Source organism: Pongo abelii, chromosome 3 (assembly GCF_028885655.2).
Source record: "Pongo abelii isolate AG06213 chromosome 3, NHGRI_mPonAbe1-v2.0_pri, whole genome shotgun sequence".
In the NCBI taxonomy this organism is placed as follows: domain Eukaryota; kingdom Metazoa; phylum Chordata; class Mammalia; order Primates; family Hominidae; genus Pongo; species Pongo abelii.
Genome location: NC_071988.2, coordinates 27,776,168 through 27,920,346, shown reverse-complemented (window position 1 = coordinate 27,920,346; position 144,179 = coordinate 27,776,168). Strand labels below are relative to the sequence as shown.

General features: G+C 35.2%; 1 long non-coding RNA gene across 1 annotated transcript; it reads right to left on the bottom strand.

Annotated features, from left to right (window-relative positions):
- Nucleotides 1-56,289: 56,289 nt before the first annotated feature.
- On the bottom strand, nt 56,290-115,838 carry LOC134761262 (uncharacterized). The gene is made up of 2 exons (XR_010139650.1): nt 93,088-115,838; nt 56,290-76,153 (listed from the first exon to the last, which is right to left on the bottom strand). It is a non-coding gene; the product is annotated as an uncharacterized LOC134761262 (long non-coding RNA).
- Nucleotides 115,839-144,179: the final 28,341 nt, after the last annotated feature.

Sequence of the window (144,179 nt, the reverse complement as noted above, 5' to 3'; positions counted from 1 at the left end):
CTACTGACAACAAATTGTCTCAACTTTTGTTTATCTAAGAAAGTTGTTGTTTACTTTTAAATAAAGACTATTAATTCAATTTTGAAAGATATTTTGCAGAAAACAAAATCCCATGTTCTTTTTTCCCCTTCTCTCAACACTAAATATTTCACTCCACTCTCTTCTTGCTCACATGGTTTCTGAGACGAAGTTGGATGTAACTGTTATCTTCATTCCTCTATAGGTAAAGTATTTTTCCCCTCTGTCATCTTTCACTATTTTTATCTTCGATTTTCTGTTCTTTGGAAATGGTATGTCCAGTTGTAGTTTTTGCTGTTTATCTGACTTGTTCATCTCTGAGATTCTTGGATCTGTGATTTGGTGTCTGACAGAGAAATTCTCAGTCACTATTGTCTCAAACGTTTCTTCTGCTCCTTTTTATTTCCATTATATGAATGTTATACCTTTTCTAGTTGTCCCACATTCTTGGATATCTTGGATATCTTGTTCTTCTTCTTTTTTTTTTCATTATTTATTTTCTTTGCTTTCAGTTTTCAATGTTTGTATTCATATAAACTCATCAGAGATTCTTTCCTCAGCTGTGTCCTGTCTATTAATAAGCCCATCAAAGGCATTCTTCATTTCTGTTACAGTGTTTTTGATCTTGAGCATTTCTCTTCAGTTCTTTTTCAGGATTTCCATCCCTCAGCTTACATTGCCCATTGTTCTTACATGTGATCAACTTTATCCATTAGAGACCTCATTGGTGTTTTATATTTCTGTTCTGAAATTCCAACATCCTTGCTAAGTCTGGATCTGATACTTGTTATGTCTCCTCAAATTGTGTTTTTGACTTTTTTGGCATGACTTGCAATTTTTGTTTTTTTTTACTGATTGTCAGATATGGTGTACCGAGTAAAATGAACTATTCTAAATAGGCCTTTAGTAATGTGGTGTAGTGGCAGGGGAAGGATTTTAGTTTAATGATTACGTCTCAGCTTTTTAGTGAGTCTATGCATCTGGATTGTCAACTTCACAAATGTTGCTCTGTTTTGTTCTCCCGCTTTGGTAGGACAAGATGACTAGAGTGGGCTGAAGTTGGGTATTTGCTTTCTCACAGGTAGAAAACTAGCAGAGCAGGAGACAGGCATTTCTCTTCCCCCGGGTCAGTTAGGCTCTGATGATAGTTTTGGTTAATTAGTTTCTTCTGAGGGCAGGCCTTGATAAGAGGAATAGAGCTCTGTGGTATATTTCAAAGAGGTTTCTTTTTCGCCTTCTCTCCTGAATGTACAAGTTAATTTTTCTCTGATATTTGCTGTGGAAAATGGTCAAATTTGTGAAGGTGAATCTCAAAATATTGTGAAGTTCCCCTTATGACTTAGTTTTTCTGGAATGTTTAATTCTCAGTCTTGTTCTCACTTATTCTCCAGAAATTCATCAATTAGAGTTCAGGTTTCATACTCCAGTTCTTTTTCTCATGGGTGTTTCTTCTCGTGTATCTCTACTCTGGAGAGATGTGACTCCCTGTATTCTCCAAGTTGGGAGGCAGCATCGTACTCAGTGACTTTCCCTCTTATAAGAGTTGCTGATTTTTTAGTCTATTTAGCTTTTTACTTGTTGATAGGATGGAGTGGCAATTTCCAAGTTCCTTATGTGTGGAACTAGAAACCAGAAGTCTCTAGAAGCTTTTAATTTTTGAGTATAAGAGGTATACTTCTCTGAGGATATAAGTCAGCAAACCCAATGTTTTCTCAATGGAATCAATAGCAAAAAGGGACCATGAAGGAGGTGGAGGGCGGTGGGCTATGAATAGATTCAACAACAATCATCTCCTTAGCAAAGCTAGGCTGACTCATTGTTAAGTGAAAAACTGATACTTAGTGTTATCAGTAGCAAACAGATTCAATTTCCAATATGATTTCCCAGCTATATAATGGATATGATAGCAGCCCCCACCAAATACGGTATGAAAGCAGTGCCTGAAAATAGTATAAATATTATATATTATTACACCAGGAGTAGAGGTATACATTTGTTATATTGAAACTCTTCAGCTATGGAAAAGTATGGAAAAGTATAAACTTATCCTTGATGAAACAGATACTTATTAACATAATTTTACTTGACTGTGCCTCTCATGTTTCTGCTAGCACCATCAGCTATGGTTTTAGCAAACATGTTACATTTGTTAAGGTAATATAGAATCAGAGATGAGTATATGAATGAATCCACTGCTTCCCGATTCTTCTACACTGAATGGGAGAAGTTCATGGATAACCGGAGCAAATATTCAGACAGGACTTAACAAGTCACCTATTCCATAGAAATATAGATTTTGGTTATAAAGTGCATTGAAGAATCTCTCAACTAACCTAAACGATGGCTATAGGAAACTAAAATGTGAAATGGACAGTACAGTAGAAAATTTACAATACTCTTTGTGCTTTAATGACCAGTTGTAGAATGGGGAATATAGCCTCTAAGTTATTTCCATTTCTTTTCTTCCCTCCTTTTCTAACATTAACTGCAAACAGTGTTGCTATTATTAACCTTTATGATTTAATTACACATTGTCACATATAAATGAAGAGTTCCTGGGCATGAATGTAGTTATTGATACGAACCTCATGTATCCATCCCTCTTTGGGAAGAGGTGGATCCATGTTCCATTATCCCAGTTAGGTGAGAGCTATCTTTTGGGCACATAAGAAAGAGGAAAGAATATCAAATAGTGTGAATTTGAAGAAGGCAGGATTCTGCTTTTTACCTTTTTTTATTTTTTTGAGATGGAGTCTTGCTCTGTCGCCCAGGCTGGAGTGCACTGGCACGATCTTGGCTCACTGCAAGCTCCACCTCCCAGGTTCACGCCATTCTCCTGCCTCAACCTCCCGAGTAGCTAGGACTACAGGCGCCCGCCACCGCGCCAGGCTAATTTTTTTGTATTTTTAGTAGAGACAGGGTTTCACCATATTAGCCAGGATGGTCTCAATCTCCTGACCTCATGATCCTCTGGCCTCAGCCTTCCAAAGTGCTGGAATTATAGGTGTGAGCCACTGCGCCCCGTCCCCTGCCTTTTATGCTTAAAGCCAAAGTAGGACAGAGCTCTCTCCAGTTACTGTGACCTCATGCCCTAAACTATGGTCTTGTCTCAGCTATCTAGAAGTTCACAACCGTCTTTGGGTCTATTGATAATAACAGAAAATCTTAGGATATTTCATGGAAGTAATGCCCACTGAGAGAGACCAGCATCCTCTGAATGACCAGTCAGTCAATAGCACACGCTTCCTAACATAATTCCTCATCAGAGTGTTCTAGGGTACAAAAAAGGACAGATTTTTGGCTGCCTGATTTCACTTGGTTTCTTCCAATATACTGAGCCTGGTCCTCCACAATTACCCTTCTGATTCTGTGAGATTAATAGTGTTGCATTAAGTTTGCCTTCTGCTTAAGGTAATCAAAGTTGATTTCCCTTGTTACTAATCTTTATTAATAAAGATATGAGGTTAAATATAAACTATGAAGAGTCTGGAATGTGAACATACTATCAGTAATAGTTCTTATTGCATTCTTTTTATTTACTTTTGACACCAGGAAAATAGTATAAAACTCTGTTAATAACACTTTCAGTTAAGATAACACGTACAATTAGGGTAACACTAGCAACTCCAACAAACATGGCATAAAAATATATAATTGCCAATATATGATATTTTATTTGTAGCTCACATATATTCCAAAATGAGTATTTTAAATCCTTAGTTCTTCCCTAACCACTGACTGAGGAATCTAAATTTCTTCCATATTATGACTCTGCCAATTTTAACACATGATTTTGAGGGTGCTGAACTCTTCTACATAAGCTGGTGGAATAAAAAAAGAGCACGGAGAATCTCACATGGGACGTTTCCATTACCTGGAAATATTGTTTGCCACTTCTGCTTACATTCCATTTTTTGGAACTCAGTGTTACGATCACACAAAAATGCAGGGTTAGCTGGAAGGTCTGCCTTCCCCAGCCCACTGACTCAAATGTTAATCTATTTTAGCAACACCCATACAGACACACCCAGGATTAACACTTTGTATCCCTCAATCCAATCAAGTTGACATTCAATATTAATCATCACACCCTGTTACAATTAATAGCCACATTTTGTATACATTCTAGCAGCCACTACTATACAAACATTGTATACAACCTAACTCATTAAATCATCACAACAATGGGAAATAGACATTCATTTGTCTACTTTAGACATGTTGTATTTTAGGTAGATAATTTAATTTGTTTACAATCCTATGGCTTTGTATCAAGAGAACTGAAAAAAAAAAAAAAAAAAAAAAAGACACAGATGGTCCTGCTTGAAAAACTGATGCTTGTTATACTGATACACTACTTTTTACTTTTCAGCAAAGCTGACATGAATCACATCAAACAAGTTTAAAAGCAAGATCACAGTTAAATCAGCATTATTATTGACCTAAACCCTTTTGCCAATAGTTTCATGGTGAAATACTCAAACCATATATTTCTTTCTAAACTTTATTAAAGAATAATTATTTGGACCAGAGACACATAAAGTGTCAGAAGCATGCATGAATGCACAGCTCCTAATTTTGTTATCTTATTTTCAATCGAGTTATTTCATAATAAAAATCACTTAACATATGCCACTTAAAAATCTTAAATTTAGTTTTAGGTCCAAAATGTAATCAATGAATATTTCATGTATGGCAAACTGAGGAAAGAGTATCGGGAAAATCCTGATAGTTTAAGTTATGATATTTCAAGGAGTAAACATACAGGTACAAAGGTATAATACAGTTAGCCCTCCATATCTGTGGGTTTTACATCCATGGATTCAGCCAACCATTAGTCAAAAATATTTCCAAAAAATTGAGTCTGTACTGAACGTGTACAGACTTTTTTCTTGTCATTATTCCCTATTCGATACAGTATAACAACAATTTACATAGCATTTATACCATATTTGGCATCATAAGTAATGTAGGGAGGATTTAAAATATATAGGAGGACATGGGTAGTTCATATGCAAATAATACACAATTTTATATCAAGGACTTGAGCATCCACAGATTCTGGTATTTATGGGAGGTCTTGGAACAAATTCTGCAGGGATATAGGGAGACTATATATACTTTTTTCTAACCTCTCACCAAGACTATTCAAAATCATTAGACCGTTCACTTGCAAAAGATGCTTTTCTCAGGAAGTTATTTAATCGTGTGTTTCAGTTAATTCCTTAGTACATGGAGAATAAGTTTCTTTTGCCATTTATTAGATAATAGTAACTTTTATTTTTTTCATTGTTTTGATAAGGAAAGATCAGTATACCTTTCACATCCACAGATGAAAAAATCTAGTAAAATGAAAAAAGGCTGAAAAAATATAATTCGTTTTTATAAAATATAATGCTCACTTTGTGAAAGGAAAGAAAGTCTACAGTGGTGCAGCTCAGTGAAAACACCTTAAATACATTTTTATTCAGTAAAAAAAAAGAGTGTTGAAAGAACACATTTTCTCAATGGCAATTGAAACTTACATGGAATAAATGTAAACTGTCTCTCCCTGAAAGGAATATCTGATAAAAGAATAAATCTCATTACCCATGAAGGAGATGGCATAATATAATCCCAAAGTCTTCAATTTTAAATAATAGATTTTCAGTAGACTTCTTCAAACAATAGCTCAGAAAGAATAGAGTCCTCTTAAATACAGATATTATAAAAATCACTCTATGGAAAGACGGCGTTTTTTTGAGGAGCAAAGTTTTCCATTCAGTTTCTTTCAGTTCTTGGTTTACTTTGCAGACTCTGAGATCCTGCATGTTGAAAGGAATTCATATGCAAATACCATAGACCTTTGCAGCCAGACTTAAAAATATGTAAATTGTAAGGCTTTCTGTTCCATTCAGTCAGAATCATCATGTGCTCTTCTTTCTTGATGTAATTAATAGAGAAAAATTATAGATTTTTTTTTACTTAATTTACTATCTTGAAATACTTTTCTTACCTCTACATCTATCTTTATTGTAGGGCTGTCTGTAATCTGTAGAGAAGGAAACTATTCAGAAATGAAAAGGAGAAACTAAAATGATAACCAACAACTCACCTTTTTTAAATTCCAGTTTTTTTGTACTATGAAATAAGTAAATCATTTTTGATCTACAGTCAAAATTCCCATCTCAATGATTAACATTTCCTGATTAATTTGAAAGCCTTTCCTTATGTGATTAAGTTTCTCACTTATTTACTTTTTCCTTTTTATGTTGGAGAAAGACATTATATTAGAAATAGGGTTTAAATGCCCTTTCCTCAGCTCTCCTGTGGGGCTACAGACAACACACACACTCACACTCACACATATGCACACACAGATTAGGATCTCAAATATAGGAGGAAATGACACTTCTACTACGATGAGTTGTGGAAAGGATTTGTCCCGTCATCTGTAAAGCATCTTGTTATCACTTTGCTTTGCTTTCCAAGTACTGATGAAAATCTAAATTGTGTCTTTGTATCTGTAAATATAGACAAGAATAAAAAAAAGAATATAACTCAGCAGTTTGGTGATTGCACTGTGGGCCCGGCTCTCTGTAATGCTCCCAATTCTTCCTAAAGTAACCACAGACCTTGAAAATATAACTATTCAAATAGATATTGTAAACTCAAGTGGTAGAAAATGAGTTTTCAATACCGTTTGCTTTATTTGAGGGCTGGGCCATCTGCTTGCCTAGTGTCAGTTTTGTATGGACGAATTTAAAATCGAGAGGCATTGCTCAAGATTTTTTAAAAAGCATAAACTTGTAATAAACAATGTTCCATTGAAGTCCACTTTGCATCTGGCATACATTCTTTGGCCTTTATCTGACCAGCTATTGACAGAAAATTTGAATGAGAAATGCTGTCTGGGACTTAATTATTAGTCAGTAACAAATGAGCGTTGCAAAATGCCAATACGTCATTAACACCTGAACAAAAATTAGTTTATTGGATTTATCAAGTTACCCCACTAATTTCCACTTCCAAAACTCCCAAGAGTTCAATAATTAGGTGGTTCTTCCTTTTTAGAAAATGTAATTCTCAAGGTTAAGAGGCTCCTGGTAGGCCGCTTGATCATTTTTACTCTCATCCCTGTAGAATCAGCTTCAGTGTACAACTACAGTGGTCCCACTCAAAGATTTTCCACTACACACAAGAGTGTGGCTCACCCTCAGTCTTCATAGTCCCAGAGAAATGAGTCCTAGGAGACTATGCAAAGAGAACTGGCCAATGTAACACCTGCACTCTATGAATCACCAAACATAATCTCAATAATTGTTTTACATAAAAACTTTAAGCTCTTTTTGTGACACCATGTTTGTGATACCTCAGGCAATGAACTCCTCACTCAGCCTCTTCAAGCAGGAGGCTGACCAGGCAGGATATTCAGTCAAACTTAACCTGATTGTTTTGCCCCATGTAATCCTTTTTCCTTTAATCTATCAGTGAACAAATGGAGGATGGGTAGCTGCATCATTCTCAAGATAGCATTATGAACTCACACTCAGCAGAGTGTGAGCTACATTTATTAAATATTAGTGAGTGAAATTATTTGGTTTTTATACATGCATTTAAAAATCCTTGCTACCATTAAATCTGTTCTATCTGACCCATCACTTAGAGCTTATTTACATAACGAAAAAGTAATCACTTCAAAAGAGGCAGTGGAGATGACATTATTAAGATTTGCTATGAATAGTTCTATAGAAGTCTTTATGTAAAGATATGCTTTCATTTCTCTTGGGTAAATACCTAGGAGTAGAATGGCTGAGTGGCAGAGTCATAGGGTAGGTGTATAATCAAATAATAATAATAATGATAATAAAACCTGCCCAACTGGAGTATTATCTTTGAACTTTTTTTATATTGTTTAATAAATTTTCAGAGCACATTTTTATTTGTTTTAGGGTATTACATCTTGTGATTATTTCATAATTTGTTACTCTATTCCCCAGTTGGGTATTTAGGTTAGTGCCACATTAAAACTCTAACATATATAAGCAAATAATATTTTTATTAGGCATCTGCATCTGTGATTATTTGTTTAAAATATGTTACTATACATGGAATCATTGGCATTATTGAATCAACAGGATTACATGTTTTCAGATTCCTCTTATATAGTGTCAAATAGATTTTCTGAAAGGTTGCAAAAATGCGTATTTTCAATGAGTGACAGAGTATATCTCAATTAAACTTCTACATCCCCCCTCAAACTTTTTTTCTGAGTTCGATAGAATTTTAAAATTAAAAGAAACTGCATACTTCTTTTAGCCCAGTTCTTTACCTGGTCTTCGAATATCCTCTGGAGCATATTTATGAAGTGCCTTTTCAGGCTCTGCCTAGGTAGGGGAGTGTATGTACGGCTTTCAACTATTGTTGGACTGCATTAATTATTGAAAAGTGTTTCATATCAGTGAGCAGTGGTCTGCCTCATTTTAGCAAGTATCGGATGCATAGAAACCACAGTTCAGCTGAGGTTTCAGGCCAAATCTATGTAGTTCATGTGCAGCAGAAGTTAAGACATGAATATTTGTTCTGCTCCAGAAAAATTTCACCTTATATGGCCTCCACTACATCTCTGGCTGAATACCAGCTTCTCTCTTAGTAGCAAGAACCGTTTTCTAATTAATAGCACAGGAAATTGAATACAAAACAACAACACTAGCTCAGTGTATGGTACGTTTCAAACATTCAATAACCATTGAATGCTATTTTTATATAATCGCTATATTATTTATATGAATGGAATATGTATTTATAATTTCTAGTCTTAATTTTGAAGAAAAAACTGTTGTAAGCATACTTGCTAATTCCTCTTGTCCATTTTTATTCATTGAATCCTTTTCACTGGTAATTTGCCCTGAAGCAGTGGGAAAAAGTGCCGTTCTTAGGGTGATGGTTAATGTTGTGTGTCAATTTCACTATGCTAGGAGGTACCCAGATAGTTGATCAAATTGTTCTGGATATCACTGTGAGGATATTTTTGCATGAGATTAACATTTAAATTGGTAAACTGAGTCAAGCAGATTGCCCTCTCTAGTGTGAGTGGATATCTTCCAATTAGTTAAAGGCCTGAATAGAACCAAAAGACTGACTCCCCACTAAGTAAATGAGAATTTGTTCTGACTGCTTTTTAAAAGAAACACCAGAATTTTCCTGCTTTCAGATTCAAACTAAAGCAACCTTTAAACTGGAATGAAACCATTCCCTGTCTTAGGTTTCCACCTTGCTGACATACTCTGCAGACCTTGAGCTTGCCAGCTTCCATAATACACACACACACACACACACACACACACACACACACACACACACACACATATACACATTCTATTGATCCTGTTTGTCTGGAGAACCCTGATTAATACACCTAGTTTATCAAATTCAACAGAATGCACTAAGCACTGTATTTCATAGTGTGGAAAACACAGACATTTAGCTGTGCCCCGGCTTACACAGATTTAGCCATGTCAGAAACCTAGAGATTAAGTTCTTTGCTTCTTAACCAACGACCCAGATTGGAGGAATGCTATACAATAATTTCACACACAAAAAATGAAAGCAATCTATGTGAGAAAATCATGTGGATAGTTCTAAGAGGAAAACCCTATGCTCTCATTCCCTATCCTAAAAGCCATTCAATTCTTCTTGATGTCCATTTGGACTGAGGGCCTTAATACTAGTTGTAAGTCAGAATAAGTGGAACTAGTAAAAAAAAAGCCTTCTAGTACTGATAGAAAATTCGTATTTCAAACAGTAAGAAAAATTACTAGGTAGTGAAAAAAAAAACAAAAAAAACCCTCAGTTCTCTGTAATTACTTGCTTCAAGAAACCAACTGAAAATCTGAAGGCTAAAATAGACAATAGAACTTCACTCAACCTCGGTGTCAACTTCTCACCCATTCCCTCTGAGAAAAACCTTATCTGACTTTATAGAAGGAAAATTGACCACCTTTCCACAATGACCTTTATTTTTTTTAGTAAGTTTCTTTTTAGTGATGAGATAATCTCCCAATGTGTCAAAAGGTTGTTTTCAAAGAGACATTAGTTTATTTTGGAGAGGCACAAAGCTTTACTAACGCTGCTCTGGATTAAACGCATTCAAATACATTATCTCCTTTGAAATGTATTTTTTGAAATGCTTTGCAGCCATCCTGCATTATCTGTCCTGAGTGGAAATTAATACACACTACTCTGTGTATTCAAAATATCTGTATATATCCTTCTCATAAGTTTTTGTATTATTATTATTATTTCAAAGAGCATATCAAAGTGGCTTCACTGAGATATGTTAAAACTGATGATTTTTCAGTTACATTATTTAACTAGATGACATTCTATTGAAATTTATATTGGAATTTTAAATAAATTGTATACTACTTTAAAATACTTTCCTACCTTCGAGATAATCTTTGTTTAAAAAAGAAAGTGGAGAACAAAAAGACTTTATTTCCAAGTTTTCCTTCCTGTAAGTAAACATGAAGTATGCTCTACACAGTTCCTAGGAAGTTCTTGGAACTATTCATTCCTCATTATTTCAATCAACATATATTATGTGGCTTCTAGATACAAAGCACTGTATTTTATCATTATATTTTGGTGTTATATTGGGCTTTTATTGTAAAATGTAGGGCCCATCTTTAGGTAACATGGAATACATATTTTAGTGAATTGTATTGATCAGAAATCTTTACATTCTGGAAATTTACAGCTTTACTTTTATCTAAACTCCCTCATTTTTCAGGAGCTTTTTCTAAAACCAATTAATTCTTTCATACTACTCCTCTTCCTGAAAATAAAAAGGGATTTTTAAAACTATATTTAAGACAAGTTCAAACTCCTTACAATGAGTAAAACTTACATCACGACTTCATCATTTCAACCTCATCTTATATACTTGTGTGTGTGTTGTGCGTGTGTATAAAATCTCCCTCTGTTTGTTGTCTGTATCTTGCTTATGGAAGTCTCATCCTTTAAATATCAGTTGGGCATTACATCTTGAAAAGGATCACATTTCCTTTCTTGAGCAATAGCATTGTTCTCTATCAAATCCTTATTAGAGAGCTCACTGTATTATTTTGTACATTTTTATTGGTTGATTAATATTACTTTTTTATAATCTATTAAATTCTTGAATATAGATATTTTGCCTGGGGCATATTTGTAAACCTAGAAAGCTCTAGCATATAGAAAAAATTTAACCAATACATATCTGAGTGAATGAAAGAATAAATGAGTGAATGAAGGAGTATAGGAAAACAGAGATCCTGACAAGTTTAGTGATTTACTCAAAGTCAGAGAGTGCAGCAAAATCAGAGTTGGGATTCCAGTTTTTATATCCCTTGTGCAGAGCTCACATTTCTGCTTAGGTAACGATGGGTGACATTTTCTAAATTCATACACAGCAGAAAAATATAATATTCCTACCTTTGGGCCGGTAGCTTTAAAACAAAAATAAAGATAAGATGGATAATCAAAAAGGAAAGGATTTTTATTCCCAGTACAAATTTGATTGAAGACCACACAGCTGCCTTTGAGGCCATTCATATTCACACTTTGCATTCTCCATCCTGGAGCAGAAGTCAGATTTGCTGGGGAGGAAGAACTCCCCAGGACAACAGATGTAAACAAGATTCTTCCCATTGCCTGCCCAGCAATAGAGTGTCACTTTTTGCAGTGTGTGCTGTGAGACAGACGCAGGCTTCACTTCTTTGGGGTATGGCAGTGTGTGAAGGTGTGACACTAGCTACTAAAAAAAGATGCCCTACTAAATCTTCTATGACCTTTTCTTATCACTACATAGGCAACTGGATACCCAGAGATCCCAAGGCTCCAGCTCTAAGCTAAAGTTCAATCAATCAAATAATCAGACAAGACTTTTATCTTTATCTTTCTAGAGAGCTTAAGCTTATATCATCTGGAGAGAAAGGGACAAATTTGATCATAAATAACTAAATAGGAGGACAGTCAATATTTCATTAATATGACAAACTTATTCTGAGATATTATTGTTTAAACATATATGCATAATTTATACATAAGTACATGCATATTGGTGATATAAGCAAAAAGCAAATATATGTAAGACTAAAATTCAAAATTGTAAGATTTTTCTAAGGGCTTAACTGCTAATCGTAGTCCCTCCTGAAGTGCAGCTAAATGCTGATTCATATTTAAGAGTAATATCAAATGCAAGATGCAGTTCTTTTTGTTAACTTAAGAAACAGTATATTTAATCAGGTAAATTATTACAACTTAAGTTAACATTTATATTAACGGTGAATTTAAAACTATATGAGTTTGCAATTGTTGAATGCAAAACTCCAAGTGATTATTCCATTAATGTGTTCTTTGTTTGTAACGAGTATTTATTTCAATAGGCTTTTTCAAATTTAACTTATTTTTATTTCCTAAAAAGTATATTTCCTTCTCTGAGATAAGATTCATTGGACAATCTTTGCCATTGCTTGTGGATCTTAGTAACAGAATTAGATAAATTAGTTCATTAAACTAATTGTCTCAAAATTATAATGAATGCATTGTAGTTCTAAAGCACTTCAGTTGAAGTATATAAATATAGGAACAACAACAATAGCAGGTCTTCAAATGAAAAAGTCACCGACATAAAGTAGTACATTGAGAAAGGAATATAAAGTAAATAAATTTAAAAATCAGAAAATACTGACTTTATGCCACTACCGGGTGCAGGACAGAAGAACCCTTAACATAACTACTATTAGTCTGATGTAAACTAAGGGAATATTCTGGTGTGTGATCCAAAAAAAGCCCTGGAAAATATTTTTGCCTCTGGATACAGATGACTTTGAAGAAAGGATGGACAAGGACTGGTTAAGCTTTGGTCAAGATGTTTGTCTGCCTGGATGTAATGTGGGATCATATCGTACTCAAAAAAAAAAAAAAAAAAAAAAAGGGTGAGGAGAAATTTTTGAAAGAAATATATTCCAGAAATTTAATTTGCATACCAGATGGATTGGTATCATCAATAAATATCATCAATATAAAAATCATCTAATAATTAATTCCCAAATCAAAATGGATACTAAAAGAGAAATAAAATTGTATAGAGAGGAATACACAAGAGGTTTGGAAGACAATTGAGAAGGCAAATTTAAATTAACTTCATTTCTATAAGATCAAAATCTACCCATTATGGTTTCTTCAGCGAAACACAAACTACTTTATCAAGACATATATTTACCATATTGAATGCAAAAGTTTCGTAATTTTATTAGCTATTCCCATTGAAATACATTTTATGAGTTTTATTTAATAGCCATATATAACTTGTCTATTTTAAAAATACGTTCAACTCACAGAATTTCAATGTTCATAGCAAAGTCCTAATTTTCTGAACTAATAAAGAGGTTTAAATAATTTTATTTATTGAATATGTGCTTGGATAATTCTTTTAATATGGACAAAATGCTTATTAAAGTGCAAACATGTTAATTATTTTAAGTCTCACAGTTTTGCACAATCTAAAATATTTCAAATAATTCTTGAGGTGATTTCTGGAGATTAGAAAATTTACATTTTTCTTGGGTGCATTTAGATTTTTCTTGGGTGCATTTAGGTTTTTCTTGGGTGTATTTTACTGAAACACAAATGTCAGGCTTTGGGCTCCATAGTGTTATATGTATTTTTAAGAAGACATAATTTAACCCATGATAATTTAGGCCAGATGACTTAATATTGGACTATCCCATGTAACTAGAGATTCTTTTCAGTTTGCAGTGTACACCTGTCCATGATGTATATAGCATTATAAGTGCTATGTCCAAGATGCCAGGGAGTCAAGGCAAACTTCTGAATTCAAGAATTTTTGACAATGTATTTGAAAGAATTAAAAGATTCAAACGTATATCAAACAAGTAGAACTCAAGTGTTTTTATAATATCACGATGTTACATAGGGACAGCCGAAGCATCCTTAACTCTCACTCTATTTTTTTTTTTTTTTTTTTTTTGATATGGAGTTTCGCTGTCTCTCAGGCTGGAGTGCAGTGGCGCGATCTCCGCTCACTGCAAGCTCCGCCTCCCGGGTTCACACCATTCTCCTGCCTCGGCCTCCGGAGTAGCCGGACTACAGGCGCCCGCCAGCAGGCCCGGCTAATTTTTGTATTTTTAGTAGAGATGGGTTTCACCGTGTTAGCCAGGATGGTCTCGATCTCCTGACCTCGTGATCCACCCGACCTCGACCTCCCAAAGTGCTGGGACCACAGGCGTCAACTCTCACTCTATTTTATTATTTTTTGGAGTATATTTACTGCCTTGACCACACTTCCAGGCAAAATGATTGAATATTCTGGAAAATGCACTTTCTGCTTTGGTCCTAGTTAACAGAAATATAACCTTTACTTTTCACTCAAAGCAAGTTATAATATGTTCTATGTATTATGGTATGAACTCTCAGCTCAGAATTTTTTTTAATAGACAACATTATAGTAGGTTAAGCCTGAGTTGAAGGAAAAATAAAATATACATTTATGAATAGTCTAAACTCTTTTTATATTGAAATATATCTTCTCAGTTTTTATTTAAAATGTATTTATTGAAGGCCAAATAGGAGCTATAAACTTTGCTAGGTGCTGGTGTTTTAAAGAGGAATAAAACATTCTCTCAACCCTCAAGGTCCTTAAATTTCACCCAGGGACACTTGGGGTAAACCCAAAACTCTAATATAGGCAGTTAAGAATCTCGCAGTTGTTTGTGCTATTTGTATCTTTGAGAAGCGTATGCCAAAATGCATTCTCTAATGTCCCAATTAACATATGTATACTTCACAAAGTTGCTTTTGGGCACATTTAATCTCCAATAATGGAATAATATAACTGTTCCAAAACTGTGAAACCTGTTTAAATGTATTATTTTTTTTCTGAATGTATATGCCTTCGAAGAAGCTAATTAAATCAATTAACATTAAACATTGAAGAATTGAAGCATACAACAATTTTATTTATAACTTTAATGTGAAATTTGTATCTCCCATAAGTATCAAGAGAAGTAATAATTAACACCACCCTGAGGCATACCAAAGTGTTTCTTGGAATAAAAAAAAATAACGTATTTTTTTTTTTTTTTGAGACGAAGTTTCGCTCTTGTTGCCCAGGCTGGAGTGCAATGGCGCCATCTCAGCTCACCATAACCTCCGCCTCCTGGGTTCAAGCGATTTTCCTGCCTCAGCCTCCCTAGTAGCTGGGATTACCGGCATACCCCACCACCACGCAGGGCTAATTTTGTATTTTTAGTAGAGACGGGGTTTCTCTGTGTTGGTCAGGCTGGTCTCCAACTCCTGACCTCAGGTGATCCACCCATCTGGGCCTCCCAAAGTGCTGGGATTACAGGCCTGAGCCACTGCGCCTGGCCCAAAACTACCAGAATTTTTAGTGCTTTACATTTATTTAGCCTACATGCCATTCCATAACCCTCACTTACTCTTACATTTACAAATGTCATACTGGTTAGGTTAAAATTGTTACTGAGTTTGTCCTGCTTCAATCATTTGGAGGTAGCCAGTCCTCTTTGTGTTTTATTTTGATAATCCAGATTCTTGTTATGTACAAGCGCTTCCTAAAAGTCTGTTTTACAAACTGCGTGGTGTCTTCCAGGTCATTGAATGTCATTACATAAACATTAGGGAGCTATAATGTTCTGAATGATACTCATTGGTAGTTTAAATAAATTAATGAAATTTTAAAAACTACCTATTCCATTCCAAGATAATTATAAGAGCTTATAAATAGGTAGCTCTTAGTTCTATAAAGAATAATCTGTATGAATAATGTTATAGTAATTTTTGAGAGATTAAAATAGTAGTTTATTTGGAACAGCATAATTTACATAAACTTAAATGCACTAACAAGAAACATAAAAGAAGATATTAATGGTGCTGTTTAGATTATGCTGGGCTAAAAGAGCCAAGAATATTCTAATTTTGCTTTAGCCCAACCACACCTTTTTTCCACAGAGTCCTTCAGGTAGATTCTTGTGTAAAGGGGTGCAAGGAGTAGGTAAAATCTCAGCAAACTAACACAGGAACAGAAAACCAAACACTACATGTTCTCACTCATAAGTGGGAGTTGAACAACGAGAACACATGGACACAGGGAGGGGAACATCACACACCAGGGTAGGTCAGAGGGTCGGGGGCTAGGGGAGGGATAGCATTAGGAGAAATACCTGATGTAGATGATGGGTTGGTGGATGCAGCAAACCACCATGGCATGTGTATACCTATGTAACAAACCTGCATGTTCTGCACATGTATCCCAGAACTTAAAGTATCAAGAAAAAAAAAAAGAAAAGAAAAAAAAGAAATGATGCTCTCTCAATAGGCTCACAGCTCTAATGAACTAGATTAGGCCCGAGAATATTCTGCCTAGACAAGAAGTCCTAATTCTAAAGGGCAATTAAAAGCCACACGTAAGCAGTACACAAAAAAACACTAACCAGAGATACAGGTATAGGATAAATGTTTACCCGCCGTGATGCGACAACCGAGCCAGATACTACCCTTTCATTTGGTCCATCAGGTTTACTTTGGTTGTAGCTAAGCAGGATGGAAAATGCTAAGCAAGAGGAAGACAATGACTGTTGCTTTGATGCCACACAGTCATGCACTGCTTTATCTCCTCTCTAATTTCAGAAAGGACAGAAAATGATATGCAAAACCTCAAACGTTGTGGAGTAGATCCCTTTTGAAAACTTTAGCCTTGAAAATGTGGTCTAATCAGGATTCTCAAACCTATGCCATATCCATTTTTCTTGTGGGAACAAATGCCTTTCCTTTCAGTCATTATTGGGAGAGGATTCAAATGTTTATGTTAACAGAGGAAAGAAGGTTGGGAGGAGAAAAAAATGAAAGATCAAACAAACATGTAACTATATGGTAAATAATTACTGTACCACGTGTATATAATATATGTGTGTGTGTGTGTGTACTGATTTGCACCATAATTATACACATATATTATTAGAGGTCTAGTTTTTTCTCTTCCTTCATCCCAGGCAATAAAATAGTTATTTTTAGAGATAAAGCATAAATTTAAATATCAAGTTTGCTTTCATATATTTAATACACAGCTTTTAAACTACAAAGTGCAAATATTGTGTTTCCGCATTTGATGGATAACCATGGGTACTTGTCTCCTTGGATTTTCTCCTCATAAGGCTGACCCGACTCTCGCTTCTTCTATAGCTCTCTGAATCGCCATGTGTGGTGAGTGATTCTCATGCTATTCACAATATATGGTGGTTCAGAGGGCTTTATCTCCATTTCACTCATCAGACTTCTTCAGAGTTACGAATCCTAGCTTAGGTGCTTTGAGATTAAATGTTAGATATTTAATTTATTTCAATATCCACAATTTTTATTTATTTATTTATTTATTTTGAGACAGAGTCTCCGTCTGTTATTTATTTATTTATTTATTTATTTTGAGACAGAGTCTCCCTCTGTCCCCCAGGCTGGAGTGCAGTCGCACAATCTCGGTGCACTGCAACCTCTGCCTCCCAGGTTCAAGTGATTCTTCTGCCTCAGCCTCCCGAGTCGCTGTGATTACAGGTGCCTGCCATCCCGCCCAGCTAATTTTTGCGTTTTTAGTAGAGACAGGGTTTCAACATGTTGGCAAGGCTCGTCTCGAGCCCCTGACCTCAAGGGATCCACCTGCCTTGGCCTCCCAAAGTGCTGGGATTACAGGTGTGAGCCACCGTGCCCGGCCCACAATTTTATCCAAATGTACTCCTAATGTTTATCTGTAATATGTATCCAGAGATGGAAACTACTGCTACTCTCTCGTTCTAACCAAGGTAGACTGCAAAAACAGTCTTCTACTTGCTACCTTTCCTAATGCAGACTTTAGGTTATCTGTTTTAAAGATTTGGGAAGAATCACCCTCCACAGTGAAGAGAGAATAGGATGGAGAAAAGCTGAAGCAGAGGAGGATTGAACTCAGGAATATGATTGATTTATGGCTACAAAGTCTTGGCAAAGGCAGTTTTGCCTTTAGTCTTCTTTACACAAAGGACTTCTGGTTTTGTTTTGATTTATATGTGTTAATTGATAAAATATAATTGCATTGCATTTATGGAAGACAATGTAAGGTTTTGATATGTGTATATAATGTAGACTAATAAAATCAACATATAGCATATTAATATATCCATACCTGACTTGACCTTCTTTTGTGGTGATACATTTAAAATATAGTGTTTTAGGTTTTTTTAAATATACATTATTATTGACTTTAGTCACCTTGTTATGCAATAGATCTCAAAATGTATTCCTGCTGTTCAGCTAAAATTTTATAACCCTGGACTGTCAACTTTCCATTCCTTTCTCCCCATCTTCACCCTCAGCTTCTGGTAGCAATCATTCTAGTCTCTCCTCCAATGGATTTGATGAGTTTTTTAAATTTTTTATTCCACGTATAAGTGAGATCATGCAGTATTTGTATTTCAGTGCCTTGCTTATTTTATTTAGCGTGATATTTTCTGGTCGATTCATATTATCCCAAATGAAAGAATTTTTCTCTTTCTTTAAAGGCTGAATATTATTTCAGTGTATATACAGGCCATATTTTCTTTATCCATTCACCTGAGGACTTTTTTGAACTAGGAAATTCACGAGAGAAATTTAGCTTCTTATGATCACATTGCCATAAAATCATACTTATATGACCTGTGGAGCACTTAGGTATCTTAGTGAAAAGTGAGTTACTGCATATGCTGAACAGGGCCATATCCCAAGAAACTGATGAAATAAATGACTGTGGTTGTACTTTTGACAGAGGGCTAATTTACTGACCTTCACATCAGGGTTTATCTCCAGGTGGACAGTGTTTCTTTCTCTTGGCAGCAGTAGAGGAGTTTGCAATAGACTTAGAGGTGAGTACGTCTGGTCAACTGGTTAAATAAATGAGTAATCCAAGAACACCAGTTATAGGCATGAAAATAAATGAGCAGGAAGGCTGCATAAGTCCAGGAGAAACAAGAGAGATGTGCAAAGCATCTGAATTAGGGCAGGGGAAATTAAAAACTTGTGTTCTTTTAATACTATGTTCTGCCCTACTTACTTTCAAATAGTTTTCAACAATGGAGTGTAACTATGATGACTATTGGTTATCTAGTTAAATTTGGCAATTTGAAGAAGATGGGTTTTAGTTTGTCCAAATAAGGTCGAGGGAGAATAATTAAGAAAGCAATAATACATTTAGGTAAGAGGTAATGAAACCCAGGAAAGAGAGAGAAAGAATGGGGAAAAGAGGAACAGGTGAGAAAGGTAGAGAGAGGGGGAGAGGGAGAGAGAGGAAGGGAGGAGGGAGAACGGGGGAAAAAGACTGAGAATAATACAAGTAATTTTATCCTATGGCTGCTATTAGTAGAAAAATAAAACTGAAAACTGAAATGAAAGAGTAAACATACAGGAAAAAGTAAATTCAGTAGTTAGTCTCTTGGGTGTTGATGACCTAGTCTTGGGAGAACAAGTCATGCCAGAGAGGAAAAAAACCTAAAAAGAAATTGTGAGTAAGGGTCTTATACAGCAGCAACCAAAGGCAGTCACAGAAGCTGCTTAATTCAAACAGCCCTCATATTAACCAAGTGAACCTCCTGCAAGAATAACAAAAAGAATAACGAAACTGTCCCTTTTCAAATCCAAGGCAGCTTGATTATCATGCTATTCATCATATGAATTTAAACTTTAAAACTTGACTGAAAGGAATTTACTCTAATTTTTTTGTCTATTACATCTAATTTTTTTGTCTATTTTATACAGACAAAACTTTAAACCATCAATTATATTACCTATGTCCTCAGTAAATTTTACTGATTCCCCTATTCCATTCTAGAGATTCTCATCTTCAGGGGTAGAAAATATCTGGTGGCCAAATTATGTGAAAATTTTCTTCAATCAAATGAATATTTACTAGGTCCAGTGTAATGAAGGAAAGAATGATGTTAATATTGTTTCAATGGAGCTTATGTTATATGCTATGAAATAATCCATGAATAGCAATTTAAGTGTACAATGAAAATTCAGGTAAAAATGAAAGAGTTTATCATTCAATCGAATAAGCAAGTTATTTAATAAGATAAGCCTGAAAAATGTTGAATTCGTTCAGTTTGTTTATTTTTAAAGGATATATTTTTTAAAAAACAACTTTCTAAAATATGATTGCTTTTCTAGTGAAAACACTAAGTCCTTTATTCTTGGAGCATTTCTCCAGTTTTAGTATTATTCATTTCTTGCAATCAGCTTATATGCGTATCTTAAACACATTCTGTTTTAACTCAAGCATTTTTCCCCCCTTTAAACTTTTTTTCTGGTGCCGTGCATGGTGGCTCATCCTTGTAATCCCAGCACTTTGGGAGGACGAGGCAGGTGGATCACCTGAGGTCAGAAATTCAAGACCAGCCTGACCAATACGGTGAAACCCCATCTCTACTAAAAATACAAAAATTAGCCGGCATGGTGGTGTGTGCCTGTAGTCCCAGCTACTCAGGAGGCTGAGGCAGGATAACTACTTCAACCCCGGAGGTGGAGGTTGCAGTGAGATGAGATCACACCACTGCACTCCAGCCTAGGCAACAGAGCAACACTCCGTCTCAAAAAATACATATGTATATATATATAATTGAATTATATAGTATAGCCAATGTTTGAGCATCAGATTTTTCCTTCCTAATTTTGATCACCAGATAATTCTAGGCAAAGCAAGAGGAAAATATATTCTAGGCCAGATGCGGAGGCTCACGCCTATAATCCCAGAATTTTGGGAGGCTGAGGCGGGTGGATCACGACGTCAGGAGATCAAGACCATCCTGGCTAACACAGTGAAACCCTGTCTCTACTAAAAATACAAAAAATTAGCCAGGCATGGTGGCAGGTGCCTGTAGTCCCAGTTACTCAGGAGGCTGAGGCAGGAGAATGGCGTGAACCCAGGAGGTGGAGGTTACTGTGAGCCGAGATCACGCCACTGCACTCCAGCCTGGGTGACAGAGCAAGACTCCGTCTCAAAAAAAAAAAAATATATATATATATATATGTATATATATTCTAAATGTTTCAATGACTCACAGAAATTTTAAGAATGATCAAGCCTCTCATAGGCTTCTGAAATCAAATTGCCTAAGACACTAAGCAATTGGCTATTTTGGATATCATTATATACAGTGTGTTTAGCACAATGTTCTGAACATAATGATAATTCAAAACTTATTTATTTAATTTAATGATCTACTATTTCTTGAGGAGGGTTGTTTTCTTGATATTATGTGACCTATCATTTTCAGTATGATTACATGTATAACTTCTAATATTCAATAAATATAATACCATTTTTAAAATGCATACCTGTATCCCACATTATTTAAGATAAAGAGATTTTCTCACCAACTCGTCTTTTATTAATTATTCTCATTTTCTCTATTATCAGATTTTTGTTAGCATATTCCTCTCACTAAAATATCAATTGTCAGATATGATATTGTCCTGACAGGTAAGAAAACTTTGCAGTAACTCAATGTTTGTTTCTTGGTCTGAGACTCCTTAAGTTTTACATTTAAAAAACCCATCTCCATCTCCAACTATTTAAACAAAAAGACAAATGCTCAAATATTCAGAAGTGTGACAGTTACAGCAAAGCTAGATGGATGTGCTGAGGTAGTGTCTTAAATTTCAAGGGCATTGCTGAATCTAAGGAACTGCATCTGTGGTTGCAGGAAGCCATTTTGTCAACACTAGGAGGAGAAGGGGGCTAACACAGAGGTAAAGTGACTATAATATATGCTATAACAATCAAAAAATTTAGTTTGAAAATTTGAACTATCATCTGAAATTTTAGTTTTTGCTTTTTTGTTTAAAATAGTTGGAGTTAGGTTTCTTTAATGTAAATCTATGTCTTGGTTCTTCTTTTCTTCCACTTAACCTGTATATTCACACTCTTTCTTCAAAGTTCAAAAAATGGCTGTTTGTAGTAGCTGTAGATTTACTTCCTCTTAATTTAGTAATCTCTACAGAATGTAGGACTCTCTTTCCCAAAAGAATTATACTTTTTTTTGAAATTAATTTTGATATACCAAAGTTGATATAGTTCTATTTTTGAACCAATAATTGTGTCCAGGGATATAGTGTGGCTCTTGTTTCACATGTGTTAGCCAGAGGTTAACTTGTGGACTTCACTTAAGGGAGGGATGACTCTCCAAAGGCAACTAAAAATATCCTTAACAGAAGTTTGGGGAAAAATCTAGGGCAGGCCAAACAGTAGTTATAAAATACAATGTTTTGAATAAAAACATAAATTACAATATTTTTGGAAGGTTCCTATGAATAAGCTTATTCGCAACTAAGCTTATTTCTGCCAAATAAGTCAGGTAAGATGAGAACACTTATCAATGTGGGTGGATGCACGTCAATATTGCTCTAAAAAAGTAGCTAGTATTTTATGTTAACAGATACTGGTACTAAAGAAACATGTCCTCTCAAAGCATAAAATCACTTCTGTCATTATATCTGGCTGCATTTTATCCATCAACCCCAGTGTACTCTCACTCATTCATCATCAAATTACCCCTTTCTCCATTTACATCATTTTTTTCCTACTAACTAGAAAACTCCTGATGGTTAGAGATTTTGGCTCAACGTCCAATTTTTTATTTATTTATTTTTATTTTCTTCTGTCTGTCTCCCTTCTCTCTATTTTCCTTCCTTTCTTCCTTCATTTTTACTTCCTTCTCTCCTCGCTTCTTTTTTGCTTCCCTTTCTTTTCCTTTCCTTTTTTCTTTTTTTTTCCCCTCTCCTGTCTTATTTTTCTCTCTCTTTCTTTTGTTCAGACTTGCCTTCCCAGGAAACAGTCTGGAAAGTTGGTGACAGCAATGCACTGTCCAGGAATCTAGATGAGAAATAGTAGAAATGAGAACCTGAATCTTGGGCATATGTTCTTCCAGGCAGCAAGGAGAACAAAGTATCTTTCTGAATTCCAGTTGAAGGAGATCTGGGACCCAAAGGAAAATGAAAAATTAAAACTATTTCTCATTTTTCCTAGTACTGTTTGCTCAGGTTACAAGTCTTCAGTAAGATCCTGGAATCTTTTCCCCATATGTTTTAACTAGTCTTTTGATTTTTGATCTTTCTTTTTTTCTTTTTCTTCTTTCTTTTTTTTTTTGCTATATATTGCCAGGAAAAAAAAAACAATATTTGATATAAATATTCTAAATTTGACTGCTTTCTTGCTTGGACCCACCATACATGACTGCCCTTTTCTCAGAAACTGGTTTATATAAATATATAAATATATTTCTTGTTCTGTTTAGCTACTAAATCTTCCTAAGATCATTACCTAGTGCCTAGGTTTGACTTTATATCTAAATTGAACAATAATCAGTATGAAAATTGTGTGCTCCTTGTATAAATGAACTGGATTCACTGGTCACCAGGGGAGACGAACTCTGGCCGAAATTCTCTTTATCTTTTCTGTTCATATTTAACCAATCAGAATCAATTTTGGGGAGTGTGAGGTGCTTCACAGAACAGAAATTCATTGTATCATTCTTCTGGAGGCTAAAGTCTGAAGTCAAAATGTCAGTAGTATTGCTTCCTTTGGAGGGCCCTGAGGAAGAATCTGTTCCATGCCATCTCCTAGCTTGCGATGACGGCCATCACCTCTTGGTATTTCCTGGCTAATAGATGCATCATTTCAATCTTTGCCTTCGTCTTCACATGGCATTCTCCTTCTGTGGCTATGTGCTATTTTTATTTTTCTTTTTTTTCGAGACAGGGTCTCACTCTGTTACCCAGGCTGAAGTGCAGTGGGGAGACCACAGCACACTGCAGCCTTGACCTTCTGGGCTTAAGCAATCCTCCCACTTCAGCAACCCAAGTAGCTGGGACTACAGGCACACGCCACCATACCTGGCTGGTTTTGTTTATTTTTTTGTGGAGATGGGGTCTTGCTATGTTGCCCAGGCTGGTCTTGAATTCTTAAGCTCAAGTGATCCACCCACCTTGGCCTCCCAAAGTGCTAGGATTACAGGGGTGAATCACCAGGCCTCGCTTAGAGTCACACTTTTAACCCCCAAATATCAAATATCAAATAATACCAAATTTTTTTAGGGTCAAATTTTTAACTCCCAAATATCTCAACATATTTTAAGCATTCTCAATGATTTGTTTCTGTAATCAACTAAAATAGTAACTCTCCTTCTGGCTTTTCAATATATTTCTTTCAAAGTTTGTAGATATTTTATATAATTTTGCATTTTTATGTTTCTTCAACACTACCTCACTGGGCAGTACATATGCATCATATTCATGTTTATTTTGAATAAAGCACTAATATATGTTTGACTGTTACATTTTAACAATTTCACTCCACTCTTCCTAATAATTTATACCCTCATTCCATATGTCCGCATGGCTAGTTGTCCATCAGCACTTATTAACTTAATCCGCAATGTGAACTGGTTGCTAAAAGGTAGCTTTCCAGTCATGAAATTCCATTTCTTAGCCCCTTCTCCATCTAGGCTTGGTTGTGTGACTAGTTTTTGTCAATGGAATGAACATGAATGACTCAGTTCTGGTTCAAGTCCTTGAAACATGAATCTGTCTTCTCCATGTCCTCTGTTAATGTCCTCTGTTACTTTTTTTGGCTATATGCAGATGATAGGCAAGTCAAGAATAGGGAAACTGGAACCTCCAAGTGGAGGAAACCGGGTTACTGAAGCACTACAGGGAAGAAAGGCATTCTCAAACCAAAGATAACAGACTAGAACTGTGTTATAAAATAAATAATAATTTAAAGTATTTTTGGATCATTATATTATCACCACACTCTTGCCTTGGCTAGTAATTATAACTCAAACCCCTTTGACCTCAATACTTTTGAGGCTCTTTTTTTTGGGGAAGTCTTTCATGGACCCTCTTAGACTAAGCAAGGTGTTCCTGCTAGGTGTTCTCCTAGTCCATGTTATATCATGTATCATTTCCATCTTCAAACAATGTTTCATTTTTACAATTAAATTTCCCAAGTAGACTGTAGTAGAATAAAAGTCGTTTCTGTCTTGTTCAGAATAATATCTCCAGAATCTAGCCTATTACTTAGAACATATGAAATGTTAAATAAATATGTACTCAAGTAGGAAATGATTAAACATATAGAAATAATTAGAAAGCCACATTGATTTAAGATTAGAGGGTTCCAGTAATACGTAAGAAAGTCAATAGATACCTTAATTTGAAAAGAGTATTTTAACATTCTTTATTTAATTTCTTTTAAAATAAGGCCCTAGAACTTTATCATAAATATTTCCATATAAAAGTTTGTATAAGCTTATTTAAGTAAATTTTACATTTGTAATATTAGAATACACTCAACAATGTTCATGGCACTATGTGAAAGATAAAGAAAAAGATGTCTCAGGATACAAAATCAATGTGTAAAAATCACAGGCATTCCTATACAACAATAATAGACAGAGACCCAAATCGTAAATGACCTCTCATTCACAATTGCTACAAAGAGAATAAAATACCTAGGAATACAACTTGTAAGGGATGTGAAGGACCTCTTCAAGGAGAACTACAAATCACTGCTCAAGGAAATAAGAGAGGACACAAACAAATGGAAAAGCATTCCACGCTCACGGGTAGGAAAAAGCAATATGATGAAAATGGTCATACTGCCCAAAGTAAATTATAAATTCAATGCTGTCCCCATCAAGCTACCATTGACTTTCTTCACATAATTAGAAAACACTTCTTTAAATTTCATATGGAACCAAAAAGGAGCCCATATAGCCAAGTTAATCCTAAGCAAAAAGAACAAAGCTGGAGGTATCACGCTACCTGACTTCACATTATACTACAAGTCTACAGTAACCAAAACAGCATGGTACTGGTACCAAAACAGATATAGGCCAATGGAACAGAACAGAGGCCTCAGAAATAACGCCACATATCTACAACCATCTGGTCTTTGACATACCTGACAAAAGCAATGAGAAAAGGATTCCCTATTTAATAAATGGTGTTGGGAAAACTGGCTAGCCATATGCAGAAAACTGAAACTTTCTTCCCTTACACTTTATAAAATAATTAACACTGGATGGATTAAAGACTTAAATGTAGGACCTAAAACCATAAAAACCCTAAAAGAAAACCTAGGCAATACCATTCAGGACACAGGCATGGACAAAGACTTCATGACTAAAACACCAAAAGCAATGGCAACAAAAGCCAAAATTGACAAACGGGATCTAATTAAACTAAAGAGCTTCTGCACAGCAAAAGAAACTAGCATCAGAGTGAGTAGGCAATCTACAGAATGGGAGAAAAATTTTGCAATCTATCCATCTGACAAAGGGCTAATATCCAGAATCTACAAGGAACTTACAACAAATTCACAAGAAAAAAAACAAACAACCTCATCAAAAAGTGGTCAAAGGACATGAACAGACACTTCTCTAAAGAAGACGTTAATGCAGCCAACAAACATGTGAAAAAAAGCTCATCATCACTGGTCATTAGAGAAATGCAAATCAAAACGACTATAAGATACCATCTCACACCAGTTAGAATGGTGATCATGAAAATGTCAGGAAACAACAGATGCTGGAGAGGATGTGGAGAAATAGGAGTACTTTTACACTGTTTGTGGGAATGTGAATTAGTTCAACCATTGTGGAAGACTGTGTGGTGATTCCTCAAGGATCTAGAACAAGAAATACCATTTGACCCAGCAGTCCCATTACTGGGTATATACTCAAAGGATTATAAATCATTTTACTATAAAGACACATCCACACGTATGTTTATTGCAGCACTATTCACAATAGTAAACACTTGGAACCAACCCAAATGCCCATCAATGATAGACTGGATAAAGAAAATGTGGCACATATACACCATGGAATACTATGCAGCCATAAAAAAGGATGAGTCCATGTCCTTTGCATGGACATGGATGAATCTGGAAACCATCATTCTCAACAAACTAACACAGGAACAGAAAATCAAACACTGTATGCTCTCACTTATAAGTGCGAGTTGAATAATGAGAACACACGGACACAGGGAGGGGAACATCACACACCAGGGTCTGTCGAGGGGTGGGAAGCTAGAGTAGGGATAGCATTAGGAGAAATACGTAATGTAGATGACGGGTTGATGGGTGCAGTAAACCACCATGGCAGGTGTATACCTATCTAACAAACTTTCACGTTCTGTACATGTATCCCAGAACTTAAAGTATAATAATAATAAAAAAGAATCTAATAAATGGCCAGGCTAATTTTTCTTATTTGCTGTAGAATGGTAGTCTATATTGATGTCATGTCCACCAATATGCCTTTTACAGTCATTTAGCATTGATATGCATGAAATATACATCAATTTTAAAAGGTGTTAGTGGCCATACATATCTGTTTTCAGTATAATTACTTTTCAAAAGAAAAAAATTATCAGCAGCCAAAACATTTCAAAAAATGTAGCTCAGTAATGCAAAGAAGCTTTTACTAGATTAACCAACCATGTGAAAATAGCATCTTTGAACTACAGATATTTTTGCTTAATATGACAGCTAACTAAACTTTCTTTAAGTATAATATTTCTACGGAAACTGAAAATCTTTTCCAATTCATTTATAGGTTGGACGTTTTTATATATTCAAGAGGACATGATGCTTTCTTCCTTACCTCTTCAATTTTAGATAAATATACCCTTAAATAAAATGGATTTTATTCAGGTTAATCACCTTTAGCCAGAATCTGAACTCTTTCTTGTTAAGTTCTCTTGCTCTAAGGCTTAAACTACTTCTTAGATGTCTCCTTTCATAATTAAGATAAAATCCTCAATTAAAATCCCTTCTAAAAGAGTTCTGGTTTATTGTCAGCTTATCATGACTATAGAATATAACCTAATTCACTGTTAGATCTCTAGACTTTATACTGCAACAGAAAATGTACAATAACTCATGTTCGTCTGAGTACACATACTAATTACAAGTTGAACATTTATTTGAAGCTTAATAAGTGTTCATCCTTTTAAGAAACTATTTCAGAGTTTCAGTTCACTTTCTAGTTGTCTTCACTGATTCTAAAATTATCAACAATTCACCGTTAATTATTTTGAGGGTTTTATTTTTGAGTTATTCCTAAGAAGGAGAAGAGGTTTGGTACATTGTATTTTATTAATCTAAGCCTTGTCTGTAAAATCTGATTAGCCTTTAAACAAATTATATCCCTCGTGATTCTTACTGTTCCATACCATTAATGAATATGAAAGAGGAACTCTAAATACCATTTTGAAACAAAATATTTATTTGTTTAACTCTTGTTTCTACATGTGTATCTGAATTTATCTTATTACCGGTGAAAATGTTCTTCATTTATGGTATGTTTTTTGTTAAATTTTGAAACCGGGGCATAGAAGCCCAAATGATTAGTCAGGATTTAGAGAAACCTAAACAAGTGGATCCATTTGAAAATTGAATTAGAGATTTGTTTTGTTTTGTTTTGTTTTTCTCCAAGATGGCAGATTAGAGGCTTTTTAGCATGCCTCAGCCACTTGGAAATAGCAAGATACTGCCTAAAAATCAACTCTGCGAACTTTAATTCAAGCAAGAAAGTGGGAGTCCACCAGAATCATGAAGGCACCCCAGATCTCAGGGAGAAGAACATGGGCAACCAGCTCTCTTGATGGTACCTGGTGAAGTCCCAGTACATGAGAGAGGCAGGGAGCCTCCCTCTGTGACTCACCTTTCCACGGGGGATCTGAGCAACCTAGGCTGAGGGAGAACATTGCTTCTTGTCAGCCCTGGAGATAACATGGGGAGAGACTTGGTGATGCTATGAAAGAAAAAGCTACAGACAGTTTCCCAAACCCAGGATGGAGAGCAAGATGCCATTTTTTAATCAAGATGCACATAAAGTCAGCCATTTTTGGGCAACCCAACAACCTAGCCACACAGGTATTTCAGTCTTGAGCCAGAGATTGGAGCACCTGCTCTGGATTGGGGTAGGGGCCTCCACAGCCAAAACTGTGGAAAGCACCTCATCAGTAGTTACTGGAATTGTGCTCATCGCTGTTGCAAGCCTGGGGCTGGGGGGGAGCTGCCACAGCTGCAGTTTCTCTGGGGCAGTGAGATTTGCAGCCAATGCCAGCTTGGTGACCTGGAACTGATCCCATTTGTGTGTGCCATTGCTAGTGCCCAATCCCACTCCCCTGAGATTGTGGTGTATAGCAGAGCCCTTTCTGCTCCACCCCAGGCAGAAATCCAAGCATTTGATGCACCCACTTGTCTGGATTAGCAGCATTATTCCCTGAATCCTTCCAGTACAGAGATATTGGGGCAGGGGAGACCACTCTGCACAGGCATTTAGAGCACCTGCTTGCCTGGTCCAGCAGCCTGACCCATCACATCCTTTCTGCACAAAGATCTTGGTGCATGAGGGGCCTCTCCATTCTATGCCCAGGCATAATATTTCCAGGCATTTGGAGCACCTGCTCACTTAGATCAGCAACCTGACCTGTCCTATACTTCCTGTGCAAAGACTGTAGTGCTTCACACATAGGCAGGTGGCATGGTTTGGCTGTGTCCCCACCCAAATCTCACCTTAAATTTTAATAATTCTCATGTGTCAAGGATGGGGCCAGGTAGCGATAATTGAATCATAGGGGTGGTTTCCCCCATACTGTTCTTATGGTAGTGAATTTGTCTTATGAGATCTAATGGTTTTATAAATGGGAGTTCCCCTGCGCAAGCTCTCTTGCCTTCCACCATGTAAGACCTGACTTTGCTCCTCATTCAGCTTCTGCCATGATTGTGAGGCCTCCCTAGCCATATGGAACTGTTAATCAATTAAACCTCTTTCCTTTATACATTACCCAGCCTCGGATATGTCTTTATTAGCAGTGTAAGAACAGACTAATTCAGCAGGTCTCCAGGCATTAATAATGTTATTCCATTGTCGGTTTAGCAGCCTGAGGTGACCTATCCCACCTGTGCAGAGATCTTGATGTAGCGGGATCCTCTCCATTCCATGGCCACACAGATTTCTAGGCATGTAGAGGGCCCACTTCCCTGAGTTAGAAGTTTAGGTACCCCTTCTTTCCTGTGTAGAGAACTTTCAGGCCAAGAAGTTTGCCTAGCCCCACGTAGGCACACGTCTAGGTGCTTGGTGGTTGCCCACTGGCTTCCCCATTGCATCTGCCACTGGGGGACTTGTAGGTGTGCTTCCCCAGTGGTCCTGCCATGAAGAACTCCATACCCTAGGGGCTCAGCAGGGAGCTCAGACCACTGTGTATTCTACAAATCAGGCCTATTGCCTTGAGAATGATGTACATACCAGCTGCAATGGCTATAGCCAGCTCTTACCCATAAGCACCATCTACTGGCCTGTAGGTCAAACTTCACAGCCCAACATAAAACCTGTCAAAATAAGTGTGTAGGGCTATAGAAGCAAAGCCAAAAGACCCTACCCATCATTCTCTATAGTAACATCCCCTAGGGAGGGTGTAGGTGGAAGGAAAGGGAGAGAAAAAAATGTATCGAGAAAGAAAGAAAGAGGAAAGATCCTACACACATGAAAATAATTATAAAAATTAGAACTGCCCACATCTCCACGTGAAAAGGAACTAGCACAAGAATTCTAGCACCATAAAAAATCTGAATGTATAAACAGCACCAGAGGATTGCACTAGCTCTCCAGAAATGGTCCCTAACCAAAAGGAAACTCAGAAATGGCAGATAAAGAATATAAAATATTGGTTGCAAGGAAGCTCAGTGAGATCCAAGACAAAGTTAAGAATAAACACCAAGAAACTTCTGAAGCAATCCAGAAATTATGGAAGCGATAAATATCTTAGAAAAAATCAATTGGAGCTTCCACAATTGAAAAGCTCACTTGAGAAATTTCAAAATGCAACTGAAAATTTTATCAATAGTACAGACCAAACACAATAAAAACTTTCAGAACCTGAAGACAAGTCTTTTGAACTAACCCAGTCAGACAAATACAAAGTAAAACATAATTTTAACATGATCGAAGTGTTTGAGAAATCGGGGATTACAATCTAGGCTCAGTGGCTCACGCCCGTAATCCCAGCACTTTGGGAGGCCAAGGCTGGTGGATTACTTTAAGTCAAGAGTTCAAGACTAGCCTGGCCAACATGGTGAATCCACATCTCTACTAAAAGTACAAAAATTAGATGAGTGTGGTGGTGCACATCTGTGGCCCCACTACGCAGGTAGCTGAGAGAGGAGAATCACTTCAACCCAGGAGGCAGAGGTTGCAGTGAGCTGAGATCACACCACTGCACTCAAGACTGGGCAACAGAGTGAAACTTCATCGCAAACAAACAAACAAAAAAACAAATAGGGGATTATGTAAATAGATAAAAACTACAAATTATTAGCATTCCTGAGAGTAAAAGATAGAAAGTTAACAACCTGAAAACATATTTGAGTGAATGATTCAAGAGAATTTCCTTAATCTTGCTAGAGATGTAGGCATCCAAATATAAAACCTCAGAGAACATTTATGACATATTACACAAAACAAACATCACCAAGGTATATAGGCACTAGACTGTTCAAAGTCAACTTAAAGAAAAAGTTGTAAAGGCAGCTAGAGAGAAATGTTAGGACATGTATAATGGGAGCCCCATCAGGTTAACAGAGGACGTCTCAGAAGAAATCTTACAAGTCAGGAAAGATTGGGGGCCTATTTCCAGCATAATTAAAGAAAAGAAATTCCAATTAAGAATTTCTTTCCCAGCCATACTAAGCTGTACAAGTGAAGGAGGAATAAATATTTTCCATACAAACAAGCACTAAGTGAATGTTTTACCACCACACCAGCCTTACAAAAGATCCTTAAAGGAGTTCTAAATACGGAAACAACATAATGATACCTCCCACAACAAAAAAGCACTTAAGTACATATTTGGCTGGCCCTATGAAGCAATCACACAATCGAAACTACAAAGCGAACAGCTAATAACCTTATTGTAAGATCAAGACTTCATATGTCAATATTAACCTTGAATGTAAATAGTCTACCCACTTAAAAGGCAAAGAGTTGCAAGTTGGATTAAAAACAAGACATCAGTCTGCTATCTTCAAGAGACCCATCACATGTAATCATAGGCTCAAAGTAAAGGATTAAAAAAAATCTACCAGGTAAGTATAAAACATAAAAGAGCAGGGGTCCCGATTCTTATATTAGGTAAAACAGGCTTTAAACAAAGAACATTTAAAAAGGACAAAAAAGGTCCTTACATAATGATAAAGGGTTCAATTCAACAAAAAAACTTAACTATTCTAAGTATACGCATGCCCAACATCAGAGCACCGAGATTCATAAAACAAGAACTTCTAGACATACAAAAAGACTTAGCCACACAATAATAGTAGGAGACTTCAACACCCCACTGACAGCAATAGACAGATCACTGAGGCAAAAAACTGGTAAAGAAATTCCAGACATAAACTCAACCACAGACCAATTGGACCTAATAGACCCCTACAGAATACTCCAAACATTAACCACAGTATTTACTTTCTTCTCATCTGCACATGGAATATACTCCAAGATTGACCATATATATGGCCATAAAGCAAGTCTCAGTAAATTCAGAAAAATTAATCTAGGCCCATATAACCATAATCTAGTTCTAACCATAATCTAGGACCACAGTGGAAAAAAACAGAATTCAATACTGAGGAGATGTATTAAAACCCAAAAATATATATAAAAATTAAACAACTTGTTCCAGAATGACTTTTGGGAAAATGATAAAATTAAGGCAGAAATAAAAAAAATTTGAAATAAATGAAAAAAGAGACACAATATACCAAAATCTTAGGGATGCAGCGAAAGCAGTGTTAAGAGGAAAGTTTATTGTGCTAAACACCTACCTCAGAAAGCTAGAAAGATCTCAAATTAATAATCTAACATTAAACCTCAAGAAACTCGTAAAACAATAACAAACTAACCCCAAAGCCAGCAGAAGAAAAGAAATAATTAAAATTAGAGTGGGGCTAATGAAATTGAGAGCTAAAATTTCATACAAAAAAGGTCAAAGAAACTAAAAGTTTATTCTTTGAAAGGACAAAAAAGATCAATAAACTGCTAGCTAAATTAACACAGAAAAAAAGAGAGATCTAAATAAGCACAATCAGAAGACAAGGTGACATTACAATTGATTTCACAGAAAACCAAAAAATTCCTCAGAGACTATTATGAATACCTCTATGCACACAAACGAGACAATCTAGAGGAAATGCAAACATTTATAGAAACATACAAACTCCCAAGATTATATCAGAAGAAAGTGAGACACTGACTAGACCAATATTGAGTTCTGAAATTGAATCAATAATAAAAACTCCACCAATTAAAAAAAAGCACTGGAGAGGATGGATTCTCAGCCAAATTCTACCAGATGTAAAAAGAGCTGGTACTAATTCTATTGAAATGATTCCAAAAAATTGAATAAGTGGGACACCTTCCTAACTTGTTCTACAAACACAGCATCACTCCAATACCAAAATCTGGCAAAAACACAACAAGAAAATAAATTTAAGGAAATTACAAGCCAATACCCATGATGAACACAGACACAAAAATCCTGAACAAAATACAACCAAACCAAATTCAACAGCTATCAAGAAGTTAATTCATTATGATCAAGTAGGCTTCATTCCTGCAAGCCTGGTTCAACATATGTGAATCAACAAATGTGTTTCACCACATAAAAAGAATTAAAAACAAAAACGATATGATCATCTCAATAGATATAGGGGAATCTTTCAGTGAAATCTGACATTGCTTCATGATAAAAATCCAAAGAGTCGGTATTGAATGATCATACCTCAAATAATAAAAGCCATCTATGACAGACACAGCCAACATCATACTAAATGGGGAAAAGGTGGGAACATTCCCTTTGAGAACTAGAACAAGACAGGGATGCCTACTCTCACTACTCCTATTCAAAATAGTACTACAAGTGCTAGCTATCGCAATCAGGCAAGAAAATGAAATAAAAGACATGCAAATAGAAAAAAAGAAATTAAACTATCTCTCTTTGTGCACAATCTGATTTTATACCTAGAAAACCCTGACAATTCTGCCAAAAGGCCCTGGAATTGAAAAATTACTTCAGTAAAGTTTCAGGGCACTAAATTAATGTACAAAAATCAGTGGTATTTCAATACAACAATAATGTTCGAGCAGCAGAGCAAAGTCAAGAATGCAATCCTATGTACAATATCCATAAAATAAAATAAAATAAAACACCTAGGAATACATCTAACCAAGGAAGGGAAAGAGCTCTACAAGTAGAACTATAAAATATTGCTCAAAGAAATCATAGATAACACAAACAAATAAAACACTTTTCATGTTCCTGGATTGGAAGAATCAATATCATTCAAATGGCCATACTACCCAAAGCAATCTACAGATTCAATGCTGTGATAGTTAATACTGTGTGTCAACTTGATTGGATTGAAGGATGCAAAGTATTGATCCTGGGTGTGTCTGTGAGGGTGTTGACAAAGGAGATTAACATTTGAGTCAGTGGGCTGGGAAAGGCAGACCCACCCTTAATCCGGGTGAGTACAATCTAACCAGCTGCCCGTGCAGCCAGAATATAAAGCAGGCAGAAAAACATGAAAAGGCAAGACTGGCTTAGCCTTCCAGCCTACATGTTTCTCCTGTGTTGGATGCTTCCTGACCTCAAACATCAGACTGCAAATTCTTCAGCTTTGGGATTCAGACTGGCTTCCGTGCTCCTCAGTTTGCAGATGGCCTATTGTGGGACCTTGTGACTGTGTGAGATCATAAACTCCCATTCATCTATCTGTCTATCTATCTATCTATCTATCATATTAATTCCGTCCCTTTAGAGAACCCCGACTAATACAAACACTATTCCTATCAAACTACCCATGTTATTTTAAACAGAATTAGAATCCTATTTTAAAATTTACATGAGACCCAAAAAGAGCCCACCTTGCAAAAGCAATCCTAAGCAAAAAGAACAAAGCTGGAGGCATCATATTATCTGACTTCAAACTATACTATAAGGCTACAGTAACCCAAATAGAATGGTACTGGTACATAAAGAGACTCACAAACCAATGGAACGGAATAGAGAACTTGGAAGAAAGCCACACACTTAGAGCCATCTGATCTTCAACAAAGTTAACAAGAATAGGCAATGGAGAAAGGACACTCTATTCAATAAATGGTGCTGGATAGCTGGTTAGCCATACGTAGAATAATGAAACTGGACTCTTACCTTACACCATACACAAAAATCAACACAAGATGGATTAAAGATTTAAATGTAAGACCTCAAGCTATAAGAATTTTAGAAGAAAACCAAGGAAACACCATTCTGGACATGGGCCTCAGGTTTTGACTAAGTCCTCAAAAGCAATTGTAACAAATACAAAAATTGATAAATGGTACCTAAACATCTGCACAGCAAAAGAAACCGTCATCAGAATAAACAGCCTACAGAATGGAAGAAAAACTGTGCAAACTATGCACGTGACAAAGGTCTAATATCCAGAATCTATATGGAACTTAATTCAACAGACAGAAAACAAATAAACCCATTAAAAAGTGGGCAAAATATATGAACAGACACTTCTCAAAAGAAGACACACAAGCAGCCAACAAACATATGAGAAAATGCTCCACATCATTAATCATCAGAGAAACGCAAATCAAAACCACAATGAGATACCATCTCACAACAGCCAGAATGGCTGTTATTAAAATGTCAAATAATAACTGATACTGGCGTGGCTGTGGAGAAAAGAGAAAGCTTACACTCTGTTGTTGAGAATGTAAATTATTTCAGTCACAGTGGAAAGCAGTTTAGAGATTTCTCAATGGACTAAAAACAAAATAGCATTCAACCCAGCAATCCCATTACTCAGTATATATCCAACAGAAAATATATTTTTCTACCAAAAGACACATGCACTTGCATGTCCATCACAGCACTATTCACAATAGCAAAGACGAAATCAACCCAGGCGTCCATCAGTGGTAGATGGGATTAAAAAAAATGGTACATATACACCATGGAATACTATGCAGCCATAAAGGCCGCCATAAAGGCATAAATACTATGCAGCTAATTAAGGCAGGAGCAGAAAACCAAATACTACATGTTCTCACTTATAAGTAGCAGCTAAACATTGGGTACTCAAGGACATAAAAATGGTAATAATAGAAACTGGTGACTATTAGATGGGGGGTGGTAGAAAGAGGAAAAAAGTGTTGAAAAACTAACTATTGGGTATCATGCTCGGTGCTTGAATGATGGGATCATTCATACCCCAAACTTCAGCATTATGCAATATTCTCAGGTAACAAATGTGCATGTACCCTCTGAATCTAAAAGTGGGAAAAAAGGGGAAAAATGGAATTACAACATGGCCTTTATTATTTTGTTTGTCTATTAGTACTTTGGAAAATCCAAAAGTTTTAGTAAAGCATGCAGCTTTAATACTGCAAAGACAATGATGAATCTAGTCAATGCATAATCTCAAAAGCAAAAAAAAATTAAAATGAAATAAAAGATAATTTGTAACCTAACTTCATTCTTCTGTTTACCATCAAGGTCAAATGACTTTGTAAAACCTCAGGGTATTGACTATCTTACTTTAATTAAAAAAAAAACACCTAGTTTTAATATTTTAATTTTATCTTCCTTGGATCCTTTTTTGCATCTGCAATTAGCATGCATAAAGTAAGTAAAAGTATTTTTGAACAAAATGAAAAAGCACACAAGTCTGTATAGAATATTAAATTCACTGTGTATAGTCATGTGTAAATGGCTTCTCACAACCTTACTACCTCTTTTTATTTCTTGCTCATTAATAGTAAGCATTGGTCCCTGCCAATGAGTGGAGAACTAACACTGCTTTTTGTTGTTGTTAATTCATTCTTTCAACACATGGAAACTGTTCTTTCTCTTAGGACTTGTGTGGTTCCTTGACTGAAGATTAAACAGATTTCATATCATCTGCTTTAATAAAACTGATTATCCAAAAGTATTCAAGGCAGCATCCTATAACAACAACATATGGTAAAAGAACGGCCACTGTGTCACAGACTGGGTTCCCTGGGGAGCAGACATTGAGATGAAGATTAGTATGATAAGGTGTTGTTATGGGCTTAACACCTCATGTTACAGAGATAAGTTTGCCTATAATGTAGTCACAACGAAGGACCTCAGCTGATGTCAGGGTACATGCTGTAGCTGAGATGGCCCTTCTGTAGTTTCCCAAGTTGAGGCAAAGAGGTGATAACTCGCTAACCCAGCATTTACTTGACATAGGATGAAGTTTTCCCAGAGACCACAGTTTGTCCTTGAATGAGGTGTCCATCTTCAATAGAAGCAACTCCCAAAGTAAGCTTACAGTGAAGAACTGTCAGGCAACCTTCCCAAGAGCGAAGAAGAAATTGTTTAGAAAGGAAGAGGAATCTGTGCTGCATAACATCTGCAATAAGCAATATACCTAAAATAATTAGCTTGATAAAAAAATTTCTGGTAAGATTTCAAAGCAATGTGTAACTGAGCTATAGAAAAACTCAAAGTTTATAATTGTTGATATCTAAAAAACTGGGAGGAGACAGTGTTGAAAATGAAACAGAGTTTATTTTTAACATCTTCTTCCTTTTATCTAAACCCTGCTTTCACTTCTTACTTGTCTTTTTTTCCTGCCAAATGCCCACTGTCCTCATATTCTCACTCTGAACTAATACTCTCTTTTGCCTCACATCCCAAATTACGATTTTCTCCAACATCTTAATGTATTACTGGCAGCCTTACGATAAATAATTCCGTTTAACTAAGGTATATAACATTATGTGTTAACAATTGAATATCCGCCACAACATTAATTGCAGAATCACCTTTCACAAAGCAGTTTCCTGGAAAATAAAAGTTCTGTATCCCACTCTTGATGTTCTGTATCCCACCTGAACTCCTGTCCACTCTGCCCTTGACAGCTGTGATAGAAAATATGCCCCTCTAGTGCTTACCTTCCTAATCTAATTTGTACCTCATAACCTCTGGTTTTATAGATAAAAGAGATAAAAGCACTTAAGTCACTTTCCCAAGGTTGCAGACCTAGGTACTGATCTTTCCATTGCATCTTGATGTTTATTTGGTGTCCCCACGGCTATTACAGTGCCTAGAGCATAGGCAGTCTTTCATTAGTATTTGTTGTTAAAAAAGTTAGACAGAGGCAGGAAGCAGACAATGAAAATGACTTTCAATAACAGGATAGCAGGCAACAAAGCCACCAGAAAAGGTAGCAATGCTGTGGTCAAAAATTAGAACACATATGCTACTTATAAAATTGGCAATGTAAAAAAGTTATGTTAAAAGCTATTTAACCATTGTATATTCTGGATTATAAGCACTTTGGGCAGCAATTGAGAACTTGAAAGGAAGTTAATTGGGTTCCTGATCATCACTGAATAAAGTGTCTGTAGATTCTAGGACAAATAAAATAACTAAATTAGGTAGGAAGTGAGAAACGCTTAGTGATCTTGTTTTTCCCTTTAGAGGTATTCATCTACTAAAGTGAGAAATAGAGCATATCTCTGGTCGTGTAAACAGGACTGAGTAATTTTAATAATGACTCTAGTGATCTTACAACATCATCTTGCCTTAGGATTATATCAGTAAAGTCTTATAATACCTCTGAGCTTCAATGTTGCCAGCCAAAAAAAAAAAAAAAGTACTTTCTCTATAGTCTCTGACATCTCTGCAAGGACCAACCATTCTCTAAATTTATGAATACCTCTTGCTCATTTCTATGAGCATCATGTCCCATATATTTTCCCTATGCATATATCTTTCTTGATACATGTTTTTAAATTGCCTATCATATTAAGTAGTACTTTTTCTCTGGATATCTATTTCTCTGTTTATATTTTCAAAACACCAAGACATTTAGGACTAAAACATCAGAATTACATGTGTGAGAATACCTGTATATTTAGCTTCTAAAATATACATATGTTTGATTATGGGGTTCTAAGTCAAACTCTGTGAATGATGTCATTTAAGATATACAGATGGTCTCCAAATTACAATGGTTCCACTTACAATTTTTCAACTCTGTGATGGGTTTATCTGGATATAATTCCATTGTAAGTTGAGGAGTTTTTATGACCTACGATGGGTTTACAGTTTTTAATGAATGTATATTGCTTTTGGCACGATGGTGAAGTAAAAAAGTTCTAAGTCAAATCACAATAACTTGAGGACTGTCTAGTGTGTTGTCAGAAATAAAAGCATGTTTGGCTTTTATTTTGGCTTAGTATATTATCAAGTATATTATTTGGCTTAGTATATTATCGAGTATATTATTTGGCTTAGTATATTATCAAGTTACAATGGGTTCATCAGGAGGTAACCTCATCATAAGTCGAGGATCAACTGTACATATTATATTATCTTCCTATAATCAAAGGAGAAAACTAAAACATGCTGAGTTTTAAAACATTTCTGGATCTAAGGAATTCATGTAACTCTTATGGACTTCAATATATCTTTTACAAAGTAGATAAAATGCTCTTCTTGTAACATAGATATGGACTTTTACTTAGAATGGGTTTTACTGCTTTCCACAGGTTTGTGAGTATATGACTTTCAGTGAACAAGAACTTTTATTGCTTCATTGACTAAAGCATTAGCTTTATGAGTTCTTATTATTTGTTTCAATTTTTTGCCAGTTAGAGACCCCAACTTCCTATTTTTTCAGTATATAATGCTAAAACAAACCCTTTGGTTCCAAAAGCCCAATGTTTTACACTTTTAATTCTTGATTTAAAAATAAATGCTAAGATAGAGTTTGTAAAGTTTTCTAATGCCTTAAGTTAGTTCTGAGTTTTAGTTTTTGTATATTTTTTCTTTGTTGCTATGAACGTCTAAAGTGTTTCTATTGCTCAGTCCAATAGGAATCCAAGTTTGAATGTCAGCATTAATTCTTGGAACCAGATCCCTCTGAGTGCAGAAAGACCATTTATTGTAACAAAGGAACAAAGCCTTTTACTAGAGAAATGTTCCCCAGGCCTACATGCTTTCTGCAAGCTTTCATCTTTCAGAGTATACCTTTTGACATAGGCAGTTGTACTAAAATTATAAAGTCCTTCTGAATAAACTTACGGCACATTTTTAAAGAATAACTACTTCCTAAGTAATCCATGAGGAGAAATACAGACAAACAAGACACTCAATGAAAAGGGTGGTCTGAAATATAATTGGAAATTATTGTGTCACTGCAGAGAGTTCCATAATTAATTCTCCAGATTACTGCTGTGATTATCCAAATAAATTTTAACTTATTGTAGCAAAAGTCTTTCCAGTACAATGATGAGCTATTTTAAAATGAGTTAACATTTTTTATAAACTCCAAAATTGTGTTATACTTTGCTGAATGAAGCATGAAAATGTTAATACAATGATTGGGTAGGTTCCCCTTGCTTTCGGAAACTTGTGCACTGTTGGTGGGACTATAAAATGGTATAGCTACTATGGAAATCAGTGTGGCAGTTCCTTAGAAAAGTACAAATACAATTACCATATGATCCAACAATTTCACTTCTGGGTATATACCCAAAAGTATTGAAAACAAGGTCTCTAAGAGGTATTTGTACACCTATATTCATAGTAGCATTATTTGCAATAGCTAAAACGTGAAAGCAATCCAAGTGTCCATCAACAGATGAGTGGATCAGCAAAATATGGTATATACATACAATGGAGCATAATTAAGTCTTAAAAAGGAAGGAAATGCTGACATATGCTATGACATCAATGAACTTGGAGGACATTATCCTAAGTGAAATAAAACAGACACAAAAAGAAAGTACTATATAATTCCAATTACCTGAGGTACTGACAGAAGTCAAAGTTACAGAGACAGGAAACAGAAGAGAGGTTGCTCGGGGCTATAGATACAAGAGAAGATGGGATAATCATTTACTGGGTACACAGTTTCAGTTTGACAATATGAAAACAGTTATGGAGATAGATGGTGGCGATTGTTGCACAACACTATGAATGTATTTAATACCACTGCACTGTGATCTTAAAAATGGTTAAGATGGTAAATGTTAATGTGCATTTTACCACTATAACAAATTGAGGGAAAAAGAAGGGGGCGTTAATGACACTTGTGACCTAAGCTCTGAAATTTTTGGGAAAAAAAAAGTAACCCTATTACCAAATAGTTCAGATATAAGTTTTAAAATTTTTAATTATTAATAATAATAAAGCATGACTGAGCACGGTGGCTCACGCCTGTAATCCCAGCACTTTGGAAGGCCAAGGCGGGTGGATCACCAGCGGTCAGGAATTCGAAACCAGCCTGGCCAACATGGTAAAACTCCGTCTCTACTACAAATACAAAAATTAGCTGGGCGTGGTGGCAGACAGCTGTAGTCCCAGCTACTCGGGAGGCTGAGCTAGGAGAATGGCATGAACCTGAACCTGGGAGGTGGAGGTTGCAGTGAGCCGAGATCACGCCACTGCACTCCAGCCTGGGCGACAGAGCGAGGCTCTGTCTCAAAAAATAATAAAAATAAAAATAAAAATAAAAATTAAAATTTTTGTATTTTGTATTCAATATATATTCAATACAATGTATTGAATATATATTGAATACAAAATACAAAAACTTTTAATTTTAATTTCACTACATATTGTATTCAATTCATATTGTATTCAATACATATTGTATTCAATATGTATTCAATATTGTTTTCAATATGTATTGAATACTTACCATTTTCCCAGCACTACAGAATCAGAGAAGAATGAAAATTCCTTTCTCTCAAATATCTCAGAGTTCATTAGGTAAGATATACTAAACAGATGAACAAAAATTTCCTATACAATGAGAATTATAGGTAAACTCTTATTAAAGTAAATTTTATTTTCTAGGCTCACAGCCTCATAACTAATAATTATGGGTATCTTAAAAATTTGTATTTCAACAATACAATTACCTCTTCATGGTGATTAATGATTTTCCAGTTTTTCTCAGAGTAGTTACAAAAGAACTAAGAATCATTATATGCAATTCGTGTATCTATCACAGGTAGGGCTAGAAAATAACATCAAGAAACACTGATTTCCTTGTTACTGCAATTTTTTCTTTGTAAGTTGAATTCTATTCTTGTCAAAGACAAATAGGTAATGTCTGAATTTCTTTTTACTTAATATCTTTTACTTCAACCTGATCTCAGTCCATGAACAACAAAATTTACTACTTTTAGTTGTTACTTTTTCTTTTACTAGTTATTTTATAGAGCATATTTATGTCTCTATTTCTTGATACATTAATTTTAGATATATCTACTTCCTCACTTAGTTCCTATCAAAGATTTTTTTTCCCTTTTTTAACTTTCATTTAAGGTTCAGAAATGCCTGTGAAGGTTTGTTACATAGGTAAACTCATATCACGGGGATTTGATGTACAGATTATTTTGTCACTAAGCATACTGCCCTATAGGTATTTTTTCTGATCCTCTCCCTCCTACCACCCTCCACCCTCAAGCAGTCCCCAAAGTATAATTAAGTATCATATTAATTATACAAAGTATAATTAAGTATCATATTAATTATACAAAGTATAATTAAGTATCATATAATTATCATATTTTCATCCTCTTGTTTTGCCATTTCTGCTAGTATTGATATATCAAAATTTGAATTGAATATGCTTTTATTCTTATTATGTTATGATTATATAATTTGTCACTGTAGATTCAAGTGGTCTTTGATGATTATTTTTTCCTTATATAATTTTTTTGTGTGTTTCTAGGATTACAATTTGCCTTTTGAAATAATTTCTTGTGTTTAAGGAAACAATCCCTTATTTCAGAAACCCAATTTATATATCAATCACCTATCAATATTCAATTTCAAACTCAAATATATCAGATAATCTATCAATTTCTATAATTGCTTATTTTGCTTTGATTACCTGGTCAGTTCTCTCTCATCATCTTTTGTTGTCCTGCTTAAATATGAGCTGTTTGCCTTCTGGACTTACTACAAATTTTACACCCTGAATTTTCCTTCCTTGCTTTCTAATGTAGAAAAACCTGGAACCTAGATCCTATGTCTAAGATTTTCTTCTTTTTTTCTTGGTTTCCTAAAAATGAATGCATGTTAAAAAAACATGCTTAAGCCTTTGCATATTTGTAAATACCTTTCTCTCTGAATTCCTGATTCAGAATTTAGCTAGACATCGAACACTGGGATGAAAATACTTATGCCTTATTAAGAAAGCATTGCCCCATCACCTCCTAGGTCCATTGTTGCTATTGAGTAGTCTAGCTTTCTGTTTTCCATTTTTGATATATCATCTGCTTATTTTTACCAGACTTTCTGTTCTTTTACTTATCACTTGTCTTTTGAAATTTTGCAATCAGATAGTCTTTAGTTTTGATTTTTTGGGTCATTTCCTCTAGTTCAATGAAGGAGAAAGCCATGCTAGTTAATTAGTATTAAACTTTATCAGTTAGATGATAAATAGCTTGTTTTTATTAACAGAGCTAGAGCAAATCTCAAAATCAGAGTCTTGAGTAGGCATAATGTTTTCTAAAGTTTAATAACTAACATTTTTTATTTGATTACTTTTTTTAATATTTTATTTTATTGCACGATACTGGCTTTATTTTTATGGTAGTAACTTCAAGTTTCTTTTTTAGATACATTGATGTCAATTTAAAAAGTGGCCCATTAAAAATATTCAGGGAGAAAAAGAAGGAACACATGCATGGCCAAAATAACAAGATGGTTTGTGGATTTAGCAAAATGTACAACAGAGATGTGAGAACCTCTGAAGGTGGCATTCTATCCTGTTCCCTCTATTTCTTTGTGCATAGGCCTAATCTTTGCAGTGCTTCAGAGCTACAGGACTTCCAAAAACTACTTTTCTGTTTTGTATAACAAGCCCACTGTGATTCAGTGTCGATAGTTTTGTTTGAGTTTGTATAGCTTCACAGCACAGAGATGTAAGACGCAATTGGCTGAGCATCATTTTGTAGCAATGACGCCGTGACTTTGAAGATAGCTATGATTTGCTTTTGTTTGTTTCTATTACAAACTGTATGCGCCCAATGAGATAGCTTTTATTTAATGTCATCTGACCAACTATTTGTAAAATAGTGACCAAAGAGTTGCACTTGTATGTCTCTTAAAATAATATTCTCAGTGTATGGATGTTGATCACTATGGTATACTCAAAGCCTTTATGCCGGATAGAATAGAGAGATAATGATGACATGGCCAAGAGGCTAAGGATTCTTGTTTTTCTTTGGCAGGATTCTCATTTTTTGTGCTTTATGTGAATGTGGACACCCACCTTGACTGTATCTGAGGGTCAATGGTGCATCAGAGAATATTATCTCTTCTGCCTGTGCATTTTAAAAAGCAAAATTGCAGTCATTTATCTCTCCCACTCTATGTTTTCTTTGGTTCAAATAATTGAATTAGTGATAAACTTCAAATCTCACTTAAAGGAGTGAATGGCTAATTTTGCTAATGCATTCATACCATAGTTTTTGGCTATCAGTTCGAAGTTTCAAGAAATTTCAGTATCCTCATGGTTTATCACACAAGATACTGTCTTTTAAAACTTAGCTCCTGGTCTTCCATTTTCTAGTATACGGAGTCCCCTAAATGCATTTTATAATGGATGATAGTGCTTTGTCTCTAATAGGAGAAAAAATGGAGTATGCCTGGGCATGTGGTTGTACAAATACTATGGAAATAGAATTACAAAAAAAACCCTTATGTAATACATATCAGTAATCCATACTATTTTAAAGTGAAAAATGTCCAGAAGTAGAAAGAATCACAGAGCCTTTGCATTAAAAAGAAATCATGATGGTTAGAAATAAGAGTTGGCAATTTGCATTTGTTCGTTCAGATACTACTTTAATCACTATTGCAGTGTCACATTCTGGTGCCTGTACAGTTTAACATTCATCACTGCTTTCCCGTAAATCTTTGAGCAATACATTCTGAGGCACTAAATGTAAACTCTTTATGTAAGTTATATGTTGCATTAATGCTCATATTTACCTATGAAATAGTAGAAAAATACATATTCTTCTTAAATTGATCTAAAAATAAGTTAAATTATGGCGGCACAATAAAATATAAATTTTTATTTTTCCCTGTTTTTCTTATCAAATATTGTTGACTTGTTTTTAAAGACAGAAAATCTAGGGGTGAGCCCATCATAAAATTTATCAGAATTGTTTTTTATCTTTTGAAGTGAATTTTTAAATGCTATTTGGTCTATGTCTAAAAAAACCCAAAGCCTCCAATCAGTATCTTCCAGACATTGAATGCCCTTTCTGTCTGTCATTTTGCTAATCTCTGGGTTTAAGAATAATAGATATTAACTGGAGATCAGAGGAAACAATTAACCTTGAGAAGCAGCACATAGAACTCTGTTAATGGAAATATTTCCACTTATGGAAATATTTTTCATATGAATAACATGACCTAAAACACATCCTGCTTATCACTCCACAATAATAAGAATTTCTATTGAATGGCCTCAGGCAACTAACAAATCAATGAAATAATCAAAACCTTATTAGTGGAGAATGTCTTAATACTAGGCCATGAAAAGAGTCTTGTCACATTGATATAGACAGCTTAGTGTAAGTTGAAAGACAATAATGAATAATTTCTTTTAACTACAGACCTTCATCCTTTGTAGGACAGAAGATGGCGTTATTAGAAGAATTAAAATATACGGATTACAACATTTAATACTTCAAAAGCTGATAATTTTTGATAAAATAATCTGCCCTATTTTTTCTTACTTAGAATATTTTACTTTATTCTTACATGTTCCATTTTTTTCTTTGTTTTGATTTTTTTCCACTGTGGTTATAGTATCAACTCTCAGTACCTTGGAAGGTAGGCACACATGCCACTTATTAAAATATTATATATTCTGACCTAAAGGGTAGCACACTCATTCATCATTACAGTGTAGAACTAGGATGAAAGAGTATCACACCTAAATCATAGCAAGTCAAACTAATTGTTCTCAAACTCTAGCATGCATAGAAGACACCTTGGGGATTTATTAAAACAAAAATTGCTGGGCCTACCCTAAGAGTTCCTGATTCAGTCTTGGGCATTTGTATTCATGTCAATTTCTCAAGTGATGCTGATGTTGCTGGTCTAGGGATCATACCTTGAGAACCAGTGACTTAAACATGTACATTTTTAAACCACTGCTTCTATCTGCACCTCATCTAGCTTCTTTTTATCCTGTTCACCAGCATTTATCCAATTTCCAAAATTCAACTGGTAAGTCACCTCCTATTAGAAAACTTTCCAAACTCTCCTGGCTTAGATTTGGTACCTGCATCTTTCACGTCTACTCAGGAGACACACCACATTATAATTTGAAAATTAAAAGTTTAATATACAGAATACTAATTTCAGTAGATTGGAGTAATGTGGACTTGATAGTAAAAGTTAAAGAGACCTCTAAAGACCAGAGGAATAGCAGATATAAGGAGCAGTCACTGTCCCAAGGACTGTGATCCAGACATCATTAGAGAAAACATGGGCATGGCTCACTGAAGGGCAGAGAAGTCCGTCTGATCGTGCACCAGTGGAACTTGCTGGATATTCTTCCTCTAAGGTACCAGGAAAAGCAGTTTTCAGGAAGGATGTTCACCTCTGTGCACACAGAGGCTGGGTGTCAAAGAAGGTGCACATGCTGTGAGAGCCTGGTGCTGAAGTTGCCCCTGCTGCAGGAGTGGGGCACTGGGTGCATTGAAGGAGTCTGTTGAGAGAAGCACAGTGGAACCAGGAAGGAAAGTCTCTTCTTGCCAGTAGTAGTTGGTCTCCAGCACAGACTACTGACAAAGCTTACAATCATGCCATCTTGGAAAGCAACAAGGTTTAAAGAGCCCCTGTTAAATTTTCCTAGAGCAGGAAATGAAGGATGGATTTGCGGCTGAGAACCAACAAATTGATGACATAGTCTGGTGCATATATTATATACTCATAGAATGTGTTGAAATGAACTCCCATAATACCTCTGTACACTTTATTGGTATGTTCACTCAATGATTCATTCAATACGAAGCATTCAATAGATAGATTGCTTATTCAAAAGATATGATTAAATATGCAATATAATTGTATATATTATATTATTATTTTATCCCCAGCATCACCAAGTACCTTAAACATATTAGGAGCTCAGCAACTATTTATAGAATCCATGACTATCACATAATAAAAACAAAATGCCTAGGTAAATATTTTGAAATAACTTTAGATGTTCATATTCTGACTTTCAGAGAGCAGAGAGAAGTAATAAAGCATAAGTAGGTCAAAACCTGTATAAGCAGTCATATGTGAGAGGACTTTTGCACTATAAAATTTAGAAAGCTTTACTTAAAGTGACCTAAACAACACAGAAAATTTATATATTCACTTAGGTTATATGTTAATCTACAAACAGAGCTCTTTTCAGGTAAGCCTTGATTCAGCAGGCCTTACATACGCTCTGTGTTCTACTGTTCGTGACATCAGCTTTATTTCCATGTTCACTATGCTCATCCCCTTGGTAGCTCCAGACTTCATCCTAATATTTGCAAATTGTCCTATGTGTTATAGCCTTACTTCTTATCACTTCACTCTTCAAGGGAAGACTCAGTTTGTCTTCAGTACTATAAGCAAAATCCAAAGTGTCCACCTCATAAGGCGGATATAGGTTGCATACTCACCCCTATCTATTTTAATCATTGCAGGCAGGAGGATGAGAAACATAAGTACCCTTAGCCTGGAGATAAGTGTCCATGTAATGTACCTGTATTTAAGAACCATCCTATAGAAATATTAATTCATGAACGTAGTATCAATAAGTTGATATACAAATTGTTCAATTTAAATAAAAATCAGCTAGTCATCAAAAAATAAATAAATGATACTCTAGGATGGCCTGAAAATTGCAATTTTTTACTATTTCTTAAATGTTACTGACGTGTTATACATCAAAATGTGTCATGATTATGATACTCATGAGAATGAGAAGGACTTTATGAATCCCATCTCCATAAATGAAATTAAAGATTGGCGTTAAAAAGAGGAGAGCTGCTTTTTTTTCATTGAAGGTAAAATGAGAGAGTAGGAAGGAGTCTCATATTATATCTCATCAGAGGAATACAAGAAATAAAGATAGCTAGAGAGAATAATAATATTTGCAGTATATGTGTATGCATATTTTGCATACGTATGTCCACATGTAACACTTTCTACAGGGTGACATGTATATTAACACATTTAATCCTTATAACCACCCAGGGAAAGTTGCCAATCATTATCATCAGCTTGCAGATGGCACAACTAAAGAACTAAGAGATTAACAATTTGCTCCAAGTCACACTGCTAGTAAGCCTTAAGGCTGGGATTTAAAGCTAGGCTATTTACTCTTGTAGTTTTTTGCTTAAACACTACATTGCATTTCTTTATCAGGATATACACTAACTAAAAACAATTGTGGCCCTATATAAGTAAGTGGTCTCTCCTTCTAAATAGACTGCAATATTAATTTCTCCCTCTGGCATGCCAGACTCTTTCTAATCCTGCTCAAATAGTCCTTTTCACCCTTCTCTCCCATGACCCTCCTAGAAATTCTATGCTTCTGCCAGACTTATTCCTGTTTTATTCTCTCAACACAGCTTTTGCTTTCCTTTAAGCAGCCTATTGCTGACACTTTGCACTCATTTCTCCACCTACACTATTTTTCCACCATCTCTAGCTATGGAAAGTTTTTCCACTCACCCCACTCTGCTCATTGTCCCATCCAATTGCTTACTACACATGAATAGTTGCACCATAGCCAACCCTTATATCTGAACAAATTTAAACTCATTATCTCTCCCCTCTTTCAGTTCAATAGCCCACAACCTGTGCTCCTTCCATTGTCTTCCTTCCTTATACTAACGAGTTAAGAACTCTCAGTCCCCTTGCCATTAAAACTATTTTATGGGAACGTAAGAGAAGAATTTAATCAGGAATGGAAATAATTAGTCCAGTTCTTATAAGTTAACTGCACTGAGACTATTTAATCTCTCTCTTTTTCTTGCCATGGTTTCTGCCACAGTCCCATCGCTCTCTTAACTTGCTCAGGCCTCACAGTCCTTGAACCAGCCTGATCTTTTAACATCATTAAATTATGCAAAGGCACTTTGATATTTCAGTGGAACATAGAATCCTTACCGAGTCATACAAAACCTCCACAGATTCCGACTCATCTCCCATTACTAATTCTCATTATTCTTTACTCCTTACCTATGAAAGCACTTGCAATTTTTTTTTTTTTTTAAAGAAACGGGATCTCCCATTTCTATGGGAGAAATTGCATTATTAGTGATCCCACTACTGATCAACACAGGAGTTTTGACCTGCTCTGTTTTTTTTTCCTGGGCTGTTAAATCCCTCCTTAGGCAACCTGGTGGTCCTCCTCTCCCAGGAAGTCAGTATATTGATGCTGAATTTATGGCAGACTCTTGATCACTACAAGAGATCCTCCTGCCTTAGCCCCTGAATAGCTGGAACTACAGGCACACACTACAGCGCCAGGGAGTGCTTGCAATTGTGTAAAGATGCTCAGCCATTTCCCTTGATGCCACAAAACTCAGCATTAAATTTGGTTGAATGTCCTCTTTTTCTTTTACTTTTTTTTTTTTTTTCATTTTTTCCCCCTTGTTTACTCTTAAAAATAAATTTTTTTTTTATTTAGGGTCAACTAATCTGGAAAGCTTGTCTTCAAAGTTTGTGAACATAAGATATGGACCTCTCCTTTCTGTTCCTGTATCCTTTTATATTTATACTCATGAATGTGTATCCAGATAGGCATACATATTATTAAAATAGTGTATTGAAATGGATGCATTAATACAACATTTTTCTTCAAATTTATTTTCATAATGATTTTAAAAGTAATGTATACTTGTTACAAATGGGAAATTTCAGAAAATATGAGAAAAAAAACTAATATCATCAGCACTGATGAGGCAATCACTCTTCCCATTTTGTTATATAAGTTCCTAGTATTTTTATAGTAAATATTACACACTTATTTAAAAATATTTTATTTTTAAGTCTCTTATCTATTCTTCCTTTTGTGACATTTACAGTTTCATTGCAATTTAAAGCTCTGAAGTTTGAATTTAATGTCCATGGAGTAATCTGATGAAGGAGTTATGCCCATATTATGAAGAGTCTAAATTTTCTATTTTAAAAAATTAATAATAATAGTAGTAAAAAGAAAAAAAATGCTGAGCACTTACTTTATGCATGATACAATGGGGAAAATTTTATGTGGATAATCTTATTTAATTCTCACAATAATCCTATGAAGCAGGTACTATTTTTTCACACAAATTCTGCAGCAGAAATCCATCTCAGAGAGATTAAATAACTTATGCAAGGTCATAGACCAGAGAGTAGGGTGCCAGGATTGGAAATATTTTGATTCCAGAGTAGACGTGTCTTTTTAACATAAAGACCACAGAGGCTTTTGCTTCTCTCTCTCCAATACACTCTGCAAAATGCTGATGATCTGCTTTACTTGTTAGTCCTGGGAATATTTTTGGTTGGTATGCTTAGCCCTGCAGCTCTTCCTGACCTGCATGACCTGTTCTTTCTTTTTTTCTCTGTCTCTCTCTCTTTGTGTCTAGAATTCTCTTCCCACACTGCATTGATGAAAAACACGATATATTTATCTCCCTTTGGGGGAAAAGAGATAGTAGCATATTAGTCACCAAAGGGAAAAATGAAACAAACAAATAAAGTAAAATAAAAGCATTTATACTTTGTGTATATGACAGTTATATGAAGTTATGAAGTTATGTGATACTTCTTGACAGTTCCTTGGCTGAAATAGTATTATAGAATTATTGCTTAACCATTTAACAGCCAATCAAAGGCCGACCTCAGAAATATTGCACATTTAGTCCCAGGCCACTGCAATAAAGCAAATGTCACAATAAAGCAAGTCACAAGATATTTTTTGGTTTATTAATGTATATAAAAGTTATGTTTAATTATACTATCATCTATTCAGTGTACAATAGCATGAGGTCTACAAAAAGTATTACCTCAATTTAAAAAATGCTTTATTGCTCAAAAAAATGCTATAATCTGAGACTTAAGAGTCATAATATTTTTTGCTGTTGGAGGATCTTGCCTCAATGTTGATGGCTGCTGACTAATCAAGATAGTGGTTGCTGAAGGCTGAGGTGACTATGACAATTTTTAAAAATAAGACAATAATGAAATTTGCTGCAACTATTAACTCTTTCATAAAAGATTTCTCTGTAGCATCCAACACTGTTTGGTAGCAATTTACCCACAAACAACTTTTCAAAATTGGAGTTAATCCTATCAAACCCTGCTGTTGCTTTCCCAACTAAGTTTATTTAATATTCTAAATCATTTGTTGTAATTTTAAGAATGTTTACAACATCTTCACCAGGAGTAGATTCCATCTCAAGAGATCACTTTATCTGTTAATAAACAACTACTCATCTGTTTGAAATGTATCATGAGATGTCAGCAATTCAGTCACATCTTCAGGTTCTATTTCTAATTCTAGTTTTTTTGCTATTTCCAACACATCTGCAGTTAGTTTCTCCACTTGTCTTGAACCTCTCAAAGTCATTGATGATATTTGAAATAAACTTTTCCAAAATCCTTTTAATGATATTTTGACCTCCTTGCATGAATCATAAATGTAGTTACTGACATCTAGAATGGTGAATTCTTTCCAGAGGTTTTTCTGTTTACCTTGTTCAGATCCTTCAGAGGAATCCCTATATATGGCAGCTATATGAAATGTATTTCTTAAACAATGAACTTGAAAGTCCAAAATTACTCCTTGATCCATGGACTGCAGAATAAATGTTATTTTAGCTGTCAGAAAAACAACACTAATCTTGCATATGTTCATCAGAGCCCTTGGGTGACCAGGTGTATTGCCAATAAGCAGTAACATTTTGAGAGGAATCTTGTTTTCAATGTAGTGGGTCTCAACAGTGCACTTAAAATATTCAGTATTACATAATGTAAACAAATGTCCTGTCATCCAGGCTTTGTTGTTCCATTTATAGAGCATAGGCAAAGTACATTTTGTATAATTCTTAAGAGCCCTAGGGTTTTCAGAATGGTAAATGAGCATTGACTTCAACTTAAAGTCACCAGCTGCATTAACCTTCAACAAGAGTCATCCTGTCCTTTGAAACTTTGAAGTCAGGCACTGACTTCTATTCTCTACCTATGAAAGTCCTACATGGCATCTTCTTCCAATAGAAGGCAACTTTGTCTACATGGGCTAGCCATTCTTTAGTATAGCCACCTTCATCCATTATCTTTGTTAGATCTTCTTGCTTCATCTTGTACATCAACACTTGCTGCTTCCTCTTGCATTTGTATGTTACCAAGATTGCCTCTTTCTTTAAATCTCATGAAACTATCTTTGTTATATTCAAACTTTTCTTCTTCAACTCCTCACCTCTCTCAGCCTTCACAAAATTAAAGAGTTAGGGCCTTCCTCTGGCATAGGCTTCGGCTTATAGCAATGTTGTGGCTACTTTGGTCATTTATCCGGACCACGAAAACTTTCTATCAGCCATAAAGCTTTTTCGTTTTTGTATTATTTGTGTGTTCACTGGAGTAGCACTTTTAATTTCTTTGTTTTTGTTTGTTTGTTGTGTTTTTTTGTTTGTTTTGTTTTTTGAAATGGAGTCTTACTCTGTCATCCAGGCTGGAATGCAGTGGCACGATCTTGATTCACTGTAACCTCCGCCTCCCAAGCTATTCCCTTGCCTCAGCCTGTCAAGTAGCTGGGATTACAAGCATGTGCCAGCACGCCCGGCTAATTTTTGTATTTTTAGTAGATATGGGGTTTTGCCATGTTGGTCCAGCTGGTCTCAAACCCCTTACCTCAGTCAATTTGCCCACCTTGGCTTCCCAAAGTGCTAGATTACAGGTGTGAGCCACCACACCCAGCCCCTTTAATTTCTTTCAAGAACTTTCTCTTGAATTTATGACTTGGCTAGCTGTTTCGTGCAGGAAGCCTAGTTTTCGGCCTATCTTAGCTTTCAATATGCCTTCCTCATTAAGCTTAATCATTTCCAGCTTTGACTTGAACACTTAGAGGCCATTGGAGGGTTATTGGTTGGCCTAATTTTAACATCGTTGTGTCTCATGGAATAGGGAGGCCCCAAAAGAGGGGGAGAGATGAGTGAATGGCTAATTGGTGAAACAGTCAGAATACACACGTTTATCAATTGTGTTCACAGTCTTCCATGGGCATGGTTTGTGATGCCCCAGCACAATTACAATAGTAATATTAAAGATCACTGATTAAAGATAACCATAAAATATATAATAATAATGAAAATATTTGAAATATTGGGAGAATTACCAAAATATGACACAGAGACAGAGTGAGCACGTGCTGTTAGAAAAATGGTGGCAATAGACTTGCTCGACACAAGGTTGCCACAAATCTTCACTTTGTGAAAAAATGCAGTGTCCACTAAGGACAATAAAATAAGATATACATATACTTATAAACTGTGTATTATAGTAAAATTTGTATTTTTTTTTTTTTGCCTTATGAGATTATTGCATTTCAGAGTCATTATTGTATTCTTAGGACTGACACTAGGTCAAGCATGTAGAACATTCAAGAAATACTTGTGTAAATAAACTAATAAGTAAACAAATGGTTGAGTTACACTTACATAACATGCAAAAAGGCATGTTCCATGGCTACTGGGAGCCATTAGTCTTGTATGGCCAAATAGAGGCAGTATGTAGAGATATTTCTTATTATGCCAAGTTTCTAATGTTTAAAACTTAAATATTTTTCCTCCATCATTACTATATATAAACAGCAAGACTGATTAAATGGAAAAATTACAGTAATCGGTTACTCTATACGTCAAGTCTTGTCCTTAGAAGCAGTGATTAAGTGCTCCTATAAAATGTGCTTCAAAAATGAGTTCACCTAATCACTGATTCACAGTGATTAGGGTTTCTGCAAAACACTCAATAATCTTTAAAGAGTAGATGTACTTGGCCGGGCGCGGTGGCTCACGCCTGTAATCCCAGCACTTTGGGAGGCCGAGGTGGGCGGATCATGAGGTCAGGAGTTTGAGACCAGCCTGGCCAATATGGTGACACCCCATTTGTGATTCAGCAGGTCTGGAATGGAGTCCAAATGTTTGCATTTCTAACAAGTTCCCACTTGGTGTTGTTGATGAGGCTGCTAGTCAGGGCTCTTACGTAGAGAGTCACCACTCTAAACAACAATGTGCTGTTGCAAGGAAGTGTTTAAACCCAAAGAAAGGTTCAGAGATGCTTTGGCAAGGTCATTTATTCTTGTTTTGTTGGGTTAGTTTTTTACAAAATAGCAATGAGATTAAAACAAAATCTCACTGTCAGTTTCAAATTAAACAACTGACAGTCACATGTTTCACCACATCATGCTACCTTTCTTATGTGTAATGCTGTGAAGTGAATAACTGTAAACTAAACAACATTAAACTTTACCCTTTCTAAAGACAAGTCAAATAAAATTGTGATTCTGCTACAGCCGTTCAACGATTGTAGCTGTAGTTCTCAATTAAGATTAAATATTTGGAGTCCAGTCACTCTGCCAAATTAAAAAAAAAAGACTAAACATAATCTAATATATGCCATGGCTTCCAAGTGAGCATTGAGCAATAATACAAATGTGTATTTTCCCCATATGAGCTTATTCCGATCCTAAGCGAATCCATAGCTTATATTGTTAAGTACAATGCTTACTGAATGTAATTTATTTTACAAGTGAAAAGTAAGAGAGAAGCAAACATTGGAATAATTTAGGCTAATTGAAGGTAAAGAGAATGTTTCTAGGAGATTTCCACTAACTGCATGGGTACTGTGATTCTCCATCTGTCTTTGTAGTCGCAGGTTAAAATTTAGAATAGAGTCAGTGCTACATTTGCAAGAAGAAAGAAAGTTAAACAAATTATACTTGATTTCTAGCTAATTATATCAGGTGGCAAATATTCAGAAAGTTTGACATATTTTTATATTTGATATTTATCATCTTTAGCCTAAAGATGAGAAATAAACATTTAACTAAACATTGTATTTCTTATCAAAATAATATAATATATAGTGTGTATATATGTTAAAGTTAAAAAGTAAACATGGTAATTTGATTATTCCCTTAATTATCGATATTTTTCTTCTTTTTAGAAATCTGATTCAATGCATTCCATGTATAAAACTACAAATCAATGTTTTATTACTCCACATAACTGTGTTAATATGTTTTACAAATATAAAAAAGTTTCTCTGCTCCACGTCCTCTAAGAAGAAAAAAAGTTTCCATAGTCAAACAAATTTGGAAAACGTCATGTTAAATACAAATAAACAGTTTTCCTGAAGTCATGCCTTAGAATTTTAATATATTAAATTGCTTTGTAGATCTCTCTTGCCAGTATAGATTATATTTTTGGTACTTATGTGACCACGGGTATCTTTCTTTAAGACCATTTCCTGAGACCAATAGTCCTAAGGATGATCACTGAGAAAGACTAATTTATAATGTTTATTATGTCATATCCATAACCACCTTTCAGTCAAGGTAAGAGCTACTATCTCTATACTGTAATATATAAAAGAACAATAAAGATCAAAACTTCAAATAACTTGTACTAAGCCACCAGCTAAAAGTTTGTGGCATCAAAACTAGAATTTAAGCTCCTGAGCCCAGTCCAAGTTTTCTTACTGTGCTTTGGTGATTGTTAAGCTAGCCTTCCAGACCAACTAGTATTGAGAGCATAGTTCATTCATACACATGTGAACTAGATGCCGCATATAAAATAACAATTGAGGGCATAAATGTAGTCTGATTAAAATAAAGCAATTGTGTACGTGGAAGATGAAAGATCTTAATGAGTGGTAAGGAGGGCTAGTCAAGACATATTACTTGATAGAAATATATGTTTACTGAGAGATGAAAGCACTGGTACAATTTGAGTTGATTAATAACTATTGGGCAATATACATGCTATGGATTCTACCAAGAAATAAAAGATATGCTTTTGTCCTGAAAAATAGTACTTTTCTTTTTTTTTTTTTTTTTTTGAGACAGGGTCTCACTCTGTTGCCCAGGCTCAAGTGGTGCAGTGGTGTGATCACAGCTCACTGCAGCCTCAACCTCCCAGCCCAACGTGAAGTAATCTCCCATCTCAGCCTTTCTGAGTAGCTGGGACTCGTGCATTTGCCACCATGCCTGGCTAATTTTTTATTTTTATTTTTTGAGATAGAGTCTCCCTATGTTGCCCAGGCTGGTTTTGAACTCCTGAGCTCAAGTAATCCTCCCACCTTGTCACCAACAGCTGGGATGTAGGTGTGAGCCACCACACCTGGCCTCTTTTTTTTAAATTTAGGGAACAAAACCATCTTTATATTGATGAATATGAGATAATGTTGTATACTTATTTCATATTGTCATTTTGAAGTGAAATATATTTTTAATTTAATTTAATTGTATGGATAAATTGGAGCTCTTTTCTTATTTCTTATTTTATAGCTTAATTTGTCTCATTGTTGTCTCTCTAAATACATTGTAAGCACTTTGTTGGCATATACTGTCTTTCTTTCATTTGCAATTTGTTGAATGAAGATTGCATGACTAACTCAAATGTGGGGATTCTGTGAGAGGAGATATGACTGTGGTTGGTGAACTGAATTTAAATCTTCCTAGTGGACACTCTGAACCAACAGAAAGCATCATTGGTAAAATGTCTTCTCCATTCTGCTATTCATTAAGTTGACATGTATTAATAGTGTCCTCAACATGACAGACAAGTACAAAGCCCTTGTTCTTATAGTAGTTTTCTAGGGAGACAAATGCTAAGAAAGCAATCAAGCTAATACCTTTGCAAAGGTTTCTTACAGGCAGAAACTAAAAGAAGGTCAATGTGATTAGAGTTGGAGAGCAAAGGGGAGAAGTGGGGCACATAAAATTAAATAGGGGCTGGGATACCTGGGGTTATCTGCAGGGATGTTGGTATTTAATCTTAAGAGCTTTGGGAAGCCATAGAGGCTTTTAACAAAGGAAATCCCACGAGGAGATTTGGGTTTTGAAAACCATGCAGGTTGCAATGCCAAGGAGGAATCAGAGGTGTCAGAGTATTTGCTGCGGGGCCAGTTGGAGGTCTGTCTTTTTAGAGTGGTAACTATGGGGATGGGACAAAATAATATAATTAGAGGAATAAACAACATGAGACAGTTGCAGTGCAGTGTGATCAATGTAGAAGAGGTGTCAAGGACATTAATCTTTCAGCTCCCATAAAGTATTTTTCTTAACATTATTTCTAAAAGGATAAGTAATTTTTGGGTTCATGTAAATCTATTTTCTAATTTTCTATGACTAAAGTCTTAAGACTTAATGATGAAAATACAGGATTTTGAAATGTGAAGGATACTTCAGTTAGAGAAGCCACATAACAAATGCAGACTAGTAGGTCTAAAAAAGTCAGTTCTAGTATTTGAAGCTCCTGGGTTTTAAACATGCATGTTAGGCGATGTTACCCCGGGACAAATCTAGACATTATGAGGAAACGTTCTCATCTGTGTAGCCTACTCTGGCTGTCCACTGGCAGCCACACTCTGCCCCATAAGTGAAACGGTATTTTCTGAACAATGAAGGTGAGTTTATGGAGTAACTGGAGTTAAACTAATGGAAAGCATTGAATTGATCAGCTGGAAACTCAAAAAAGGTTAAAATAGCCTCCATTTTATGTTACTGTAAAGTAGTGAGTAATGTTAATTGAATTCCCCTTGTGAGATTCTAAGAGATTTTTCCACGCGATCCTGTGCTGTATAAAAAGAAACAATCGCTGTGGTAAAGCTAATTCAAGCTGAGATACATTAACTGCACCACATTATCGGCTGCTAAGAGTGCTATTAACACACATCACCCACTGTGTGTATTTGTGAATTAGGAGATTTCCTTGTTAATGGAAATGAGACACTTTCCTTGAAAATGCCAAGCACTGTGCATGTTAATATCGTTTTAAAAAAAACAAAAAGAGAAGACTATTTTAATTCCATATGTAATGTGGCTCCTCTCGCTTTTGACACAGCATTATTTTTTACTATTTCTTTTTTTTTTTTCTTTTTGGGCTGTCATTTTTTTTTTCTCCTTTTTTTTTCTCTCTCTTTTTTTTTTTTTTTTTTTTTGTAGTGGCTGTGGATCACTTAGAACAGTGTCATACCATAAAAACACTTGCTTTCAATTATACTAATCCATTTCAAATTTTCTAAAATAACAGCTGCTTATTGTAAAACAGAAATATGCCAACTAAGGAATCAGGAAATTCAAGTTCAAATCCTGGTTCTGTCTCTACCTCTGAATGCACGCCTGTGATTGTAGGAAGGAGAAGAGAAGCAATATCTGTGGATGTTGCCAGAAAGTGGGCTTAGTGCTTCGCTCATGATCTTTCTTTTGAATTAATTATTTTTTAACCTTGTAATCTATATACTGTTTTTCTCCTCTCTTGAGGACTGAGGTATTTGTAGCTCAGCAAATGACAGTCTCAAAACTGATCAATAAAATATAAATATAAGAGGCCAGGTGACTTAAATGGCCTCTGCAATATCGAAAACATATACAAAAATACATTTACCCTTCTATTCACACAAAAACACACACACTTGTGCCATACTCAAAAAGTTAAAGAAAACAAAACTATTGGATAACTTCATATGTTTATCATTATTAATTATGGAAATCACACGTGAAAAAATATTTTAGTATCATTGTTTGTTTAATTAATCCCCTACTTATAAACTCAGGCTATGCATCAATGTATTCTTACAGATATTTCTTACACTTGATCAAACACCAAAGAGCATAGCACTTAAAAGCAAAGCAATAATTCAAAACTATGCTGCTGACATTTTCACACTACATTTGCTGCATTCGAAAAGTGGAACCAGCGTATGAATAGAAATATAATTCTTCACCAAGTACATGGAAACAAATGACAGTACAATTACATGATTAAACATGAATTTTATTTATGCTTTTTCATGCATGAACTCTACATATGTAATTTCCTGCCTGGTTTGTAAATAGGCTCTAAAGCCTATTTACACATTATTACACATATTCTTCTGAATGTGTAATAATTTTCATTGGTGAATTTCTCATAAAATTGCAATTATTTCTGGAAAAAATTAGCTTCCAAAACTCTAAGCTGGAAATGGAGGGGAAGCAACATAAGGGAAATTCAGAAAACATGTTTTCAAATGGCCAAACTCTGCAAATGGCTATGTCACCTACCTAGATTTATCAGGCCGTGGGAACAATAAAAATATCCATTTCATTCATTTATTAAGTTAAAAAAAAAGATAAAGTAGATCCTGAATCATAAATATACCACAAAGAACACTTTGCATTATTATTAGTTAAAAATTTAGAACACGTTTAAATAAAAAACCTTAGTCTCTGTTGTTTGCATATAATATTTACCTTAAGAAATCCCCTTTTTTGATAGGTAAAGAGAGACAAGCAAAAACTCTTATGGGAGATATTGTGTGTGAGAAATGCTAATAATAAGAGTTAGTAAAATAGAAAAATAGTTCATAAGATGTAGATAAAATTATCTAAACCAAACTTTAAAGCTGACTATAGAAAATTCTGAACATTCCATAGCATTCCACTCACTACTTCTGCATGTCATTTCGTCATTTGTTCCATGACAAGTAGCTGCTTATGATAACCTGTTTTCTTCTTTTTTTTTTTTTTTTTAAGACGGAGTTTTGCTTTTATTGCCCAGGCTGGAGTGCAATGGCGCGATATCAGCTTGGCGCGATCTCGGCTTACCACAATCTCCACCTCCCAGGTTCAAGCAATTCTCCTGCCTCAGCCTCCCGAGTAGCTGGGATTACAGGCATGAGTCACCACGCCTGACTAATTTTGTATTTTTAGTAGAGACGGGGTTTCTCCATGTTGGTCAGGCTGGTCTCGGACTCCCGACCTCCAGTGATCTGCCCGCCTCGGCCTCCCAAAGTGCTGGGATTACAGGCGTGAGCCACCGCGTCCGGCCACAACCTGTTTTCTTTTCTGCCTGGGCACACAAGTAAAGAAAATATGAGCAGAGAAATATGTGCCCTTTCCAGGCCTGGTCCTTAATCATTCACACCTCCCCTCCCATCTTCTTTGAACAATTCTATTTGCTTCTCTTCTTTTTTCCTTTTTGCTATCTGGATGCCAAAGCTTGGGTGGGATTATAAACCATGTGTTGAAGAAAGAGGACTCTCTCTCAATCTGGATTTCTTTTTCTTTTTTCTTTTTTTTTTTTTTTTTTTTTGGTGGTGGTTGTTTTTTTGAGACGGAGTCTCACTCTGTCACCCAGGCTGGAGTGCAGTGGTACGATCTTGGCTCACTGCAACCTTCGCCTCCCGGGTTCACGCCATTCTCCTGCCTCAGCCTCCCGAGTAGCTGGGACTACAGGCGCCCACCACCACGCCCAGCTACTTTTTGTATTTTTAGTAGAGACGGGGTTTCACCATGTTAGCCAGGATTGTCTCAATCTCCTGACCTTGTGATCCACCCACCTCAGCCTCCCAAAGTGCTGGGATTACAGGCGTGAGCCACCGCGCCAGGCCTCAATCTGGGTTTCTAAATAAAAATGTGAATTAGAACCACATATCAGCCAATCTAGAATTATATTGGCTTGATTATGTAAGAAATAGCTACTTTTCATGCTTAGTCCATTATAATTTTAGAGTTTCATTTTCAAATAGTTCATCTATGCCAATTAAAAATTAATACGCTTCACTCTTTCTTGATTAAAATCTACTGAATACATATAGAAAACATATTCTAACATTAGAACATCATAAGACAACAATGAATAAACTATTAGACATACACATGCAAAATGAATGACATTTTTGTCAATAGAATTAAAAAACAGGCAATCTCTGGACATTATGTATTTCTTTGAGCATCTACCAAATGACTAAACCTAAAGGTACTGTCAGAAGACTGTCAGACTGTTCAAAGAGTAGAGGCTGCATAGCTGTTCATAAGTTACCCAGTGAGAAAGTTAATTTAATAAGCAATGCTATATACTTATACAGATTATTCTCATTTACATAAATGGAAGAGCAAATGATCCTGAAGTGACCCAAACGAAGAAAACTTTAAGAACTAGGTATTTGGCTTACCCTGTGCGATTCAAGAGAAAATTCAAGAAAGCAATGTTTTTCTTCTTACTTTAGACCACGTTTTGTCTCTTTCACTGCTTATTAGCACTACTACCAAAATTGGTTAAGGAAGGGAATCTGAACTTCAGCACTCACCAGTATTGATCTACGGAATTGGTATTATTCCCAGCACCTCTACTACCTTGCCTGTACGGCCACTCAATGTCAGTCATGTTTCGACTACATCACTCTAGGGCATGGACTCTAATTTGTAAAATGTAACAACCATTGGCTGCAGCAGACACTAGGCTGCATTTACTAAGTGCTGGCAATGGAAAGAAGCCGGAAGATGGCATTTTCAAGCCAACATTCAATCTATTTGTTGCTATAAAGAAAACATCTCCAGCATTAAGAAATCTGTATTGCAAAAAGCTGAAAAACATTCATTAGGAAAAATCAATGCCTTTCTTTTCTTCCAAACAAGATTGTTTGCTTTTGGAAAGTGCTGATTTTTTGTTACTGTTCACCAAAATGTATATTGATATGTTGGTAAATACAATATTTCGTGAATGGTTTGCTTTACCCTTTAATTGTTTACTAAGAGTCTCACAGATCTCAAACAAAATTCTTAAATTTTCATTATAACTAATCATTTTTATAGGCTAGTATTGGAATATGCTGTTTTTGTGAATCAAAAGCTTATAGTATTTCTTTGTAGTCTTTTTTTCTGTAATTATGCTGCTAACATAGCTCTATATATCATTTGTTAGTGTAAAATCTTTGTTGAACATCTATTTTATGCAAGACACTCTGTTAAGTGCTGGGAATATAAAGATAACATAACACAAACTGGTTCCTATTATAAAAATAAACAACACAAACATAAAAGCACTGAAGCTGGACAGTGTTGCTCAGGAGAAGACCTTTTACATAAAAGCCAATCTCAAGCTTAAAAAGAAGGATACTACATTAGAATTTGTTATATGTTTAATTTATGTCCCAGAGGCCCACTTGTTCTTTGAGTGTACTAGCTGAATCCAGGAAGAGAATATCTAAAGGGGTAGAAGATCATAATATTAAGAAAATATGTTCAATTGTCTTTTGTGAAATTTTAGTCATGGGTAAAATATTTTTTTAAATTTGTTAGATTGATGAACAATTAAACCCATTACTGAATATACAAACAAAGGAAAATAAATTATTCTACCAAAAAGACACATGCACTCATACATTCATTGCAGCACTACTCACAACAGCAAAGACATGGAATTAACAAAGCTGCCCATCCATAGTGGATTGGATAAAAAAAATTTGGTACTTATGCACCATGGAATACTATACAGCAATAAAAAGGAACAAAAATTGTGTCTTTGCAGCAGCATGGATATAGCTAGAGGCCATTATTCCAAGCAAATGAACACAGGAATGCAAACTAAATACTGCATAATCTCACTTAAAACTGGGAGCTAAGCATTGGGTACAAATGGACATAAAAATGGGAACAATAGATAGCATGAACTACTAGAGGGAACAGAAAGGGAGGGAGGCCAAGGGCTGAAAAATATCTAATATGCATATTGAATATTATGCTCACTACCTGGATGATAGTATCATTTGTACTGCAAACCTGAGCATCACGCAACATACCCATGTAACAAACCTGCACATGTACTCCCTCAATCTGAAAAAAAAGTTGAAATTATATAGAATAAATTAGAATTTAGTTCAATGTCATTTATTCTGTCATATTTGCATACTTGTTTATTTGGTTTTCGACCCTGTGATTGGTAATCTAAGTCCAAGGTATTTTTTAAATGACCTGAATCATCAAAAATAAATTTGCCTGAGACAAGTTAAAGATGAGTCTGCAAATGTGTTCATGTGGTTTCCTAAGCTTACATCGAAGATATTTGCAGTATCATTTATAAGTTAAATATAGGCATTATAAATAATCACATCTTTATAAAAGTTATTTTTATTATTAAATGAAAATCAATAAAATATCTTAGAAATGAAAAACTTTTAGATAATTAAACTAATAAGCTTATGTGAAGGATAAATAATGGACACCTATGAGACTTAGAGCAGGCCTGGATTTCATTCTTGGATTCTGATTCCAGCTCCATCACTATCACATTTTAGTTCTTTTAGGCAATTCATTAAGACATTCAAAACTGTTCACATTGGTAAATGAGGGAGTTTGATTTGATTCTTTGGTTCTTTTTAACGATAAAAGTCTGTGATTACAAAATAAATTTCCACGGTACTCTTACATACTTCATGCCAGTTTAAACTCAGGTATCTTTTCTGAGGTCCAGTGTGCCAGATATGGCTTGTCTTTTGCAACCATCATGCCAGGGTTTTGAATTAAAGATACGACCAGGATTCTATGTCCTCAGAAATTGGAATAAATATTCTTGTTCTCTTTGCACATTAAAGCATATATGCCTATAAAACACTATTTCCAGCATTTTTCATTGGATAGTTCTAGAATGTAGGTTAGGACTGTCCCTCTTCTCCAGGGAGTTAATTGTGGTATTGCATCCTTTCTTTAGATGCCATGTCAAGTTTGATATTAACAGAACACTAGACACTTCAATATGACAAATGTAGGTTTAAATACACTTTTGCTGCTTATTATCCATCTACTTAAACCAATTTGAGGTCTGATCACTGGAAATGAATCTTATATAGTTGAAAGAATTAAAAAGGCATAATATGTAAAATTTCTGATAAATAAGCATAAATCTTAGTGTGCTCATTCTTATTGTATGCTAATCTTCTTTCTTTATTTTGCTTTCTAACACTAACCCCTTTTCCCCCCAAGAAAACAAAAACAAAAACTGTCTCTTCTCATGCTGCTAATAAAGACAGAGCTGAGACTGGTTAATTTATAAAGAAAATGAAGTTTAATGGACTCACAGTTCCACATGGCTGGAGAGGCCTCACAATCATGGTGAAAGGCGAAGGAGGAACAAAAGCGCATCTTACCTGGCAGCAGGCAATAGAGCATGTGCAGAGAAACTGTCCTTTATAAAACCATCAGATCGCATGAGACTCATTCACTATTACGAGAACATCATGGAAAAACCCACTCCATGATTCAATTGCCTCCCACCGGGTCCCTCCCACGACACATGAGGATTATGGGAGTTACAATTCAAGATGAAATTCAGATGGGGTCACAGCCAAAGCATATCAGTGGGGTATTAAATATAAACTCTAAATGTTATTATGTGTTAGAGAGTAGAGTTATGATAATCCAACCTCCCATCAGTCCTCCCTTCTGAACTAAATGTCTGGAGGAGTTTACACCTTAAAAACAATTGACAATTAATGAATAAAATTCCAGTTTAAAATGGACAGTTTTAAAATACACCAAGAAAGCTAAACAAGTTTTCTATTTCATCTTCTCTCTGTTTATGATTGCCTAATACATCTTACTTTTTTACCTCTTTACAAATATCTGGTCGGAGTGGAAGGGGCTGCAAAGGACATAGAAAGGATTAGATAGTTTCCTTTTAACTATTTAACCCAGCAAGAAAACATGCCCAATCACTGTTCCATTCTCTGGCCCTTTACATTAGCAATAAGGGCCCTGAATAGGAGTTAAGGAGAAAAAGAACTGTTTATCCTCTCGAAAGCTACAATGTAGAGAGACAGAAAAAGTATCCACTCCCCCTCTATATATTTGCTCACGATTTGGAATAATCTGACACTGAAAACTATGCTCTGTATTCCAGGAGCCAAAATGTATAAGTGCTTTATCATTATATAAATATTTTCTTTCAAAGAGATTCTTCAAGAGGATCTAATTAAAGAAATTTAAATTCTATAACATGAGAAGCTGAAATGAAACAGGACTGATGTGTTACATTTTGTAATGCACAATCAATCAGAAAGAAGCACTCAACCCCACTGAGAAAGAGAAACTAACCATCCTCCCAAACCTACATCAACTCCAACCCCACATGGATGATCATGTACTGCCTTGATTTTTTTTTAAAAATGATAGTTATTCATGCCTCTTGTTTTTGAAATTCAGCAATTAAGTTTCATATAGGATTTTAATGTATTTGCCACAGGACTCACTGAAAGCAGTTAAAAAGAAAACACCTCTTGGTTTAATATTTTAAAACTTCAACTTATTATTCATGTGGATGAGATTAGAGACAGACATAGGATCTTAAGACATCTATTGTATAACGCTTGCTGTCACTCTATTAATAAAGTTCTCAGTCAGTGCACCTGTGGCACATGGAATCGCCTTGATATATTAAGCTTTACTCAGTATATTTTTCTTGCAATCAGGCAGATCATTTAGTAAGTTAAAAGTCTACTAGTTACTGACTTTGTGACAATAATCAAGTTATTTTGCCTTTCATTGCCTCATGCTTCTCACTTTATTTAACATGGGATAAAAGTATAAATGTCATAGTCTTATAGAGATTAAATGAATTAATATATGTAAAGTGCTAAGCATAAAACCTGGAAGTGTAATGCGTACTGTACAAGTCTGGCAACTCTATTATCAATTAAATCTTCTTGAAATTCTCTCTCTCTTTTTTTTTTTTTTATTTGAGACAGAGTCTTGCTCTGTTGCCCAGGCTGGAGTGCAATGGCATGATCTCGGCTCACTGCAACCTCTGCCTCCTGGGCTCAAGTGATTCTTCTGCCTCAGCCTCCTGAGTAGCTGGGATTACAGGTGTGTGCCACCACGCTGGCTAATTTTTTGTATTTTTAGTAGAGACGAGGTTTCGCCATGTTGGCCAGGCTGGTCTCCAACTCCTGACCTCAGGTGATCTGCCCACCTCGGCCTCCCAATGAAATTCACTTTTAATGAGCTTCATTGATACATGTGTGTTTGTTTGTTTTTCCCAGTAAACTGTAACTGTTAAAAAGGCAGATATTTGTCTGTGGTTCTATATCATCAGTGTTTAGAAGTGCCTGACACAGCCTACATGTTAAGAAAATATTTGCTGAATAAAGTAAATAAATAACTGAATTCAATTTTTTAAAAAGTACTTTAAAACCATGGGGGCTATTGATTAGATAATAATAATTTAGAAGTAATAATAACACAATTGTTTTTCAATCAATTATTATATGCCATCCTTGAATGTATCATTTAATAGAAGTCTAACTAGATTCTTACTGGCAGTATTACTATCATCTGCATTTTAAATATGAGGACTCTTGTAATCAAAAGGGTGAATTATAAGCTGCTCAAGGTCATTCACTAAACATTGAAGCTAGGATTTATGACCAAGTCATATTATAGACAAAATGTGATTTTACTCTCAATGACAAGAAACAGTCTCTTTTTCAGATTTCTACAGAAATCTTTGTGGCATAAAAACCTAATAATTGAATTGAATTTAGAAATTAGAAGTTGTTATTTCAAAGTATAAAGTATTAAAGTATTTTCAGAAATGTATTTTCAGTTATATCTCAACACACAGCAAAAGGGACTCAGATGTTATCCCAGGAACAAGCAAATCCTTAAATTTTAAGAAAGTGAGTTTCATTGATTTTCATCTTGGCTGAAGGCCATTTTGAAATAAGTTGTTATGTAGCTCATAAAACATACAATAAAAAACAGGCAAACAATCAAAAGGCCAACTTAGAATTATCCAGCCATCAGGACTTTTGAGAAGGAAAAAATACAGTCTGCCATCAAATATAGAGTAGGAATTAATTATTGTTTGCTTGATGAGGAAACAAATCAGATAATACCCATCTATTTAAAGATATAATTGATGCTGATCTATCAAAGACAGGAAGGAGAAATAAAACATTTTTCTGGATTTTATGAGAATCAGATTTTAAAGCAAAGTAAAAGATACGAGGTTCTAGAACCAAATATATAGTATGTTTATCAAAAGATTATTTCCACTTCATGTCATAAAGGAAGCTAATATAAAATGATAAAAAATAGACAAACACCTTCAATACTAGGAACTGAATGAAAAAGAGCCATAGTCATATAGGCTGGCATAACTGAATTGCTGCCTAATGTGTTGCACTGAATCCCATTAGGAGCAACTTTTAGTTTAAGAAGTATTAATTTTAAAATGAAATATAAGAAATTCTGTAGTAGAGAAGGTTAAAACTTTTGGAATCAAATATGTGATTACATTAAAAATAAATGCCAAGATTCTATAAAGTCATGGGATTTATGAAAAAGTATAAGAAAAATGATGAGAGCAAAATATGTTCATTTAATATTCAACAAATATTTATTAACTACCATCTAACAGAGTACTAGGGCAAAATTGATTGCTTCTTCCTTCACCTAGTAACTAACCTATTCAATATTAGGGGAATTTTCCAACAATTCAAGATAAAGAGCAGAGATTACAGAAAAATAATGATAAACTGTAAGACAGGTTTAATAGCAGGGCACAAAATTTTGAAATTTAATCTTTTTTGTTTATTTGCTTTGCATATTTCTCTATTTTCCTGAGTGTTATATGGACCCATTTAAAAATATGAAGTAAATCTGAGGATAAAGAAGAGACTAATACATAAATTGCATTTTTACACAAACTTTAAATGGCAATAAACCAATAACCAAAAGTACTTAAAATATTACACCATTCATGAAAATCTCAGTGAATTAAGCAAATCTCTAGGCAGCTTAGTTTCAAAAATTATTTTAGGCTCAATGACATGAAAATATCTAATTTGAAATAAATATTGATAGAATGTAGTTGCTTATAAAATTTTCCACAAGTAAAATGATGACTTACTATATTCTAGAAATTGACTGGAGATCTGGCAGTATAATGATGAATAAATGATAATTCCTGCCCTGCACATGATCATAATTCAATCAGACCATGAAAATAACATGGAAGGAAGATAAATAGATAAAGGCCAAGAAATATGCTACAATTACATCCACATGGACTCAGACAGAAAGATGTCTTTAACTGTTCTTGGTGAAGACAGGAACGTTTTCTGAGATGGTTGCTTTTAGAGCAAGGAAAGGAAACTTTCCACCAAGTCATATAAGAAAGGTGGACTTTCTGGCAGAGGGAACACATATTTAAAAATATGTATTAAGTTTAGGGATTATAAATGAGCTCAAACAATCAGGATTGCAGGGTCATATGGAAAATTTATATTAATTAAATTTAGAAAACCAGAAGTGCCATGTCTTGAGGATCTTTGGTCTCATATTTAAGGAGTTTGAGTAATAAGGAACATTTGGCTGATTGAGACTGGGTTTTAAAAAGATCACGTGAGCATCAATATGGAGAGTGGCGTGCAAGGAAGAAGAAAATGGGGCCAGGGAACCCAGTAACCAATGTATTCCAATGGTTCAGGAAAAAATGTGTAGAGGCAGGAAATAAGGCAGTGCAGGTGGGGAAGAAGGGAAGGGATGAATTGAAGGGATCTTAAGAAGTTGGGTATGAAAGTACATTTTGGTTAAATTAGAAGTGGGGCTAAATGAAAAGGAAGAATCTAGAAGAGTGATTCTACAATGTTCACTGTCCCTATTAAACACACATATTTAAACACATACAATTTTTACATAGAATTTCAGGAAGTTTTCTCAGATAATCTGACACTCAATGAAATTCAATTCAGAGTTCAATTGGAGAAGCAGAACCAATAGGAGATTGATGAGATAGATACATAGATAATAGATAGATAGATAGATAGATATAGAGAATAGATGATAGATAGAATAGATGATAGAATAGATGATAGATAGATAGATGATAGACAGATAGATTAGCTAGATATAGAAGAGAGAGAGAGAGAAAGATAGAAAGCAAGGATTTGGCTTACCCAGTTGTTGGGTTGGCTAGGCAAATCCAAAATGTGTAAGACAGGCAGTCAGGAAGAACAGACTGGGACTCTCAGGCACAACTGAAGCTGCTGTCCACAGGTAGAATGTCTTCTCTTTGAGGGAAGTCTCAGCTGCTCTTCAGGCCTTTCAACTGACTGAATTATGTTTTCTCAGATTGGCAAGACTATTCTCTCTCACTTGAAGTAAACAGATTGTTGATTTTATTCACGTCTCCAACATATCTTCACAGCAACACTGGATAAGTGTTTGATTGCATAGCTAGAGACTTTAGTCTATCCATGTTTTCATGTCAAAGACCACCATGCTATCAACCTCAACCTCAAAAATCTCTGTTCTCAAATGATACCAGATTTCTTCTTTAGGAAAATGGAACTATTATGCTGCAATGAATCAAAATGGGAGAAGAAAAAGGAAAGGATAATAGATTTTTTGGTGGCAACAGTCATATTCTGGATATGATTTTGAAGTCACCATGGAATATTTAAGAATAAAATATGTTTTAACATTTTAAATGAGTGTTAAAATGCTGACATGACATACTAATGTGTAAGAAATAACTTAAAAGCATGCTTTTCCTTAAAGTGGTTTTGTGTGCTAGAAAATATAGGCAAGTGAGGATGGGAAACCTGGCTTTTACTTCTACTGTCACTAGGAAACTTTGCATTTGGAAAAGATATGTAATCTGTGGATGTCACTGTCTTGTCTGTTAATTAAGGGGGACAGACTAGATTATAATGCATTGAAATGATTTTTTTTTCAGTATGACAAATAATTCTTCTCAAAGTTGGAAGTAGGTTGCTGTTAACTAACACTTCACAAAATGCTTATAGTCAATAGTAGATTAAACACAAGTAAACATAGATAAAAGAATGGCAGAAAGAGAGAGAAGAGAGATATATTAAGTGATTTCTCTGGCTATATCTAATTGTTAACCAGTTATTTTTATTCTTTCTTAGTATTTAGTTCTACATTTGTTCAACAACATTGGCACTTAATACCGTCAAAACTTTGAAGCCATATGCTTTCAGACACTCAGTATTGCTCTTGCATAATTTTTTACATTAAACATTTAAAAAAATTAATAAGAGAAGGATAAAAAATGAAAATAAGAAGGAAGAGGAGAGAAAGTGTGAGAATAAGGAAAATGTGAAAGTGAAGGAGAACAGCTACCAGAAATAGAAATCTCATGGACACAAAATCAGTTGTGCCTTTGATGTACAAAAATTCATATTAAATCATTGTGATAAGAAATTATTTCATTCCACTAAAATCTTTTCTGTGTAAGATTTCCTATACCACTAGATTATTGGTTGCCTAAATGTACACTGTGTCTGAGTCATTGAATTCATACTCTATTCTGCAATGCTATCAGCAATAGAGGTGATTTGCTACAAATTCCAGTTGTATTTGTGCATAAAATGTATTGATCCTAACTCCATATTCTCTAATTATCAGTCACTGCCAACCCATTTCCTGGGACTTGTCCTTGCCGGATATGCCACAATAAGTAAATGTGATACTGAAATAAAATAAGCCAATGAGATATTACTGAATAAATATTGTTTCTCTCTGTCTACACAGTTTCATTCATTTCTCACTAAGGTTCTTCATCACATCCTAGCAATACTAATGAACATTTACAGGAAGGTTTAGCAAGTGAAAGGAAAATTCTTATCATGGGAGAAATAACAAAACTGAACTAAGTTCTCTAGGTTTGGTTTTACCCAGGCATGAACAAACTCATTACACTCTAATTCCCTCCAAAATTTACATTAATTATATTTACTGACCTGTACTTTTTCAAGTGGCCCAAGTTACTGTCTTGTATTTTGTTTGATGATATCCAAAATGCTTTTAGCAAATAATGATTCACAAAACTAACCCTTTACAAACTTTCTTTTGTTTTTCACAACCCTATTAATGATGCACTCAATGTCAGTGAGTACTGGCAGCATAATAAAGAAGGCAGATTTATTTTATTTTGTTTTATTTTACTTTGATATTAACTTATATGTGAAATTCATCTAGACCTACTTTCTCTCAGCATTTTAAAATCTGACTTACGAATTTGCCAAATTTGTCAACCACTATCAACTTCAACTTCTCTGCCTAACAAAGAAAATCAAAGATGACATTGATCCAAAATGATACACATTATAAAAATAATGTTGATTTTGCTAAGGAATGCATTTCTGATTTTTCTGCATTGTATCCATTACTATTAATATATGAGCATTCATTCACAATATTTGAAATAATGAAGCCCCTTAGTCCTCCATCTTCCATTAGCTGTAGGCTGCCATTCAGATTAATTGTAAACAGAACTGGTGATGATATTATCAAAGATGTTACTTGCTTGTAGGGACAGCTAATTCCTCTTTATAATCTTTTTTGAAGCTATGAAAGACATAAATGCTTAATCACATTGGAACTTTAATCATATATAAGGCATTTTAAGATTTGAAATAAATGAAGTTATATTAGAGATGAACTTAATAACTGATTCCATTTTCTGAAATAACATTAAACTAGACCATATGCTGTATGTGCTATATACTTATCTTGCCTCTATAGGCTTATACCTGAAAAAAAATTCAAGGTGTTTATATTTACCCAATTCTCTAGGAAAGCAAACCTTAAGTTAAATTGCAAAAATACAAAAACAACAATAGTATAAACTAAAAAAAAACCATCATTTAATATGATGCCAACACAGTCACGTCAATACAGGACCCAAGCAATCACACAGAAAGTGAGTGAACCAAGATTGAAATACAGGCTATAAAAGACAACTTTTACATGATTGAAAAGTTATAGTGGGAAAGCTCACTTACTGAAAATCTCTCTGCTACCACCAAGTCAAAATGCCTAAAATATTTCCATAAAGTTATTTCTTTTACTTAAAGCACTATGCCATCCATTGTCCACCATATGCTTTATTGCTTCTGGAAGATTATAGCTATCAACATGCCAGCTTCAATTAATGTGCTTGATGATTTGCACCAGTATTTAATAACTTTGTGTGATAATCATTATTTACATGGTTGGATTTGCTATTCTCCCACACTCTATAACACAAGCTTCATTTCACAATAACTGTAAACACAAACCAGGAAAAATGCCCAGAAATGCAATTAAATAATTTTAGACATAGAACTTCTGACATAAAGACCTCTTTTTTCCTCCACTGGCAAAGGGTGAAGAGAGCTGTTATACGAGAAGGACACGAGGAGCTCTCTGTGATCTTTTTCTTTTTCTCTCTTTCTCTCCCTTAAATTTGGACATATACAGCCAATATTGAGGTCATAAGCCATATGGAGTCCATGTGGCCCCAGAGTGTGACTCAATATATATTAGCTACACATATGCAGCATTATAGAATAAAGGGAGGTGAAATGAGTGGTCCATAGCCTCCATCACAAAGGTGACACGTGCTAGATGAGCAGACTGATAAATTTGGGGTGATGGTGGTATAGTGGGCTGCATATCCTCGAGTTATTAAGCTTATGAAACAATGTTGCATATCAATGATTATTGAGAATGTACCAATATATCTCCTTCTCTATTTCTATTTTTATCTATCTTCTTATATATCAGTCTATCTAAAATGAGTTTAGATATGCTTTGCAGGAATGCGGCAGGCATGGTGTTACTCTGTGTTAGCCCAGTGTTGGTTGGCTATGTTTTTCACATGATCATTCCAGCCAAAAGATGCACAATATTTAGTAATTACATATGCAAAGCCCTTCACTACAGGTAGAAAATAAAAAAGTTTACATGGGACAATGGGTTAGATTGGATTTGAAAATATTTGTTTATAAGAGACTTGCAAAAAATAGTCATTTTATTTTTCAATAAAACAAATCCAATTTTAAGAAAACATTAAATAATTCATTACAAGTTTTAAAATAACCTGTTTAAATTTAAATTAGGAAAAAGAATGCTTACATGAGTGAATATGATTTTCTTTTATAGTCAAAGTAGCCATTCAAAATACCTGATTAGAACTATTTTTTTTTTTTTTTTTTTTTTTTTGGTGGCAGGGGTGGCGTAGACAGAGTCTTGCTTTGTCACCTAGGCTGGTGCAATGGCACAATCTCAGCTCACTGCAACCTCTGCCTCCCAGGTTTAAGTGATTCTCGTGTCTCAGCCTCCTGAGTAGCTGGGATTACCTGCACTGCCACTATGCCTGGCTAATTTTTGTATTTTTAGTAGAGACGGGTTTTTGCCATGTTGGCCAGGCTGGTCTCAAACTCCTGACCTCTGCCCACCTTGGCCTCCCAAAGTGTTGGGATTACCAGCATGAGCCACTGCGCCTGACCTGATTAGAATTATTAATAAGGATCTGTTCAAATTTTTCAAAGATACTGTTAACAAGAAGAACTGGGTTACAAAATCAACGATAATTTTTAAACAAATCTTTGAAATCATTTAAGTTTATATTTTAAAACATTTATTTAAATAATGTAAGGTTTTTTGCTTTTATTATGTAAAAGTTTATATTTTTTAGTTTTTGTTTAAATTTTCTAATTTTGTTTGATTTTATGGAGAGATGTAATGTTAAAATGTAATGTTCAAGTTAATGTTGATTTAAATTGAAAACAGATTCTACGTCTAGAAAAAAATGGCAAATCTCTAAGTTCAGGACAAGCACACAATGTTATAGCAGTCACTGGGCATCTAGCTTGGATGCCACTGAAAGGGCCTTCAAGACAGACAGAAGCGTCTAATAAATGTGAATCTAGCCATTCTGGTGATCTCATTAAAGCTCTGCCTGCCAAGAGTGCCAGCATAGCCTTTCTGCCCCCTACTGCACAGGCTGCTGTTCATGTGGCAGAGCATGCATCTCCAGCACCTGGACCACAAAAATGTCCGGCAGCTCCATAAGGACCTTTCCTTCTGCTAGGCAGAGGCGCAAGATAAGGCTAGCTGCTAAAGCAGACAGAGCCCCTGCTTGGGAATGTTCATCCAAGAACAGTGGAACTGATATTGTTCTTCATTCTTCCTTCCTGTTGGGAGGACAGGGAGTTGCCTCAGACCCTTCTCAGCTAGAGCTACACTCTGAGACATCCCCAAGGAAATCAGTACCTGGGGTTACGCCCGTAACCCGTTTAGGACAAACTTGAGGCCAATATTTCACTGACTTGGAGGCTGTATTTTATCAATACATATTCCTAATAAAATACACTGTGGAAGAAAATATACCAAAACATTATTAGCATACACCTGTATTTTAAAATGCCAGGCACAATAAATCTCTGAAAGGACAATCTGTATTGGAGAAATTGGGTGGAAATTTTACAATTGGTCTGGGAATGGGGGAGCAATCAGTCAAATTCCAGTTGATTTTAGAAATTGTTTATGCAAAAAATAGTTCCTGGAAAAATGAGTATTTTTGTAGATTAGCCGCCATAGTTTTGGTAATTTTCATTTTATCAAGTGTTGTGAGAAAGAAGATTTAGGAGATAAAGTGCTGTGTGAGAAGGTAGGGAAGAAAAGTAAGTTTTCCCTTAGCCCTCATAAGTTCTTAGTTGGAGTGGATCTCTGTAACAAAAGACAGATTAATAGGAGAAAAACAAAAGTTTATTAACATGTAGAGTTTTATATATACCTGAGTGATAACCAGTAAATCAGCAGTTCTCAATGATATGGCTTTGGGTTCTGGTTTATATAGTATCTTTAACAAAGAAAAGTACAATTTTAGAGACGCCACGGGACAAAAGGAAAAGGACTTTTGAGTCTCTAAGGGCAGCAACTTGTGGAAAGGCAAATAGATAATAGATAAAGGCTAGTTAGTAGAGTGTATTAATGTAGATTCCCCTGGTGCCATCTCCAGCCCTGGATGGGTCTAAAGTGGTCTTCAGCGGTTAACCTTTGTTCTTCTTAATAGAAAGAGGAGGTGGGATCTTTTTTGTCTTTGTAAGTTTCTGTCCTGTTTTTAGGCCAATAGAAGGAGGGCAGAGAGCTTTCCAACATTTGCTTCATCTTAATTGCCTTCAGCTCAAGAATTCTTATGCCAAAAGGGCATATTTTGAGGTGGCACAGTCGCGTCCCTCTTCCACAAAAGGATGGAGAGAGATAGCTGGGAGGGCAAAGGTCATGTGAAAGCCACAGAAGAAAATTCTCAGTCCTTCAGAGTTTCTTACAATACCACCGTAAGTACCTGAAAAACATGTCAAAAGTTTTCACTTTTCTAGCTTTCTTAACTTTATAATTCCAAGGATCTGTTTTGGTAACCTAAATCCAGAAGAGGTGAAAAGAGAAAGAAGAGAGAAAAATGGAAAGACTTAGTTGCTTATTTCTGCCATAAAATAAAAAATAATGACTTATTTCCTTTTAGTCAATTATTTACCTGTTATAACTTTATTTTTAATATCACATTTTAATCTTTTATACTCTCTCCCCATGAAATAGCCTGAATGTTATTTATGAATTATCCAAATAGAATTTGAGTAAAATAACATTACAGTTAGTGGAAATAATTCAGCCTTTTGAGGAAGCTGAATACAGTTTTGGTTCTGTCTGTATCACTTTTTAAAATATATTGTTGAACAAGTTAGACCTCAGAGTCCTCATTTTGAAAATTGCTTTTGTGGTTGAATCTGCAGATTAGAAGTGTAATATGCTTAAAACACACAAACAGGGTGCTAGCTTATAACAGGTTTATTAACATGTAGAGTTTTATATACACCTGAGTGATAGCCAGTAAATCAGTAGTTCTGTAGGGATTTATTCCTCTCCCTTTTCTCCTTTTCCTTCCCCTTATCCTTTTGATTTGATAAGATCTTACCAGATACTAGGAAATATACTAATTTTGAATAAAGCAAAAAATCACTTACCCATAAAAATACTCACACCTTTACCTTTAAGTTCCTCATCCTTTCTTGCCCTTACCCCTTCAGTAAAATCCAGGAATGTTTTTGTTTTTTCTTTTACCTGAATGGTATAGATACTTTTTTCATTGGTAGGAAAATGCAATGCTTATTAGAGTTAACTGGGAGAGAGGGGTCCATTCATCCACTCAACAGTTATTTACTAATCACCTAAAAATTCAAGGCAGTGTTCTAGTAGTTGGGACTAATCAGTGAATGAAACCCTGTACTTAGGGAACTTATATTCTAGAATGAAAAACACACCATAAGCAAGTAAGAGTATAATATAAAAATATATAGTGGTAAGTGCTATGGAGGAAAACACATCAGTGCATAAGATGGAGAGTGACAGATTTGGAGAGGGCTAGAACTTCTGATAAAGAAGTCTTAGGTGGTATCATTTGTGCCTATACTTGATGAAGTGAGCGAGGGACAATTGTGGTGTGAGCGGAGATTGTTAATGAAAAAATTATCCTGGCCGGGTGTGGTGGCTCATGCCTGTAATCCCAGCACTTTGGGAGGCCGAGACGGGTGGATCACCTGAGGTCAGGAGTTCAAGACCAGCCTGACCAACATGGTGAAATGGTGTTTCTACTAAATACAAAAAATTAGCCTGGCGTGGTGGCACATGCCTATAATCCCAGCTACTTGGGAGTCTGAGGCAGGAGAATCACTTGAACCCGGGAGGCAGAGTTGCAGTGAGCTGAGATTGCACCCTTGTACTCCAGCCTGGGCAAGAAGAGCAAAACTCCGTCTCAACAACAACAACAACAACAAAAAAAAAAAAAAAAAAAAAAAAGAAAGAAAGAAAAGGAAGAGAAAAGGAAAGAAAAAATTATCCATGACATTTGTTAAAACTGTAAGGCTGACTTTATTCATCAGGGACTACTACAATGGTGTTTGGTAGTAGGGAAGAGAGATTTGGCTCAACTTTGAATCCAATGAGGAAGAGTGGAGACTTATAGCCAAGGAGCAGAGTAGGGGGATCGATCAGTTGATGGAAAATTAGTAATTAGGGTAATTCTTTGCTAAACTGATCTAACAGGATTTTTACTGGAGCTAGGTGAGGGTGGTCAGACCAAAGCTGCAGAATTTTCCCTAAACAGACTGTTATGATTCTTAATAAAACTGGAATAAGTGGGCCAAAACAGAGCCAAGTTCAGGGCTTAGTAAAGTAGAGAACTCAGAGGAGCCTGAATAGAGTTAGGTCAAGAAAAGACCATTTTTCATGAGGCAGCAGTGAATGAATATTTACTGTAATATAACATTACATTTTCCCATTCAAGATTTGTTTGTATTTTGGTAGATACACTCTACCTGGAGAATTCAGTATGCTGAGTCAATTAGTATGCTAACAAGCATGCAAATAGATCAAACTTCATGAATTTAAAAAAGGAATCTATCCAAAATTATAAGCCATCCCTACAAATCCTATTTTATTAAGCTTTGTTAAATATAAAATGAACCTCAATCAAGAAAACAAAAATCTGAAATAATTGCTGAGATATTAGAAATTCTGAGAATGTTTATAGGAAGAAAAAGGAAGGGGAGATTAGTTCTTAAAGAGCAAAAATGTCTTGCAATATGGAAATATGAAATATTTTAGGAGGAGGCAGCTGATCATTTTTCTTACTTCTCACTTTAACTATCCAATCAGCTAGTACTGAAATGCCCTGAATATGTGAAGCTTCAATTCCTCCCAGATCTCTTTCCATTGTGTGGCTCAGCAGGTATCTTTTTAAAGGTAAAATTTTCTTAGTTGTCATTAACAATAGTGCAGATCTGTGACCACTGTGAGTGCTTCTTCTGTTCCCTCTGGAACTTTCTCTGACAGTTTTTCAATTCTCACTAGTAAAATTGAATCTATCTTTTCCAACTGTTCATCATTGGGTAATTGCATTCCTATTCGGGTAATTATCTCCTTAATGAGAAAATTGCATTTCTTCTCAATTTCTGCCATATTCCTGAGAATCAATTTATTTAGTTCAGTCATAGTAAAGGTCAACTACTAGAAATATTTACCCTTCTTTCTTAAATCTCTTATTAGTCTCACAGTAATTCAGTTGTATTTTTTATTATACCTAATCTCTTCCTTCTAAGAACACTAGATACAATCAAATCTCTCTCTGATCAAATGCCTATTGTCTTTATTTTCAAATTCTAGAGAATCGTTACTCTTTGAATAGTGACTGAACAGGTAACTTATTTCCTTGGTTCTGGGTTTAAAAAATTTGTTTTTATTTTAACTTTGAAATTAAGCATTCCTATTTAGTAATTTGATGCATTGAAGTTAGAAATTAGATCTAAAATGATTGTGTCCTGCACTGCATTATTTGTACTTGCAGTTGAGGACATAATTATTTTTCAAACAGGTAAATTGTGAGGAACATCAGCAGAATTTTATGTGCCCTCAGAATTTTAAAACCTTTTATATACTTCTTGACCACACAAAATGTAGTTATCATATACCATATCAACATATTTCTAATGATGATGTGTACTTTTTCATCAAAGTAATTGATTAAAACCAATCAATTTTTGAGGAATATGATTCAACAATTTTGGGGTATATACAAAAGGTTTGTATACATTTTTAAAGATAGCACAACACTGAAGTATGTGTTTTCATTTTTAAATATCTTCTTTGATAAATATTAATGTCTCAGAATAAAGGATACACCATCTTACTTTTTGTAATGTAAAATAATAAAAATTAAGTTAAAATGTTATATAAAAAAATATATATTGCATATACAATTATAAAGACAATGGTTTAAGTCCAATTCCTACCACTTTCTAGTTTTGTGGTCTTGGCAAGTTACAAAATTTCTTTGAAGTTGTAGTTTTGCACTTGTAAAACACATGCCAGCCTCATAGAATTATCAGAAGGACAAAATATAATAAATATATTTAAATTGAGTACAGTGGTTGAGAGAGTGTGAACATGTGATAAATTATATCTTGTTTATTCACTTGTTCAACAAATATTTATTGACTATCCATGTCTCCTAGGGATAAAATAGTAAATACACGCATACAGTGCAAGCTCATCTACGAGATAAGAATGAGGAGTATTACTGTTAGGTTGGAAGTTAAGCTTTAAATTGTTAAGGGCTTTAAAGTTTTAAGGGCTTTTACAGGAAAAGGTAATTGACATATTTAAGGGACAGTAAGGAGACCATGGTGGGTGGAGCCTGAGTAGGAGAAGATAAGCAGTAGTAACTGAAGTTTATTGAACACTTCCAATAATACAAGGGATATTCTAGATGCTTTGTATTTATTAACTCACTCTTAAAAATCTCAGTGATCATTTTGTTATCCCCGTTGAGGAGCAGAGAGATTAAATAACACCTGGTAAGTGATGGAACCGTCATTTGTACTTGCAGGGGTGAAAAGGACTTCTCTGCCTCTGAAAGTATAATAACTGAATCTGCTGAAATAAACTGATAATAGATAGATTAATAGGAGAAAAGGCATACAGATTTATTACTTACAAGCACATCATAGTCCTACAAAATACAAGATTCAAAGAAGAGCCAGAAGGTTGAAGCTTAAATATCCTCTACATAAGAGAGAGGGAAGTGAAGAGTGTAAGCAATTTTAGAGAAGGGGTAAATGATTTTTAGAGGTGATCAATACATCCAAATCACCCAGACCATAGCCTGGGAAAACATTTTTCTGGGTTCTGTATGAGTATCAACTCTAGCCTTCTTTCTTGTGAGTTCATCTTTCCAGTTTGATGAGATTATAAGGAAGAGGCTCAAGACAATTGCATTCCTTCTGGAGGAACATAGGAACATTTCCTAGTCAGGTAAAAGAAATTCAGAGAAAGTTCCTCTCTGCATTTGCTGCCTCCCAGGTTCTTTTGAAGTCAAAAGCAGCATATTTTGGGATATCATTTCCTGAGCCCACACAAACTAAGAAGTCAGGCTCCTGAGCCTATGTTCTGAATCACTGTATGACAGGAATGGAAACAGAGTTGTGATGGTGGGGGAGGTCATTGCAAACATACAAGATTTTCCTTTGTGATTAAAAGCCACTTGAACATTGTGAGTAGGGAAGTATTATGATTTACCTTTAGTTTTAACAGGAGCACTTTGCCTGTCTAGTTAAGAAAGATTGTAGTGGCAAGTGCAGAAGCAGGGAGAGCAGTTAGGAAGCATTTGTAATAATAAAAATGAGCAATGGCGGTAGCTTAGATCAGAGTGATGGTGTTGATGAAATATGTTAAGAAATGGTTAGAATCTGCATACAGTGTGACATTAAACCCTATGGTATTTGCTGGCAGAATGATTGTGAGGTATGATATAGTGTATTCAAGGATAGCCCTGTTGTCAACCTCAACAACTAGAAGGATGCAGTTGTCATTAATCGATATGGGAGGACGTGGTCTCAGGGTGAAGGTGAAAAGGATAGTTTCAGACATGCTGTATTTCAGATTCCTATTAGACATCCAAGTAGAAATATTGATCGCATCGCTGGATACTCAAGTCTGTATTCTTTAGCATATAAATAATATGTGAAGTCATGAAATTGGATGACATTACTACAAGAGGGAGTCTGGATCAAAAAGCCAAAAAGTATAAGGGCACTTCTAGACTTTAGCAGCAGGAAGGTAAGAAAGACATAGCAATGAGAGTGAGAAAAGCTAGCTAGTGAAGTATATGAGAAACACAAAGATCGTGATATCATGTATGCCCACTGCAGTGTTCCTAGGAAGAAAGAGTGTTTGTGGTAAACGTTGCTGAAAGGTCCTGTAAAAGGAGCACTGAAATTTGGGCATTAGAATCAGCAACATGGAGGTCATTTATAAATCTGAGAATAGCAACATTTGTGGAATGTTGGAGGCAAAGAAAAGAGAGACAAGGAGAGAGTGAGAAAGAGAGAAAGAAGGAACTAAAGACGATTTGAATAGACCACTATTCCAAGAAGATTTACTGTAATGAGGAGCAGCAATAGTGCACCTAGCTTCCCTGTTTGTCGTATATGAAATCAAGACACGTTGCTTTATTCTAAAGGTGGTAAAAATCTATTTTTATGGTGATATGGATGATACAATAAAAGGGAAAAATTGATGATGCAGAAAGAAAGAGAAAATACCTAGGGAGATATCCTTATGCAGCTGAAAGCAGATGGGGTTTAATGTACCCATGGATGTGTTTCGCTTAAATCACAGGGAATTCATATACAGGAAGAAACAAGAAGAAATAGTACAATACCAGCTAATACGGAGAGATGAGAAGATGTGGTGGTGCGGGTGTATGGAATCGATGTTCTGATTGCTTCTATTTAATATTTCCTCAGCATATAAGAGAAAAGAAAAATGTTATAGATGAATGTAAAATAAGTAGAGAAAAGGAAAGCCTAAGAAAAAATATTATAATGGCCAAACAGCGTTACTAGACCACTTGCGGTCAGTCGTCTTAAATTTAAAATAAGATCTGTTAACATTCACATGATTTTATCTTTTTCTATAGGTTTGTTCAGTTACAAGATCTATTACTTTCCATCAAAATTTCTTTCATTATAATCAAGTTAAGCTGTGCATGTGTCTATCTATCTAGGAGTTGTATTTCAAAGGTTTATTTTTACCTAGGTATAGTAATGTGACCACGTTTGTACCTGGGGATGTGAGCAGAAGGATATGGGAAACTCCTCCTTCAATTGTTTAAAATAATACTGTTAACCTACATGTTCTCTCTTTCTAGATTATGTAAATTGAGCCATGAACATGCACATGATCCAGCTCCAATCAGGAAGGTGAGGACAAGGCCCTAGCTGTGGGGGGAAGGAAAAAAGAACTTATATCCCTGAATGTCTGCAACGAGTAGAGGAAGACATTGATGCTAAGCTGGACCATTCATCTTGATATCTTTAGTTGAAAAACAATAAACCTTTCTCTTGTTTAATTCTATGCATTTGTCATGTATCTCTGTTAAAACAGTGTATTATTTACCCTGATAGTCAAGTGAGAATGAGAGCTAAGATAATTTAATTTTAGTTGGGTTTGGAGTCTTGCTAAAGTACGAGGACAAAGTAAGAGTGGTGACACAGCTCAGGGTGGATGCATGAAAAGACATAATAATGAATCACGACTTTTAAGCTGTGTAAAAAAGGAAGTGAAGACCTCAGTAAGAGATAGGGAATGGCGGTAAAATCAAGTTATATAAGGTCAAAATATTGTGAAAATTAAGTTTCAAAGAGAGAGAGACTGGAGAGAGAAGGAAGAGTGGTAAAAAATGGAATATTTGAAATTGAAATTATGAAAGGTACAATTATTTATAATGACAAGATTCAGATCATGACCATAGAGTTACTTAAACTGAGGTAAAGTGAATAATAAGAGAAACTGAGAGGCAAGAGTGTTTGCTTTTGATCAGCAATCTGGATATTGAAAGAAGCTAGAATTATAACAGGCAGTGTTGGGGATAGTGACATTAAAGCAAGAGTTAAATTTTCGAAGAGTAAGAAGCAATGACCTAAAGATTCCTAAATGAGTTCAACCATGAGAAGTGATTATTATTGTAGTATGTGTTTAAGCCTTACTTCAGTTAACTTATTTCAAACTTCATAACCATGGAGTTCTTGGTAACACATCTTTTACTTCATTTTAGGAACTAAGTATTAAGGATATTTCATAGCAGAGAAAGAACATACATAGAACTGTGGAACAATGACAAATGTTGAATTTTAGAGATGTTAAAATTTGTTGAAATAACAAACATTTTTATAGCTGGTATTCTGAGTTTTTCTTTTTTAGCACAAAGCAAAATGCCACTGTCAGCAAGAAAAAGCAAATCATTTGTATCACAGCAGGGAACAAAGATAATAAAACACTAGTGTGAGCCAACTACAACCTCTTTTCCTCTAATCACTCTCCTTTGAAAACTAGAACTTGGTAATTAAAGAGAACCTGGCTTATGTATTGGATGCCATGGAAAAGCAATTCAAGAAAAAAAAAATTCGTAGCTTAAGGAAAAAAAATGGATTGGGTACCTGAAATCACATGGTAATTGAATAATTTTAGAGAGCTATGGAGCATTCATTTTAATGACAGCTTTCTGGTAACATTTTCAGAAAAATGCTAGCATCTTTTTCATTGATAAATACTTACATTATCTTTTACCATCATTTTGTAACACTCCTTAAGCAATAATATGTCTAATTTTTCTCTTGAGACCTTGAGATTATCTCAAAATACATCCTGAGAGGGAGATTTGAGTGTTGGTCAAAGAGTACAAACTTTTAATTATAAAATAAATAAGTTCTGGGGATGTAATGTACAGCATGGTGATTATAGTTAATAATACCATAGTATTTACCTGAAATATGCTAAGACAGGACATATCTTATGTCCTCATCACCCCCATACACACAATGGTAACTATTTGTGGTGATTTATGTGTTAATTGGATTGGGGTAACCATTCCACAATGTGTACATATATTGAGTTATCAGGTTGTACACCTTGAATAGATACAATTTTTATTCGTCAATTTTCAGTCAATAAAGCTGAAAAACATTTTTAAAAAAAATTAATGAGGAACTGACTTAAGAAAAGTCTGGAAATTTACAGGTCTTTGTATTTAAATACACAATACACATAACAGGGCACAGATGGTTTTGCGATTTTTTTTTTTTTTTTTTTTTTTTTTTTTGGTCTCCAAGAAATGGTTGTACTTGGCAATACTCTTAAATTATCTTATGACGTGTGGAACTCCTAGCACTTTCAGGATGCCCTTCTCCGGTGAAAAAAGGATCTTTCAGTTTAGGCTACTGTTGGGGCTCAGAAAACAATACCCCAAAATGAAAGCCTCAGAAGCAGCTCTCTCTAACTTCCTTCCCTCCTGTCTCTGTCCCCTGATTGTCACCTAAGCCTAGCCATAGAAACTAGAATCCTTCTTCCCCGAGGCAGTTCAGAGAAACCAGAACCTCTTTTCCCCAAAGCCAGCAATAAAATCTAAAAGTATTAACTCATGCCCCAACCCTCACCTTTCAGTGTACAAATTTGCCACAAAGAAATTATTCAGCTGACCTTGTTTGGCTGTAGGTCATAAGACGCCCATTCCAGAGAGGATCCTGCCCCATACCCAGAAGGATGGGATGCTACACAGAAAGAAGAATCTAAACAGACAGGCCTTGCTGCGTTTCCCCACTCAGTCTACTAGTATTTGATGATACCCTTTTTGTCCAATCATATTTCTGCACAGCTATCCATACTTAATTGAAACTAAGCATAAAAACAGTTTCCCCTATATCCTTGGGTCATCATTCTGAAGGCTCCTGTGTCATATAAAACAACTATATATATATATATATATATTTTATATAATTTTTTTCTTTTTTACATGGAGTCTCCCTTTGTCACCAAGGCTGGAGGGCAGTGACGTGATCTCTACTCACTGCAACCTCCACCTTCTGGGTTCAAGTGATTCTCTTGCCTCAGCCTCCTGAATAGCTGGGATTAAAGGTGCTTGCAACTGCACCCAGCTAATTTTTGTATTTTCAGTGGAGACCTGGTTTCACCATGTTGTCCATGGCTGGTTTCAAACAACTGACGTGAAGTGATCCACCTGCCTTGGTCTCCCAAAGTGTTGAGATTACAGGTGTGAGCCACAGTGCCTGGCCAAAATATCCGACCACAATATTTTAAAAATGCCTACAAATTTATATTGGCCATTGCACCCAGCCAAAACAATGATACATTTGCCTGCCTTTTCTTCAGTAAGTCAGCCTTTTGTCGGTTGATTTTCAGCGGATCCTTCCCTTCATCCTTACACTACCACATAATTAAGAACACCATTAGAAATTTTAGGTTTTCTACAAAAGAAACAGGTAATTTAAATAGGGAAATTGGTAAATTACACATTTCTTTAACAAATAATGGAAATATAAGAAGAAAGGAAGGAGCAGACAGTGAATATGCATCTGAAGGGAAAATTGTGAAGATTTATATATCCAAAGGCAGTGCACAGTACACTTACCCTAAAATTATAGGAATAGGAAGATATCACTGAAGCTGTTCACAGTAAGAGGAGGAGATGAGAATATCATTGGATAACAGCATGATGAGTAAGACCTTTGTTGGCAAAGTCAGTCAGCTCTTAAATAAATACATATTAAATGAGCAAAGGTTAAGATAATCTATAATGCATATAAAATGAAAGCCCTTTATAATCTAATAATCCCCCTCTAGAGTTAAGCAGAGTTAACAGTTCTGTGTTTACTCTTCTAAAATTATGCATGAAAAATAGAATTTAATTTTAAATGAGTTAATACATATAAAACTGTAACAAATACGAAGCCTAGCAAGAACATCTATAGATCCACAAGTCAAAGGAACTTTTGCAGTTTCGTCTGTCCCTTAGCTGTCTTCCAAAGATAAAAGTGAACACCAATTTAAGCTTATTTATTTAACCATTCCCTTGATTTTTTTGGTTTGTTTTTTGTTTGTTTGTTTTTGAGAAAGGCTCTGGCTCTGTTGCCCAGGCTGGAGCAGCAGTGCCATCATGACTCACTGCAGCTTCAACATCCTGGGATCAAGTGATCCTCCCAATTCCACCTCCCAAGTAGCTGGGGCTACAGGAATGCACCACCACACCTGCCTAATTTCTGTATTTTTTGTACAGATGAAGTTTTGCCATGTTTCCCAGGCTGGTCTTGAAATCCTGGGCTCAAGTGATTCTGTTGCCTCAGCCTCCCAAAGTTCTAGGATTACAGATGTGAGCTACCGGGCCTGGCCTTTTCTTAATGTTCTTTATATTGTTACCAGGTATATTGTATCCCCAATTGATATATGTTTTATTCTGCTTGGTTTTCTGTGACTTGCTTTTTTAACTATTTTTCTAATAGATGTATATGTTGATGTGTGCAGCTACAGTTCTTTCATTCTAAATATTGTGTAATTTCTAATTTTTGAATATATTACAGTGTATCCATTCTCTTCTTGAGCATTTGGGTGTTTGTTTGTTTGTTTGTTTGCTATTATAAATGTGCTGCCTCAGTCACTCTTGTGTTTGTCTTCTGGTGGGCCTGAGCTAGAATCGCTGTATAGTACATACCTTCTACAAAGTGAAATTGATGGCCTGTATATTAGCATGTGAAACATTGCAGAAGATACTACATAATTAAAAAAATTTTTTTTAATAATTTCACTTTTACCAGAACTGATATCACAGTTCTCATTGTATCACATTTTTGTTATCTGATATTATCAAACATTCAGTTTTTGTCAATGTGTTGGGTTTAAGATTGTGTCTTATTGTAGTTTTAATTTTTATTTCCCTGATTCATATAGAAGTTGAAAGTTTTCATATATTCAGTCATCAAATATGATTATTAGGGTTATTTCCCAATTCTAATCTTCCGTGAAAGGTACTGAAATTATTTTTAGTTTATAATTTATCTCTTAGTTTTGATTTAAAAACACATGGTATAAAAATGTCTATGTGTAAAGAAAGAAAAAGTGGCTCTGAAAACTGTACTAGTAACAGAAGAACATAAAAATAATCAGGCAGTATTACAAAACAAAAACAAAAATTAAATTAAATTCTAGCAAAGAAGAAAAAAATTTTTTTAATGAATCACTTTCCTGAAGGGTTAAACCACAGGATAATCCCAACTATAAGAAAATTGGTAAACCAGTTTTTCAGTGTGAAAAACTATATAGTATATAGTACAGAAATTATGAACAATGAAAAGAATAAGATACATGCAGAATAGCTAAAAAGTTGCAACCTAAAAGTAATCAGAATTTTAAAAGAAAAATAGACAACATAGAGACAAGATTCAAATAAATTACTGGCAGAGGTTTTTCCAAAATTAAAGGAATTAATCCTTAAAATCTGCAATCTCTTGTTGGGAATGGTCAACTCCTTTGCTGACAGATCTTGATAACATTGTAAAGTTTGAAAGAAGCACAAAAAAACAAAAAAACAAATGTTTAAGCTCCCACATGGTGGGAGTCCCAAACCCTCACTCATTCCATTAGTAACTGTCAGGGGTATTAAGACATATAGCCAGGTCCACCCACCACTGGCAAGCAGAAGAGGAGTGCACACCAGGAGCTTCCATTTGCATTGACGTTGACATGAATCGGTCCCTCAGAGCTACTCTGCATTGGCTTATTCATTGGTCAGAAGGAATGTACAGATTCATACCTTTCTCAGGATATAGGAGTGTAGACAGAGATATAACTCATGTTGCTATCTCCTTCTATAAAACAAAATTGTCTTCTTCTTAAAGGCCATAAATATTGACTAGATATAATTGTTAAGAGACCATATCAATTTAAACCTTACACTTGATTGTGACAAAAAATAGCTTCAAAAGGGCAGAATCACGATTTCTTCCTTTTACTTTTAACTTTGGTCAATTGAAGCCTTGTTCAAAACAGGCTTTCCACCATAGCTTTATTAAGCCTCTAGGTGTTGGGTGAAAAAATCAGGCTTATATGTGGAAAAACCATCGGTACTATTGATTGGGTCATCTAGCCCCAGAGAATTATTAAATGTGTTATTTCTGAGCTCTGCCTCCAGGACCTGTCCCATGGAGGTGTCTCTTTTCTTTAAGAAAAGGAAGTTTCGTCTGAGTTTCAGCAGACATGATATTTTGTTGTTTTTTCAATAACTGAGAAATCAAAGAGACAAATTACTAACTAAAAAAAAAAAAAAAAGAGCAATTTAATTCTGAAACTGGTGGCAGAGGTTAGAAAGACATGGAGAAATGAACATTTTTCTTCTGCCTTTGTCTGATATATATCCATGATTGCTTTGTATAAGGTTTTGGATCTGTACTCTGCTATAGATTTTCCTCACAAGATAAAAAGGTAAATCATTTTCTGTCTCCATTGTAGGTCTCTGTCATGCCTAAGTCCCTCAAAGTTTCTTAAACCTTATTTTGTTCTCTAGATATACAATAGGCAATCATATAAAAAGAGACATCAATTTTATGATACAAAGGCTCAGCTTTAACCCTAAATATCAATGTTTTTGTTCAGATTTAGATATGATTGATGGGAGAGGAGGAGGAGACCCTACCGTTCTTATCAAGCTATTTACCTGTTTCAAATACTATACACAACTTGAATAACCTTAGCATTTTGTAAGGTTCTTAGATATACTTCTTTGTCACCCAACTATTATCTTGAAATGTAGATTAAAATAGTTAAATAAGAGGAGAGAGCAGCATTCCATCGTGCTCTTTAACTTTGGACTTGAAACCCAATGCAGTTGTCTGGTGTGTGCTTGCTGCGAGGTAACCTCAAAGGCAAAGTCGTTCAAATGACTGGTTTTCCAGGTTACTTCTTAATGGTACAGCCTAACCTCTTATACTCATGCTGTACGGCCTTTGTACAATTGGTTTAATGAGTATATCTTCTAATTGCCCCCCAAAGTGACTTTTTATCTAGAACATTAAGGATTTTAAGAGGTTAGTCAACCTTTTGAACCAAGATGTGTCCTTGAATTAAAAACGTTTACATCCTATTGTATACATTATTTCTTTTACACTTCTAACAGGACATATCCTGATGGGAACCTTTGAAAAATTGTTTTCATTATTGGAAAGCAAAGCATGTTGTTTTTTTTCTAGGGTTTAAGTGTGTTTTCTTTTTTGTTTTGTTATTTTGCCTGTATCATTCCCATCTCCTGGCTGTACAGAACAAACAGGAAGGCAGACAGTGAAAAACATGTATTTAGCATCCACTAAGTCTGGCACTGTTTCACTGGAAGGACTCAGACAATAATCACTGGAATTAATAAGAAGAATACCTTACACACTGAGAAAGGCAACAAAGAAAATAAATAGAATAATGTAGTGATAAGAGTGAAGGGGTACTAATTTAGTTCGAGAACTTGAAGGGTTTTTCTGAGAAAAATGACATCTAGCAAAGTCCTCACTGATAAGAAAGGGGCAGCCATATGAAAATCTATGAGGAAAAGGAGGAATATGGTGGGAGAAGGATCAGAGAGGTTTGTATAATGCAGCATCTTGAAGACTGTGGTGAAGAGTCTGAGATTTCATTCTATTTTATTTCATTCTATTTCATTTGAGAAACAATTAAAAAACTTTAACAAAGAGGTGAGTGATATTTGACAAAGTTACCTTTTCAAAGAGAAACAAAACTGGACATCAGTTAATGGTGATAAAGACAGATTTTATATGATAACTACTGCGGTAGGGAAAAGAAACTTCAGTACAGAACCGAGCTCAGTTTTCAATACAGCGAAGACAAATGAGGGTTTCTAGGTAACAAGCTGAGTGAGGGAATCAGTGGATGGAAAATTGCTAAGAGACATGAAGGATAGGAAGATTCTTGCCAAACTGGTGCAGCAGGACTCTTGCTAAAGGCAGGCCAAGACCTCAGACATCAAAGGTGGTAGATGAGAGACTTGATCAAGGACGATCACATATCAAGAAAGGGTGTGATTCTTGCTAAACTGACTTGGCAAATTTTTTTTTTTTTTTTTTTTTTTTTTTTTTTTACTAAAACTAGCCTCAGCGGGCCAAGAGCAGGGCCCAAAGATGAGACCTATTAAAAAGGAGGAGCTTGTGTAAAGGTGATGAAGGAGCATCTTTGCTTCTCTCTCTAGGTAGAGAATATATTCCAAGGGTGCAAAAGAGCCAAGGAAGGGAAATCTATTAGAAGTCTGTTATCCTAGCGTAAGAAAGACTAGCAGCTGAGTTTAGAATTTTAGCATATAAAATAGGAAGAAATGGTTGTTTGTGGATATAACCTTTTAGTTAGATTACTGAAGATACCATCAGAAAGCAGTGAACCCAAGGAGGCCATCGGAGCATTCTCCTCAGATTTTAGGCTGAGCACCTGTTTGGAAATTGTATCAATTACAGAGACAGATGGAATTGCAGAGGAACGGCAGGTGTAGGGATCAATCAATCGTTCTTTTGGCGAGGTTTCATCTGAGATACTGTTCAACATCTCAATTAGGTGTTAAATGAATAGCTAAGTTTGGAGCTGAAGAGTAAGAGCAGGCCTGGGAATAAAAATAGGAGCCCTCAACACAGACATGGGATTTAAAGGTATGGGACTAGATGGAATCAGTCAAGTATATGTTAATTTTTGAAAATTACTCATGACATTCTTTAAAACACTAAGGGCAGACTTTATTCAAGACAACTGCAACACGTATAGGGACTACTGCAATGGGGTATTGCAGCAGGGGAGAGAAATTGGGCTCAACTCCAAATACTACCAGGGAAAGTGGGAATTAATAGCCAAGGAGCAGAGCCCGATGGGAAGGTGTGTGCATAGAAAATTACTAAGAGGAAATAGCAAGTTAAGAAGGGATACTGGCTCAATGAACCTAACAGGATTTTGGCTGAAGGCAGGCCAATTGTTCTTCACACATTACCTGGGGGATGGATGGGGATGAAGAACTTCTGTGAATATGAGGGTGATCAGATCTTGAGGGCAGGGAGTCTGACTAAACTGACTTAGTGGGATTCTTGCTAAAATTGGGCTTTTGGTGACATAACCTAGAATGGAGACAATTTAAAAAATGAGTTCAGGGGAGCTTGACAAGGGTTTGGTCAAGGAAAATATCTTTGTCAGCTATAAACAGAAAGTGCTGGAGTTTCCTCTTTACTTTGTTCATAAAGGATCAATAAAGTACTTGAAGCCCTCATATTAAATATTTTGACAAAATCACCATGCAGAAAATGTATATAGAAATATGTAATAGGATGGTATGTTCCGTATGATTATCGAGTGGTAAATATCCACTTTATGTTCTACAAGAGGAGGAAAGGAGAAGAAAACTAATATATTGAATATCTACTCTGCCATGACCTATGATAAATTGTTCACATAATTGTCTAATTTAATTGTTATACTATCTCTACGAAATAGCTATAATTTTCATTTTAGAGAGGAGTGAAGCAAACCTTAATAAGAAATGTGACAACTTTCTGATAATAACACTGCCTAGACAGGATTCAAACCCCCATTTGTCTGGTTAAAAAGCTTGTACATAGCTCATTAAGAAAAAATCTCCAGAACCCTATCTAGATGGGAATAAATTCGTATCACCCCAGTATATGCAATTAAAATTCTCATAATGATTTATTTCCCTGGATTGCAATCCGCTAAAAGTAAGATCCACAAAACAGAGGGAACTGGCTTTAAGGTGAGTTTTTAATTCCAAGAATCCCCTAAGGACTCTACTTTCCCCAAGATTCCTGGATATGGCGATAGAAGTTGGGAACATTGAATGGACAGCAATGTTGAAAAACAGAAGTTTTATTAGAGTTCAAGATCCCATCCTGGATACACATATGGCCTTCCAAATTAATGGTGACTTTGTTTTCAAAGTAAAATCTCTTATTTGACTGTTTTATGGCCCACTGTGTTGTACATTAGGGGCTATACGTAGGCATTTGTTTTATCTGAGCTCATGATATCACAGCCAGCAAATGTATTATTTCATATTGCAGCATACTTTTCCCAGAGGTATATCATGGGACTGACATTTATTTACCTCGAAATAATAATCACCAATGGTTTATATAATTGACTTCTCTTCCCCAGAACTGCCTTTCTCTTTGAAAATGTCTGACCTTGTTGTGCCTTTTTCAATCTACTATAAGAGTCAATACACATTATTCCAAACAACACTGTTTGAGCAATGTGTGTGTATGAGGAAATGGGAAGCTAACAAAATAACACATCTAAATTTATTCTCTAAATAAATTTATTCTCTGTTCATTAGTTGCTTTGATATTGTGATAGCATTAAATGAAATTTTTATTTTGCACTCGTGTTCTTAAACCATGCCACTCCTCCTAACCCATGTCACCAAACAGATAACTTGCTTTCATAACATAATTCATTTAAAGTGTTTAGAAGAGTACCTGGTGCACATACTCAATAAATGTAAAGAAAAAATGAATTGTGGGAGTGAACCATGTGGAAAATTGCGTACAGGTCCCAAGGCAGAGAGAACAGCAAGTGGAAAAGCCCTAAGGCAGAAGCGCACTGGGTATAATAAAGCCACAGCATGAGGGACAGGAGCATGGCTGGAGATTTAGGGGACGGAAAATAGGAGATGCATTTGTAGTGGCATTCAGGGGCCAGATCATGTAGACTTTTAGCCCATGATAAATGCTTTGGATTTCTTGTAACTGTGATGGGAAACTATTGGAGGGTTCTTATCAGGAGAGTGATGTATTTGTCTTACTGCTTATTTAAGTGACTGAGACTTAAATATTAACATGATTAATATATGTGTGTGTGTATATGTGTGTGTGTGTATATATAAGTATATATATACACATATATACACACATATGTATACATGTATATACATATGTATACATATATACACACATGTATACATGTATATACCTATGTATACATGTATATACATATGTATACATATATATGTATACACATACACATACATGTATATATGTATGTGTATATGTATGTGTATATGTATGTGTATACGTATGTGTATATGTATGTGTATACATGTGTGTATACGTATGTGTATACATATGTGTATATACATATGTATACATATATGCATATACATACATATATACATATATACGTATATATACACATATATACGTATATATGTGTATACGTGTGTGTGTATACATATATACACACACACACATACTGGGTGCACACACAAATACCTACATCTATACCTATACCTGATATAGATCAGATACCTATATTACTGATATAAATCTCATAGATAACATATATAAATATATAATATACAGTTTATTCCGTTTTATGATCCACACTGTGTTAAAGAAAAATCTCCTGAATCCTCTCTAGATAGGAATAAATTAGTATCACCCCAGTATACACAATTAAAATTCTTATAATGGTTTGCCTCCCTGGATTGCAATCAGCTAAAAGTAAAATCAAGAATAGAATAGACGTAGACAAGAATAAGAAATTGTCCTGGAATACAATATATTTACAATTTAATACAGCAAACAAAATTTATCTGCAATACCTACAGAAATGTGAATGGCTCGAGGCTCATCTTCATATCTGTCTCAGCGGTCTTAGTTTTATCACTTGTTAACTGTATAATCTTGGATGTGGTTTTTAGCATCATTAAAGCATTTTGTTACATCTGTGAAATGGCAAAAATTATAATAACTATTTCAGGTAATAACAATCTATTGGAAAGAAGCTGTTCCAAGGCAGATTCTTCAAACATATAACCATATGAAATTTCCGTGGAGAAAAAAAAACCCCTAAAACACGTAAATACAAAAATGCCAATACATTGAGTAAAATGAAGTTGCAGTTAGTATTAATACTGTATCTTGGATATTAGTATATTTGAAAGAAATGGAAGGAAGGAAAGAAGGGAGGAAGGAAGGAAGGAAGGAAGGAAAGGAAGGAATGAAAGAAGGAAGGGAGGGAGGGAGGGAAGAAAATTAAGGCTGTTATAGTTATGTGATAAATTTGCATTATTCCTTATAAATGTAGAATAATAATAGCATCTACTGAGCAGTTTCAAAGTGCTAAACATTATTCTAAGTATCTTATACATATTAAGTCAACTTATCCCCAAAATTTTCTTATGAGGTAAGAGTGTTTCTATTTTTACTTTACAGACAGGATAATCAAGACACAGATTGTGGAAAACTTGCCCAGTGTCAAATGACAAATGTTATTAATTAATTGTGCAGTTACACAGTACTGAAGGTCAGAACATAATACCCAAAGTATGTTGCTTTGGCATGTTAACTATTTTGAACTGAAAGAGATTGGACGGGCCCCAGAGCCAAGTTTCCTCTCACTTTCTCCCACTTTCTTTTCTCATTCTCCCATTTTTCCCTCAAAACAGATCACAGAAACTACAACTCCTCTGTCCCAAAGCAAGCTATAAAACCTTGGGAGGTCACCCTCTGACCTACCTTCCCTGAAAGTAGGCTATAAGATCCTCATTCTAAAAGATAACCTGCCTTATACCTGGGGGGAAGGAGGAGAGGAGAAGAATCTGAACAAACGGGTCTGCCTAAGATCCCCTAGTTTATTAGCATTAGATCATATCCTTTATGTCCAACAACATTTCCAAATGGCTGTCCATTCTTTAGCAAATCTAAGCATAAAAATACAACATTTTCTTGGTTCTTTGGTCTTTATTTCTGAAGACTCCGTTGTCATGTAAGACTTTTGATTAAATGCATTCTTTATGCTTTTCTCTTTAATCTGTCTTTTGTTATAACAATGTCAGCCACAGACCTTGCATGGTAAGGAAGAGGTATTACTTTTTTTCTTCCTTATAATGGCAATATTAACAAAGCTTAGGTTCTGACTGTGTAACATCCAAATGCCAGCCTACTTGTAACTCTCCGAGCCTCTTCTTCCTCTTCTTCAAAATGTGGATTTTATTAACAACCTTATGATTATACAGATGGTGTCCCAAAACACCTTGGTGCTCAAAAAATTATTTTCCATATGTTGTGTTGTAGTCCTATTAACATCAATAGAGAAGGGGCCAGGTTTAAGAAGCCGAAAAAGAGACCCAGAGACAGCAAATGAGACATGGGGTTTTGTTACAGGCTTACTTTCGGGGGAAAGAGTGGCAGTGGCGGTGGGCTGGACAGGATAACCACTATTCCCACAGTATTGTGGTCACTGGCTGGACAACATAACCACATAGCCCAGTGGCAGCAGGCTGCGCAGAAAATCTGCAACCACTTGCAAAGAACATGCAGTTTATATAGTATTTCCACTTAACGCCCTTCCCTTAATGACCTCCATCTGGCAAACTTCATTTAACCAAAAACTCAGGACCTAAATTCCCTGTACAGCCCATGTTCCATGAGACGGGCTGGGGGCTCAGATGTTCCTCATAGAGAAGGAATGGGTCTCTGGATTGACCATTCCTGGATTCCCTAGCTCAGAACACACATTCAGGTGCATCTGCTATACAGTGTCATCCTAAGGGTTTGCTCAAGTTATTGCTCTCAGGGGCATTTACCTTACACCACACTCAGTTAATAATTTATCAAATGTTAAGTATTGCTTAGTACATGTTATACATTTAATATTTTGCTAGTTTTTACTTATATTCTTTTAAAATACTTTTTGAATACCTTGCTGCTATATTTGGAATAAAAATATATAAGTGAGAAAAACTAAAGACATTATAGTTTCTAAAATAATATCAATAATCTAAAAAGATGAGAGAAATGCAACCTCCTTCCCCTCGAATGTGTAAGCACTCTTCCTGTGTCCAGTTTCTTATAAATAACTGTATTTAACTAACATATTAAAGAATAATTAATCATTTTTATCTTATACTATATAAAAAGATGGTAGCTCTTCAAACATACTTTCCAAGAACATGCCAACCTATGTAGCATGATCTTAGATTCTGATATGTTCAATTTGCTAGGATTTTATATAATTTATTACTTCCAAGGACCAATTTATTATATGTACAATTTAATATGGTTACATTTCATATTGTAATTTATTATAGCTAAAGGATTTTTCCATAACAAAAGATTTTTTTTATATATATATTTTTAACCAAAGTTGAGAACAGGAATCATAGGTAATTAAGAGAAGAACGCCAATAGGGAGGATTTGAGGATTAAAGAATGTCAGCCTCCAATTATTCATATTATCATGTCACCTCCACCATGCAGTTCTTATTAAGTGCTCTAGGACAATATGGTTTCTTCATTACATAAATTGCTGTTTTGACATGTTTTGTTTTGCAGGGAACTAGGGTTATTCCCAGAATTCAGGACACTCTGGGAATTTAGTAGTAAATACACTCACTATGAATCTCAATACATTTATGATGAGTGATTCCCCAAAGAAACCATGCATATTTTTTAAGATGCATACATTTGCGCTCCAGTATCTACCACATCAGTCATCAAAACTTGTAATTTTATCTTCACATATTCATTTATTCTTTTTTTTTTTTTTTGAGACAATGTCTTGCTCTGTCACCCAGGCTGGAGTGCAATGGCATGATCTCGGATCACTGCAACCTCCGCCTCCCGGGTTCAAGTGATTCTCCTACCTCAGCCTCCCGAGTAGCTGGGATTACAGGCATGTGCCACCATACCTGGCTAATTTTTATATTTTTAGTAGAGACAGGTTTTAGCCATGGTGGCCAGGCTGGTCTTGAACTCCTAACCTCAAGTGATTCTTCTGCCTCGGCCTCCCAAAGTGCTGGGATAACAGGCGAGCCACCACGCCTGGGCAAAACATTAGACAGTAATGTTATAAGAAAATTTACGAATTTGTATTGGGCCACATTCAAAGCAATCCTGGGTCATAGGTTGGAAAAGCTTTTTCCACATTGTAGAAATAAGACTTCCTGGCAGATTTCCAAAACTTTTTTGGGGAAATTTTATGGTGAATTAAATTCCTATGGAATGTACTATTATATTTAATCATGGACATGTGTGATCCAGGACAGAAAAATGACCTAAACGTGAACAAGGCCATCAAACTTAGAAGCAAGGGTATATAATAATATATTACATAACAACAACATAAAAGAAATGAGGGAAATGCAACCTCCTTCCCTCCCTGAGTCTGTAGGTATTCTTCCTGTGTCTAGGTTCTTACAAAATAAACACATATTTGTGTGTTTGTGTGTTTCTATATGGAATGTACACACACACAAACATACATACATACATGCGCACATATACACACAGAGAGGGAGAAAGACCTAGATATCAGCGTTGGGAATCTCTCTGATCCTTGAGATTCTAAAGAAATACTTGTTCCAAATGCAATTTCACACTCTGTAGAAAACAAAATCGCTTCTCCCAAATCCCTGAGAATTCTTTTGGGCTTTAATTCTTTTGCCTCCTGTGGCTCTGAGCTTCTATTTCCTACTTTACTACTTTACAGAACTTCTCACTCTCCCATGCATATCTCTTCTGCAGCTTGGGAACCAAGAAATTGAAAACAGAAATTCCCCATGCCTTCCAAATGAAGCAAAGCAATTCATATAACCAAGTTTATTCAATATTCAGGAAGAGGTAGAGAAAACAACGACTTACAACAACTTAAAAATTTAAATATTAGCTGTTCCTCTTCTTAAAAAAAATTCTCTATAATTTCCAAAATTACAAATCTGAAGTCCATCTTTGGTACACTGTCTCTATCTTTTATTTCACTCTGCCCTCTTAGAAGGGCCTGCTCATCCTTTTCTTACACCTTCAAATTCAGTTATGTTCTTAAATCTCACCAGTGGATCTCTCTCTGAAAGGCTAGTATATGGCAGAATTAATGTTTACAAAGCTCCATTTGATTAAGTTCTTAAACATGACCTTTAACTACATTACAGTCATAACAGAGATTTTTTTTTATTTCTTCTACTGTATATAGGAGTCCAGGTGAAATTATTTTATATAATGAAATACAATAGAACAATATAAATTTTGGAGACATAAAGACTAAAGTTGGAGTCAAATTTGAATCCTGATTCTTTTACCTGGAACAATTAAACAATAATATCAGAATTCTTCTTTTTTTTTTGGAGTCTTGGTGTTGCTTTGTCATCCAGGCTGGAGTGCAGTAGTGCAATCATAGCTCACTGTGACATTGAGCCCTTGGATCTAGCTGCCTTTCACATCAACCTTCCAAGTAGCTAGGACCACAGGCACATACCATCGTGCCCAGCATAAGATTCCTAATACAGTTCAATAACCTGAGGATAGAATAACTTTTCAAATGGATATTACAAAAAATAAAAAGGTGACATGAAAGCCAGTAAATAACTACTATCTTAATTATCTTCTATTTCCGTTTCTTCCTCATTTACAATGTACAAACTGAGGTCCAGAAAGGTGAAGCAACTTGCCCAAGATTATTATATTCTTCTTATTTTATGTATTTTAATTTTGCTTCCAAATCTTTGACATTGCTTTCTTGACAAGAAGATAAAAATTTGATGAGTTTCTGGCTAGGGTAGAGTAGTATCTCCTAGGTATCATCAAGAACTTAGATTTGTGGTACCCGCAGTCAAGAAGCCATTAAAGAGCAAATCACTCAGAGCAAGTAATTTTTTAAGATAAAAATTAGTCTGATTATTCAGGGAAAATAGAGTAAAACTGTAGGATTATCGAGATAAATAATGAAAAATCAAGTAAATAAACTAATGGGAAAAAAAGAGAAGAAAAAATAAGTAGAAAAAATAAAACTGGAGTAATTTCTAGGTGGGAGTGCCAAGGGTCTTTCATGCCTTTAAAAATGTTCTCTACTAATGGAGTCACAACCAGAATATTGAAGAGAAGAATAAGAATAAACATACTTGTTATATTGTAGTTTCCAGAGATAGCAAGGATTGTATCTTATTTGCATGGACTGTATCTTATCTGCATGGATTGTATCTTATCTGCATTCTGAATGTGCAATGCACATTGATAATCTGGTAGTTACTTAATAAATACATTTTGGTTCAGTCAATCTACTCTGTATGCTGAGCAAAATTACATATTTCTATATTGATCCTTTCATATAGGCTTTATCTGGTTTCCAAACAATAGTCTTGGCAACCATCAACTATCAGGTGAAGGTTCTTGAGGAAGGTTTCACCCCAGATCCTTCTGTACTCTCCTCCCAGCACTTAAGTGTCCTTTATGCCTCGGAACATTCACTTTTTACCAATTATCAAAAAATTGTGGTTTATTCATTGGGTGAAAGACGGAAATACATGAAAAAAGAAAGAAAGGAGATAAATCAAGTTTATTTTGTAAAGAGTTTAGATACTCTGAGTTTATAAAGACAGGGAAATGTTCCAAGCATCATGAGTTATCCCTGAACTACCTATAATTTGGAATTTTTGTTTTTGGCCAATTCATGAATCTCTAGAGAAATGTAATAGTCATGTTTGCATTTGCATACTAATTTGCACTTCTTTCCAATAGAATTTCTGATTTTTCTCTGACAGTAAGAAAAAGAAAAAGGCCCATCAGGCATTTTCTTTTCACTTGCTCACAGGAAATAATACAGATGTAAATTTATCTTTAAAATATCCTCACAATATTTTAGAATAGTCATACCCCAAGCAAAAACTGTAAATTTTTCTTTTAGAAAATCCTTTGAAACTTGAACATATATTTCACTCCCAGGCAGGAGTAATAAACATTGCCTAATCTTTTAGGCAGAGTGAGGTAGTGGTGAAGTGGAGTTATGGAAATACTTAATGTTTTAAATTGTATGAAGCAACTTATACTTTCAATTATTGTGAAACTTTGTGTTAATTATACAATTAGACATACTACAGCTTTGGGGTTTATGTGGATAAGTTCTTTTCCTGGAGAAAATAGAAAAATTGACGTAGGTTCCAGAATGTTATGAAATCAATGTCATAAAACTTTAGAAGCTGCAAAATAAAACAGTGTCTTTCTTTACATAGACAACAATATTTTAAAAGTTATCTCTGAATTGCTTAGAGGTGGATTATTACTAAAATGTCCAGTTTACCATGGGCTGTCAAAAAGAGCGTAAGTGGTAAAAACTCCATGTCTGTATCCCCAGAGGGGAGTAGGGCCAAAGTTGAGCCATGGCAAATCAAACCGAAGCAATTTTATGTTCCAGTCTAATTCTCCAACAAATGTGTGGACAGAGAGAGTGCAGGGCCCAAGGGTATCCCTATGGTCTGGGCTAAAGGTAAATCACAACATGGATTCAAACTTCCCTTTATCTTTTTCCTTGCTGGGTGTTTATATACTGACAAAATCAGGTTAATGTGAAAGTCCAGGTCAACCACGAAAAAGAAAAGGCTTTTACAAAAAGGCAGCCTAAGGCTTTTAATGGTAGTAAACAATGGTTGTTGACCAACTGCACACATGTGTAACCCTGGGTTCTTCAGTATCATCTAACAGAGACACGACCTTTCTACCTAAATCACATTATTTCTCCCCAAGACATTGTCCATTTGACTAAATTCACTAAGAATAACTTTGAAAATGAGCTAAGCTGGGTGCAGTGGCTCACGCCTGTAATCCCAGCACTTTGGGAGGCTGAGGCTGGTGGATCGCCTGACGTCAGGCATTCAAGGCCAGCTGGCCAACATGGTAAAACCCCGTCTCTACTAAAAATACAAAAGATTATCTGGGCGTGGTGGCAGGTGCCTGCAATCCCAGTTACTCGGGAGGCTGAGGCAGGAGAATCCCTTGAACCTGGGAGGTGGAGGCTGCAATAAGCTGAGATTGTGCCACTGCACTCCAGCCTGGAAAACAAGAGCAAAACTCCGTCTCAAAAAAAAAAAAAAAGGAAAATGAGCTAATTAAAAATATTACTATAATAAAAATGTTTCCTGTCTTCCTAAAGGAAAGATGATGTCTTCATCAGTTTCGGCTTCTGTAACAGAATACCATAAACCAGGTGGCTTAAAAAACCTTTCTTTCTCATTGTCCTTGGAGACTGGAATTCCTGCCCTCCAGGGTAGCATGGTCAGATTCTGATAAGGACCCGTTTCCTGGTTTACAGACCAGCCCGCTGCCTTCTAGTTGAGTCCTTACGTGGTGGAGAGAGTGAAAGCAAGTCTCTTTCTCCTCTTTTTATAAGGCACTAATCCCACCATGCGGCTTCACCCTCAGGATCTCATCTAAACCTAATTATCTCTCAAAACCCCACCTCTTAACACTATCTCTTTGGGGGTTAAGGCTTCAACCTACAAATTGTATGAGGATGTAAATATACACTTCACAAAGGATGAATTATAAATGTAATCCTTTCTTAAACCTTGATTGTTGAAATGACAATGAATTATATGTTGAGTGTTTATATTTGTCTGATAAGATTCTGGCAAGTATTAGAAGCAAGAAGTTATTTACCCAAATCATCACAAAATTGTTTCTTCCTCCCAGAGTGAAACGTGCAGGGAGAGCACTTTTAAAAAACATTGAAATAGAATTCAGTAAAGAAGGTTTTTCTTCTCTATATAAAGATCCAGCTTGCCTCTACTAGCATTTTTAGAAAATAATAAGAGGATGTATTAACTACAAAAAATAGTTTAAAACATTTTAAAAAGTGTAGTAGTGGACTTCTTGGCATAAAATTGAGAGCTATTTTATCTTGACCATTTGCACTAATCGGTGTTTCTGGAAATGCAGGCTCTGTTGGCTGTAAAGATGCTCCAAATGTCTTCTCACCTTGCCTGCCTCTACTTCTGCTCTTCTCACTTTGCAGGAGGTAATTAGGTGATTGCAAGTCTCACAAAAGTTTCTGCTCACAGTATTGCAGCAAGCTGATCTGGAAATTATGTCTCTGAAGTTGTTGGTTCTAAAATTCCTCTATGGAATGGCCTTAAGGAGCAAATATCATTGTAATTGCATATTTTGTTAAAGAGGAGATGTAATGTTAAAGGTGGAGCTGAGACTGCTTTTCTGTAGTTACACGAAGGCCAGAATAAAGCGGGCAAGCTTGCTCTGCACCATGTATAAGAGAGGTTTGATTAAAAACAACAACAACAACAACAATAAAAAAAAAAAAAACATTTGCTGAAAGTGACTAGAGTTTTACCAATAAAACCTGTTTTGGTTAACCTTTTGCTAGAATTGCCTATGTATAAGAGAAATTTCTATGCCTGGTATCTAAACTAAAGAATACATCTGTAATTTCCAAACGGTTCAAGGATGGCAAAGTGTAGAGGTGAATCATTGTTTATTAGCTCTCACAAATACAGAAAAGTAAAGAAAAGAAAAAAATTCAGCTTGCAGAAATCCATGAAGGTTTTTGCAGCTTGCCAAGCAATGCTTACTACCCTCTGCAGTCCTCTGAACATAAAAATGTAAATATATTACTTCAAAGGCAATTCTGAATATGTTTTCAGGTGCTTATGCATGTGTGACCACACACACATATACAAGACTATTTTATTTTCCCATTTGTAGTAAATATTATATAAACATTTAGGGAAGCATAGACATTAAAAGTAAAAGTCTAACCGGTTGGCTTTAGCTGGTCACAATTTCTTTGAGTACTTTACAAACTTTGTTTATTCACTTCATTCCTGATCTAAAACTTCCTTGCTATTTCAAATTGGGCTTCTCTTGAACTGAGTGAACCAAGGCAGGTATATTTCTGCTGAATTGGGCAAATCGTGTAGTAACTTTGTGATTTGAACAAATTTCCACTAGCTACGAGAAAGAAATCACAAAATTGATTTTTATCTGTGAACTGAGACAGAACATGAAAAAGTCTTCAGAGAAAGAAGGAAAAAAAATAAAGATTGCAGGTTGTAGCAATATTATTCTGAAATAATTTCAGAGTGCTGAAAATTATTTCAGAATATTTAATGTGAAATATACTTTAATCAGTCTCTGAGGAAAACTATGAAGACTCCACACACGTAATATGTTTCTTACACATTTTTGCATGCATTGTATTTAACACCTGTTCTTAAATAGTGATAAAAGGGCTTGAGCAGCACCAAGGGTATATATTTTTAGGTTGGAGCTGGGATGTCAAAACCACTTAAATGTTTCTTCAAGCAAGATTTCAATTCTCGCTTGAAGAAACATTTCTTCAATCTTCTAACACCAATCTTCTAACACCAATCTTCTAACACCAGTTTCATGAGCATGAAGACACTTAATAAGTACCATTGAATGATGATTAACTTTCTAAATTACCAGCTAATTCATCTGCTGTGAACCTAATTGGTGAATTCACTCCTCCAAGTCAGAAGTTAGTAGGATGGGCAATCTCAAAATTAATTCATCTCGAAAAGCTAGAAAGCTAGAAAAATCCTATTACTTCATGTTAATTATAACTGATTAGAGAAAATATTTTGATAATGTACAGGCTGTTTTGTCCATTCTTTTTCCTTGAGTAATATATGGTGAAAGTGCCAGGTTAATTCTACTTTTAATTGGCATTCTATAATCAAAGCTTACCTTTAAGCAAATACTATGGACATAGGCATAGCCATTCTGTATTCTGGCCATGCAAAATATTTTTTAAATAAAAATTAGTTAAGTTGGAATGGCCAATAATATTAGCTGAAAAATCTGCATGAACTAAGTAGCTATCCTAAATCCTAAAGATCTAAAATAAGTCTTGAATAATATGCTTCAGATTGAAGTAATTGTTAGATATCCCATCAATGAACTATAGTTAATAAAATATAAATAACTATCATTTGTTAAGCATATACTGTCTCAGGAAATACACATTTTTGTGATTTATAAAACTAATTAGATACTTGTAAATGAAGAAATTGGGCAACAGATAAGTTAATTGCTTTTCATAGAAACAGAATTTAAAGCCAGGTGCGTGTAACTCTAAGACCTATAATTTTTAAATTGTTTCTTACTCCTTCAAATACAAAAGCACAAAATAAAGCAAAACAAATAATAAACACACATAGGCACCTGCTTCTGTAAGCATTACAGAGAGCTTATGTCTACAAGATTCTAGCTTCTCATTATGCTGATCTAAAGCCAGCAAAATATACCTGCTTTTAAGTCCCTTCACAATGTTTTGTCAATAATATCAGATCAGAATGTTAAAGTAGGTGTTAGAAAAGCAGAACAAAGAGCCATAAGAAGAAAGTTTGTGTGAAATAGGTATTCTTTTATATTTGGTTTCCTAGACAACTCATGAATTTTGAGTGAAAAGGAAGAAACCTATTCTGTTAATTATTAAAATCAATTAAGATATATACAGAAGACATTGTCTTCTCTGTCCTATAATTTACTACAGGGTCTCTTTTTTGGCTTATAAATTGCTTTGGCATTCATGACCAAACTACAAAAAAAGCTCAAATAACTAGAGAGATTGGAAAGAAATGGACATTTTATTTCTTGAGCATTCTTCAAGAGCCTAACATATTGCTTGGCATATACTGTACACCTTTTACAAACCTTCACCTCCTTCTTGACCTGAAACTCCCTTCCTCTTTCAGATTGTCCCTTTTTTTTTTAACTGAGTGAACCCAGGAAGATATTTCTATATTAGGCAAAGAGTGTTGCACCTTTGTGAAATGACTTCCTTGTTGTTTAGTTCACCTTTGGTATTTATTGAATGCTCTTCACTAAATATCTTAGAAATGGACAGTGTATTATATTCTATTGTAACAGAGAGGTGGCAGAACAGACTGAAAATGAGTTTTTACTATTTAGGCAGGACGAATTTAATAAGCAATTCACTTATGCATAATTTTAGATATTGGTGATGCAAAGACACATATTAGAAAATGTGCATCCTACACTGTCAGTTGTTGTCTACATACATAGCCTTGTCTCCCTTGCTGGTGTTCTTTCTTGAGTGTCCAACTTGTCACCATATAAGACAGGGAAGGCAACCATTGCCCTTGGTCCATAGATAAAACATGCTTAACATAAGGTTAAGCCAATCACTGTTGTTCCATTTGATTTATTGGTAATGGCAGGAGTATTTGGCCTATTTGCATCTAATGAAACAGGGGAATTCAGCATAGAAACTTCTGGAACATTTCCATTACTTCCCCAAAAACAAAAATGGCAGAGATGAAACAAAGAAGAAAGGGAGAAAAGGGAGAGAACTGTCACAACTATTTTCAAGTCTTATTGTGGTACACATGGACACACCATCTTTTGGAAACATTAAGGGAGGTTTATGTTTCTCTACAATCTATTAAAGTCTATACTGATTTGTTGCCATTAACATTAATATACAGTTAGGTTGATATAATGACAGCTAAATTCAGTAGGTCTGCAGTTGTATTTTTGGTATCTATAGTGCTTAAAATATCTAACAATAAACCTGACATTGAGTTGTACACACCTATGTATTCATAACATATGGCAATATTTGAGCGTGGTATAGAATGTAGTATTGTATTTTATCTTTATGTCTAAATAAAACTTTATAGCTAATCAACTGTAGAAATGATCAATCTATGATGGAGATCCAGATCCAAATGATCAATATAGTGATGTTTTACTGGTATTAAATAACACAATAACAAAGAATATTGATTACAATTTTTCTGTCTTTTGAGGTGCTGCTTATACAGTTGAATTTAGAAATCCCAGAATATTCCACATGGAATTCAACCAGTTTTAAATTCTTAAAATCAGTAAGAATGAGGTGGGAATAATAAATAGATGCTTATCACAAGTATCTAAAAGTAAAAGAAACTCACAGATTTACATTTTTCCTTTTATATGTATACTATAATATTTTGCATATAAATATAGCCAATGTAAATAAGAAAACTTAACTCTTTGCCCAGGTCATCATAATTTTAATTGAGTTCTAGCAGGTTCCGGGCCCCTTCATATATAAAAATTACTTAATCTCATAATCACCTTTAAATAAAAGTGTGTTTTGTCAATAAATATTGAAACTAAACTTTAGAAAGACGGAAGTCAGGGCACATAAAGTAATCCTTGTTCCCTTAAATGCCTAGATGTGAAATAAGATATTTTTAAATAAAATTTTAAAAATTCGGAAAAAAGATAATTCTCAAAGAAATTTGAAAATAAAAAAATGGAAAACGCTTAAAAGTACAAAGCACACAGATGTACTCAGACTAAAAAACAAAACAACAGCAACAACAACAACAAAATAGAGCCTCAAATACATGTAGAAAAATTTCCTTTAGGGTGCTCCAATTTCAAAAACAATCAATAGAAAAGTATAAGGACTCATGACAACATTCAGAATAATTGTTGGAGAATAATACATGGCAAAACTAGACTGACTGATTTCTTTTTCCCACCCTGCTTATGCTGAGCTTTGAATCACCAATATCTGTATTCTTAGATTAAAGCCAAGACCTGGACTATTTGAGTTAAAAAGTATAAGAGGTACCTGGGGGACTGTAACAAATTCTCAACATTCACAACCAACACAACTATGAGAAACCTCCTGACAACACATCCCACCTATTTCCCACAATCATGAGGAATGAGCTCTTAGAATCAAAAAGGTTTTCTTGTGCTTCCACCTCCAAATCTTCCACAAGTTCTTCTGTCCAATTCTATCCCAGGAACATAGAGTGAAGGGGATTCTGTGAATGAAGAATCCAGCTCATCCAAATTAGATTAGCACATTCCAACACATTCCTCAAGAGGCTTAAAGAATAAGCATAAAGACCAAATATTTTTATCAAACTTTAGGTTATTATTATATAAGTAAATTAATAAATACATATACCTGGAAAACATGTTTCCTTCTACATAAAACGACTTATTTTGTCCTTTGAGGAAAATAAGTACTCTTAAAACTTTGACTACCTACTTTATCAAACAGGAGCATTTCAATAAGAAAATACATATATTGCATCTTGATAATACAACATTAATATTGAGGCATAGACAATGGATGGCAAAAGGAGGTTTTATAATTATTCTCTATGCAATAACATCATGGACATATTAAAAAGTCAGGTAGAAAATGACTCATCAATGGTTCATTTCCTGTTTTTAATCTAGTCTGTAAGTCGAATGAAAAGCAAAGTATAGGATATGATCAGGTTCTTGAATTTGTTTAGACCTGTTTACTACCAGGATAGGTAACAGACTAAACAAATATACAAAACTCTAGATGTTTTAATAAAGACAAAAAAAAAGACACATACAAACACTCTACCTTACAGGAGGGAAAGAGGAAAATTACTCCCCTTCCCAAGGATGATAATCTACATATGCCTGGAAACTATGAATATGTCAGTTCACAGGGCAAAGGGTAATTAAGGTTTTACATGAAATAAAGGTTGCTAATCAGCTCACCTTAAAATGGGGAGATTATGCTAGATCATCTGGACAGGAATAATGTATTCATAATGTCTCTCAATAGTGGAAGAGCAAGGCTGAAGTGGAGGTTGGAGGGTTGCAATGAGGAAAGACTCGATCTGTCTTTGCTGGCTTTGAGGATATAGAAATAGGAACAGGAGGCACACAATGCTGGAAAAGGCAAGAAATGGATTCTCCCTTGGAGTATGATTGGTGTCAGACTTCTGACCTACAGAGCTATAAGACAATACATTTGTGCTATTTGAAGCCACTATGTTTGTGGTAATTTATTACAGCAGTAATAGAAAGGGAATACAACCCCCATCTCTGGCAGACATTGCTCTTAGATAGCAGGAGTGAGAAAAAGTTCATATTTACACCTCAAAAGAAGATTCTTTGTCTATTTTATTAAATGTTTTATCAATCTTATTTTCTGTAGTAGGTTTTTTTTATCTTTTAGGGAACAAGTCTTCAATTATTTATATATATAATTTCCATTTTCATTTTCTGAATGGTGTACTTTAATAAATTTCATTAATGACCTTGATTATATATTCTGAAAATTAAATTTGCTTATCAGACTCAAATTCATGAAATGACATGCATTTGGAAGGAAAAATCGTAGTCGTGCAATAATCTTTGTGAATATATGTGGATCCTCACTCTTCAAGATAAAGCCCATAAGCTTTAGGGTCTATGATAGCTGCAACCATGTGTCTCTCTCAGAGTATACCAGATTTTCCCTTGTGTCTGGGCAGGGAGTACCTTCTTCCTATACCAAGATATTTTTCCCTTTTAAATTTGCCTGGCCCACTCCTTACCTTCCAGGCCTCAGCTTAAACAGCACTTCTTTTTGGAAGAATAGCCTCCTGCCTATTAGATTGTATTTTCTATGTACTTTCACCTCACCCCATACACCAAAAAAAAATCCTAAATTGTATCATACTGAATTTTAATTTACTGTTTTATTCCTGCTATTTTTTTCTCATAATCATTGTGCCTTAGAAACAATATCAAAAATATCGCAATAATCTTAAGCTCCAAAAAAGATGAAAGAAACAACTAGTACAATGGTTTTGAGGATGGCACATCCTTTGCCTGAAGACCAAGGTGGCAAGTGTCAGGTAACAGGTAGGGACAGGAGAAGGTACTGATGTTTGATGTTGCCTTCCAGACACTATTACAGAGTTGGATTTAACTCTGAGTGAAGTGAAAAGATTTTGGAAAATTTGTGGAAGAACTAATGCTTAGAACTGTCCTACAGAGACCACATCAAGAGTAAAGAGAGAATTGCTCATGGTGTCTAAGAGTGGCAGTAGACAAGACACTGGGCCCGTCTCTGAGCCATACCAAATGGGACTTCTGAGAGTTGTTCCTGCTAGGAGGAACAGGCTCTGGAATACACTGAGAGCCAATGCCAAGGAGACCCAATGGGAGTGATGACATCTGCAGCCAGTCCTTAGGGGCAACTGCTAATATGCAGTCTCACAGCCAGGAAGTGTCTGCTTCAAGAACAGATGCCAGGAGACACTTGAGGTGTCTTCTTCATGAAATAAAACTTGTGTGTAACTACAGGGCACACTTACACTTGATGGCATTGGAAGAAATCTCAGAAATTCTAGGTGGATAATCCAATAAATCATGAAAACCTTGGGTAGAAAAAATTTAGAATTCTTTTTTTTTTTTTTTTTGGTGGGGAGTGGCTGAGATGGATATCTAGCTCTCACAGAAAGAAATGGAAGGGACGAGTAAAGACAACACCTTCAACCGAAACATTCAGGTAGTCACATTGGGACTAATCAAGAAAACAATTTGACCCCCACAGAGAATGAAGAAAAACAAGGCAGTACAAGAGCTCACCTGGGAGCAGCGTGGAGATGGAGCCAAAGGAAGCTCCCTCATCCAGGGAATTGATGAGTGAATGAGTGACCCCAGGAAACTATGCTTCTCCCATGGATCTTTGCAACCCTCAGGTCAGGAAATCTCCTTGCGAACCACTCCACTGGGGCCTTCAGTCTGACAGACAGAGCTACATGGAGTCTTGGCAGAGTAGCAACAGCCTGCAGGCCCCACTTTCATGGTACCTCACAAGATAAGACCCATTGATTTGGAATTCCAGCCAGCCCCTAGTAGCAGCATTGCACGTCCCTAAGAAGGAGCTCCCAGGGTGAGGGGAAGGCCATCATCTGTGCTGCTTGGGCAGTTTAGCCATTCTGGACTTTGGGATCTGGAGAGTCTGAACCAACCGGGGGCAGAAGCGATCCCCCAGCACAGCACAGCAGCTCTACCAAATCATGGCCAGACAGCTTATCCAAGCAGGTGCACAATCCCATACCTCTTCACTGGTCAGAACCTCCCAACTGGGCCTCCAACCACCCCTGCCTATGTTCTCCAGCCAACAGAAATTTGAAATTCCACCTGGCATGGCACTCCCAGAGGAAGGAGTTGGCTGCCATCTTTGCTGTCTGGATGACTTAGCCGATTCAGCCTTTGGGCTTTGAAGAGTTCCAGCCAATGGGGACAGAAGGGATCCCTCAGCATAGCCGAGCTGCTTTGCCAAAATGTAGGCTGACTGCTACTTTAAGCGGGTCCCTCATCCCACTCCTCCTCACTCGGCAGGACCACTCAACTGGGGCTTCCAACGTCCCTGGTGTTCTGCTGACAGAGATTTGCAACATCCCTGAGATGAAGTTCCCAGAGGAAGGAGTAGGCCACCATCTTTGCTGTTTGGGTGACTTAGTTGTTCCAACCTTTGGGCTTTGGAGTGTCTGAGGCAACAGGGGGCTGAAGTGGACCCCCAGAACAGCACAGCTGCCATATCAAAATGTGGCCAGACTGCTTCTTTAAGCGGGTCTCTAATCCTGTTTTTCCTCACTGGACAGGACCTCCCAACTGAAGTCTGCAGACACTTCCTATAGGTGCCTTTAGGCCAGCAACGGGCTCTTACTTCCCTGGGGCAAAGCTTCCAGAAGGAGGAACAGGCTGTCATCTTTGCTGTTTTGCAGCCTTCACTGGTGATACCTCCAAGTACTGGAAAATCTGAGGCAACTAGGGACTAAAACAGGCCCCAAGCATACTGCAACAGCCCTACAGGAAAGTGGCCAGACTGTTACAGGGGTGCCCTTTCCCATAACTCCTCACCAGGCAGGTCCTCCAGGCCTGGGTCTCCAGCCACCCCTGGTCAGAGCTACATGGCCAGTAGCAACTCAGCAACTCCTTGGACCGAGCATCCAGGGGTAACTGAAAGCCTCTCTGTCACTGGCTCTCCAGGGGAACTGCCCTTGTCATGCCACCCTTGGACTAACAAAGGAGCAAAAACCCTAAATGCCTCACCCACACCTCCAACAAACTGCAGTTGACTCAGGGCAGGAGGCCAGTTTGTCTCCATGGGTCCAATGCACACCCCACCGCTTGTCACAAGAGAGGGAACCCCTGGCTTGGCCCCACAGCAGAGATCCTCCATCCTGGGCTGATTTTACTGAGTGATTGCAGATCTGCTTCTCTCTGAGGTGGAGTCCTCAGGAGACAAGCAAACGACCCTTGGCCACAACCACCACCTAGATCTCTTCCTCGGCTGCGTCTAAGCTGGGGAAGGAACATAAATACTGAGATCACACCAGAGCTACTGTGAGCAGCCCAGGAGTGCCAAATCATGTTCTACAACCAGCACTCAAGGAGGAGAGGAACCCACATTTTCAGAGCATTGAGAGAGAACACTGCTGCAACTGTGACGATATATAGGGGAGACACACAACCAAGCAAGAGTCTACCAACTGACCAACAAGCCTAAGTGTCACTTGCCAGATCACAACCAAACTTCAACAACAAAAATACCTCATTAACACACCCTTCCCTGAAACTAGAGACAAGAAGCCAGCTTCAAATCAAGACCCTACACAAAGCCTTAGCCCAGTTAAAACATCCAGAAAAGAATTCTACTGACTGAACCCAATCTACACTGAAATTAAAGGATCATCTACATGCAGAGATGAGAAAGAACCAATACAAGGACTCCAGTAACTCAAATGGCCAGGGTGCTGTATGTGCTGCCAGCGACTGCACCAGTTCTCCAACAAGAGTTCTTGACAAGGTCAAACTGGCTGGAATGACAGAAATAGAATTCAGAATATGGATAGGAACAAAGATCACTGAGATTCAGGAGGATAGCAAAACATGATCCAAGGAAAATAAGAATCACAATAAAGCAATACAGGAGCTGAAGGACAGAATAGCCATTATAAAAAACAACCTAATGAGTCTGACAGAGCTGAGTAACACAATTAAGAATTTCACATTGCAGTCACAAATATTAACAGCAGAATAAACCAAGCTGAGGAAAGAATCTCAGAACTTGAAGTCTGGTTCTCTGAAATAAGACAGACAAAAATAAAGAAAAGAAAGAAAAAGAAAAAAGAATAAAAAGGAAAGAACAAAAGAAATATGGGCCTATGTAAAGAGGCCAAATCTATGAATCACTGGCATCCCTGACAGAGAAGGTGAGAAAGCATACAAGTTGAAAAACGTATTTCAGAATATCATCCATGAAAACTTTCCCAATCTTGCTAGAGAGGCCTACAGTCAAATTCAGGAAGTATAGAAAACTCCTGCAAGATTCTACACAAGAAGATATTCCCCAAGACTCATATTCATCAGATTTTCCAAGGTCTAAATGAAAGAAAGAATGTTAAAGGCAGATAGAGAGAACGGGCTGGTCACCTATAAAGTGAACTCCATCAAGCTAACAGCAGATCTCTCAGCTGAAACCCTATAAGCCAGAAGAGATTGAGGGTCTATATTCAACATTCTTAAAGAAAATAATCTTCAACCAATAATTTCATATCCAGCCAAACTAAGCTTCCTAAGTGAGGAAGAAATAAGATCCTTTTCAGATAAGCAAATGTTGAGAGAATTCATTACCACCAAACATGCCTTACAAGGGGTCTTGAAAGAAGCACTAAATATAGAAAAGAAAGACCACTACCAGCTAATACAAAAACACACTTAAACACACAGACCCCTGTCACTGTAAAGCAACCGTACAAACAAGTCAACATAATAACCAGCTAACAGCACAATGACAGGATCAAATCCATACATATCAATAGTAACCTTGAATGTAAACAGGCTAAATGCTCCACTTAAAAGGCACAGAGTGGCAAGCTGTATAAAAAAACAAGACCCAATGGCATGCTGTCTTCAAGAAACCCATCTCACATGTAATGACACCCATAGACTCAAAATAAAGGGATGGGGGAAAATCTGCCACTCAAATGGAAAACAGAAAAAAGCAGGGTTGGAATCCTAATTTCAGACAAAACAGATTTCAAACCAGCAAAGATCAAAAAACATTAAGAAGGACAATACATAATGGTAAAGGGTTCAATTAAACAAAAAGAACTAACTATCCTAAATATACATGCACCCAACCCAGGAGCATCCAGGTTCATAAAGCAAGTTCTTAGAGACCTACAAAGAGACATAGACTCCTACACAATAATAGTGGGAGATTTCAGCATTACACTGACAGTATTAGACAGATCATCAAGGAAGAAAATTAACAAAGATATTCAGGACCTAAAGAACACAAAGAAGAAAATATAGATGCTGGGATCTACTTGAGGGAAGTTGGGGTGGGAGGATGGAGAAGAGTAGAAAAGATAACTCTTGGGTACTGGGATTAATATCTGAGTGATGAAATGACATGTACATCAAACCCCGTGACACGTGTTTACCTATGTAACAAACCTTCACGTGTACCCACAAACCTAAAACAAAAGTTAAAATTGTTTTTAAAGCTTGGATTTTTGTTACTATTTTCACAGTGTTTCTTAGATTTAACTGTTCCATCGATAACTTCTATCACATTACACAGGACGGGCTGCCTACACACGTAGACGAGTCAGTCTATAGTTGTGAGTTTTTAATAATCATGTGCTTGTGAAAACATGTCACAATCTTACCTAAAATGTTTTGGAATTATTTTTGACTTTATGATGGTTTGTAGTATGATATTTGTAAGTATATTGTGTTTATTGTAATTAGGTTTATGTTTATATAAAATACATTCTAATGCTTTAATATTTTTGGATAAATCGACTTTTCAGTTTAGTCAATGAAATAAACTGTCAAACACACTGCTAGATGTATGCAATTAGACACAGCCTGGGCTTTGTTGTTTTATTCCTGATAGTTAAATTTCAAGATGGTATCAATAGATGGTCTGGAGAAGATTAGACAATAATTTCCATTTGCTCAGTGATAGAATTCAACTAATAACCTTTGCACACATGTCATAAAACACAGTATGTGGTGCTCAATAACATTTTTGCCTGACTAAATTGTGAGTCAATTATTTTTAACATGTTATAAACATCTTACAGTTTTATCTTAGATCTATTGTTTAAGAATAAGGTCAAAGGAGCTGACAAAGCAGTCTCTTAATATTTTATTATCTCATGGAGAGGAGGGTGGAAAGGAATACTGGATGAAAAAAAGTACATTATATAATGGAGTTTCTGTAATGCTATATAACATGAGGTATACGAAATAGAAGAATTTTTTTTTTTAATGAAAGCCCTCTATGAGATTACTGAGGTCAAACAGGTAAAATCCAACATAAAGCATACCACATTTGGTGAGGAAAGTAAGTTGACAAAGAATTATATTTCATTTTTGTGTGTAGTAGTTTTTACATTAAATTAGGGACAAATGAAAAGTCACTCAGGATGTGTTGAGCAACAAGAGCAAGAATCATTTACAATAAATCATGGAGAGTGAAAGAAGAACATGACTTAATTCCATTGAGTTGGTGCTGTCTTTTGTGAAGACTTCATGGGTTATTGACACTCAATTGCATGGCTAAGTTGAATTTATAAAGTTAGCTTGGAGGATGTACAAAAAACTATCTCAAATTATATTATCAAATAATTAAAAAATTAGATCAATGTAACAGAATAGAAAGCCCAGAAGTAGACAGATATACATTTTGTCAACTGATCTCTGGCAAGGAAGCAAAGGCAATACAATGAAGAAAAAACAATTGTCTTTTCAACAGATGATGTTGGGATAACTGGATATCACATTGAAAAAATCAATCCCAACACAGACCTTATACTCTTCTCAAAAAAATAACTCAAAATGGGTCACAGGTCCAAATGTAAAGTGTAAAACCCTAAAACTTGTAACAAAGAAAATCTAGATGACCTAGGACTTGGTAATTACTTTATAGATAAAACACTAAAGGCACAATCCAAGAATGAATGGATAAGCTGAACTTCATTAAAAGTAAAAATTGCTCTACAAAAGACATTGTCAAGAGAATGAAAATACAAGACACATACTGGAAGAAACTCTTTATAAAGGAATTACAGAGTACTGTTATACAAAAAAACCACAAAGAATATTTGAAACTCAAAAATAAGAAAAAACAAGCAACCCAAGGAAAAAATGGGCAAAAAAGCTAAACAGATATCTCATCAAATAAGATATACAGATGGCAATAAACATAAAAAAGATATCACATCACATATCATCAGAAAAACGCAAATGAAAATGACAATGAGATACTAATATACAACTATTGGAATGGCCAAATCCAGGACACTGAGTATGCCAAATGCTGGTGAGGATGTAGAGCATAGGAATTCTCATTTATTGCTAGTGGGAATGCAAAATGGTACAGCTACTTTGGAATACAGCTTGGCATTTTCTGACAAAAGTAAACATGCTCTTACCATATGATCCAATCATGCTCTTCAGTATTTATTCAAAGAAATTGAAAACTTTTATCTACACAAGAACTTGCACAGGGACATTTATAGCAGCTTTATTCAGAATTGCCAAAACTTAGAAGCCACCGAGATATCCATCAGGAGGTGCGTGAATGAATAAACTGGTATATCCAGATAACGGAATATTTTTCAATGCTAAAAAGAAATTAGCTATCACATCATAAAAAGACATGAAGGAAACTTAAATGTATTTTATTAAGTAAAAAAAAAAGCCAATTTGAAAAGTCTACATCCTGTGAGATTGGAAGGATATGACATTCTGAAAAAAGGTAAAACTACGCAGGCAGTAGAAAGATCAATGGTTGGCAGGGTTTGGGGGCAGGGAGAACGAATAGGCAGAACATAGGTTTTCAGGGCAGTGAAACTATTCTGTATAACACTATAATGGTAGATACATGTCACTATAAATTTTTACAAACCCATAGAATGTGCAACACCAAGGGCGAGTCCTAATGTAAACCACTGGCTCTGGGTGATAATGATGTGCCACAGTAGTTCATCAGTTGTAATAAATGCACCACACTGGTGTGAGATGCTGACAATACAGAAGATTGCTTATGTGTGAAGGCAGAGGTTGTATGGGAAATCTCTCTACTCCACTCAATTTTGCCTTGAACCCAAAACCACTCTAAAAAAGCCAATTATAGAGCTACCTTAAAAGAATTTTGACAAATAGAATACAGTGTTTTATTCAACAAATATTTATTCATCAGCTCCCTTATGCTGTAATTTCATGGGTGTAGAAATGTGAAAAATATATAATTTCAGTAAAGTGAGAAAAGAACAGTATAATAGGTGGCAAAGTACTATGCTAACTATTAGATAATAGATGATGGGGACAGATAATGACATATGAATGATCTGGTAATTACTTCCAGCTAGGAATTGAAGAAGACATTCTAGAAGAAAGGATACTTTTCCAGAGCAGTTAATGAATACTGAATATTTTAAAAAAGGTTAAAATTATGTTTGGCATCATTTTTTGTAAGAATGATCAGGAACAGAGTCACAGAGCCTCAAAATGTAAATAGTACCTAGGACTATTGAAAACATGACACAAAGTTAGAAATATTTCAGAAATACATCATCCAGTAAAATATTTTTAAAGTACTGGCAAATGGAAAAAAAATCATGTGATGGTTGAGGAACAATACAAAACTTTGGAAAGTATGTGGTCTTTGGAGGTAGAAAAAATTTTATTCAAAACCCTCAGTGACTAGGTATATGTATGTATATATATACTTAAGTACATATACTTATAGATAGATAAGTAAGTATATAAATAAGTAAGTATATATACCTAAGTATAAATATCTGGGTTATCTATATAAAATATGAGTGAATACATTTAACTTTATAAAGATCATTATGAGGATGAATTAATTATATTGTAAAAAGATTAGTACATTGCTTAAGACACAGTAGAAATTTTATAAATATTAATGACTGACAGCAATATAATACTGTATCAGTTATTTGAAAAAAATCAAATACTTCATAAGGGAGTAAACTTTGAGGAAATTTAAGAAGAGTGAGGCATGAATTGGTGAGAAGGTAAGAAAGTAATGTATTACCCTCCTTACTGGTTCTGTAAATTAAAAAATTATTATTTTATTGCACTAGAAATACATAGCTTATTAAATCAATAAGTAGTAATACATTGTGATAAGTTTGTCTCTATTTGATGCCACTTATTAACTAATCTGTTAATATAGATCCTTTAAAGGCTATAACAAGGTCTCCATCAATGCACTGAGGAATTTTATAAAACAGAAGGATAATTGACTAAAATGAGCACAACATAAATGTCTTGATGATTTTGGGCTTCTCTATGCAAATATTTTCCAAAATATTGTTAATGTATTTTTATCTCTTTGATAGTTTTTGAAATAACATATTATTTAAATAGATGTTATTTTACAAGGGACCCTTCAAAAGGGAAAAGGGTGTGTGGAGGTCCTATGGTCATATACATTTTGGGAACAGGAAATAATATATCTCCCATTAAAGAGTCACAATATTCAAACTTTGCTTATCAGGGCTCTATGGAATCCTGTTGTAATAAAACTGTTTAACTTTGTCTAATACAGTCTTTACAAACGGTCTTCCATTACCAAAAAATTCTTTTCCAGTACCAAAAATGCAACATTCCAGGAAACCATATTTTCATGGTGTAATAATTTGTATTATACAGATCTAGAATTTAGAATATGATAATGCAGCAAATTGATTGCTAGAAACTCTGTTTTAGATAAATGATGTTTAGTGGACCTTTCTATGATGGTGGAAATGTTCTATATTTGTGCCATTCATTACCGTAGCCACTAGACTATTGGTCTATTTGCACTTGAAATGTGGCTAATGAGACTCACAAATACAATTTTAAATTTAATTTAATTTAACTTTAAATAACAACATGTATTTTATTGTGTAGCACAGCTATAGTCCTTTTGCAGTACAATTTTAAATAAGCAAATTTGTATCCATTTCCTCACTAATAATCTTCATATATAGAGAGACATGTGCCTTTGATGTGAAGAGTGCATATTATAAATAGTTTAGACAGGGGCTATTTTATGGCTGGCATGGCTTCATTCAATTACAAGAAGATTTTAATAGGATTAAGAAACTCTTCGAAAATAAATTATGACAATTCGGACATGAATTATCTACATATAGACACTCATTGCACATTAAAAAAGAATCTAATGCAAATGTCAAAAATCCTTTTCAAAAGAATTATTTTTTCTAAAGGTAGTATAAGAACAAAAACTTTATCCTGTTCTGAAAGCCTAGAATGTATTATCATATTATGGCCATTGTAATGAACATTTAGAACAGTAAAATTTAAACTTAAATTTATAATTTTATACAGAAATTTTGACTCAACGTTAAGCATCTTAAAATTTACAATGTTAACTAGAGAAATCTTTATTAAAAGACATTTTAATTAAATGTAGCTAATTATGCCTGTAATCCCAGCACTTTGGAAAGCCGAGACGGGCAGATCACTTATGATGGTGAGGAGTTCCAGAGGAGCCTGGTCAAAACGGTGAAACCCCGTCTCTATTAGAAATACAAAAATTAGCCGAGCGTGGTAGTGTGCACCTGTAGTCCCAGCTACTCAGTAGGCTGAGGCAGAAGAATCACTTGAACCTGGGAAGAGGAGACTGCAGTGATCTGAGATCCACCCCTGTACTCCAGCCTGGGTGACAGAGTGAGATGCTGTCTTAAAAAAATAAATAAATAAATAATAGCTAATCAACAAATATAGGAGGCATATTAACTATTTTAGAACATAAAGCTTAAAAAACCACACTTGGTAGATACAGGGAAAATGTAAAACGATAATAACAAAATGGAATTAAATACAAAAAGATGAAAGGACACTGCAAGAATAATTTTTTAAAATTGTTATGAATATAATACAATAAAATTAAAATTAGTGGTGGTGCTTTTTTAAAAAATTGCATGTAGTGTCTGATAATTTTTTCTCTTTTTAAGTTTTCTATGTTTTATAATACGTTTGAACTACATTTATTAATTAAATGCAAAACCTACATATTTATGTTTCCTAGACTTAAAATGTCATGTGTATATGTACTGTTTCAATTTTCCCTTACATTTCAAACAGTTTCTACAATTTATATGTGATATTCTACTGTTGGTACATAATGCTTCCTAACAAATATATTTTATGGCCATTAAATGTATATACAATGAGGCTCCTTTTTACATTATCTTTTTGGTTTGCATATTATTTCATAACACATTACTGTTGCTGCTCATGGCAACCCTGTCTTATGTTGCGTTTGTCTTGTAAATCTTTAGTTTTTTTAATTACGAAATGTTCCACGTAGATAACCCTCTCTGGTAAGCAACTTATCAGGGATATTTGTTCTGTAACATATTCTATAAATATTTACCTTTCTAAGATTGATTTTAATCAGAATTTCCTAAAGACATGCATAAAATTATGTGTATTTAAAAGTTTTCCAGGTGGTTCTGATGCAAAGCTAGTTTGGTGTACCTTTATACTAGGCTCCAAAGAAACCGAAAAATTTTTGTATGAATCAAAGTAATACTGCCCACATGTCATGCCAAGTATAGCAACTAATAAAAGTTTAAATATATAACTAAAAAAGCAAGCTTGATTAGTTTTCAAACTTTTAAATTTATCTATGATAATTAATACATTACTCTGTCCCACTGTCTTTATTTAAATATTTGCATTATTTGGGGTACAGGCTAAGTTGTGGCAAACATGGACTCCAAAGCACAGTCATTTAAAGACGATAAAAAAGACAAACAACTTTTCTTCAACATAACACTTCAAAGATAGGCAAGCAGTTTTGGAGACTCTGTCTCCAAAAAAAAAAAAAAAAAATAGAAATGTGCTTCTATCTGGGTTAACTAAACTCAGAGTTTTCGACATAACATAATAGTAGAATGAATACCAAGTGGTAATTAATAATATTTTACCTAATACCTTTCTTCTGCCTGGAACTTAATTGTCAGCATTACTCAAAGATTTATCTCTGGTTCTTTATCATTTTTTGTATTCTTTCTTCACAAAGTTTTATTTTCAGACTTTAAAAAATGTGTCCTTTCTTTATACTCTTATGCACAGTTAAACCATCAGCTGGGCATAATTTTTCATTTCAAGACCTTATATCCAATTGGCCTGTCCACTTGGAGTCCATTAATCCCATTGAACTTAGTATTTTTGGAACTACACAGACACATCTGTTTAATCCCCCACAGACACATCTGTTTAATTCTGAACGTATCTTTCCTTCTATATTCCAGGCATCAGTGAATGCACCACAACTTAGTCATATACTTAGGTCTTTACGCGACCTTCTACATCTAAAGAGTCACCCAGCTCTATAGATTTCTTCCTTGTACTGTTTGAATACATCTATTCTCTACTATTTTCAAGCCCATCCCTTAATTTAAATACTTATCACAGTTCATCTACATTATGGCAAACTATCCCCACTAATCTTCCTACACCCCACTCTTGATTTCTCATATATTCCGAATATAGTATATCCCAGAAATTACAAATCTGATGATGTCACTTTCTTAGATAAAACTTTACAGAGACTGTAGCCAGGCACAATATGCTGAACTTTCCCCAGTCTCTCTACTACCTTACATTCTATGTAGCCCTTCCTGGCTAGTGTCAGTTCCCTGTAAAAAGAAGACTTTCTATCATATTTTGATATCTTTCCAATCTCCTTCTTGCGATGAAATGACTACTATTTCCTTTGTTTTCTTCTTTTATCTGTACTTCTTTATGTCATAACATTTGTATTACAATTTTACAATCTTTTGCTTCCATATATACCTCAGGTTACTACCTTAGATTGCGAACACCTTGAAGTCACACAGCAGTTGCTTCATTACTGCTGTGTTTAGAATTATAGAATTTTATAAACTGAGGAAACGAAAGAATCTTCACATTTAAAAAGCTATCTAAACTAAACCTTTAACAAAGATATGAATCCCAACAGTAATACAATATTATACTATTATGAAACATAGCCATACTGTATCAAAGACTCTATCTCAAAAGTTGAGGGTATTCCTATCACTTTTGAAAGCCATAATTCTCACAATATTCTTCCTTGTATTTTACTGACAGTGTTTTTGATTTGTTTTGTTTTGTTTTTTATTTGACGGACGGAGTTTTGCTTTTGTTGCCCAGACTGGAGTGCAGTGGCGCGATCTCAGTTCACTGCAACCTCAGCCTCCGGTCAAGCGATTTTCCTGCCTCAGCCTCCCGAGTAACTGGGACTCGGAAGTTACTGGGCGCGTGTCATCACGCTCGGCTAATTTTTTGTATTTTTAGTAGAGATGGGGTTTCACCGTGTTAGTCAGGATGGTCTCGATTTCCTGACCTTGTGATCCGCCCGCCTCGGCCTCCTAAAGTGCTGGGATTACAGACTTGAGCCACCCCGCCCCGCCATGGTTTTTTATATATGATACACTTTGATCCAACTTCAGGAAAACAATAAAATGCATTTGGTGCAGCATCTACAGCAAACATCGAAACACAAACTAGCATACACTATGAAAAATTTGGTTATACTAAATAAGATATCTTTAATTTTAATATGAGACTTTGGAGTAAATTGTTGTTATCTGCAAAAAAATGTAATTAATTGTCATGAAAAGTGTAATATTCACATATACATGTTTTTCTCAACCTTTAAAAGTTAAACTGAAAAACACCTGACCAAGAAAGTGTAATTTAGATGCAAAACATTTTGGCTCACTGTGAAACCAATATAATTTACTCACACCAATAAAAATAATTGCTGAAAAGAAAGATTTATTATTCAGTCAATTCAATATATTATAAGCAGAAACCAATATACAGTGGCAATCAATTTATTATACTATATAAAGCATTTCATGTGGAAACCAATTTATAATAAACCAAAGACTTAGTGCCAAACACATTTATAAAAAGCTTGATATAATATTCACATAAATTCCAGGCAAAAAACTAAGACTTGACTTTATGGACACCCTAGAGAGGAACACTGACCTTCTTTATTTCTAATCCTATCAATTTCCAAAAAAATCACAAATTTATATGAACTAGGTTTCTTTTTTTATTGTCATTGAGAAAATGAAAAAGGAAATCATTAACAAAATAGAAATGAATTATCTTTTAAAAGCTTAACAATTATTCAAATCTGATAAGAGGTGGAAGTTACTATGATAGAACAGCTGTAGAATTACATTTTTGCTGACTTTGATTTTATTTAAAGGAATAATTTCTCAGCATGGATTTTGCAAGCACTAACACAGTTCTCTGATTCACATTTTAGATTTGCTGTAGCCAGAGGAGCACTTGCCAACTTAATAAAAGCTTTTGCAACTTGAAATGAGTAGGTGTTTCCAAAACATTTCAATTATTCTCTCGATGACTCCGAGAGATGTGCGGTGAAACTGATTGTAGGAATGCAAAATTAGACATTTAGAGGCAGTCACAATGTCCTCCCTTACACAATCACATCTCTTGTGTCCTTTACACATGAATGACTATGTACAGAGATTTCAAGGGATTAATAAGTCAAAAAGAGGAAAATCAGGTAGGGATATTTCAAGGTTTTCCCTTTTTTCCAAATTTATTTAAAAGTGATTCCACTAGCCAATTTTTACTAGGGAATGTCCATCCTCTGGCTGACGGGACAAATAAAAATAATAGTACTAGTAATCATGATAATAAGTCATTGCCCCAAGTATTTTGGGGGGCGGATCCATCCTAAAATGAACAGCAGGAGCATTTATTTTCCAACCTGTAAGCATAGATAGTGCAGGATAAACTTTAATTTTTTATATACATATTACACCCAATAAGAATTATATTTTAAAGCAATTATAATCTGTAGGTAGTCTGCATTTTATCTGGTGACATGGACTGGCTTCTTTTAAAGTGGCAATTTAGATAGTAAAACTAAATTCCTCACTTTTCCTTAATTAAGATTTTACTTTTTTTTTTTTTTTTCTCCTGAACTAGGGTCTCATTCTGTCACCCAGGCTGGAGTGCAGTGTCATGATCATGACTTACTGCAGCATTGACTTCCCTGGGCTCAGGTGATCCTCCCACCTCAGCCTCCTGAGTAGCTGGGAACACAGGTGTCCACCACCACACCTGGCTAATTTTTTGTATTTTGGGTAGAGATGGAGTTTGGCCATGTTGCCCAGGATGGTCTCAAACTCCTGGCCTCAAGCGATCCTCTCACTTCAGCCTCCCAAAGTGCTGGAATTACAGGCATAAGCCACCATTCCCAGCCAGGGCTTCACGTTTATGGTCTCAGCTTTAAAAAAAGCATCTAAGAGCTTAAATGCCTCCCTTAATTTCGTAAGAATAAACAGAAGACTGGGTGTAAGAAATGGCTCAGCCTATTGCTGATCAGCAACCCACTCATTTTTTTCCTACTGTGGCAATGCCCCTATATAGCACTTTAAAAACAGATGATTTCAGCCCGGGCGTGGTGGCTCACACCTGTAATCCCAGCACTTTGGGAGGCCGAGGTGAGTGGATCATGAGGTCAGGAGATCGAGACCATCCTGGCCAACATGGTGAAACCCTGTCTCTACTAAAAATACAAAAATTAGCCAGGCGTGGTGGTGTGCTTCTGTAGTCCCAGCTACTCAAGAGACTGAGGCAGGAGAATTGCTTGAACCCAGAAGGTGGAGGCTGCAGTGAGCAGAGATTGCACCACTACACTCCAGCCTGGGCAACAGAGCTAGACTCTGTCTCAAAAAACAAACAAACAAATAAAAAACAGATGATTTCTTTGAACTTTATCTACCAGGAACCTTGCCAAAAACTTTATATGTAATATCTCATTTAATAAACTCAACAAGCTTATGATATGAGAGTTATTATTTTTGCCATGATTTCCGTTAACACTATCTTTGAGCAAGTAGGGTTACGAGTTGCCTAAAAGTCTATCATGCGTTTAATGGTAATTCAGTTACTCAAGACCTATAAAAGTTTCCTTTTTTATGTTGATCTGATCATGTAAATACAAGGCAGAAAATTATGACTCACTGTAGCTCCCCACCCTGGCCAATAATTCCTCACCATTCCAACTTCTCTGTATTGTTGCTTATTTTTTGATCACTGCTTTGTTAGGAATAGGAAACAAATGCACGTTAGGTAAATAGGGACAACGACAGGAAAAAAAAATCTTTAGAAACATACACCACACACACACACACACACACACACACACACACACACTAGAATGTATGAATACATGAGGATTCATTTAAACATTAAATCCCAGGAGAGTTTACTGGTGAAGTCAGCATCCTAAGAAAAGTAGGGATAAAGATAACGAAAATCCTGTTTAAGTACCTAGAAGAAAAACCACAATCTCAGTGGGGTTCCCGCCAGCAATGTGGTGACTTTGCGAGAAAAAAATAGATAATCTAAGTGTACATTTAGCTAAAAGGAATATTCTTAGGTAGAACAACTAGGAAAAGAGTGTTCCCCCTTGAATGATGAATTAAGGAGGTTCCCTTCTTTGAGCCTGATGTGATTGTACACTAGGGATCACAGTTTGGCAAGCAAGCCCACAGCTTGATTTCAGCTGTCACTCCCACCCACTTGGCAAAAGGGCCCATGAAGAAGACACTACACACAACAATTGTGTGGGTGGTCCAGCAGGGTAGTAAAAATACTCACACCTCCATTGCAAATGGGTGTCAATAATCCAATCTCCAGTAGACTTAGAAATATACCCAGTTCCCATGATGAACATGTTTCCTCTTTGTTCTGCTTTTGTGGAAGAGGTAATCTGAATTTGTCTGGGAATTACAAGATGATCAGACATAAGGAAGAAGTACAACCTTATATAGTAGATCATTAAAAAATGTTTTTACTGCTACTACTATCATTGCCAGAGAATAAACTCAAGTTTTTTGCTAACCGTAGTTTACTTTTGAGTCATTCTGCTGCTATTTCAGGTATTACAATCATTTTTCTTTTTATCTTTCTTACATGCGCTCCAGTGGAACAGAGATTATATCTGTTGTACTCATGGTTGTACTTGCAGCACATCATAGTACTTAAATAAATGTTAGCTGAATGAATAAAGTAATGAATGGGATGTGGATTATAAATGTTATACAATACATTGTATTTGAGCAATATATTATAGCATGTGGGGAACACATTCTACCATGAGGTAAGATTGGGTGCTCAAACACAAAACAGAATAACTCTCTCCCCAACCTTCTGATGTCTTCCTCCCATTTTGCCTTTCTGAACACTCTTTAAAATGTTTTTAATTGGGCAAAGATTTAGTGTAAGTATAAAAAATAATGTAGATTTGAGAAGACCTATTCCAAGAGAAACTAGACTTATCTGATTAGTTAGGTAGTCTGAAGAAAGAAAAGTATCCAAATCTGAAAAGTTAAGGGCGATGTTCTCATGCTAAGAACTATTACGTTGACTGTTGAATGATGCAGGTTTGAATTGCACTGGTCTATTTATAGGCAAATTTTTTTCTGCAAATACAGATAGAAAATACAGTATTTGTGGGATGAAGTCCCACGTATAGCGAGCAAGGACTTTTCATATACATAGGTTGCCCAGGGCTGACTGCAGGACTTAAGTATGCCAGGATTTGGAGTTTATTTATTCATTTAATTAATGCATGTTTATAGAACACCAACCATTTGCCAGGTACTAGATCAAACACTCATTATTCAATTAGATAAAGATGGATGTTAATCTTATTCAAATAAATTCACATTTCCTTGAAAGTAATTAAGTATATAATAACAATAAAGAATGACCAGGACCAATGGTCAAATTAGTTGACCACCGTAATTCTTTCAAAGCACTGCACTTCTACTGGCTGATGGAGAATCAACACAGTGCCCTGCCATAGAGCATAGGCCTGAGTCAAACTGGCCAGGTTTGAATGCTTAACTTTACCAATGACTCAGGAAAGGTGCTTAATCTATGCTTTGTTTTCCTCATTAATGAAATAAGAAGAGTAACACTAATAATAAAGTTGTCATGAAGAATAAATAAGTTATCATCAGTAGCATACTTAGAACTTATTGCTACATAGTAAGGACTCTGTAAGAGTTTATTAAATGAATAATATTTATGGATCCTTTAAAATACTAGGCTTCTATACACCTTTGGAAATAATGTGCTTAGGTGATGTAAACTCTGTTTACTACCTCCTAGGTTCAGGGGATTTCACTGATAGCTTTGCTCCTAAGAGTAATGTATAAGGTTGATATATGGGAATGTAGCAAGAGGTGGAATCAGTTATTTAGTATTTGCTCTAAACGTATTTTAGAAGTCAAGGGATTAATAAGATTTAGAAGTAAGTAAAAGGAAATATATGTGTTTATTGTAGAACCATATTAGCAAAATCCAAGCCTGCATAAGGAACCAAGCCATATTTATTTCTTGAGTGCCTACTAGAATTTAACTGTTCAGGATAGATTACAGGTATAAGACCAGCAGCTTATATGATTGAAGAAGTAAGGACAATATCTATGATGTTTTATTAAGGAGTACAAAACAGTATAAGATTATGATTGTGTTATAGGTACTTCTTGACATCAGAAATGGAAGAAAGGGAAAGAATGAAGCTTGAATGAGCCAAATAAGTTGTATTTGACCTCACTCCCAAATTCCATCTTTTCAAACCCTTTTAACTCATCTCTTACTTTTATCCTTGAGTGGTATGCCCTTGTGGTCTTGTCTTAGGCTTTGTCTATTATACAAGCTGAACAAAAAATTAAGTGCAGATGCTGTTCAACTGTCTTCCCAAGTTAGAAGATCTTGTTTCTGGAGATTTTAAATTGGAAACCCATGATATATGAATGTGAGTTTCTCCAAAAAGACCCAAGAATAGTCTTCCTTGGAAATTCCAGACCGTGAACAAAGAGGGATTTACATGGAGAAAAAAAATCCTTTCTCTGAGGAATTTAGCATTTGGGGATAATTTATTGCAGCTTAGCTATCCTTGACCATCTCAGGAGTACCTTACATACAGGCACGTCCACATATGCAAACATGGAGATTTTAAATTGGAAACCCAACATATATGAATGTGAGTTTCTCCAAACAGACCCTAGAATAGTCTTCCTTGGAAATTCCATGAGCAAATAGGGATTTACATGGAGAAAAAGCATCCTTTCCCTGAGGAATTTGGCATTTGGGGATGATTTACTATAGGTTAGCTATGCTTGTTACCATCTCAAGGGTGTCTTACATACAGTCACACACACATATGCAAACATGGATTTATGTAATTCCTCAGAATTAACTCAATTGAAATCTATAAGCTTATTACTTGCTTTATATCTCCCAAAACTGTCCATGTAAACAAACTGAAAATATTAATGTTTTAAAATCGAGCACACAAAGAATAGTAATTAATATTCCTATGTTTGTCTAACCAGTGCTGAAGAATCATTGTAATCCAGTTGTTTCAGAAAGACAAACCATTACAAGATGGGTTTTGTGTCCACTGACTTTCAATTGATATTATCTATTAAACAAGGAGAAGATGGAATAATGAAAAAGAATCAGTCATTTGTCAGCACGTGAAGTCCACCAACCACCAGGAGTTTTAAAGATTAAAGGTCACCTATCATTACTTGTATTAATAATGTTAGAGGTGATGGATATGCTAATTACCCTGATTTGATCACTATACATTATATGTATTGAAATATTACTATGTACCCCATGAATATGAACATTTATTATCTGTAAATTTAAACATTTAAAAAGAAAATATTAAATTAAATAACAGCAAACATTTACTGAGAGCTTATCATGTGCCAGGCATTCTTCCAAAAATTAACTCATTCAGTGTGTACTAACTTAATCATCATAACAACTCTAAAAAGCAGGTGAAAAAAAAAAAAGGAGGGAGAGAGGATGATAAATAACTTGCCTAAGATTACACAGCTAGTAGTCAAACCAAGGGTGTCTGATCATAGTCTATGCTTTTAACCTTTATATTGCACTGCCTCATATTGACTCATATTTGTATATAAAATAGGTTCACAAGGCAGAACTCATATTTTTGCCTTGTTGAGCTTCTGCAGACAAGACAAATTTGTCATGATATAAAATATTTTTTTCTCAAAGATGAGAGCATATTGAGGTCATTTCTGATGTTTTCTTATCTAGTTCAAATAAATAAAAGCTGTTTTTCAACCAAGACGTCAGAAGACTGCAGACTTGAATAAATCTAAAGGTTAAAAAGAACAGAAGATACTGCTGGTCCTTGGGTGACCATCACCTTATTAGAAAAATTACACATGATTCCTCTTTTATATAATGCAACAGGAAATGAATTCTTAGCAAAAAAAAAATTTGAAAATGAAAGTTGCTCTTTTCATTAAATGTATATTAGCAGAAAAGAGTAATGATGACTTGTTAATTAAATAAATTTCTTGATCTAAGAGACACAGCCAAGTTTGTGTTTGTTAGGTAAATTTGAGGCGTAAAAATTTATGTATGGTTTTAAATGTATATAAGTAGCATACTAATTTGCAAATTTCTCCTAAGAAAAGGATTACAGAGAGGTAATTACAATGAAAATAAAGAAATAATAGCAGATTTAAGGGAGGTTATGTGCATTTTAAAATTTCTTGTTTTTCATTATTACCTGTCATTCCAAACCCCATCTGCTGTAGGCTAGTAAAAAATTAGCTTCCTCTCTCTTACGGCCTTTTCTTGGTAGATCACGGACATCTTATAGGGATATGTTTGACACTCATTAACAAGATGGTGGTACTCCCCATTAGATATAATTCATGGCCTTGGGAACATTTCTCTCTCCCTGCTCTTATTTGAAAAAAAAAGCCAAGGAAAATAATCTAATTTTACTAAAATAGATAAATGAATGAGTAAGTCACATCTATATGAAATCATTGATACATATCTGCATAAAGTAAACCAAGAAGATACAACAAGCAAATATATAAAAGTGTGCTAATAACATCACATAGAAAGACTGTTTTCCCAGGTTTTATTAATTTAAATAGGCTGTTGAGATGTCTTACTTTCTGATTTTTGGATTGAATGATCTTATATATTGTCTCTATATTAATCCATATTGTAGTCACAAACATGAGTTTAATTACCCAAGATCTCCTAGTATGAATGAATTTACTATACTTAACAAACTTTATATTTTTGTAAGACTAAAGAAACGTTTAAGCTGTCATAAAAAATACTGATAGAGGGAAGTTTCTACCCTAAATGTAATGCTATTCCTTAAATTTCTTCTTTTTCACCCCTATCATCTTCATAATGATCACGACTTTTCTGTGAACCATCAACCATCACCAACTCCATCTTTCTTTACTAACATTGTATATTTTTTTCTCCAAACACTTATCCTTTATAAATAGCTGTGTGAAAATTGTTAATTTTAGTTTTCCCCATCTTTTCTTTAGGTATTTTAAGAAATAGGATTTGATTCTTTTCTCTTCTTCATATGCATCACTATTTTCATCACTCTTCTTCCTGTTCTATACATTTTTCTGCATTTCCTCTTTCTTTCATTTTACAACTGTGACAGGCAAAGTCCCTTCAAGAGATACAGTCTAGTAGGGGAGAAAGGCAAGTAAACAGGCAACAACAATACTAGTTAACAAATTCTAAGTTACGAGCAATCATGAGGGATTATAAGAATATGTAAAAGTAGTTGTATCTAATTTTGAGGGATGAGAACATGACATCTAGTTAAAAATCTGCCTTTTAGCTGAATTTGAAAGAATGACAACAAGTTACCTAACAACTAACAAAACTAATGCTAGGAAACTTGAATCAGATGCTTAGTTAACATTTATTCCAGAATTTTTCAGTTGCCAGAAGTCAAGGACCCAGAACGGAGGGACTGGCTGAAGCCATGGCAGAAGAATATAAATTGTGAAGATTTCATGGACATTTATTAGTTCCCCAAATTAATACTTTTATAATTTCTTATGCCTGTCTTTATTGCAATCTCTGAACATAAATTATGAGGATTTCATGGACATTCATCACTTCCCCAGTCAACACTCTTATAATTTCCTATGCCTGTCTTTACTTCAATCTCTTAATCCCGTCATCTTCTTAAACTGAGGATGTATGTCACCTCAGGACCCTGTGATGATTGTGTTAACTGTACAAATTGTTTGTAAAACATGTATGTTTGAACAATATGAAATCAGGGCACCCTGAAAAAGAACAGAATAACAGTGACTTTCAGGGAACAAGGAAAGATAACCATAAGGTCTGACTGCCTGTGGGGTCAGGCAGAATAGAACCATATTTTTCTTCTTGCAGGGAGCCTATAAATGGATGTGTAAGACAAATATTGCTGAATTCTTTTCCCAGCAAGGAATACTAACAATTGATAACCCTGGGGAAGGAATGCATTCCCAGGGGTAGGCCTGTAGTTGACTGCTCTGGGAGTGTCTGTCTTATGCAGTTGAGAGAAGGGATGAAATATACCCTGGTCTCCTGCAGTGCCCTCAGGCTTACTAGGATTAGGAAATTCCAGCCTGGTGAATTCTAGTCAGACCGGTTGTCTGCTCTCGAACCCTGTTTCCTGTTAAGATGTTTATCCAGACAATGCATACTGAGCGGGACATGGACCCTCATCAGTAATTCTAATTTCACCCTTGCCTTGTGATCCTGCTCTGCCCTTTTGCCTTGTGATCTTTTATTGCCCTTTGAAGCATGTGATCTCTGTGATCCACTCCCTATTCATACACCCCTCCCCTTTTGAAATCCCTAATAAAAACTTGCTGGTTTTGCAGCTCCGGGTCACCATCACAGTCCTACCAATATGTGATGGCACCCCTGGAGCCCAGCTGTAAAATTTCTCTCTTTATACTCTTTCTCTTTATTTCTCAGACCAACGAACACTTAGGGAAAATAGAAAGAACCTACGTTGAAATATTGGAGGCTGGTTCCCCTGATGTTTTCAGATATATATTTCTGGAATTATTATAACTACATACCAATCTCACTGGACTGAAGGAAGATTAACAGAAGTAAAGCACAACAAGTGTATTTAATCAAAGTTTTACATGAAATGAAAGCCTCCAGAATGGAGACCCAATGGAGACAGGAAAACTGTCCAAATTTATGCTTAGATTTGATGAAGAATGGACAGCCATGTAGAACTGTGATGGGATAGGAATAGACTAAAGGGGGAAACCTAGCAAGATGTGTCTGTTCAGATTCTCCTTGGCCTCTGTGCAGCATTCTTTCTTTCCGGGTATAAGGCCAGACCCTCTGGGATGGGCATCTCATGACCCATTATCAAATAAGGTCAGTCCGAGAATCTCTTTATGTCCGGGCCTTACACAGAAAGGAAGGGGAAAATTAGAGTAGTATTTTTGCGTTTCATAACTGGCTTTGGGGGATAGGGGTTCTGATTTCTATAGTCTCCCTTAGGGAACAGAGTCTAGTTTCTCCACCTTGACTTGAGGAAGAATGAGGCGGAGAGACAGAAAGGCAGAAGGTCTAGTGAAAACTGTGCTACTAAGGCTACTATTGAGGCTGCTTGTGAGGCCTTTATTTGGGGGTATTAAAGAAGCAAGGTCAACAAGACCTCACTTCTGAGGTCCTTTCAGTTTCCTTCAGTGTAAGATACTCAGCATGCCAAGGTGTCATGCTTTGGGGTTTCATGCACCGAGTTCCAACAATGGTAACTTTCATGTTCTGTTGGTAAGAGCTGACCAGTTCACCGTAAGGTTTAGGTTAAGAGTCACAATGTAGGTCATAATCTATCATTCGCAATAGCTGTTAGATTGTGTCGTCTTCATCAGAAAGTGAATTAATGTAACACACTCTAAATCTTTGTCTTCTTTATGCATATCTCTGAAAGAAAATAATATTGCTTAAAAAATTGACTGAACATGCTCTCCTAACAGCAGGCAGTCTTCAGTTAATATTGTGCTGTGATGCAAGAAAATATAGAATGGTAGATGTGAACCTTTATACTGCATTAAATAACATTTTATGAACAGAAATAGAGCATATAATATCTGAGGCAAAGAGGTAGACCACAAAAATGTTGGATAAGATGTAATTTATTTTCTTAAATGGCTCTTGTCTATTATATTTCAGTTCCATCTCTCTTTATAATAGATATTCTTATCAGACATTTATCTGCCATCACTTTCTGACATAATACACATCTTGTGGTTTCCAATTTTATCACACAATAAACTTCTTTTATGTTCTCAAAAATAACATGAGTTAGAATTGACTAAAAATAATCCACAGTATTACCATAGGTATTTCAAGCTGGAAAACTGATTTTTTTAATACTGTCACTGCCTATAAAGAATGGATTTTGGAGGACATTGAAGGATTCTACTAAAATATTCTTAGAGGGTTTTAAAGCTTTTATTTCTACTTAAATTACAAAGAAAATTTGTTCAGATCATTACACAAAAATAAAATAAGCCAAAAGAGACGTATCCTTATATTTCAGCCTCTTTTGGTAGTTTTCTCCATATTAATAATTGTTGTTATAATATTAGCATTATAAATGTTTTTTCAGTTTCATCATTATTTGTTAATCTGCTTATGATGTATCTTTAGTTACTTATTTTCTGCAAATTTCTATAACAAACCAAAAATAGACTGAATTTCAAAGCATCATAAAGGGTGATTCTGTACTCTTCCCTACAAAACAATAACTTTTTCCCATCTGTAACACGTCTTTCTCTAACTTTATCTTTATAATCATTATTAATAGCTTCTAAATTCCTGATTCTTCCAAAAAGCATTACCAGTAATCAAATCTGTACCTGGTTCATCTCAATTAATTCTGAAGTGCCCGTGGAGCGTTCCTTCTAATCATCTTTTACAAATGGCAGTAAAATTACATACTTTCCTATGCTTGGCATACCTAATTATTTTATTATCTGTATAACAACAAATAGTAATTGCTTTGTTTGTAGGTGGTCTTTTTGGATGGAGAATAGATTAAATCTGTTGCAATGTGATGAACAATTTAGAGAGATTAAACATTCAGACCTTATACTCACTCTTTTGCCAAGCAAATTAAAGACATGTCTATTTCAGTGACAAATGACATATTAACTCTCATAGTAATAAAATAATGCCTCTTTATCCGCTTATTGTCTGTTCTTTTAATTGTCTTTGCATTATCTACAGTGAAACGCAGCTTAAAATCTATAGTAGTATAAGTAAACTTCAAGCGACCTGGCACTTTAGAAAATATTTGAATGAATATTTTATTGCATCTATACAAAGTCCACTTGGATAAAGAATATGATGCTTTTGTCAGACATTGAGGGTTTGAATCTTGATCAAACACAGATAGCTTTGTTACCTTCAGCACCAAGCTATAAAATGAGAAAGACAGAATGAGGTTAATTAATTTTCTTGGGTAAATAAAAAAGATGAAGCGCTTAGCACAGGGTATGGCACAGAATAAATATTTGACTGTTAGCTGTGACTTTTATGGCCAAATAAAGAAGAGTCTGTCAAGATATGTTAAATATAAGTATGTTAGTATTCCCATTTTGTCCACTTATTTGATATATATATAATCTTACTTTTATTTTCAATTGAAAGTCAATGTATTCTAAACTGAAAATTCTTACAAGATAGAAATGAAATTTAAGTTCTTCCTACCAACTGTCTAATGAACAATCTCTACATTTAACTTTGTAGCACTAGTTTTTAGAGATTATGCACAAAATCCATTTGTAATTATAGTCTATGAGAACATAGTCTATATGAGTTTCTCTAAGAAAATCTCTTTGGTACCTTTCCAAAGGAAGATATACCACCTAAAAATGCTATGGGATTGGTTCTGGTATTTATCATTACCCAGTGCTATTAGTGTAATCCTGCGTTTCAGTGTTATGCAATCAAACTATTTTCACGCAAAATCTGTAAAGAGTATTTGTTGACTGAATACAAGTTTTAAGAAAAGTTTTAAGGAAAGCAATATAGTAAAAGGAAAACAATTGCTTAAAAACACGATTTTCATAATATAGTCCCATGAAAACTCATGTAGATTTAAAAAATTATGTCAGTCATAAATTTTCAATGACAATTAGGTCTAGTTAATTAAAACATTGAATTAGCAGTGTTTTAGAATGTATTTATTTATTTTATTTATTTATTTATTCTATTTATTTATTTATTTATAAGTGCAGTGGCACAATCTCGACTCACTGCAACTTCCACCTCCCTGGTTCATGCGATTCTCCTGCCTTAGTCTCCCAAGTAGCTGGGACTACAGGTGCGCCACCACGCCCGGCTACTTTTTGTATTTTTTTTTAGTAGAGATGGGGTTTCACCATATTGGCCAGGCTGTTCTCAAACTCCTCACCTCATAATCCACCCGCCTCAGCCTCCCAAAGTGCTGGGTTTACAGGAATGTATTTATTCTTTAAATAAAATGTATTCCTTTATATTCTTTGAAATATATTAATTTTAAAAAACCAACCTCACGAAAGCAATTATGCATCATTGAATATCAATAATAAATAATTTGATAAAATTCATTTGGTAATAAGCAAAAACACAAGATTTTACGTTAAATATATGATGTAATATAGTATTTTGTTCTAAATAGCCATTTATTGCACATCTGTTTATATGTTATATGCTTTGTGTATACTTAAAAGAGTAAAACCCATTAGAGAGTGTCTGAGACACAAAACAGTCACCATTTATTAGCTAGTTATTTTTAGTTTCCTGTATATATTAGGATATTTTTGAGACTTGAGAAGTTGTTTAAAGATTGTTTTGCTTAGTGCCTAAAATATAAAACTAAAACAAAACTATTCTTTCTTTTAGATTTATATGGAAGATGTAAGAAATGAATTTGTCCTAAAATTTACTTCAAAGCTTTTTTTAAGACTCCTCTGAATGACAAAAAACCTTCTTCATACAGAGTCATGAGACAGATTTAATACGAAATATTTTAAAAATCCCCTAAACTGTAAACTAAACACTATTTAAAATGACTTTGTATTTTTTTAAAACTAAGAAAAATTATGAGAAAACTATTTTTAAATGCCTTTTGTATCTGACCTATAAAACTTTTCAAAGACATAAAAGGTTAAATTTGTAAAAATTTTCTTCAGAATGTGTTTTACAAAAAATAATATATGCAATAAAATATTCAAATCTTACTTTATCATAATCGGAACTATATCAGATTATATTTGAAGTTTCAAACTTCTAGAAGTGGTTTACCTGGTAGTAATTTTATTTCCTGAAGAATATTTTGAATCACCAGGATCATAGACTCTTTTACCTGCACACTTAAAACTCTTGGACACTTTATGGATTAGCTTTTGTTACAGAACAAATCACCCCAAAATTTAGTGGTTTGTGAAAACAACCATTTATTTAGCTCACCCTGTACTCAGCAGGGTAGTTCTGTTGATTTGGGCCAGGCTCACCTGATCTTGGCTGGATCTCAATCTTGGCTTTGCAAGTGGTTGCCAGGTAAACTGGGACTAGCTGAGAGTTAACTGCAGGAGAGTGCTGAATATTACTGCTTCTGCCTTCTTACCTCCCAGCAGAATAGCCACATCTTGTTTACCAGGTAAAGCAAACAGTAAGGAGACACCTCTTTTCATATGTATGCTTATATCACTCTTGCTGCTCTCCCACTGGCCAAAGAAAGTTACTTATGAAGTCCAGAGTCCCTGTGGGAAGGTTCTCCCTAAAGATATAGCTAGAGGGCAGCATGAATAAATTGGGGGTCATTACTGCAACAATCTATCACAGAAATTTGAGCCCTTTTATTCTTTTTTAAATGCCAACAAATAAACATAAACATTTGAAAAACTGAGATTGGGTCTCACAGAGAATCTTCCATAATGGATTGTTTTCAGTAGATGATTTTGATAACTGCTGGCTGATTGAAATAAGTTCAATGTTTATGGAAGGTGATAAATTAACCAAAGGTATCACAGAACTGCTTGCTCAAGTAAGATGAAAATACTGTGCATGGAAGCCAGTTTTTTTGAAGTGATGGTCAAGGTTTTAGAAATAAAGAGTATAATGAAAGAATAAAGAGTATAATGAAAGAACAGATAAAGAGTATAACGAAAGAATAGATAATGGAGAATTTTGTAATCTAAGTGAAAAATTTGAATTATTTGAGAAAAATTAACAAAGTAATCACTGAAAATATTAGGTTTAAAAAGCTTATCATTGATTTGAAAATATATAATGATGAATTCAGGATTTGGGGGATTTTGGCTACTGATGAAAATGATTTGAGAAATTGCCGTTAGCTAATAAATTCCATGTGGACAGGGTCTGTGTGTGTTTTGTTTAACAGTGTATCCCCCTGAACCTCCTATGTTTAGAAGACAGCCCAGCACAAATAAAGCACTATTTAATCTTTTAATTAACTTAATTGATTAATTTTTTATGTTATATTTTATCATGTCAGGTTCACTAGGCTTAGTGAGAAATTCAGTATCAGTCTAAAATAAGCTCTTTCTTCCCCCACGTGACATATGTGACATATGTGTCACAAGAAAATGAGTATTGGGTGTAGTTCTTAGCCTATGGCGGTCACCAATTACAAAACACTCCTTCTAATCATCAGCTCTTCATCCAGTATCAGGCAACATTTCTCAGGGCAGGCAGCTGTGATGCTCTCTAGGAACCCTCTTCTCTGGCTACAGGCTCTGTCACATGGACCATTGATTAATTTGCAAGGCAAGAAGCTTCGTATGGAAAGGCCTTACCCTCGCAAAGGTGTTATGCATAAGCTTTTCATGTTGTGAAAAACGTCACTTAGTACAGTAGCCTAGAATGGCTTCAGAAAGTTCACTTTTCCTGCCTTTGGTTTTGGAATCACTTTTTCTTTTCTTTACAAATCATCAAACTATGGGCTTGTCTTTACGGGGCTTCCAAGATACGAATAAGTTGTGAGTCTTCTTCTCATACCTCTAAATCAGTTCCTTCTGAACACAGGTGTGATCATGTCCACTTTACAAAGGAACAATGGAAGAAAAACATTTCCTTTTAAGATTAACAATTTATTCATGGTTTATATGTTGAGAAAAAAAAAACAATTAGAGTCCAGATGTTAATTTTATTACAATGTTTCCTCTTCTGGCTGGTTCTGCTTCTTCAATTCAGGTGGATAATGTACTGTAGAAATAAAATAAATGCTGATGTCAAAGGAAATATACTAATCCCTGGGTATTTTTAAAAAATACTGTATTTATATAAAGAAGTAGATTTTGTCTAATATGGAAATCGTGTTGCTATGTAAGTCCTAAGAACATATATGTTCATTGATGAGGGACAAATCCCCTATATTAGCACCATTTGGCTTCTCTTTTTCTCTCTGTCTCCCAAGCACTGTCTATATTAAGAATGGACATATAACCATGAATAATACAGACAAAGTCCCTTTCTCCATGGAGCCTACAATCTAGTGAGGAGAACTGCCATAAAGAATAAATGAGGTGGATGGATCGCCTGAGGTGAGGAGTTTGAGATCAGCCTGGTCAACATGGCAAAAGCTGGGCTCTACTAAAAATACAAAAATTAGCCAGGTGTGGTGGTGCATACCTGTAATCCCAGCTACTTGGGAGGCTGAGGCAGGAGAATCACTTGAACCTGGAAGGCAGAGGTTGCAGTGAGCCTAGATGAAGCCATTGCACTCCAGCCTGGGTGACAGAGCAAGACTCTGTCTCAAAAAAAAAAAAAAAAAAAAGAGTAAATGAATGTGAGAAGATAAAATTACAAATTTTGATGACCGATGTGGTAGATAGTGGAGAGCAGCTTTAACCAGGAAGGTGGAATTTGGAGATCTCCTGTTGAGGTAATATCTGAGCTCACAACTGCAGAAAGAGAAAGACGCTGATAGGTGGTAAGGAGATGAAAGCATTCAGACAAAGGGAACAGCAAGTGTAAAGTCTCTGAGGTGAGAATGAGCTTTCTACAACTGAGAGACAGAAAGGAAGCCAGTCTGGCCAGACTTTTTAAGTAAAGACGAAGCCCCTAAACATAGATTTAATATGGTAAGAAAAGCCAGGTCATGAGATCTTACAATGAAAATCAGAAATTTTGATTTTACTTTAAGTGTAATGGTAATTTATTATGTTTTAATTATAATGGCTTCTTAAAAAAGTATTATTATCTCATAGTAGATAATGAATGGAATGTCGTAAGTGAAGAATGGAAGCAGGGAGTCAGACCAGGAGATGACGTTGACTTAGGCTAAGGTAATCGTAGTAGAGATGGAGGGAATTAAACAAACGCAAAATATACTTTGTGTTTGGAGCTAATAGCAATTCCTGATATAGTCAATGTATATTATAACAATAGAGGAATTAAGGATTGTCCATAATTCTGAATGTGGGCACTCAATTGCAGAGGGATGCTGTTTATTAACACAGGAAACTAGAAGATACCAGGAATGAGAGATGGAAAAGGGCTAAGTGTTCAGTTTTGTCTTTATATGCTCTGCATTGCCTGTTGGGAAGCCAAGTAGAATGTTTCAATAGGCAGTTACATATTGGAGATGGAGGACAAGGAGCTGGTTTGAACCAGTCATGTGTGTTAAGGCTTATTACTATGATGTTATTATCACCTAATATATAAGCACCTAGAAGGTAAAGACAAAGTGTCACATATTTCCATTCTTTTCACAATGCATAGGACATTTTTTACAGTGTACCAATAGTGATGGTGGTTTTGCTGCTGCTACTGCTGCTGCTAATGATGATAATGGTGATGGTAAAGATGATAATGATGATGATCACAACGAGTCAAACAAAGGTCTTGAAGAAACAGGAAACACATTTGTGATCTCAGGCAGAAAGTTTGTTGCTGCCTGTGGCATGATAGGTTCTATTGTCTATGGGGAGACATGGAGGGATCAGGTATAGCTGGATCCACTTGAGAATGTTCACCAGGAGAGCCTGCTATTGCTGCTTCCCGTTTTTGTGGGAACTTTGAATAGGTGCTAGTGACATTTATCTGAGCTTATATAAGTGAGAGACTGTTGCAATGAAAGTTACTGTTATCTATTAGATACACTCATCTTGAAGCTTGATTCCAACTACCCGGGGAAGTCATAAACCAGTGCTCATAATAATTGTATACTCTGTGACAAAAGGAATATGCAGTGACCTGCTGGTGAAAAATAAAGCCATTGGACCAAGATAGCTTAGATCCAGGTGACCAAAGAAAGGCTAAGGTCTTAAAAAAAAAAAAAAAAGCTATGTGTTTCTCTCTACATGAAAATAGCAGGTATTTATGGACACTACTTGGTACCTACTATGTGCTAAGAAAGTTGTAAATACTTTCCATATAATAACCCATTTGATCCTATTACCATGATATAAGAGAAATCCTATCATCATCACTATTGTACAAGTTAAGAATACTTGAACTCTGAAAAGAAACAAAACTTGCCCAAAGTCACCCAGGTAGTCAGGGAAATAGCTGAGATTTGAGCTGTATCTGCTTGATGCTAAACACTTTGAATCACTTTGAATAAAATCGCTATGGGGGAAAGTGTTTTTTATTGCATAGGAAGTGGGTAGGGGGAGATATAACTGCAAAGTAAGGGACAAAATCAGCAGAATACATTCTGCATAAGGGAATTTTCTGTACTTAGCTCACTCCTCCTAACATTGTTTGGCTGCATCTTTCAGTTTATGTTTCTATAAGTTCTATGCCCCAAATCCTCTGGGTGAAGCCCTGAACTTGATCCTTTTATCACTAGATCATAATATCTATCCTTTGTACTTTACAGCTCAAAGGAGTTTTAGACCTATAAACACTGTTTACTCTGAGCATTGTCTTCGTGCTTTTTGAGAACACTACAGATGCACTGGAAGCACGTTCTACCTCAGGAAAGAGGGAGATTTATCATTTCAAAATGTAATAATGAACACATTTTGAGACAATCACAGCTTTCATCTTAAAGCTATGTCAATTTAGTACTCAAAATAGAAAAGAATTAATATAGCCCTGAATAGTAACTACTATATATATTGGTAAGTAATTTTTTTCACTACTTACTCACCACTCTGCTAGGATACTTGGTGTTAGCTTTTGGCCTTTGCAATTAGAATCCTATATTGAGTGAAGAAACAGAAAATTGCCAGAGTGGTGCAAAGGTTCCCAAAGCACAAACATTTATTCCAGGGCAGAGGATGGAGCAAACCATTAAGTTTCCCTTCCACTCATAAGTCAAAAATAATTTGAAACAGAGGGTCCACAAATGGAATCAGCTAGGAGCCCAGGCAGCTACTTGCCATGCTGGTGGTGGGTGGGGAAAGTGACAGAGTAAAAAGCCACAAGAAAGAATGAAAGAAAAAATGTAAAGCCTACGCAAATGCATAGATAACTTCTCAAATATTCTCTTGTAGTTTATGCATGAGCTCAGTGCAGTGAATAGATTTGCACATTTAGTTTTCAATTCATTGGCAAAGGTTTGTTATGAAAGTCGAGTAATACAGATGGTATGAAATTATTCATGCTGCATAAGAAAACCACTATGAGGACACTAGTAAAATATGATTGTCAATTAGTAATCATGATGGTTTCTGGAAAAAAAAAAAAGACTTGGTAAAAATTAAATCTCCAGTGAGTTTGGATACTTGCTACTGTGTTAAGTTAAGGCAAGGTTAAGATGTCAATGTCACTAACTGTGAGATCAGATAACATAGACCATCACTTTATCCTTTAAAATCTGCCAATTTAAACCATTGCTGTTCTCATTAGTATCATTAATGTTCTTTCTTAATGTACTCAACTCTCATGTAGCCTTACGGTAAACATGGATATTACTCCTTTTGGAAAAAACTTACATTTTTCTACTTTATTAAAACTCTCATTTAATTGTATTTGTTTTTAAGGAAGTTTGCAAATACATAATGCATCACTTTGCATTGGTTAACAGCCAATACCTAGTGTAACAATCCATTTCATTAGTAATGGTAATAACTTAATGACAGGTCAATATGCAGTGAATACTATGAAACATGCTTCTTATGGATTATCTCTAACTTTTCATAATAATTTACCAAACTGTTGTGAACTATATTGAAAGCCTTCTCCAAAATTCATAAATTGAAGCTGTAATCCGCAATTTGACTGTATTTAGTGACAAAGCCTTTATGAAGGTAACTAATGTTAAATTAGATTTTTAAGATAAGGTCTTAATCCAATAAGATTTGTATGCTTATGAGATGGGAGAGACAAACACGATTGCACATGGTCAGAGGAAAACAAAATGTGTTGCTCTAACATGGCAGCCCTAGCAGGCTAATACACAAGGTAAGTATCAGTGTGGCCATTTGAAAGAAAAGAAATTGTCCTGTGAAAGTTCAGGCTAGAATGTGCCACAAGAGGGTCTGCTATTGGAATTAACACAGGCTTGATTATCCTAAGGCCCTTCCATTTTCACAGTCTAGGTTAACCCACTTCATCTACAAATGGCCTTTAAGGGCTGAAAGTTATTTTAATTCAATTCCAAGTATTCCTGAGGTATACAGAATTTGAGGTAAGAAATTAAATATATTCACTTTTTTTGTTGTTGTTATTTTTATAATACCATAGTAACTGGTTCTCCCAAGACAGGGAAGTTCAGGATTCTTGAGTGTTTTGAAACGACTTTGATTATTTAATTTATATATTCAAGGTACTAATAGTTTTTAGTAACTTACTATGTCTCAGGCAGTTTTCAATTTAAGTTATGGATACAACAAATAAGACTCAGGCCTTCACTAGAGAATTCCAAGGTGTCATAGAGCTATTGGAGGGAAAAGCTTTAGAGCAAATAGTTTTTAATACAATATTCTCTGGCATTATTTCTAATATTACACAATTTCAATCAACAAACTGTTACTAGCCTGTCATGCAATTAGTACAAAATTTGAGAGGAAGCATTTAGAAATTTCTAGAATGATTTCAGTGTAAAATCCAAGCACATGCACATTATCTCTCTCTCTCTCTCTCTGTACTCTACAAAAAAAAAAAAAAAAAAAAGGCCTAGTCTATGATCAATTGGGAATTAAAGAAGAAAACAAATAAATAAAAAAAGTCTTCTACTTCAATTAGATTAAAAAGCACTGCTCTATATGATATCTTAATTTACTTCAACTTGAGAAGATAAAATAGAAAAAAAAATTCAACTAGCATCTGTTTACTGGCAATTTGGCTAATGTTATTGTATTTACTGTCACTTAGTCAAAAGTAAATAAAATTAATAGTATATTTGCAGTCAACTATTAAGTATCTTATGTTTGAAAGTAAAAATTTTAAAAGATTCAATGATAACTCTATACAGATTAAATCCTTTTCTTTCTTGTGTTAGGTACCTTTTGTCTCAAGCAGTAAAATAAAAATTGAACTTAGATAAAATGCTATGGTCTGAATGTTTGCGTCTCCACAAAATTCTCATGTGGAAACCCTATTCCCAATGTGGTAATATTGAGATTTAGGTCTTTGGGGGATAATTAGGTCATAAGAGGTCCACCCTTGTGAATGAGATTAATGTCCTCGTTAAAGAAGCCCAAGGGAGCTTGTTTGCCCCTTCTGTCATGTGAGGACACATAAGCGTCATCTACGAGGGTCAGGCTCTCACCAGACGATCTGCTGGTCTTGAATTTCCCAGGCTCCAAAACTGTGAGCAATAAATTTCCGTTGTTTATAAATTATCCAGTCCAATATAGTTTGTTATAGCAGCCAGCACTAAGATAGACTCTAATTAGACATATGTTCCTCTGACTTAGTCTTATAAGGATGCAATGTAATTGTCCCAGAACCTCTACTCCTTATATAATAGTTTAGCAGTGAGATGGAACAGTCAAGAGCTGATTTTGGCTTGAAAGCTGGAGCTGGGTAGAAGCTGGGAGAGAAATTTCTCAAAGTTAATTTCTTCAGGTTATGCCCAGGCTATTCTTTTCTGGCTTTCTCAAGACAAGTAAGTTGGAAATTCATGTGCCTACCCCTGGACCAGGAGAATTCACTGACATTGGATCAGGCATCAGTCATGTGCCTCCTGAAGTAAAGAATATTTTGTACTATAAGATGATCCTGTTTGGAATCAGCATAGACAAGGGCTTAACAAACATGCTGATTATTATTATTTTGACGGTATGATTTTTTTGAATTTTCAGTGGTTTGGTTGAAAATATTCAAAATGAAAAATTGCAAGCGGGATTGGAACAGTTTAGATAAACCTGTCTAGAAGACAGTTGGTAACCAATGCAGTTGGGCAACGTAAATTTCAAGACAGTCATAAATTGTATTGGTGTCATAGAGAAAGAAGAAACTAATCTTTGTATGTCCCTAAGTAGCACAAAGTTCAAGAAATTTAACATCATATTTTAGATAAGTTTACAGAAAAGTTAACACTATGTATATATTTAAGAATCATTGCCACAAATATTCAATTATGAATATATTTTTTATCTTTCCTCAAATTTTTAGAAAAGTTATGCTTGAACATAAAGTGCTCCTGCTAGGCAAAAATTCTATTCAACCTACTCAAATCTAGACAGGCATTCAGATTTTGTCAGTTATATTAAAAAACTCTGATACTGCCTTTTCATGATGCAATCAACTCTCTTCTTCTTTTGCCTTGTCTTTCCACAAAGGAGGACCCATTTTGCTTTTCTTTTGTCTCATTCAAGTCTAGATAGAGTGTAATAGCAAGCTCCCTTTCGAGAAAGACCTCGACATTTTTAAAGTATATATGAATAGTTTATCCAAAGAAAACATCATGCATTATTACATTCTTTTTATGATTAATTGAAAAATACATTACAAATTTTATCTCAATATGACTCACATCTTGGAGAAACTGGATGCCTTTGTGCTATGATTTGAATTTGGCCCCCAAAACTTCAAGTGTGGGAAACAATCTCCAATGTAAGAAGGTTTGGAGGTGGGACCTAATAACAAATGATTGGGTCATGAGGGTGGAGCCCTCAAGAATAGATTAGTGTTGTTATTTTTAGAGTGGATTAGTTATCATAAGATTGGATTTGTTATAAGAGCAAGTCCACCCTTTCTGGCTTGCACACTCACTTGCCCTTTCTCCGTGTTATGACAGAACAAGAAAGCCCTCCTTCACCCAGCACCATGCTCTTGAACTACCTTGCTCCAGAACTCTGAGCTCAATGAATGTCTGTTTATTATAAATTACCTAATCCCAGGCTTTCTGTTATAGCAACAGACATTAAGCTAAGACACTTTGTGTAACATAGAAGATAAAGCTTATCAAATTTATAGTATTTCAACCTCTATAAATCACATGCAAATTCATGGAAGTAAGGAATGACTAAAACATTATGGTGTGTCTTGACAGCACATGGAAATTTGACATGCTAAATGTGGTCAATCAACATAGTTCTCCATTTGGAAAGAATTGTGCAGTACTTGAATCAATGTAAGATTTGGAGTTTTTCTATGCTAGGACCAAATTCAGCATCTTGTACCTATTATTTATTACTTTCTGAAACCTGAAACTTGCTTACCCTCCTTGAATCTCAAATTGGGGTTAATCTATCATTTATAAAACTTAAATGATACAAAATACAAACACATGTATTATAAATTATGAGGCCCCACATAAATGAATAATGTCTTAAGTTGTCTTGATGTTTACCTCTATTGCCTCCCCATTTAGTACTTGAAACATTTAATTATAGCCTAAAGTGTGAAAAATTTGCATATTTTAGTTTAAAATTATTGACAATATGGACAGTACATGTACTTAAACAGTCATTTGGGTGTTCTTATTTACAGTGATGTCTGAAATAATGGATGTACCTCCTTCTGCAATTTTTTCTTTGTGAACCAGAATATATGTATATTCCATGGACTTATCAAGTACCTTCTCGAACATATTCATATTTTAATCCTTGCAACAAATTTTTCTCCTAAAATTATTTTTTCCAGACTCTTCTTTTCAATTGGCACTATAGTCAGAGGTAAAGATTCAGGATCCAAAATAACTGAGAGATCAAAAAATTTAGATACTTCCACAAATCTAATGAAAGGTATTTTCAGTAAAGTGTCTTTTC